We start from the raw sequence: 125,764 nt of genomic DNA on the forward strand, positions 1-125,764 counted from the left end.
TATCCCGTGTATAAATTCTCAATAGAAATACTGTATAAATGGAATTATCTATTATGAGACCGTGTATCAATTCTCAATAGAACTACATAGTAAATGAAATTGTTGGTTATGAGATTTCAACGGATTCAAGAGATAAATGTGCCATATTTTTTTCCCAGTTTAAATTTTGAATTGACGATTTCATATTTGTTTTGATTTGATTTATCCACTTTTAAAAAATATTCAAAATTAATCTATCTTTAATTTGTTTATCACCATTTTGATTTTAATTTATAATATATCTTTAGATTTTAAATTATTTTATTGGTTTATTTTAATTTCAAAATAAATTTTTTAATCTTGGTTAGAATTTTACTTGATATTTTATACCTATTATCTTCTAACAAACTATATATTTCATTTAAATTTTGTCATTGACAAACAAATAAGTATTCACTTTTGCTGCTGTTTTTGCTATGTCTCCACGTTAGTCTTCTTTCGTAGGTTTTGTGGTTGGTGGGGTTATAAATACAGAGTAATTGTTGAAGTTTAAATGAAAATGATATTATAAACACGGTGTAATTATAAAAAAACGAACACACTTCCTCATTTTTCTCCTCAAATTATATTTGAATTTATATTTTATTTAACTACTTACTGAATTAATCACAATAAACAAAAACTTTCTGATTTTCTCCCTAATTTATATATGAATTTATCTTTTATTATTAAATTTGATTTTATTTAACCAACCTTCTATTTGTTTAAATATTGTTACAAATTCAATTGTATCTAAATATTTTTCATTATTTTATGCATATTGTTATTAAATTAATTTGATTTTTGTTCATATTTTCTATGTTTTTATTTTTTCATATAGAAACACGTAAAAATAAATTATTATACTTAAAAATAAACATATAAATGTGAATTAAACTTTAAATGTTTGAAATACGTGTGTGTATATATATTGTTCAGTTTATTATTGATACTTCCCTCGCATACATGCATTTTATAGACCGCTGGAAGTGTTAAAGATCATACTCGGTGATTTTTAATTATTGCTTATGGAATATTTAGATATGGTATATTTATGGTTTTAGAATGTTTAGGTATAACATATTCGTGGTTGTTGAATGAGAAATTTCGGCGAATCGCAAGTTGCCACATCATCAATGAAATCTCGAGCCTTTCAGAAAAATTATAAGTTGGATCGGGCCAAATAATTAAAGTCGCTTGGGCCCGACCCAATTCAAACCCATGATGAAATTTTGGGTTAAAATTAAAGATTAAGTTCAAGCCCAGAATTTCGACCCAACAACAAATGGGCCCAAGCCCATGTAAGACCCATAAGAAACCTCTATGAATAGGGATCTTATCTCTTCATTTAAGGAGGAGGAATTGAAAGCAAAATCTCTCTGAAGATTTGAAATTTGAAGCTTCGATAATCTGAAGAACATAACTCCTCCAAAGCTTTGACGATCACAAGATACTCAAGCTCTGAAGATCAGAAGACATATCAAAACTCTGAAGATCAGAAGACACTGAAGCTCTGAAGATCAAAAGACATATCGAAGTTTTGAAGACCGAAGTCCTCGAAAGATACAAGCAATCTGATCACTTGAAGACTGAAGTCCTTTGGAGATAAAAACATTATGAAGACCGAAGCCATTTGGAGATACAGGCATTCTTCCAAGATTTCAACTCCAAGATCATCATGCGCTTCGCTTCCTCAAATCAAGAGTACGCATTCGACTGAGAGAGAATCAGAGAATCAAGTACTAGAGATCGAACCACATCGCATCAAATCAAAATCAACATCAACACAACTCAAGTTCAATTCTACGAAACAAGTTTATCTGGAAGCCTTATGTGAACACTAATCCTCGAAGAAGATCATCAAGTACAAAGTTCGATCATCCAAGAAGATCGTCAAGCCCAAAGGCCGATTGTCCAAAAAGATCATCAAGCCCAAAGATCGATCATCAAGCCCAAAGACCGGTCATCCAAGAAGATCAATAAGCACAAAGGCCGATCATCCAAGAAGATCAACAAGTCCAAAGGCCAATCATCCAAGAAGATCATCAAGCCCAAAGGCTAATCATTCAATAAGATCAACAAGCCCAAAGATCGATGTCCAAGAAGGTCATCAAGCCCAAAGGCCGATCATCCAAGAAGATCATCAAGCCCAAAGGCCGATCATCATCAAGCCCAAAGGTCGATCGTCCAAAAAGATCAACAAGCCCAAAGGCCGATCGTCCAAGAAGATTATCAAGCCCAAAGTCCGATCATCCACGAAGATTAATAAGCCCAAAGACCAATCATCCAAGAAGATCAACAAGCCCGAAGGCCGATCATTTAAAAAAATCAACCAACTTAAAGACTATAGTTTATTTTGAAAGCATCAAAATATTATGTACTAGAGATTGTACTCACTCTCCACAAAATTAATACAAATATAAAGTTTAAGTTCCACGAAATAAATTTGTCTTGAAATCTTGGCCATCCAACAACACACGACGACAACAATGTATCAAACACCAAAGCCAACGACGGTGACATCCTACCACCTATGGCCAAGGAAACTTGAAAAAAAAAAGTTTGGAAAAGATGCAGAAAATAATCTTGAAAAGAAGGAAGAATAAACGAAAAAAAAATGAAGAAAAAGAAGTAGGCTTGATTTTGATCAAAAAATATAAGAATGAAGCAGTAGAATGGAAGGTTATGAAATTATCACACACTTCTTCTCTATTTATATAAGAAAAGGGAATCAAATCACAACCACCAAATATCTCAAATTCAAATAGAAAAAACTCATTTTTCTCAACCACTTGAAAATTTTGAGAAATTGTTGGAAGTTGTGAATAAATGAACTCTTATACAATAGTGCCTATGAGTGGAAGCGGATCTTTCCAATTTTATTGTGACAAAATTTCCACACGTACATTCTAACATATAAATATGCATTGAAAACACTAATTACTGGCATGCTTTAAAAGATAAAATACAAGAGATCGAGAACTTACCAGTTGAAGACTTTCTTCACAAATCTCGGTCTTAACGTGAACAAACTCCTCTCGCTCCTTCTCGTCTAGCAAGCAATTGCCTAGTACCACCACGGTCGTTATAGCAGCACACGAACAAAAGGCAACGGGGATGACACCACCACTCGAAGCCCTTAGTATTCTCGGAGTGAGAATCCAAATGGTGGACTTTGATGGGATTGATAGAGGGGAGGAAGAAAAACAATCGTGTACTACGAAAAAGCAAGTGAGAGAAAGGGAAGACTAACATATAGTCAGGTGCTTGGTCGTTTAGGTCGGGGTACACGATCGTGTAGTAAATGCTAAGCAATCGTCTATCAAAAGGTAAGCAATCGTTTAGTTATGCTCGGCACGCTAAGCGATCGTCTAGTAAAGGTAAGCGATCGTTTGAGAAACGCGGGCGATCATTTAGGAAACGCGGGTATGCGATCGTTTAGTAGGAGAACACTATCATATAGGCTCTCAACACTAAGCGATACAATACTTTCACACAGTGAGCAATCTCGTATGTCTTTTGCAAAATGAAAACTATTTTCATTTTATTCTTCAGTTACAAGAACTGAATTCAACTTCTCACTTTTGTACAAAATTCGGAAAAAACTTCGGCCAATTATCACATAACCGCCCAATTAATAAAATAATGAATATAATCATATTAAATTTTTAACCTATAGTTTGATATCATATATCAACTATAGTGTTTTCTCCTCTACTTGATATAAATCATATTTATATCCAATTTTCTCCAAAATAATGTATCTTATACATTTAGTCAATCATATCATATACAATTAACTAGTTCAATTATATCATATATAATCGAACTCCCTCTTGTCAATTTGAACATTTCAAATTGACATAAAAATCGATTCTCAACCTGTATCCAAGCTATCAAGGGGACCTTATGGACCTATGACTCGAAGCTCCAACAGTACGTGAATAGTTTACTTAACTATTTAGCCACGAGATCCACTATTCGTTAATTGCCAGGCATTCCACTAAAGATCGACAGTTGAACTCTTCTTACCACATATATATTTATGTGTCCATCGGATATAACCAATCATGAGTACGATAACCCTACACAAATGCTCGTAAGTACAACTGAGCCAATTTACCATTTTGCCCCTATAGTTAAATCTCACTCCTTAAGTACCACTGATCCCTTTAATGAACAATATAACATAGTCCAACTATGTGTGAACACCTCTCGGGTCATGAGAAGGTGTATAGTGTCACATCGTTCAAGCCCTAAAATCAGCCCTTAAGGGAGCTATCTATCTATTTACCCCTGCATCGAAAAAGGAGCGAATTCCATCTTGTGTAGCTGAGTTCCCAATTCTTAAATCAGACGAATCCCCAAAGTAGTAGGTTTGAGTCGGCGGCTTGGCCACTCGTACCCATGCAAATCAAAGGACCGCTTTCAATGGTAGGAGTTCCCAACTCACTCAGGATTGAGGTCATGTTACCTATGGTCATCCTAGTGAAGTAAATTCTTTGTCATGAACGGTGTTATATCACGAGACGTTAACACTTCGTGGTCAGGTCTTATACAAACTCTTTGTATAGGACGCCCCCGCTCGCATGTCCCTTACACGAATGATTAGGATCAGACCATTTATGACAAGTCATAGCACTTGTAACTATTCCACAAAGCGGGCTGCATCCGTAGCGTTACTAGAATAAGGTTTCTCTCCTTTATCCATATACTACAGACCATTTTGGTTATCTCTTAAGACATGATCCATTTGTATGTCACCACATACATGCTTAAGTTACATAAAGACAATCAGAGATTTTAGTTAATTGATTTGTGGTAAAGAAAATAAAACATTTAGATGAGCAAAATCAAGAAGTAAAGTAAACATAATACATTATACATCATAAACGTTCGTACAAATTGTTTACAAACTACAAGACACAAGACTTTAGGGCATCAATCCCAACAATGATTCCATCACAAGTTAAGTGCAACCTAAAATTCAAAGATTTACTTGGTTAGATTTCTTTTTTAAGACTTCATTTTAGCTCGCTTCAAATTTTGGTAGGTCAGAAATTCCCTACAAATTATCAAAGTTTGAGTAAAAGTCAAATTAAATTAAAGGCCAAAATTGGGGATAGAATTCTTCTCTCAAACTTTGGTATATTCTAATTTTTGTATAGGTGGACAATTAGATTCCAATGTAAACCATATTTTTGGAGTGAATTCAAATTATATTCAAAATCACTCCAAATCAAAATTGTAATAAAATTAAAATCATATTCCAAATTCAAGTAAAGATTTGACGTACTAACTAAATTTTACTCCAATGTCAAAATTTTGGCATAACTTTAAGTGTTGCCTCAAATCAAAATATGTTGCACTTCAAACTTCACCAAATCAAAGTTGAAGGAAAGAGAAAGACGAAGTCAAAATTCTACTTCAAATTTGCATCAAGAATTGAGTATATTTTGAAATCTAAAAAACAAATGGTAGTATTTGGGATATTACTCAAAATTCAATTACAATTAAGGTGGAACATAAATTTTATACTCAAGTTCAAATAAAAGCTTACTCTTAAACAAGAAAGTCATGAACTAAAGTTCATCTTTTTATTTACATGGTCTAAAATGTGTCAAACAAATGTCAAATCAAAATTTTGATCTAAATTCTCATATTTTGATCAAGATGATGCATCAAATTAAAGTCAAAATCGTACTTTAATTTCAAATTAACTTTTTCGAGATTCATCCACCGTATAGATGTGTATAAATCTCGAAAATGGGCATTTATTGAATGAGAAATTTCGGCGAATCACAGATTGCCACATCATCAATGAAAGCCCGAGCCTATTGAAAAAATTATAAGTTGGATTGGGCCAAATAATTAAATTCGCTCGGACTTAACCTAATCCAAATCCATAGTGAAATTTTGAGTTAAAATTAAAGATTAAACTCAAGCTCATATTTCAACCCAACAACAAATGGGCCCAGGCCCAACTTTAGCCCAAACCCAATTTGGGCCCCATAAAGTAATTAGACCCAAGCCCATGTAAGGCCCATGAGAGCCTCTATAAATAGAGAGGTCATATCTATTCATTTAGGGATGAGGAATTGAAAGCAAAATCTCTCTGAAGATCTGAAGTCCGAAACTTCAAGGATCTAAAGAACATAACTCCTCCAAAGCTTTGAAGATCAGAAGATACTAAAGCTCTAAAGATCAGAAGACATATCAAAGCTCTGAAGATCATAAAATACTGAAGCTCTGAAGATCAGAAGACATATCAAAGTTCTGAAGACCAAAGTCCTCTGAAGATACAAACAATCTGATCACTTGAAGACTGAAGTCCTTTGGAGATACGAGCATTCCTCCAAGATTTCAACTCCAAGATCATCATACGCTTCGCTTCCTCAAATCAAGAGTACGCATTCGACTGAGAGAGAATTAGAGGATCAAGTACTAGAGATCGAATCACATCACATCAAAATCAACATCAACACCAACTCAAGTTAAACTCCACGAAACAAGTTTCTCCGGAAGCCTCGTGTGAACACTAATCCTCAAAGAAGATCAACAAACCCAAAGGCCGATCATCCAAGAAGATCATCAAGCCCAGAGGCCGATCATCCAAAAAGATCATCAAGCCCAAAGGACGATCATCCAAGAAGATCAACAAACACAAAAGCCAAGCATCAAAGAAGATCAACAAACCCAAAAGCCGGTCGTCCAAGAAGATCAACAAGTCCAAAGGTCGGTCCAAAGGTCGATAATCCAAGAAAATCAACAAGCCCAAAGGCCAATCTTCCAAGAATATCAATAAGCCCAAAAGCCGATCATCTAAGAAAATCAACAAGCCCGAAGGCCGATCATTCAAAAAGATCAACCAGCTTAAAGACTCTAGTTTATTTTGAAAGCATCAAAATATTATGTATTAGAGATTGTACTCATTTTCCACAAAATTAATACAAATATAAAGTTCAAGTTCCACGAAATAAATTTCTTGAAGAGTGGTATTCGAATTGTTTTTGAAGTAATGTATCAATGCATTCTCACTTGTACTTAATCTTGTTGTTTTAGGGTAATTTTGTCATTTAATAATTAGTATTTTCTATTATATAATTTTTTTTTTGCTATTTTTACAATTTTGAAAGCTTTTTTTTTTTTTTTTTTTTTTCCATTTTTCCAAATGAAATTTTAAAATTTGTTATTTCTCTTGTCAGCCCTAGTTTTTTCTACAAAAAAGAAAAAATAATTAAAATTTTTTTTACTAGATTTTGGGTTTAGTTTTTATTAGTTCTTAATTTTTGAGTAAATAAATTCTTCAACCTAACCCAACCCAACTCTTAAAATTCGGGTTTGGGTTGAGTTGGGTTGTCGGTATAACTTACTTTTTTTTCTTTTAAATTAAAAATATGTAAATTTATCTACAACTACGTGACTATTAACTAAAATCTCATAAAATTAAAGTGTTGAATATCAAATATCTATGATATTTATTACAAACTTTAAACAAAAACAAATACCATAACAATTTTAAAAGAAAAATATTAAAAATTCACAATTTAATCAAATTTAAACAAAGAGAAATATATATACTTGTGTGTGTATATATATATTATTAATACTTATAAAATTTGGGTTGGGTTGGGCCAACCCAATTTTTTTTAATGCAACCTGCGATGGGATTTTTTGGGTTGTTGGGTCATTGTACACCTCTAGTGTTGAGTTTAGTTTCCATTATGTTCATGTTACAACATGTTATACTCTTGTTTCAATTTGATTCATAGGGTTCAAAATTTATACTTTTAATGTCGGTTTTTCATTAAATATATGATATAAATTCAAACTAGATTAAATTAGTTATAAATTAATTAATAGTTGTAACGACATTCTAAGAATATTATGTAAATTTAAGCACTCCCAAATATAAATCTTATAAAACAAATGCATTTATCTTAGAGTTAGAAGAGATATTTATATGCTTGATTTGCAAGAACAAAAAACAAAAAATCAAATCGTTATCAAACGGGTTTTGGTTATTTGTCTTCATTATGAATAAGAAGTTGTCTTCTTTTATCCAGACCTTTGCAAGAAAGTTAGCCTATATTGTCGAATGTCGAAAACCTTGTGTTATAATGCAAATCGAACTTAATCAAACCAAAACTTGTAATTACACATGGTTTAGTTCAATTTTCGCAAGTACGTACACACGCACATGCACACGTTGCATGCCCACGCCCACACCCACCCTCACCCCACCCACACTCACACCCATCCATATCCATCCGTGTCCTTCCTTTATCCTTGACATAGATATTTCAATACCAAATATATTCTTCTAAAGTTTCAATACCAAATGTTATAATTGATTTTTCAAAATCGACCCATTAAATTTTAGGAATATAATTGATTCCTTTATTTACATCTTGCTAATCAAATTAAAGTGTTAGGTCCAAGGAGTTAGAGTTAAGAGTGGAGTTGTGAACTCTACCCGTTGTCTGGTCCAAGGAATTCGTGAGCCACGACCAACTCTCAAGATTTCTCAAACTCATTGTTCCAAATATCTCTTAAGATACCATAGAAGTAGATGTATACGTAAATTTATACATGAAATTTGCTTATTTCAAGCCTAATTACATAAAGAGGGAACAAAAATATGCATTTATCATACTCAATGATTCAAATACAAAAACAACACCCCTCCCACAAAAAAAAAAAAAAAAAAAAGGGTATAGTCGCTAATTGAAGTTGCGACTTTAAAACAAAAAAACAAAATGATAAGAGAATCAATCGATTCTTCGAGATCTGAACTTTGCAAAAACCTAACCTTCTCCACGTTCACTCGAGACTGTATCTCTATCTTCGATCTTTCTCTTCGAATAGCTCATCTTTCTTTCCTTCTTCTTGTCTGCGAACTTAAAGAATTTTCGCAGCCGCGTAGGGCAGGAACCGCCAACGCCATCGCCATCGCCATGGCCATCGCCACCGGTGGTCGAAGCTTCTGGATCTTTCTTCAAATGGCGATTGAATTGGCACATTGTGTAGAAGAAATGGAGCAAAAGAGAGAATAAACACACACCGGCACAAATGGAGAACAATCCGATGAAGCTCTGCAAGTGAAGTTGCTCGGAATCGAGTTCGGAATCTCCAGAACTGCAAGATTTTCTTGAGAACCACTTGTCGTGAATCTTTTGAAGATGGCCATTTTCTGATAGAGTGAGTATGGCGGTCGATAAATCTACCACTAATGGAGAGTCTCGTGGAAATGCCTACCAAAATTGCAATTTATAAGTCTTCAAGTTTTAGGTTTTTGTTTCAAAATAATATGGCTCATACTGTTAAATTCATTGAAGAAAAAGTTTGTATTTGCTCGTCAAAATGTATGAAAATTATTATTATCTTTTATATAAAATGTCATAATATTTATGATATTTTCGAATAAAGAAAAATGAGGCAAACTTATTTACAAATACATCAAAGTGGTAGACCATTATGACATCTATCACAGTTTATCGGTATATTTATAAATATTTTCAGCAATTTTACCATTTAAAACAATTACCCTAATATTTAAAATAATAAAATACAATAATTTCAAGAACGTTTTAAAGTGACAAACTCAATCACTAAATTAGACATTTTGAAAACTTGACTAAATAGGTATATTTTTAAAGGCATGAACCGAATGCACATATTTTTAAAAATTTGGGAACTAAATGCACATTTCTTCGAAATTCTGAGACTAAAAGGTTGGCAACAAAGTCATATATGTTTTTTTAGATGCTTATTTTTTTCTTTATATAATTTAATATTTTCAAATTTTTATCAATGTCTAATAAAGTTTTTAATTTCGTATTTAATAAAGCACCCAACAATCTATTGAACACGAAATTATAAAACACGAGGACTTACCAGACACAAAATCAAGAGTTAACGAGCTTGTTTGAAACGTTTTAAAGTTCATATAGCGTTATCATATGCAAAATGTAAAGTGCAGGGCCTATTTGATGCAAAATCTAAAGTTTAAGGATTGAACTTGTAATTTACTTATATGTTTTATTCTCCATTTTTTTTTTAAATTTAGTTTTCATTGTTTACAATTTTTCAAATTTTCAATTATTGGTGATTGTTAAAAATTGACTATCGATAAACTTATGGCTCGTTTGAATTGCCTTGAATTTTTTTTTTATTTCTTCAAAAAAATTCATTTTTATTTAAACAGTTTTGACAAAATTAGTTGAAAATTCACTTAATGAGTAGTTGTCAAACACTTTATTTTCTTTCAAAATGACTTAATTTTAAATCAGACATTTAAAAATGCATTCCAAACACATCCTTAAACAATATATACTTGGTGCATTGGTAGAAATTTAGAAAGGAAAAAAAAGGTCATCGAATGTTTTTAATCTCTCCAAAAGTTTCTAAATTTTTTGCAGAAATTTCTGAGTTTTCCTTTTATTGCATGGTTTCTTTGAATATATGTCAATTCACTGAGTAATATAAGTACTATATTATACCATATGAGTTTATCATTAGTCAAATCTAATATTTACCAATAACGAGATATAAAAGTCAACACGAACATAACTCAATTAACATAAAGTTTGCAATATCAACTCTAATGTTAGAAGCTCGAATCTTTCACCCCATATATTATTAGAAATACAGAAAAACAATTGACGATTAGATTGAAAGATGATAAAATATAAAGGACTAAAATGAAAAACTACATAAACATTAAGGGTCGTTTGGTTTAAGGATTGAAAATAGAATGTCTGGGAATAAAAAATGACCGTGTTTGGTTGTGTATGAGAATGCTATCAGAATTTTGTAAACAAAAATTGTGTTTGTGTTTAATTTATGAAATTAAGTATGAAAATCTTAGTATAATGGTATTCAATATATCAATAAAAAAATAATTAATTATGAATCAATAATAATTTTAATTATAAATATTTGAAGATTATAATTATAATTATAATTATTCAATATTTTAATTATAACTTTAAATATTTCAATAATTTTATAATTAAAATTAACTTGTTAATGAATTTAATGAAAGTCATGCTAATTATATTCTAACACTTAATCATTTTTATTATTAATTAAGCTCAATATTAGTAATTTTATTTTTAATTAAATAATATAAGAAAATATATTTAAATAGACAATATATTGTATAAAAGGTGAAGAAAATGAGATAAAAATATGATATATCAATAAAGAATAAAAGTATTTTGTAAATATGATATGTTAATAATGAATGGAGTAATAACAAATAATCACAATAAATAATTAACTTCTTATAAAGAATCAATGATGATTATATATTTATAATGAATGATCAAATTAAAATTAATCTTCATAAATTATTTGATTATTAAAAAACAATAAAGTAATAAATTATTATTATTGAAAATGAAGTTTAATACTAACTAAATTTAACTAATCCTAGTTTACTAATTAAATATATTTAAGTCAAGTAAATATTTTAATATATCATTATTGATTTATTAAAATAAATATTTATATCATTTTTGTTAAATTAATATTAATTAATTAATTAACTATATTCAAAGTGAAATTATATGTACAATGAAAAACAGATAGAGGGGAGAAAACTCATAGTTTTAGAAGAGAATAGAAAACCCCTTTTTTGTGAGAAATGAGAATGTTTGGGAATAACTTATTCCCAACAAATAGGTGAAAAATGTGAAATAAACATGAGAATTGAATACCCATGCCAATTCTCATACAGAAAACCTGTCAACCAAATGACCATTGGAGGGTTTTTTGCATGGGAATTGACATAAGTATCAAATTCTTATGTTTGTTTCACACTTTTCAAGCAAGTTATTCCCTGACATCCTCATTTCTCACGGATAAGGGATTTTCTATTCCCAGTTTTCTCTTTTTCTCTCTTTTCTTTTTACATATAATTTCACTTTGAATATAAGTAATTAATTAATATTAATTTAACATAAATAATATAAATATTTACTTTAATAAATCAATAATAATCTATTAAAATATTTACCTAACTTATTTTTACAATAAAAATTTACTAAATGAATGGAATTGTTTTTATATAAATTAATAATTTATTAGCCAACATTATCTTAAATATGTTTAATTAGTAAACTAGGATTAGTTAAATTTAGTTAGTATTAAACTTCATTTTTTCAATAATAATAATTTATTAATTTATTATTTTTTTTAAATAATTAAGTAATTATTTATTGAGATTAATTTTAATTTAATCATTCATTATGAACATATAATCATCACTGATTATTTACTGTGATTAATTTTTATTGCTCCATTCATTATTAACATATCACACTTACAAAATACTTTTTAGTATTCTTTATTAATATATCATATTTTTATTTCATTTTTTTTCCTTTTTTATATAATATATTATCCATTAAAATATATTTTCTTATATTATTTAATTAGAATTAAAATTACTAATGTTGAACTTAATTAATAATAAAAATGATTAAGTATTAGATTATAATTAGTATGACGTTCATTAAATACATTAATTGGTTAATTTTAATTATAAATTACTCGGTCTTCAAATATTTATAACTATTTGTAATTAACTTTTTATTGATATATTGAATATTATTTATTCTTTAAATTATTGATATATTATAATTATAATAAGATTTTCATGTTTAATTACATAATTAAACACAAACACAGCTTTTGTTCATGTAATTATGATAGCATTCCCATGCACAACCAAACACTCATATTTGATTGCCAGACATCTTATTCCCAAACATCATTTATTCCCAGACATCAATAAAACCTTAAACAAAATGGTCCCTAAAGACTAAAGCATATATTCGTAAAAAATAGTAGCTATTTATTTTTTGAAAAAGAAAAACACCTATTTTCTTTATCTCGTCCTCTCTAAATTTCTTTTCTTTTGTTTACCAAATTTTTTTTAGGTGGTTGTCAAATAAGAAACACCTATTAACCTATCGGATGGTAAATAATTTTCATCTATTAATCTCATAATAACAACAAGCTCAAAATTAATCGAAAGGAATAGCAAGAATGCAAAATATAGCAACAAAAAATGTAACCACATTTTGATGTGACATTCAAATGCAATACACATTTTATTATGAAAAACAATCACTATTATTAGTTTATATATCTTTCGACATCCTAGCCGATTTGTCTATTCCTTAGTCACCATAACTTAAACTCATTCTCTTTAGACCTTTTGCTCGTGTTGTTCACTTCAAACCAACATACATATTTTTTACTCTTCTCCTAGCTAAAAAATAACCAATTCAATGCCTAGATATTGTTTTGTTCAAGTATCTTCTTTCCTTGTAAATATACTAGTTACAAAATTCACCTATTTTGACCTAAATAACATGTTCAAAATATGTTTGGTTCATGGATTAGACTTCTTTGATAATTTAGGGAGCTGAGTTATGCATTCACCATGAAAGTTTGCTTATCCTATACTATAGGTTTGGTTTTTCTTACAAAAGAATATAAAACTAAAGAAATCTAATCTAAATATAGATTGCACTAACCTATGAAAACATGAACCAAACATATCATAAGGATTTATATCATATCTAAGCAAGAAAATTTTAGGCCTATTTGGTAAACATTTTGTTTTTTGTTTTTGATTTTTGAAAATTAAGTCCATTTCCTCTCAATTTTTTACAACGTTTTGCATATTCTTTTTATATAAAAGAGTTGACTTCTTAGTAAAATTTCAAAAACAAAAACAACTTTTTTTTTTAGTTTTAAAAATTAGACTTGGTTTTTTAAAACATTGATAAAAAGTAAAGAGTGTTTTATAGGTCTAATCTTCAAAAACAAAAAACGAAAAACCCAAATAATTACCAAACGAAACATTTGTAAAAGTCAAGGAGATGATAACTTGAAAGTTTTGTCTGAGATATACTTACAAATCCCCATCCACTTTTGGTGAACTGTTGACCTTGTATCGAATAATCGCAATACTCGGTGAGAAAGAGATCGATGTATGGCTGCTCGTCGACAATAGCGCTGACGGTCCCATTCTTGAGGGCAGCAGCATACTCTTCTGGGGATCCAAGAGCAATGAGCCTAGATTTTTGGACATTAAGTTGCTCACTTAAATAACTTTCAGCAAATGAACCAACTTGAAATCCTATACGCACATTGCTAGATATCAATGAATCAATTCCTGTGATAGGTGACTCGGCTAGTTGTACTGTAAATATCGATGTCAAGTTAGCGGTGTAGCTCGAGGTGATAATTAGAACCACAAAAAACCACACGACAATCACGAAGCGACCGAGTGTGCTCACAACGTTTTCTCCTGAAAATGAGAATATTTTGAACTTGTAGCGCTTGTAGAGAATATGATGAAGTACTTGACAGTAAGGAAACAAGCATGGAATCTCCAAATAAAAGACTTACTTTGTGCAAAAAACATAGTTGAGAAGCCAAACCTGCATGACAGTATAAGAAATACTAAGATGAGGATGAATATCAAGATTGAAGAACAAGAACAAGAACAAGCTATATATTGCATTGACTATATCAATCTGGAGAGACAAAATTCAACGTGCTCGAGCGATTTTGAACTAAAATAGAACTATGATTGAGTTCCATGTGAAATGTAAATCTATGATTAGTTAGAATGCTAGTGTTATGACACGAAAAAAATGTAAACAATAAAGATCAACATAGAGATTTACATGGTACACTAACAACGTGTTGGTTATGTCTATGGGTAGAGAGTAGTTTATTACTAAAAAAAAAAAAGATAATACAGATGGTAGAGAGAGACATTCAATAGGGTCAAAGGGTTTATATATGACACATCTCTTAACCTAGGCCCAAAAACTAAAATAATGCATAAATGAATACAAATTAGGTTTCGTCATTTGAAGCGGCAAATAACATATTCCAAGTATACCAATAGCTTGTTTGAGACAATTTATCATTCTCTAAAAAACCAAGGTTGCATTTTTCTTATATTGATCTCTTTGAATGTATCGAATCGGTTTATTTTCGTATCTATTCGATTAAAGATATGGACAAAAAGGAAATTTTCATAAGAATTTCCCTTGATTGAAAGGATGGCAGCAAAAACCTGCTGAAGTAAAGTGTTTATATGACACGAAAATGGTGTGAATGCATAAAACCATAGTTTGTAGGTTCTCAAAAAAGGTCGGATTTTTCGAACATTTCAGTTAATCATAGAGTTAACGACTATCCTTTCGACATGATCATCTCATGTGTTTAGTACTCACCAGAGGATTGTGACGAATTGTGTCCTAGGATGTCCTCGAAATTCTTCATTTGTCCGATGTTCCAGTATCCACACAACTAATCCAATGAGGAAGAAAAATGCTGCTGTGACAGCCCACATCATTGGTGAGAATGGGCGAAGGAATGCCAAAGGACTTGAATTCACCTTCTTCATAGGGGCCAAAACTACTAGCCCCGAGTCGATATACGGCTGCGTAAAATCAACCATCTTCGTCCGGCTAGTCACGATTGCAATGTCACCAACAGCAGCATCAAATTCCTACAGAAACCAATATCCCACATTCAGTAGAATCTACAAAAGAACAAACCAAAATGCTTCTGAAAATTTTACTTACTTTCAATGCAACTTTATTTACAAGTTCAAGGTAGCTAGGATTCTCCTCACCATCTCCAAACAAAATGAACTCATAATTAACTGCATATGGAAGCAAATTGATAGCAGCAATGAACACATCAATACAGTATCCTTTGATTGTTCCGTTTCCATTTCCCGGTGTCACGAATTCCTGATAACTAACTCTTCGTGGAACGGCGATTTTTAACCGCCTTCCATCGAGCGGAAGAACCCAACCACGTGGCTTTGTTGCCAATCCCCCAGGCCACATTGTGCTGCTTAACTGATCGGTTGACATAGAACGATTAATTGATTTTCCATACAACGTTTCGGGCGCCACGACAGATAAACCGGAATAGTTAGACCAATATCCAATTCTCTTCAAACCAGATCTCACAACATTTAAGATATCATATGAAGGATGTAAAGGGGATTTATCTAGAAACTGAATAGGCCCTGTTAAACCAGTCATTCTAATATTCAATAAATTGTTAAGTAAATCATTTCCTTCATTAAAGATTCTTAGTGAACTAAAATCCAAGGTCTCTCCACTAAGACTACCAGCATTTTTTGTATCTTTGGAGAATGAGATAGTGCCATTTTGATCCAATAACTTTTTCACTCCTCTTGCTATCATCCAAACAGTATCATAAGCATATAGGCCATATGTATTCAACCCAATTGATGAGCCATTACTCAGCTCGTTCCATCTCGACATAAACGATCGCTTACTTTTCGAATTGGGCGTGTGTAGACGAAGTGTAAGAACTCCTTGGATAGAGTTGGCAATTTTCAAAGGAAGTGATGAAGTAGAATCTAGTTCTGTTGATAGCCAACTAGAAGTTATCCAAACATAACCAGCTTCCATCATTTTAAGGCTTTGAGCCACTTCGAAAACCAAGAAACCAGTTTTCGAAAACGTGTACAATACGATTACTCGAGATTCCATCATTTTGATCTTTGTCAGTGCATCTTGAACTTCAGTTCTTGTTGCTGTTGGGTAAGGGGGAAGTGGGACTTTAGAGGAAATTTGCAAGCTTCTCTCTTCAAGTTTATCACCTAATGCAATCATACTGTTTCGACATTGATCGTCGTCGGTGAAAACTACGACGACGTCGTGCCAACTGTAATAATGAATCATATCAGCAATTGCATTCATTTGGAACAGATCATTTGGAGCTGTTTGAATGAAGTATGGATATTGCAAAGATGAAAGTGTTGGGTCTAATGCTGTAAATGACAATAATGGGATATGGAGTTCATTAGAAAGATGGGAAAGTATATGGGCCATTGTAGAGTCTTCTGGACCAAGGATAGCAACTGTGTCAGATACCATGTATTTCATTGCTGTGATCACAAACAAACAGAAGAAAAATTACTTTCAAGTTTAAAATAAATATACTTTAGTCTCGGTTCTTTCAACTTTGGTCCATTTCTAGTCTCTTTGGTTTGAGCTTTTATTCATTCATGTCTATGCATACTTCTAAAACGTTTGTTTTGATCTTGTACCTTTAAAAATGAATCATTTTGATTTCTATACTTTCAACTTTTATTTATTCAAGTTTATGGAAAACTTCCAAAACGTTAATTATGGTCTTTGTATTTTTAAAAAATGTATCATTTTAGTCTTGGTTTGCAAAAAATTAATATAAATTCTACAAACAACTGGAATCGTCGATATAAAATTATACTTATGGCTATATTTCAATTAGTGAAAGTAGTGCTATGGTGAAATTATGATTGAAAGAGATAAAAGAGAAAATGAAATGACTAGAATGATAATTTTCTAAAAATACACGAGACAAAAATGAACATTTCAAAACTATGAGGACTACCGTCTAAACAAATGAAAGCAAAAAGTATCGAACCAAAATAGTATTTAAAACTTCTTTCTACTATCAGAATGTTATGATTGAAAAAAAAAGAGATAAAATAGAGAAAGAAGAGACTAGAATGATCTTTTTTAAAAGTATAGGACCAAAATAGACGTTTCAAAACTTCGGGAACTAACGCCAAAATAGACTAAAACTGAAAGTACAAGACCAAAATAGTATTCAAACATCACTTCGATTATCAAAATGACAAGAATCAAGTCCATCAACAAAAGAGAAGAATGCATAAACCTTATGTGGGACAAAAGTGTACCTCCTGTTATACCAAGAAATCCACTATAATTTGCATCATGTATGGAAATAGATAGCTTTCTTCCACCAAGAACACTTGGATCAGAATTCACATCTTTCTCAGCAGCTTCAATGGCAATCTTGGAAACTTTCCCATTGACAGAACTAAGTGAAAATATAGCTCCAACTTTCACCACTTCATTTCTTGAGGCCCCTTCTGAAATTCCTTGAACACAAAGAAGTACTAAAAGAAGCCAAACCATACTCATAAAGATCAAGCTGAAAATTAAGCCTTCTGTGATCGAATATCACAACCGAATCTCGACTCGTTCGACGGAAACGAATCAACAAAGTTCGGCATTGTTACTACTTATCAGAAGAAACAGATGGAAAACCATATTTATCTAAAATATCATTATAAGTTCTAAATAAAATATATCTTTCTATATATAGAGAGAGTAATTATGAAATGGTACTAGAATTTCAGGATAAACCAAAGAACAAGTTTTCTTGCAACAAGAGGAAAAAAGATTATCTGATAACTAAAAACAGGAAGTTAGAACAGAATACTTTGTTTTCAAATTGAGAAAACACAAATAAAAAAGAAGTTCAAACTTAGCTGTTAAGTTAAAGGAGATTAAACTTGGAGGAGTAATGAAGATCCCACAATAAAGCAAATACAAGAAGTAGTAGCCAAGATTGCATCAATAATCTCAAACCCTAAGGAATAAGATCAAAGGTGAAAAAAAAAAGTGTTAGATAATGAAGCTATTAGGAAGAAGAAAGGATGATAAGAAAGACCCAAAAAACAGAGAAAATGAGTCTTAAGTATAATAACAAGAAGCACATACTTTTGCTTTTAATAACAAGAAGCATATATTGAGCAAAAAAAAAAAAAAATGCTTTCATAAGGACTTGATATGTCTGGAAAAAAGGCTTCAAACTCTACGACTATTAAAATTGTTAAATGATATAATATTAAATTTATCTTCATTCATCAACTTGAGTTTTTGGGTTAATCGATATTTGACATTTTATCAGAGTAGGTGGTTTCGAAGGCCTCGTGTTCAAATTAATGCAATTTTGTTTTCTCTTATTTACCTTTACCTATTAACTTAAATTTTAGATCATTAAGTGATTTAACCAAAGATTATTGTTATATCTAAAAGTTAATCTTGGAATTAGTGGGTGATAAATGAATATAATACAAGGCTTAAAAGTTCAATGGTGGATTTAAGACAAATTGTTGGGTCCTCAATAGCCTAAGTTTTTTTTTCCCCTATTTATTTATTATTAAAAAAAAAAGGTTAAAGAAAACAAGAAGCATATGAAAAGATGCTAAAAAGTAGTTGAAAGCAAGGGCTTAAAGGTGAAGGGAAGTGGGCACTGAGCTTTGTGGTGGTGCTTTCCAATATATTATATGATATTGTGCCACAACCAATGAGAATATTTCATAAGGTTGAATTATAACTTTGTCATTTTTTTAAATGTTTTCAAAATTTCATTTGACATTTGACCTTCTAAGTATAAATCCTTCACAATTTCAAATAAAATCTTTGACCTAAAGCATGGTAATTTTCATTATAGGTCATTATTATACCCTTCCATATCTTAATTTTTGTTTGAAATTCTAATGAATTTCTATTTTAAGATAGTTTTGAAATATTATAAAAGATAGGCTTAAACACCACTTTGATCCATGTATTTTTGGTTTTTGTTCGTTTGGTTCCTATACTTTCAAAAGGTTCATTTTGGTCATAATACTTTTTATTTTTGTTCATTTTGGTCTCTATATTTTAAAACGGTTCATTTTGGTCCGTATACTTTTAACTTTATTCATTTTGATCACCGTGCTTTTAATTTTGGTTCATTTTAGTTTTTATACTTTTAAAAAGTAACCAATTTGGTCCCTGGATCAAAATGGTAATTTTTTTAAAGTTTAAAAAGTAAAACAAATAAAATTTGAAAGTACAATGACCAAAACAAACTTTTTAAAAGTAGAGAGATCAAATTGAACCAAAGATGAAATTATAAATACCAAAATGAACATGTTAAAAATAGAAGAATAAAAATGAACAAAATCCAAAAATATAAGAACAGTATTTAAAGCTAAAAGATAATGTTGCAACTTTTTGAAGGGTAATATTTACAAATTTAAAATTTGTCATTTATTTTAATAAGATATAACTTTGAACTTGGTGAGTTGAGAATCCACCAAGTGGTTGTGGATAGCTAACCTAAGTGGGAAATTTTCTTCATATTGCCATATCCAATTTCCAATCCCAAAGGTCACCCCTCTTTGGGGCAGAGACATGATTTGCTAGCTCCACTTAAGCAATGGTGACCTACAAAACCTAGGATTTAAAGACTTGAGAGTGGTTTTCTATTTGTTTCTAACATGATGGAAGATAAAGGGGAGAAAAAAAACATGGCTGTCATTTTCAAATCGGTGGTGGGAATACTTTGAGAGAAACAATGTTGATTGTGAGATCTCTTTCATTTTTTTAAATTGAAATTCTAAACATGTTCAATGTGCGTCTTTGGGTTTGACTTTTTTGTTTCTTTAACTTTATGTGTTTTTATACTGTGTTAGATAAAGATGAGATGTCATCTCAAAATCAATTGACAATGAAATGAGTAACTCATGTATTTTATAAAAATTGAGAAGTCTCTCGATCTTTTCAAAGTGGAATTCTAAACGTGTCCTATCGAATGTGCTTCTTTGGGTTTCTAGTTATTTTTCTAAATTTTCTGTGTTCTGATATCATGTTAAATAAAAATGAGATTTCTTTACAAAACCAATTGACAATTAAAAGAGTAACTCATGTATTTTGTGAAGATCGAGGAATCTCTTCACCTTTCGTATATGTAAGATCTTGAAAGGAATGGAAAGGTAAAAAAAAAAAAAAAAAAAACCCTCTTTTGTCATTTGTCTTTGAAGTTGGGCAAAAATGGAGAAGTGATATATGTATAATAGAAATGAGGATATAAATGGGTGGGAATGTGGAAAAGAATAGCTCTTTTCTCTTCCATTTGGCAATATTGGAATCCAATTCAAAGTGTATATATTCTCAATGTCCACCATCAAAATGGGAAACACATTGTCAAGTGCCTATCTTATTTGGGCTTTTTTTTTTTTCTTTTTTTTTCTCCCCTAAATTACCTTTTATATATATATATATATATAATATATATATATATATATAATATATATATATATATATATTATAAAATTTAAAGTATAGTGAATGTTTGAGAGTGATGTTACAATTAATTTTGAAAATTGGTTTTTATACAATCATATTAGTGTTTGATTCCAAACTTTTAAAAGTGAATTTAAATTATTATGTTTGGTTTTATAAGTGATTTTAGAATTATTAAATTACTTACAAAAATATATTTGATTTAAAAAAAATACATAAGTAGACCAATTTTACCTTAAAAAATTAGACAAAGTTTGTGTGGTGATCATGATTCTCCGTCTATTACTACACTAAAAACATGTTCTAAATTGTTGAAAAAACAATTCTAAAATGATTTTAGATGTTTAGAATTATCTCTCTATAAATGAAATAAATCAATATTTGATATAAGTTTATATGTGACTTTAAATTCTCAAACTAATCCTTATGTTATTTTACAATTTCTTTTAAATACTTCAATTCATGTTCTTTTTAATATGTGGGATAGGGTACTTGAATCTATGACGTCGGGTTAATAGTAAAAACACTATGTCAGTTTTTTTAGTATAACGTCTACAAGGATGGAGAATCAAACTTTCAACCTCTAGAAAGAAAATGCATGTCAATTACTATTGAACTAAACTTAATTGGATCTATCTACTATAATAGAATACGTTAATTCAGTCAAATTTTATTTAACAAGTATATACAATTTCATTGTTTCATTAATGATATTGACAATGAAATTGGATGGAAATGTAATCTTAAATAAAACTTAAAAAGCAAACAAAATTACAACCACACTTTTTTAAAGAGAAGGTTCAATAGATAGCATACTTGACAAGTACTCAATTCAAAACTAAATATTTTTTCTTTATTTGGGGAAAACAAAAAACAAAAAAAACAAAAAAAATTGGTGGAGCCCTTTCAAAAGGAAATTTGTGGCAGTTTGCTTGGAGTCTATGTATGTTATATGTAAATAAATCCAAAATTTTGTTGCCAAAAATGGACCACTAGACTAAATAGGGAACACATTTGGAATTTCAATTGTCATGGCTTTCAAAATACTAGTCTCTTTTAACATGTGGCATATTTGTAGTATTTTTATAGATCAAAATAGGTTCAAATACTACTTTGGTCTATATATTTTAGATTTTAGTTTATTTTAGTTCTTATAATTTGAAAATATTCATTTTGGTCTCTATATTTTTAACTTTGGTTCATTTTTGTCATTGTACTTTCAACTTGGTTCATTTTGATCCTTAAATTTTAAAAAAGTGTCTAGTTTAATCCTTAAAAAATGAAAAATAAAGGGAGCAAGATGCCATCATAAAAAATTAATGATCATAGGTGACATGACCTGAATCCTGAGTGAGTTGTGAACTCTTGCTCATGAAGGTAGTCATTTGATTTGTATGGGTGAGAGTGGCCATATTGCTAACTCAATAAGCCTACCATTTTGGGAATTTGTCGGGGAGTTGGGAACACAACTACACAAGACAGAATTCACTCATTCCCTGATATCGAGGTAAGTAGATAAATTGCTTTGTTAAGGGCTGATTTTGGGGCTTGAATAATGTGGCCACACTCTCTCCTGGTCCGAGAGGGACTTAGTCATAGTTGGACTATGACTTATTGTTCATTAGAGGAATCAGTGGTACTTAAAAAGTTAGATGTAACTGTAGGGACAAAATGGTAATTTTGGTCCCACTATACTTACGAGTAATTTGTGAAGAGTTATCTCACTGTTGATTGGTTATATCCAAAGGACACAGAAATAAATTTGTAGTGTGAAGAGTGCAGTTGTTGGTCTTTAATGGAATGACCAGCAATTAATGGAAGTTTGGTAATTTAATTAAAGAGTTTAATTAATTACTCCAAGTACCATTAGAGCTTCAATCTACAAGTCCATAAGGTCTCACTGTAGCTCAATAGGGTTTTAATTGAGAATTAATTTTGGATTAATTTGGAATGTTCAAATTAATTGAGGAAATTAATTTTATGTGATATAATTAATTAAATTAATTATATACGTGATATGATTAATATAATGTATTTGATACATTATAATATAAAGTATTTTGAGAGGAATTAAATATTTGAATATGATTCAAATATTAATTATGTAAATAGGATTCATATATAAATTTAATATAAATATGATTTATATTAAATGCCGTGCATTATGAAAGAAAATAAAATTATAGATTATGTATTATATTTGATATAACACACACATATATATAATTAAATTAATTTTAATTTAATTAAAGGGAGAGAGTTCCAACTCCCTCCCCCTAATTTTTCTCTAATCAGTATGCGCACATGGCGAATGGATGGAGGACTCTCATTCATCTTCTTCCTTGTTTTTCTGTAAGAAAGGTTATCTTTGAAAAATCACACACATAGAAGAAAAAAAATCTTCCCTTCCTCCCTCTTAATCTCTCATCTTCCCTCTTTCAAACCTAGAGCAAAGCCCACAACTCCGATCTATTCTCAACCCTAGAGAATACAGAAGGTTCATTTTGTGGTGGTGTTTCAATTGGAAAATGAAATGGATCGTGTTTGTGATTTGTTCGAGGAAATTTCGTGAAGAAATTGGCTTCAAAGGTAAGATCTCCTTCCCAATTTCTTATGGTTTAGCATGCTGTAAAATTAGTTTTGATTAATGCATAATTCTATTTATTTTGTAATTTTAGAATTCTGTAAAACTAAATTGGGATCGATCCCCCATTCTGCAAGGGAACCTTTGTTGATTTCTCTTTAAGACGGATCTCTTATGCATCGACTATTGACAGCCTGATGTACGCAATGTTATGTACTAGACCTAACATCTACTATGCAATGGAGATAATCAGTAGATATCAGTCTAATCCAAGATTAGATCACTGGATAGTCGCTAAAAATATCCTCAAGTATCTTAAGAGAATGGGAGACTATATGTTTGTGTATGGGTCTAAGGATTTGATCCATACAGGATATTATAACTCTGATTTTCTGACTAATAAGGATTCTAGAAAATCCACTTCAAGATAAGTGTTTACTCTTAATGGATGAGCTATAGTTTGACAAAGCCCCAAGCAGGGGTGCATTGCTGACTCCACTATGGAGGCAGAATATGTAGCGACTTGTGAAGCTGCCAAGGAGACACTACTACAAAACTGGGCTTTAATATCGGTTTAAAACTGACATTATAGGGGTACAATGTCGGTTGAAAATCGACATTGAAGATCGTGTTATAAAAGATCTTTAATGTCTGTTCAAAATCAACATTATAAATGACCAAGATTTTAATGTAAATTATCTTCAATTTCAGTTTTCAACTGACATTGAATACTATCTTCAATGTCATTTTTCAACTGACATTGAAAATCATCTTTAATGTCGGGTTTCACCTACTTTTTATTGATAAATGTCCGTTATTAAATGTCTGTCATGGTTTTGTTATTGAAAAAATAAAAATATATAATTTTTTTTACTTATGCACGTGCAAATCAATAATAATTTTCTTTTATCAATACATGCACGAAATAAAATTGTAATATCTATTATATACACAACTCAACTTTAAACAAACACAAAAATTAACTAATTCACAACAAAGAAAGTGACAAATTGTTTAATTGCCCTATCAACTAATTATATTGACCAATTATTCAAAAAAACTCTAAAGTCTAAAAATCTAGAGAGTTTGTTATCTACTTTGAAGATTATATAGATACATCCAGCAAAAAAAGAACAAAACTAAAATAATCATGCAACTAAACTAAAATAATCATGCAATTGAATCTTGTCATACCAACAAAATCCTGTCAATCTAGTGGTTTTTCCTACAAAAAAAAAATGTATTTTCTTAGCATAATGAAAACTATGACTAAAAAGTAAACATCACTGCAAAAGTTCAATAGATTATTTAAATGTATTCACTAACTAAGATATTGTAAAATTTCTTCTTCATTTCTTTAGGAAAATTTATAAACTTATAAACACAAACAACTAAATGAAAACCATAAACAAATTTTATGAAACCAAAACCATTAAGCTTGTCAAATCTAAGAGAAAAGACACTAGTACAAAATTGGGCTATACCAGCCCTGAATAATTTAACAACCCAAGCATGGAAATAAGAATTTGATATCAAAACCAAAGATAAAATCAAAAGTACAAAGCCATGAACTTACCAACAACAAAACTATTTATAAGCCACATGTTCAAATATCAAGATTAAAGACAACTTATCACCAACATTATTTTCATACATTTATTAAAGTCTTCTGGCACACTAATTATAAATAAAAAACAAAATGACTACCAACCATAACAAAACTCACTAACAAAGACTAGTTAACATAACAACAACTCTCCTCTTCAACAAACCAATAACTACCAAACAACTAATATTATCAATAAAAGCCATGAACAATTTAACAACCCAAGCATAAAAATAGGAACTTAACGTCAAAGCCAAAGACAAAACTAAAAACACGAAGCCATGAACTTATAAACAACAAAACTATTTATAAGCCACATGTTCAATATTAAAATTATAGACAACTTATCATCAACATTATTTTTTAAAAAATCATTAAAGTCTTCTAGCACACTAATTATAAACCCAAAAACAAATCTCTGACCGTCATAGTTATAGGATACTTATAACAATTCATTTATAGAAAAAGTTTGAAGATATACTAGAAGTAAATTTATAGTAGATGTGTGTATATTCAAACCACATGTGTGGGGAAAGGCCATTGGAGACTTGGCCTAAAAATTAAACGCACCTTAAGTACTAACGAGTCACCCACAAATTATAGAAGTTCACCAGTGTGGCACTGCCATATATTGCAACCACATCAATTAGAGGTGTCATCACCTCTCTCACATGTGTATCTTTTATCTCAAGAACATTCTTAATCATATCCTCTATTAAAACCATCATGACAACGGGTCAAGTATAATTAGAGATGTCCAAGTTTTCTACAGGAATAGGGATTCTCCAATTAGACGAAAAATGAGGAAGGGAGTGAGGAAAAAAATTCCCGTGAGCTAAACGGGGACGCACCACCCCCGCCTCCGTCCCCGTCCCGTTCTCCATCCCCGATTAGCTTCTACATATTTATTTAGTATAGTTTCTAATGTTATATTATTATTGTTATTATATAAATATTACATTTTAATTTCAAATTTGATCATTTATTGCGAAAGATATATGTTTAAATTGAATATTTAAATTTAGATTATATATGTAAATAATTTAATTTATATTTATTTATTTCTACTAAAAAAATTTAATTAACTTTTTAGGCCAAATTTTGAATAACTTATCTTTAAATTCAATTTGTCATGTAAAAGTAACCATAATAACTAATTTAGTTATAAAGTTAATTATTTAATTACAATTTGCTCATATTAGTGATTTAAATTAATTGACTTTTTATATATAAAAAAAAAGATAACAGGAAAAAAATCTTCCCGATCTATGGGGAATGAAATGGGAAGCGGAGATAGGAATGGAGATGGGGAATGACATCCCGGTCTCATCCTGCCCCGTGGACATCTCTAAGTACAACTCAGGGCATAACCAGATAATCAATAAGTCACAGAAATCCACATAGTGAGGAAAACTAGCCCAAATACCATGCAATAGGGAACACAACACAATGAATATTCACAATCCACTAAGTCAGAAAGCTGGAGTAGATTCGGCTCCACATACAAATTTATAAATAAATAAATAAAACTCAAGAGGCAACTGCTGTTCATGAAATTTATAGATATTCAAAATACTTAATCAGATTGTCTTTACAATGTCAATACTTAATCGAATGAGATGAAGAGAATGGAATTAAGATGAAAAGAAAAGAACCAAGCCGTAGAGTACAATCTTTAGTCCTCTTTGGCTTAATTTAAATCAGTGTACAACCAACTTGTGGAAGAAATGGAGGAAAGTTCTCTCTCGAGCTAGGTCTCTCTTCACCCCTTTATCAAAGATGGAGATGGGTTTTTTCCCTTTGTGTTATTCTTGCAATAGTAGCAAAGCTCTAAGTCTTTCTGATTTTTTGAATTATACACAATGAGCTGATTACCCTTCTTCTAGTTGGATTTCATCTATTTATAGGCGTTGTTCTTCACAAACTTAATGATGAGATAACATTAAATTCCATACCCTGGTCAGTCGCCTGACATTCAGATACTTTTCAGACACCGCCAGTTAGTTGTCCATGCTTGCAAGTGGTGAGTTGACACAAAACAGCCTACTTCCTGATTGAACCTTTGCTGCTTAAAATCCCTCCGACGCATGTCCATGCGTTAGCTTCGCCTACGACACTTAGAATCTTTGTTGAAATCTTGCGATAATATGCGTTAGTGACACAACTTTTAGTAATAAATATTCTTTTGTAAGTTTAGTAGCGTTTGAGTCATTCCATACGTTTTTCTAAGAATTATGAGATTTTATCATTAAAAATCCTAATTGTTCCAGCTTTCGAGAGACAATAACTTATATTTCTACAAGTTATCACACCCCCCAAATTTTGAACAATGCTCGTCCTCGAGCATTCCAAAAACAATTCTTTGTTATGTCCATTGTCTTAAGTGTGCAGGTTTCACCTTTCATCATATTTAAATTATAAGCTTTATAGATTGGCGTCTTGAAAATGTAACGTAAGTTTGGTTCTTTTCTAAAAGGAAGAATGTTTTATTTCCAGTGCAGCAAGCCTTTTGTCAACAACTCATTTTGTTTCTCAAAACATTCTATTTTTCTAAACCAGTAATGTGTTAGATGCTTTTTTTTAAACAAGATGCAGATAAGAAAATATGAATTATGGACCACCCATGCATTGTTCTAGGTGTCCCACTTTCGTTTTGGCTTGCCCCCAAGGTGTCATGCGAGCATCCAACTATGGGTGAGAGCCCTTCACAACTAAATTCATATCTAAGCATGTATGCGTTTCAAGATACAGTTTCTTTAAGCTAGATAGTGGAGTTGGGATGTGTTGGTCTAGGAGACTTAACTTCGTTTTGGCTTGCCCCCACGGGTGTCATGCGAGCATCCAACTACTGCTAAGTTCCAATCTAACTCTTGCCAACTTGAGGTTTTCTTTTATAAAGTGTTGGCAGAAGAGTTCACATATTACATCCTTCTATTTTGTTTCTTCTTGCCAACTACGGCTAAATGCATACTTGTTAGATTATGTATATCTTGTTTTTGTGTTTTATAATTTTTGTATGTTTTGGAAATGTATATTAGGACAGATTACTTTCGCAATGGGTACTCGAGTATCCTTTCAAATTATAGAATAAGACGATAATTTGATCCAGCTGTAATCATGAACAACTCGTGAAAGATCTACTTGCTAGTAACAGTTATATCCATGGACACAAAAATATTTACAATACGAGGAATGTAGTTGCGTGTTTAGTGGAGTGATCTACAGTTAATGAATGTATATTAATTTAATTAAAGAGTATAATTAAATTAATTTTATATCATTGGAGCTTCTAATCTATAGAACTGTTAGGTCCCCTTGCTAGCCCAATAAGGATAAAACAAGGATTAAGTAGTTTTAGAAGAATTTGAATAGTTTAAATTATTTGGGAATTGATTTAATCGTATATATACAATCAACATAATGTATATAGATACATTATATTATAAAGTTAATTTTCGAATGAGATTAAAATATAAACTATACAATATGAGAAAATTATATGTTTGAATAAGATTCAAATTTTAAATAATATGGATCCAATTCATATTTAAAGCTATAAAATAAAATTAATATGAATGAGATTCATACTGTAGGTTATGAGAGGAAAATTCATTTAATTATAATCCAAATGAAATATTGATCAAATATATGATATTTAATTAATGAAGATTAATTAATTGAATTAATTATTTTTATTTTATTTTGTTCGATTTATTTAATATTAAGTTAATTAAATAAATAAAAGTTTCCATTATTATGGGAGTTATGGAGTTATGAAAATGTGGAGTTAGGCCAACAAGAGGTTTGATTTTGATTTTCCTACCCCACACTTTAATTACAATATATTCATTGAATCTGAAAATATAAAATAAATTTTGGATTACGAACTAAACAAACCCTTATAAATTTAGATAATGTTTGTAGATTTAATTTTAAAATTTTAGTTTATATATATATATATATATATAAAAGAACCACTTGCAGTTTTTTCATTTATGACCTAAGCCCTTCTCCCATGACATCATCTTTTACTTTCTCTTTTGACTTCCACTCCTTTTCTCGTGGGCAAGGGGTCCAGCCATCTGTTTTCAAGTTCACGCCGGCAACCGTACCAGCTCGGGCCAGCGACGACTAACGCCGGCCTATGAAGCACAACACACAGCGGCGCGAGCTTCTTCTCGCAACGGCGACGCTCTATTCACGAACCACGACGCCCAGATCTGGTCAGTCTCAGTTCTGATTTTTATTATATGTATTTATATTTGTTTTTAGTTTAAAGATTAGAATCTTTGAAATTTTGTTTTCAGCTGCTTCAAGATCCTAAGAATTTTGGAGGTCTGTCTGGCATGGATGGCATTGCAGATGCGTTATTGGGGAAGCAGATGGAATCCTTACAACTTAGTTTCTCATCTATTAAAAAAACAATGTAAGTTTGTTTTCTTTCAGTTTCTTTTCTCGTCTTTACATGTGATTTGTAGGATACCCTACTAGAAAAATTCGTAGACAATCATGAACTTAAGCACCATCAACCGGTTAAGTCATATATCCATTACGACTAAGAGGTTAAAAGTTTGAATTTCTAATAGCTCGATCATGAAGTTAGTCTAAATCTACGAACACTTTTGTTTGACTAGTGTGTTTGTATCCGACATGTGTTGAACACTTGGACACTCTCAAACATTTTTACACTTATTTAGGGTTTAGTTGAAAACACTTTCTTTAGAAAGATTGCTTTTGTGGGCTTGTTTTTGTGTATGTCCTTGTATTCTTTCATTTTTTTCTCATTGCAAGTTGTTGATTCTATTGTAAAAGAAAGGAAAAAAAGAGAAAACGTGTCTAACACTTGTTAAAGCAATATATTTGTTATATACTAGTTGTACAAAGTCAAAGTAGGTTCATCATTTGTTAGATATACATCGGACACTTGTTTAGTATACTATACACACATATAATAAGAAACGATGAAATTTGAGAGCCTAATACATCAACCTAATCTTTTAAGCATATAATTAAGTGCATAAGCTCTTTGAATTTGAATTTCTTTCTCGTATAAAGATGATATATATGTTGGAAAATTTAAATTTTAATAAAATTGTCCTTGCCATGCCCATGTCCTAGTTTTTAAAAAAATGACATGATTGTGTTTGTATCGTGTCGTATCCATGTTTGTGCTTCTTAAGTTCAAATAGTCTGTTAAAGTATTCATACTATCTCGTTTTCATGAATGAAGAATCAGAATAAAGATCTCAGGGAAGAACTTAAGAATATTGTCCATTCAATGGAGAAAATTTATCTTGATGGGAAGCAATTAGTCAAAGGTGGTTCCAATCAGCCATCAACAAAACAACTATAATAAAGAGTTGGTTTAAAATCCAGCCTTGAAGATTACTCGAATGGTTCGGTTCTTTATTGAATTCTCAAGTATATATTCTGCTGGAAGCTTTATAGTCCATTTGGATTGACTCGAGAAAAAAGTAATTTTCAAAAAACTCATTTTTACTTAACTTTTTTTTTTTTTTTTTTATGAAAACGGTTTAAAATACACTTTAAAACTATTTTGAGTGGTTGCCAAATACTCTAATTTTTTTTCTTTCAAAATGACTTATTTTTTTTTAAATTAAACACTTAGAAAACATATTCCAAACGCACTCTTAGCTTCTGATATGATACTACTATATTTATGTTTCATTCATCCTCCCCAATAGATTAACTTGATCTCATTTGCTTTGTTTTGGAGTGGCTGTATAGTTTGACTCCTTAATCAACTTGTTTCAATTTCTTTAGGTACAATGTTAAAGCTAGGTAATAGTTTTTTTTCTCAGTTGTGGAATTTAATATCCTAAAATGTTTTGGTGGGATGAAATTTCTGGTTGTAATTAGGTGATTAATGAAGTTGGTATTAATGTAAGGGAAACACTTGGATTTGGAGCTTCCATTTTCCTTTGATGGTTGCATATGAAACATCCTTTTCTAGTAATGGCCTTCAACTATCATCTTCTTTTTCCCTCTTCAAATTTTGTTATTATTATGACCCATTTTTTCTCCTCTGAGAAAAGGTGTATTTTTAATTGTTGGGAATCATAGAGCCCTCATCACCTTGCAGCAACTCTTGGTTGACCAACCTAACATTTGGAAAGAGGAAGGTAAGTAGATATTACTTTCACCATATCGTGTATCGAACTTTATTGATTAGGGGTGTTCAAAGAATTCAATGATTCAAAAAACCCGATCAACCCAATCCTATTCGTATGGTTTGAGTTGGGCTTTATTCAAATAAATGACAATTTTATGGGTTGAGTTGGTTCATAAGTCCACCTAAAATAACCCAACCCAATCCTAACTTATTATTAATTTTAAAAAGTATGTCTTTTACTTATGATACAATTATATATACATATATTTATTTTAAATTTTATCTAATTTCATAATTTTTTAGATAATTTATTATCTAACAACTCTCAAAAATAATTTTTACCACTTTGGAAAAAATTTTCTTAATATAAATTGAGATTGGGTTCTTAAATCTTATTTTTTAATAAAGTTTTACATATTAATATTTTACTTATTTTTAAAATAAAATTTTGAATAAATGACCCAAACAATCTGTTGGGTTGGGTTGGGTTCATTATTTAATAAGAGCTATTTGGGTTGAATAAATTTACGATCCGAACAATTGAATTTGGTCTAAAAAGTGCTTTAACCCAATTCAACCCAACCCAACCCAGAAACATCTCTATTATTGATGAACAAGTCACCCATAAGTTAGAAAGAATCAAATTAGCGAATTAAAAGAACCTTGTAACATGTATATTTGGAAGTTAGATGGGTTTTGGTAAATGTTGTTATCTCCTAGAAAATGTTTAATGTTCAACCTTGAAGATTCCATAATTTTTTGCCAAAGTTATTTATAAGCCCTCAAGAAAGAGGGAAGAGAATTTTTAGTATGGAAAATCTCTGGATTTGAAATCACTTCACATATATACTTAATATGGGCCATTATAAAGAAAAACAGCTGCAAGTTTTGCCTTTCCATTATGTTTTTGATGGCCTTTACCCAAATTTGACATCTCTTCTTGACAGTTTATACTGAATAACATTTCATTTTCGTACTTCAATTTGATCGTTATGATCTTTCCCCTCAATTCATGACAAATATATTAAGCATTTATTTCTTAAATGTTTGGTTGGTTTGGCTATCTAGTTAAACTTCGTTAGGATTTGCAACCATTTGGCGTTTGGATCAAGACATGTTTGAGAGTGATTTTGATATTATTTGAATTCCTTTTGTCATGTTTTTTTTTTCCCTATTACAATAAAAAGGGTAGGGGATTCAAACCACGAGTCTCTTGGTTACTAACACTTCTAGTTGAGTTAAACTCATTTGGACCTTTTTATCATATTCAAGCTCATATGCAAATATGTCTTTAATGAGAAACTTTAATGTTCCGTTTTCCATTTTTAAACACGACTTTCTTATCATCAATATTGATTTTGAATAATTAAAAATATGTACCAAGTGTTTTTATATACATGATAAAAGTTTTTTGATAAAATGTAGTGTAGATGAGTCGTCGTATTTTAGATTGAAAAGTGAATTTGATTCTTGCCCTCTTTTGAATTCATCTTTTATAATTGATACTATACTAGTCCCAAAGGCCTAGCTAATATGAGATAATCAAACAATTCAAGAACATTTGATTTCATCCACATTTTTTTTTCTTTTTTCAGACAACGAGCAGTAAAATGGAAGAGGAGATCAAATGAAGAAACTATCAAAAAGCTTCACGGAGGTTGTTAATAGAATACGAGCATAGCTTAGTAGATAAGACACGTTAATGACTCAAATGTAGATGATTTGATCTTTCATCTCACAACCGTTGAACTAAAAAAGATTTTCCTCGTGAATTTGTATATACCATGACAATCTTAATTTAAAAGCAAAAAGTAGTATCAATATTTATAACTATTCATATGAAAAATGTGAAACATTCTAAGATGCATTTTTCAAAAGGATGGATTGGATAGCCCTAAGCTGAACTAGGAATTTGGAGAAAAAAGGGAAAAGGGAATTGGAGTGCATGATGGAATTTGAGGTTTCATACAAAATCGCCCAAAAATAAGAATTATATAAAACCTGGTAATTCCAAAATAGAAACCCTATATATTTAGGGTTAGGATAATTGTTGATATTTGTCAAAAACAACTACCCTCCTAGTCAACATAATCTCTATATTTTATTATTATTTTAGATTCTGTTTAACCACTTTTCGAATTTATCTCACCTTAATAAAATATCTAGATTTTTCTATCAAATTTATATTTTAAATATTCATATATTATTAAAACTTCTTTTATCCATATATTTTATTCAAATCTCTATATTGTTTATCATAATTTAAATTGCAACCAATCTCTTCCTTATTTTTTTTCCTCTTTCGGAATTTAAATTTATTTATAATATTAAAATTAGATTTTGATAACTACGAATCAATTTGAAATAAATCAATCTCTTTCTTATTTTTCTCCCCTAATTGATTCAAATTAACTATTTGTTTTGATTTGATTTAATAACTTTTTAAAAATGTTCAGAATTAATCAATTTTAATTTGTTTATCACCATTTGGATTTTAATTTATAATACATCTTTAATTTTTATTATTCTAAATTCGGATTAAATTTTTTAATTTTAATTAGGATTTTACGAAATATTTTTCTAATAAACTATATATTCATTTAAATTTGATCATTTTTGTATTTTTAATTATCTTTTATTCCTTATCATCTTATTATATTATTATATCATTAATTTGCGATTTTGACAAACAAATAAATATTCATTTTTGCAATCTTGCTATTTTTGCTATGGAGAGTTCTTTCATAGGTTTTATTTGAAAGTGGAATTATGAATACGTGGTATTTGTAAATAAATAAACTCATTTTTCTTCTCAAATTATATTTGAAATTATATTTTATTATCAAATTAGATTTTTTCTAACTACTCAACGGTTTTTTTTAATCAGAATAAACAACTTACTATTTTTCTCTCCAATTTATATTTAAATTTATTTTTTATTATCAAAATTGATTTTATCCAACTAACTTTTGATTTGTTTATATGTTTGTTACAAATTCAATTGTATCTAAATATTTTTTTTATTAATTTATACATACTGTTATCAAATTAATTTGATTTTTTTCCTTTATATTTTCGATGTTTTCAATTTTTCATATACAAACATGTAAATGTAAAAATGTTTGAAACAAGTGGGTATATATATATATATATATTTCAGTTGATTATTATTATTAGTATTCTTATTCTTATTCTTATTATTATCATAATTATTATCATTTATTAAAAGAAGATAACAAAAAACTCTAAATCTTATCATCTTCATCTTCTTCACTTAGAAGCCCCAAAATCTCATTTTCTCTTTTACAGTCTCATATCTTCGATCGTTAGTTCAACAACTCTTTCTTGAATTCCATGATCTTGAACGACCATTCTCACCAGGTTGTCGACCTTTTTTTTGGTTGCACACATGTTTTCTGTTTTTGTTTTACTTTGAACATCATTTTCAACAATGACATTCTGAGATTGATAATGTTTAAAGTTGGTCCAATAAGCAAAATGATCACATGGAATGAAGATGATGAGACTCGTACAACTGGTTCAAACACAATCATACTTCCAATGGTCACATCGTCATGAAGTTGCAATTCCTTCACATATTCACTTGCCAACAACAACTTTACTGGTAAAATCAACTTTGTTCTTTCTCACCTTGGAGGAAGTCTATTGTTGTATACATCCATCGACTGCTCATCATCTTCCCTTGCATAAAGGACCATATTGGGTGATTTTTAACTTTGCTTCTAGAATGTTTAAGACTATGTATTCTTTGCATTTTCTTTTAAACTTAATTTTGTTGTTTTAGAGTACTTTTGTCCTTTACTAATTAATATTTTTTATTATATAAATTCATTTTGCTATTTTTATAATTTTGAAACTTTTTTGTCATTTTTTCAAATGAAACTTTAAAATTTGTTGTTTCTCTTGTCCGCCCTTAAAAAGGGGTCAACTCGAGGAATAATAAAATTTAAAGTGTCCTTTGTAAAAATAGCAAAAAAGTTTGTAAATTAGAAAAATAGAAAAAAATCATTTTTTAAAATTATTAATTAGTAATTATGGAAAGATAGAAATACACAAATTCTAAAAAACATATTTTCTCTACAAACCTAAAAATTCAAAAAAAAAAAAAAAAAAAACTACGTCGTATTTAAAAATCGTTACCCCAAAATCTAAAGTTGCAAACTTAGATACAATGTATTTGGATTAGACTTTCTACAATCAAAAGAAGAAAAAAAACGATTAGACTTTCTACAATCAAAAGAAGAAAAAAAAACTGAGACTTTCTTTCTTTCGTTCCTAATCCAAAACACATTAGCCTTTTTCGACGTAATACAACCCCAAATTGATAATCACTAGTTTAGCCTTCTTACTCCTACAAACATCAAAATTCAACTTTGATATGAACCCTTTATAAAAACAAGCCAAAATAATCAAAAGAAACACGAAAATACCAATAAGAAATATGTCACATTTACTCTTTCCATCCAAGTTACTAGTATGATCAATGAAATTGAGATCAAGAGACAAATAAGAAAAAGTATTCAAGATCTAGCAAAAAAATCCAAAACCCCAATCAACAAAATTTCGCTAATTCATATGAAAAATCCGAAATAAAAAGAGACTGAAGCAAGCAGTAATAATAATAATCCCACCATCTTATGTAACAAGAGAATAATTCGAAGCACTAAGGTTAATATAAATTAGTACCAATCACCACCTTCATGAAACAAAATTGCCGCTGCATGCAATGTAGTGGCCAATTGCCACCATAATTGGACCTTGATGAGTAACAAGATCAGCGTTAGTGATGACCTTCAAAAGCTTTGATTGGAGTGTCCGTTCCACGTAAACCAACCAATTATTGGATTAATTTTAAAAAGTGTACAATATATCACCTCTATTATCTGTGAAGCAACACAAAACAATATTAATATAATATTTTAATAACCATATAACTATGATTTATATCAAAATGATATATCATTAGATTATTAAATAAAATTTTTAAAAGTATAAATGGTGTAAACAATAATATTATAAACAAACAGTTGCATGAAAAGTAAAAAAAAAATAATAATAATGGGATGAAATGTGATATTTAAATTAAAAAAATTTTGAAAAATAATAGGATGTAACAGAACACAGATGAAAAAAAGAATTGGATAGAAAAAACTGAATCGGATAACAAAAGATTGATCAAAAGAGACATTTGGAGAAAAAAAGTAGGGAGAATCTTTTGTTTAAATGCGGAAAAATCTTTTATTTCAATGAGGTATCATTTTTTTATAAATCAGGTTTGTTCAAATTTGATAAGCTAGTATCACAATTACACTGTATATGTAAACATTTCTCCTAAAACTCATTGAGAACAAACTTGAAATATGAAAAAGGTTGTGCACGTGCATGCCAACCGTTTTGCTAAATCATAATGTCAACATTACAATTACACCGTATGTGTCAACGTAGATTAGTTAAATCTCATAAGTTCATATTACTGTTATATCGTATGTATAAATGTATATTAGTTAATTACCATAACTCATCGAGAGTAAATTGGGAATATAGATAAAATGGGACATGTGCAGGGCACACGTTTTACCAAAATATGATTGTATTTAGATTTTGTAAAATCTTCCAAACAAATCTCAAATCTTGCTATATAGTCCAATTTTCCTTTAAGAAAAATGTCTCTGATATTTAAGGATTTCATAGTTAACTTAAAGTTGGTTGTAGTTAATAAGTTATGATCGAAGTTTGACAATGAGGAGTTTTAGAACTTTTGAGTAGATATTTGGTAAGACATAGAAGTTATACTTGGACTGAATTTAATTTTTAAAACCCAATTGATTAAAAAATTGAAAGAAAAAAAAAAGTATAGTTCAACCTTTGTAAAAGATTGAATTTGGTAAAAAAAAAAAAACATATCAAATCATTATATAAAGATTAAAATGGACTCTCGAACTTATAATAATAGTAAAAATTGGATCCACAAATGATAGCATTTGAACTCTCAAACTTATACAAATATTATAATTTATATAATTACGTAAGTTTGAAGATCCTATTTAATTTTTAAAATTAAAAGTTTAAAGCAACCATTATCGTATTTTATTTTATGGGTATTTTTTTATCATTTAAAAAAATATATATTAAGCTTATTTTTGCAAATAGTTTTTTTTTTTAAACTTGCCTTATTTTTACAAATATTGTTCAAAAGGACTCTAAATTAACACTAAATTCCTCGCCTCTTAGTTTCACGCAAACTGAACCCACGCCGCCACTGTCGCTCAACTGTCCACCGCCTCCGTAGCGCGTCCGCCGGGAACTGCTGCTCAGTTTCCCTCACGCGCGCCGCTCGCGCACAGTCGCGCGCCGTTCTCTCCTTCGGTTCTCTCTCTCTTCAGTTTCTGCTAAGCACCGCCACGCGCTGCCTGCAACCAGTCGCCGCCGACGTGCACCGCCTTCAGTCTTCATCACAGCCACGTTGTCCCCGCTGCCGGAAGCCACTTTCCTCTACCGGATTCCGCCGTTGCTGTTGTTGGATTCGTGCAGTGGACAAAATCCAGAAGGCTGAGTTCTGGGGTAAGTTTTTGGGCGATTTTAGTCGATTTTAAGGATACCCATTGAAGTTTTGGCATAATTGTTGAGTTACCCATGCTTTTAGAAGTTGGATTCGAAGCTTTGAAGGAGTTAGAGCCCTTATCCAGCAAGGGTATCGAGCATTTGGACGTTTGGTGAGTATCAAGATCTTGAAAGTTCATCTGGTAAAATTAATAGTTGCTGGAATTTTGGGTTTCTAACCCTCGGTATCAAATGTTGCATAGGTTGGGTTTATTGTTTGAAGTTTGGAAGTAATTTGTGGTCAAACTACAAGTTGGGTAAGTGATTTGAAGATTTCAAAAATGATTTTATGTTGGGAATTAGGCCTAAAAGTTTAAAAAGGGGAGATTAAATTATCTGGGCTGGATTTTGAGGTAACTAGCTTTACTATTGAAACCGTCTTTGTGCCAGACAAAATAGTTTTAAAAAACTATTTTTGCATTTTGCCAAACAGTTCTAAAAAAAGCTTACATGATATATTTATATGCATGCTATGAGTTTATGAGATGTTTTGTTATAAATTCATGAATTTATAAGATTCCACGCTATGGTTTAATGTTATGAGATCTTTAATTGCATGTTTCATAATAGACCAGTTTAGTGACAATTGCCCTCTTACCCATCGCTATGTACACCTCATATTTAGTTTATGTGCGCCTTTGGGTCCACCAAATTATGTGCACCAGCGGGTCCACCAGTTATGTGTTCCTTCGGATTCACCAGTTAGTATGAGTACATCTTACCTACGGTAGGACGGGTTCAATTGTTCACTCGGATGATAGTTTATGTTTAGTTTTAGTATTTCAGATTAGGTCCCACCAATTTAGAATTTCAGTTCGTGTTTGCATGTGATTGCATAATCTGACCCCAATAGTGGGGTTACTTATCGAGTATTTTATATACTCATCTTTTCGTATAATATTTTTTTAGGTAAAGGAAAGAATGTATCTGCCGTATGATGAGGAGGTTTGTTGACGGTGCCATGAGACTATAGGCAATGCTTCCGCTTAGAGTCAAGTTCTTAAGAAGATTTGAGTTTTTATTAGAGAGCAAATAATGTTTTTTGGATTCAAACTAGACTTTGTTTTAGAAATTTTTAAGATTTTTTAGTGAACTTCTATTTATTTTTTAGAACTCAAAGACACAGTTATACAACCTATAAAACAGATCCTATTCAAGTAAGGTCCTTGAACTTTTATTTATTTAGAAAATTCTTTACCTTGAGTTTAAATGGTCAACTAGTTTTGGTTTTAAAATTGCATGTATGGTAGTAATGACCCGGTTAGAGATCTATAAAGTTGGGTCGTTACACATAATCTTTTCTTTCCTTTTGACTTCCACTTATTTTCTTGTGTGCAACCTTTAAGCGGTCCAGCCACCAGTTTTCATGTTCACGTCAGCGACTGTAGGAGCTACAGCCAGCGGCACAAGCTCCTTCCTGCAACGACAATGCTCTATCCACGAACCGTGATGCCCAAATCTAACTTTGGCGGTGCAATTCCTCTGTTTTCTTCTCAGTAACGGCAGTGTTGTGACAATCTATAATCCACGAAGCGTGTCAGCTTGACGGCTAGTGGTCTGAAGTTCCAATCTATGGAGGCCATGGTCAAAAAGTATCAGCAAAGATTCAGAAAGTTCAAGGATGAAATAGATCGCTGGGATGAACTTCAAGTTCGCTTGATTTCACAGTTCCAAAATGTTTCCTCTATCATCGGTAGGGTGCAGGTCAGTCTCAGTTCTGATTTTAATTACATGTATTTGTATTTGTTTTTAATTTAAAGATTAGAATCTTCGAAAATTTGTTTTCAGCTGCTTCAAGATCCTAAGAATTTTGGAAGTCTGGCTGGCATGGATGGCATCGTTGATGCATTATTGGGGAAGCAGATGGAATCCTTGCAACTTAGTTTCTCGTCTATTAAAAAAACAATGTAAGTTTCTTTTTCTTTCAGTTTCTTTTCTTGCCTTTACGTGTGATTTGTGGGATATGCTGGGAGAAAAATCCATAAACATTAATGATAGATGATCATGAACTTGCCAATCTAAGCACCATCACCTGGTTAAGTTATATATCCTTCGCGACCAAGAGGTAAAAAATTTGAATTAACACCCCATATGCTAAGAAACACAGATACGGATATGAGACACAAATACGATAAAGACAAGCAATAGGTAAGCTTTTAAAAATCTAGGACATGACACGACAAGAAAACATTTATTAAAATATACATTTTTATACTAAAAAAAATTTCACAAGTAAATTGGTTGAAGCATTCATATGTTTAAGAAACTTAGTTTTATGTACTTCACCCTCAAATTTTATTACTATTGTCACATACGTGTCCAATAATTGTTAGAGTGTCCAAGTGTTTGACATATGTCGGACACGGACACACTGGCCAAACTTAAGTGTTTGTGCTTCCTTAGCCCGTATGTAACACAGATCATGAAGTAACTCTAATTGTAAGAAGCACGAAGTCTTTAGTTTGGATAGTGTGTTCGTGTCTGACACATGTCAAACAGTCTCATACGCTTAGACACTTGTTATCAATACTTATTAATACAATAGATTTGTTAGATACTGGTTGTACAAAGTCAAAGTAGGCTCTCAACATTTCTTAGACATGCATCAAACACTTGTTTAGTATGCTAAATAGACACATATGATCAAAAATAATAAAATTTGAGAGCAAAATACACCAACTTAATCTTTTAAACATATTTATGCATTAACTCATTGACTTTGAATTTTTTTCTTGTATAAAAATGTGCGTATATATATAAATGTAAATTTTAATAAACTTGGTCTTGTTGGGCTCATGTCCTGGATTTTTTAAAAACATGTGACCTTGTTTGTGTCATGCTGTATCCATGTCCGTGCTTAACGGGCCATTAAATTATTCATGCTATCTTGTTTTCATGAATGAAGAACCTAAATAACGATCTCAGGGAAGAACTTGGGAATATTGTCCGTTCAATGGAGAAGATAAATCGTGATGGGAAGCAATTAGTCAAAGGTGGTTCCAATCAGCCATCAATGAAACAACTACAACAAAGAGTTGGTTTAAAACCCAGCCTTGAAGACTGCTTGAATGGGTTAATGCTTCTCTGCAACATGCACCGTTCTGAGTAAGAGTTTTTCTTATCTCTTTTTATGTCAAGAAAGCAAATGTTAGGTTTGGATTGGAGTTCATTTCTTAGTTTTCGAACTCCTTTTTGTGGGTCTAGTTTTTTTTTTTTTTTTTTTTATGCCCTTGTATGTTATTTCATTTGCCAATTCGGTTCTTGATCATGTGGGTCTAGTTTGCCTTCTTAATAAACTAGTTTCAATTTCTTTAGGTACAATCTTAAAGAATCTATCGTCTCGGCACTTTCAGAACTTTTCTGGAAAGCTAGGTAATTTTTTTCAGTTGAGGAATTTGACGGGATGTTCAGGTTGTAATTAGAGGATTAACGAAGTTGGTAGTGTAAGGGAAAAAAAGCACTTGGTTTTGGAGCTTCAAGTTTTTTCTGATAGTTGCATATGAAACATCCTTTTCTAGTATTGGCCTTCAACTATCATCTTCTTTTCCCTCCAAACTATGTTATGAAAAATTTTCACAGATAGAAAAAATGTCAAAACTATTTACAGAAATAGAAAAAAAAACGCTGATAAACACTGATAGACTTCTATCAGCCTTTATCAGCTTCTCTGAAAACAGTTTAAAATATTGCTATTATGTGTAAATAGTTTCCCTTATTTCTATTTTTGAGAATTCCCCTTATGTCATTACTATGGCCTATTTCTTACCCTCTGCCCTCTGAAAATATGTAGAGCGCAAGATCTCAGCTCCTTACAGCAACTCTTGGTTGACCAACCTAACATTCGGAAAGAGGAAGGTTAGTATATTACTTTCACCATATTGTATATTGAACTTTATTGATGAATGTGTCACTTGTAAGTTAAAAAGATTCAAATTAGCGAATGAAATGAACCTTGTAATATTTTCATCCCCAAAAGAGGGGAAAAAAAGAACCTTGTAGTATACTAGAGAATGTTGAATGTTCAACCTTGAATGTTAGTGATTCCATTCTTCTAGGTGCAACTTTTGCTTCTATTTTCACGCTTTCATTTTGGTGTTACTTTCTCGGCCTTTTGGCTAAGATCATGATGTGTTGTATATTTTCTTATCCGAATGACTTTCATTGTCATGGACATTTTTTTTGGCTTTTATCCAATTTTTAATGAAGCACTATCTTGAAGTAGCTGGTCCTCCTGACTTTGAGATGTTCATTTATTACAGAGGCAAATCTTCATATATATTTTGTTCGTCTTCCACTTTACAACTACGGTTGAGTGGTTTATATATGACTGCCTCTCGGTGGACTTTCTTCTTTCTTTTGTAAAAGATGAACTTTATTATCTCTCTCGTTAGAGAAATTCTTTTTGCCAAAGATATTTATAAGCCCACAAGTAGGTAACTCCGGAAGAGGGAAGAGAATTTCGAGTATTGGAAATTTTTTTATTTGAAATCACTCCACATATATACTTAAGATTGGCCATTATAAAAAAATATCTGTAAGTCTTGCCTTTCAATTATCATGATGCCTTGACCAGATTTGACATCCCTTGTCAAAATTTTCCGTCTTAATGTTTGTTTGGTACTTGAATTTAGCTGTTTCTGAACTTTTCCCTCGATAAGTATATTAAGAATTATCTAAAATATTCCGTAAATTAAGGCACCCTTTTACTCACATTAGTTTATCATTTTTAGTCAGTAATTGGCAATCTCTATAGTAATATCTTTGCTCGGGATTCTCCTCTTATAGATATCAATGAATTGTTTCTTTTACAAAATAAAAAAATAAAAAAAAGAGTTGTCTAAAATATTCTGTTAGTTTGGTTTGGCCATCAGTGATCATCTGTTGTTAGAGGGGTGAACTTTGTTCGATTTGCAGCCATTTGGTATTTTTTGGATTTAGGGCATGTTTGAGAGCAATTTTGATATCATCAAAATTACTTTTGTCATGTTTTACCTAATTCAAAGCATGTATAGGAGTGATTTTGTACATGAAAAAAATAACTAAACGTGCCTTACTACATACTAGTATTCATATGTTATGGTGTCGAAAAATGAGTTTGATTCTTGATCCTCTTTTGCAGTTGAATTCATCTTTGAGACTATACTGGTCGGCGAAGCCTAGCTAATATGAGGTAATCAAGCAAACAATTCAAGAACGTTTGATTTCATCCACATGCTTTTTTTAAGGACGATTGGCAGGAAAATGGAAGGGTCGATCAAACCAATAAACCATCTAGAAGATAAAAGCTCCAAGGATATTGTTAATAGAATAGAGGTTAGTTTAGTAGATAAGGCACGTTAACGATTCAAATGTGGATGATTCCATCTTCTATTTTGTAATTGTTGAACTCAAAAAAGATTTAATTAGTGAATGTGTATTTTTCATAATAATCTTCACTTAAAAGAGAAATAGTATCCGTATTTATTGCCTATCCTCTCCCTCTTGACAACAATATCAGTTTATTATTGTTGTTAATATATATGTGTATGTGTATGTGTGTATATATATATATGGGCCTCATTGGCATTTGGAGTGTATAGAATTACAAATGGGAAGCTTTCTGATACACATTTTTGAAATGGATGGATTGGATTGCCCAAGCAGAACCAAAAAGGGGAGAAAAATTAAATACTGCGAACTTAGCTTTGACAAATAGATTGTGTTAGCAACTAAAAAAATGTGGTTCAAACCTTTTCACTCTCTATTGAAAAATACTCTGTTTCAAGGGCATTCTAAGCGTCCAAATTTGTCAAAAGTGAATGTAATTGGATGATAATTGACAAATACTTCCTCTCTTAGAAATTTGATATCAATTGATTAGAAGCATGACCCAAATTTAGACATTTCTAAGTAATATTTTAATTTTAAATAAATAATGTAAACTATTTAGTTATGCCAAATTCATAAAAGTGCATGAAAATAATAGGAAAAATGCATCAATAATCTATTTGTGGAGGTTCAGGTGAGATCTAACTCAACTTTTAAAAATTTATTTTTTGGCATTTTACTTACGTCCGTATATAATGACCAAAAATGACGCATAATGGGCTTTGCGTCTACTACTCGATTCTCGCTCCTCGTTTTACCTTCTTCCTTCTCAATCTTCATTCTGCAAGCTTCCTTATTTCATTTTTTTCTTTGTTATTCCTTTTATTCAAATCTACCATCTTTTCATGGGTTCCTACATAGAAGGCCTAAAGCAATGTCCTATATTTCAATTATGTCTAGTTTGCAAGTTTTTCAAAAATGTCCAAATAAACTTTATTACACAAAAATTAGAGTCTAATTACTTTTTAGTCTCCTCTAAAATAATTACGAATTAAAAAAAAAAGAAATTAAAAGGTTTTTTTTAATAGAAACTCAAAAGCTTTCTTGATGATTCATGTGCAAAATTAATTAATTTTTTTCCCAAAACAATTACTTCCTCCTCTAGCATTTTTACACCCCCTACACCTCACTCTTTGTCTGCCTTCTCCCTCTTTCTCTATCCCCTTCACACAATTTCACACCCTTCCCCCACCGTTTGTCCGTCGGAATCGGGCGCTCGTCCACCACCATCCACAGTAGTGTGCATTTCATCCTCGTTCATTAGTCGTTCGTCCATCAAAATCAACTGTGTATCGTTTGTCCTCGCTCATTAACCGTTTTTCATCATCATCAACTTTCGCATGCCACCGACTATTGATCGCCGATGTAAGTCGTCAGTTGTATTCTCATCGTTTCTCTCTCCTATTTGCAATCTGTCTCCCTCTGTTCGTGCTGTTGCACCAAGATCCAGCCACCTATTCAAATCCATGGAGAACCGACACTGCCCAATCAGATCCGTGAAGATCCGACGCCCACCAATCCAGATTCATGGAGATCCGGGGCCCCTAGTCCAGATCCATGGAGATCCGACGCCCACTAATCTAGATCCATAGATATTTGGCACCCTAGTCTCAATTTGGCACCCCCTTTGATATGTACTTAAATATTTTTTTTAAAGTATTATTATTTATGATAGAATTTTGGTTTATAATTGTGAAGGTGTGATTTCGACATATATGCTTTTTAATGGATGATTTATTTTGAAAATGATGTATTCGTATATGATATATACTACGATATATCGTACATATTTTCAATAATGTGAGATTTATGTAAACTTATTAACATTTAATATATGATATATTAAGTGGGTTATCTAAAATAATATTCATATATTATACTGTCATATGGATAATATTATATGATATATTTATTGGGATAAGAATTTATGATATATACTGTCATATAAATAGAATTTATGATATATTATGTGATTTATGTTGAATGTCTGTAGTCAATCTTACCAATATATTTGCAACATCTAAGACAATATTCCAAAGTATATTGACATACATATCATAATATCAAGGAAATATATTACAACCACAAGTAATACCTAATTAGAAGTGTATACATATCAAAATATCTGAAATATATATACCAAATTAACAATGAAATATAGGATATACATACCAAATAAACAAAGAAATATATTACATGAAAACAAAGATGTAAAACAAGCTAGCGTGAAATAGAAAATTAAATCATATTAAATATATTCTCTCCAATTGAAAAATAAAAAAAAATTATAATAAATACATTATCTCTTCAATTGAAAATGAAGAAAAAATTGTATTAAATGCATTTTCCCTCTCCACCATTAAATTAACTTCATAAATAGGAAAAAAATATATAAAAAACGAATATAAATAAATAATAATAATAAAAAAAAAAGATATAATTGTCCAAAATTAACCTTAAAAGCCATCATTGAAAAAAAAATCAAAATTTAAGATATTTATAAAATATAGAGCCTTTCTTTAGGGCTTCTATGTAAAAACCCCTTATCTTAAAAGCATCCTTCAATTTTTTTCCCTTCAACAAGCCAACTCCTTCCGTTTTCTTTTTCTTTGTTTTACAACCTCCCTCCCTCACGCACATTTTTTGTTTTGCAAACAATCTGAAAAAATGGAAGATGGAGAGCACGAGATCAAAAAGCAAGAGCAAGAATGTAACATAGAGAAAAGAAACTGAGAAGAAAGACGATTTAACATGAATTGAGGAGTCAACCCTCCCCACATATATTAGATTGTTTTGATAATTTCACCTAACAATGGCGAAAGTAAAAGGCTAAAAGACTTGAGTTTTCAAAAGTTGAGTCAAAATTCATTTGGGCCTCCTCAAGAGAAAGTCATCCCAAAATAATAAGAGGTTCAACTCGTTTCATTGCGAGTCGTATTTTGCATCACTTCAAAAACCAGTTAACCCAACTCGCAGGCTATTAATCAAGATTTCCAACCCTTCACTGAAGTTAAATTCATTAAATTTCTATAAAATACAAATTCAAAGTCATATATTAGAAACTACAAAAAAAAAAATGTGTACAACTGGCTGCTACACCTCAATTCACAAAAATCAAAACAAAATTTACTTCAAAAGTTATTAATGTAACCTGAATAAATAAAGAAAAAACTAATACAAGTAAATAGTAACCTGAATAAATAAAGAAAAAACTAATACAAGTAAATATCACCTCTTTGTTACGCTTGGAAGTCCAATTAGGAATGGCACATGGTAAGGCTGCAAAATTTCACCCCCCACTCTTGAGTGATAAACTGCTTAAAGGATTCGCAATCTTCCAACAGTTAACCTGCTACGGTCGGGCGATTCTTATAGAGCCTAAGCGAGAGATAATATAAGCAATTCATCTTTCTACCATATTTCAATGCTTCCTGGAATGTAGTTCTCACTGGAGGAATGAACATGCCCCAATGCAAATTTGGAGGTGAAGAAACCTAAGTTATGAGCTCCCTATGCGCTGTCTTTTTGCCGAAAGATGATCGCTACCATCAATATTCTTCTCACTGTGTTCGTGATTGAAACTCCAGCCAGCGAAATCAGACTCCGAGAACAAGGTGGTGGGGGGTGTTTGGTAGAATGCCAGAGGGACTCGCTTCAGTTTCTTTTTCAACTGCAACCAAAGACACCATTCAGGACAAAAAGACCATTTGAATTTTATTTTATCCAATTTTTATTCTTTGTTAGGGAAGTGATGCAAAGATGGATTTCAGAGACGATATCAAAGGTCGTAAATAGCTAGGAGATTCATCCCGAACAAAGGAGAAAACATCCACTCTTTCTATGGAATAATAGTCAATAATCTTAACCATTGCAATTTAAAAAAGGACAATATATAATCTTACAAGAATATATAAAATAACTTACTAATTATAGCAAAATTACCGAACCAGTGAAACTTACCTCTTGCCCGAGTATTGTAGAGTATGAACCGGCAACAAAATCTTTAACATCAATTTCAGTTGTTTTTGATCTCACAGTCAGATCATTCTCAAGGGACAAAACTAACCTACAAGAACATAAGGACTAGTTTTCAGTATGAAATCCGAACCAACGGAAGTTTCTGGATCAATATTAAACTGCATACCTTGAAACAGGAGGACAATAATGGTGTCGAAGACTATCAATTTCCCAAAGTGAACTTCCTGTACCAATAATTCTTGTTAACAAGGATCTCACCAAATATTAAATCACCACACAAAATAAAAAGAAAGCGGCCACCAATATAATTAACTCAAAAAGGCACGATTCAAATTGAGCACACATGGACTATTGTGGAACAAACAACCACATGACACATAGCTAACTGTATTTTCAGCCATGAAACCTGACAAGACTTATGAATTAAAAGATCTTGTGTAAACCATAGGAAAGTAAGTCAAGAAAGCAATTTTGACAAGTGATGGTGATATTAACAGTTCACCACAGGAACACTAATTAATCCACATGTCCTTGTCCCCTTCCCTCCAATAGAGAGAGAATCCAATTGGAAGGCACGAAATAAATTATCAAACGCGTGATGATAAGAATATAATCCAAGAAATTAAAGGGAAAAAACCACCCATTTATAAAGTAAAAAGGAAAAAAGAAAAAGAAAAAAACAACACTTACTCAAGGCACTAGATTTAATAGGATCAGTTTCCTCATAGTTAAAATGGTCGATGCCTGGCTTCATGTTGGGTGTATCAGCATCAACCTCTGAAGCATCTGCGCCTTTAACAACCTCTTCACTTTTTGAATCATCGTTCTTACTCTCACTAACATTCTCCTACTCACATCATACATACATTACATTCCAAAGAAAGCAAAAGAAGTTGATGCACAGGTTATAGAATCTATCTATAACAATAAGATTAAAAACAGTGCTACCTTCAATCATAACCAATATCCTAAGGTGGACAGTTTTCAAATAGAAAATCCACCGAACGACAATGTTTTCTAGTTAAGCCACTTATTTATGGCAATAGATATTTTTTGAGAATCCCCGCAGACCACCTATTTCTGGGAGAATTAGAAAAATCTAGAATGTTTGATATATAGCTCAGTGTTGGGGCTCAAGAATGCGAAGCTTAGGAACAGGATTGCTTGAAATTGGAAAACAAATGCCTACTTCAGAGCATAACCAATGGTTCTTAGATAACTAGGAACAAAGTTTGAGTCGTATAACTGTTTGCATTGGTGAAGGATTTATAAAATGTAATTGAATTATAATTAATTGTAATTATGCTTCATAGGTTAACTGATCTACTTGTCAACTTTAAATTTTATAATGCAATAGTTTCGTGAACGCGAGTAAGACTGGTCTGAAGCGTGCTGAATTAGGATGCCGATGGTACATAATTTCAAGATCTGATAGGTTTATGATGCCACTGCCGACCGAAACGCTGGGCTAAACAAAATGCTGAAATGGATTTAGAAAACCATGTTTGATGTACAAAATGTTCTCCAAGAGGAATACTAAGATGTTGGAATTGCATAGATTCCCACCAAACGGGGTAATTTGGATCCCCATTCCCAAATTCCACCACCAAGAGGTGACTACTTAATGTCTCTTAAATCCCAAAATATAGTTATCCCACTATGGGCTAGGCCATACTATAGCTTTCAAAGGTCAACAGGCGAGGTTAAGAAAGTAATCTTATTGCAGTAAAGCTAGCTACTCATATAAAATGGCTTTCCACATTAAAAAAAAATAATAATAAATAAGAGCTACCCGGTGAACCAAACAGTTGATTGAGGGATGTCTCCGCAAGAGATTGTGAATAAGTGCTATAATGACAAGTGCTCCTGATGGAGGAACAACAAGTGATAGCCTACTCAATTTCTTAGCAAAAGCAGCAGCCAAGTATGCTGGAAGAAGTGGCGACTTCAAGCAGGAATCAAGAAGCTGCCAAGAACGGTATAAAAAATGTTAGGAAATCACCGAAAATGAACCATTACATTTAGAAAAGTCATTAGTGATATTACAACTTGGTTTTCATCGTTGATGACATACGAACCCCTAGGATATGGAAATGTGTTCTATGTACAAAATAAATAAACGGGAGTAGCTTTAATATTTGATCATCTTCTCAATTTGCAACAAAAGGAATCAGAACTCTAGCCAAGTACTAACAAACTCCAATATTTATAATAATAAATAAATAAATAAATAACCTAACTGATAAATAACCTAGAAATTGACATCCACAAAGAGGGTATACTAAATTTAACAATGTCCCAAACCTCTTTTGAGATTTCTATCTATCCAAATGCACCAAGAAAAGCATGCCAAAAACCCTTCCCTTTACATTGTATTATCTACTGGAATTAACTCAAACTAGGTGAAATAGGCAACCAAATAGTCTTTAAATTAGGAGATAATTATACTCTCAAGATTGAAGAGCATTTAAAATTCCAAGAAGATACTTGCAATCGCCATCCATACTCCTAAAAATTCATTTCCGAAAAAGATAATGTAAACAAAAAAAAAAAAAAAAAAGACAAACCACTCAACTTTACCTGAAAAAACTTGGCCCGATGTTTTGCCATGAATATTGAAGGGACCAGTAGAGCGTAAAGTTTTTCATAGAAGTTTGGATATTCTAAACCATATTTTGTCATTAGGAGGAAGAGGCTGCTAAGAGCCATAACACTGATGACGCCACCAATATCGTAGGATTTTATTAAGAAGTCGCTGCATTTTATTTTGTAACAAATGTGTTTAATGAGAAATACAAGCTTTATTTATAAGAGAGAATATACAAGCCATATTATCACTAACCATAATATGATTGGTTTAGAAAGATAAGGAATGACTTCCTGATCAAGAATTACAAGAACCTGAGTAGCAAAAGGATGAGCAAAATGATATTAGATGACAACAACGCTAAAAAAGGGGGATAAAAAGAATTACAATGTGAAGACAATGGGGAAGGGTAGGTTGTTACACAGACAATCATAGAAGATTTTCTGAATAACCAACCCATGTATTTATCAAGAATAAGTAATTGAAGAAAAAGACAACAATATGGTACAATGATACGAGAGGTATCGTCAAGAAACACAGAGAGAATCTATGATAATACAACTTCTTACCTAAATTAGATGGGGATCGATCACAAGAAGTTTACAAAAGACCAGAGGATTTGCTTTATAGGTCTAGTCCTAAGTCCCCAGATAAAATAAAGCTAAAAAACAGTTACTGCTCGGGTGGTTTTCAGAAAATTAGTCTTTTAGAATTTTTTTAATGAAAATGTTACCCAAAAAAAAAAAAAAAAGAATTCTTACACTATTTCATGGCCTACCATGAGAGCCTCCTGTACATCACTTGTGTTTCTGGTATAATTAACACTAGAAAATTTCTTCTCAATGTTGAAATACGTTGAATTAGCCCTAAAGGGCATTTTTTTAATTTATACTATCTTTTGCTTAAATTAAGGTTTCATCTCATTCTATTTATATCTAAGGTTGGGGTCTATTGTAGTATGTCATTTAAAAATAATAAGTCATTTTCTATCGTGGTTTTTCTTCCCTGAATTAGGGTTTTCCACGTAAACTCCTTGTGTCGTTTTCTTTCTCTTCTATCTCAATATGGTATCAGAGTAAGGTGATGAAACCCTAGCCCCAATAGAAGAAACTCAGTCATCAAACTTGATAGGTGAAGGTACACTGACCAATGAGGCTTTGATTCAAGCAGCAGTCGACCGCTATCTCCGAACCATCATCCCAGGTGGCGTAGCCGAACAGATCCAGCCGGCGAGCCGAACAGTTGATGGTGGGCTTGCTCCAGCCGACGCGCCGATTAGCTTCCAGACTCAGTCATTCCAACCGATCGATGAAGGCCCCTCGACTTTGCACGCAAGCGTTCCTTTTCTGGCGCACGCAGTCTGTCCCTTGCAGCCGATCGGTCCCTTGACTTCGCTCAAGACCGGATCTGCTCCAGACGGTCGTGGGTTTGCCGGGTCGAGTCAGATCGGCGCAATTGCTTCAACCTCGCAGCCGATCGCCGAGCCTTCTGTCCGTTACCCTCCGTCGCAACCGTCTAGGAGCAACGCCGGTCACGGGTAGCCGCATTCTACCGCCGGTGGACTTTCGACAGTAGCTCCTTCACAGTACCATGGTGGACAGCTTCTTCCTCATGTGTACCCGGTTCAACCTCAGTTTCAAATGGGTGATTCCGTTGAAGAAAATCCCATGACTTTTGGACAGAAAAATTCCAAATCTGAATCTCATGGGGAACTCCAACAACAATTGGTTAGTCTCCAGCAACAGATGGCCGCCCTTGGAGCCAGATTGAATGACCATGATTCTTCCCCGGTGTATTCAGAAAATCCGGTATCAATGTTTCCTACTCTTACTACTACTAATTTTTTATCTGGAACTATAGGAAATTCGGCAGGAATGATCACGGGAGAGAAGTTGAATGGGCAAAATTACTTCTCTTAGTCCCAAACAATTAAAATGGTCCTTGAGGGACGCCATAAGTTTGGATATTTGACTGGAGAGATACCACGACCGAATCCTAGAGATCTTCAAGAGCGTGTCTGGAAGGCAAACGATTCTTTACTCCACTCAATGTTAATCAGAAGCATGGAACCACAAATTGGGAAACCTTTACTCTATTCAGCCACTACCCGAGATATTTGGGATGCAATCCAAAGGTTATATTCCAGGTGTCAGAACGCATCCCGCCTGTATACTCTACGTAAACAGGTTCACGAATGCAAACAAGGGAGTATGGATGTAACGTCATACTTCAGCAAGATGTCGTTGTTAGAAATGGATCTATGTCGGGAGATCATCTAGAACTGCTCGCAAGATGGAATTCAATACTCCAAGATAGAAGAGGTTGAGCGTGTGTATGATTTTCTTGCAGGGTTGCACCCCAAATTTGATACAGTTCGAAGTCGAATACTAGGGCAGAAACCAATACCGTCTCTCATGGAGGTCTGTTCAGAGGTTAGATTGGAAGAAGATAGATCAAGTGCAATGAATGGGTCGGGTGTTACCACTGTAGAGTCAGCTACCTTCGGGGTGAAGTCTGTTGGAGCTGATGGTGACAAGCAGAATAGTAAAACACCCCCAGTATGTGAGCATTGCAAAAACAGTGGCACACGAAAGATCAGTGCTGGAAATTCCATGGTCGCCCTCCGAATAGTAAACGTCGCCCTCCGAAGGACAAGTCGAAATTTGGACGTGCTCTAGTGGGTGAATCAGTTGAGGGGGCCGCACAACCTCAAACTCAGCCTCCACTGACCAACCCTGGTGATTCAGGTACCATAGGGATCGGCAGTTGCTTAATCAGGTAACCCTCAATCTTTTAGTTTCCTTGTTGAAGGGAATGAGTTATGGATTCTAGATTCAGGAGCGACCGATCACTTGATTGGCTCATCCGACCAATTTCTCTCATACTATCCAAGTGCTGGAAATGAGAGGATTCGAATTGTGGATGGGTCCTTCGCTCCTATTGCTGGAAAAGGCAAACTGTCACCATTTCATGGATTAACTCTGCAAAATGTCTTACATGTGCCCAAAATTTCTTACAACTTATTATCAATAAGCAAAATAACAAAAGATTTGAACTGTAGAGTTGTCTTCTCACCAGATACTGCTTTGTTTCAGGACTTGAGCTCGAGGAAGACGATTGGCACTGCCCGATATGACAGAGGCCTATATTTCCTTTCTGAAGATGCTTCCTCCAAAAGCTTGTTTAGGACTAGTCTTTTATCTTCGTTTACTATGTCTGAAACAAATTATTTATTGTGGCATTTCCGTCTTGAACATCCTAGTTTTCAATATATGCGATATTTATTTCCTCATTTATTCTATAATGTGAATGTTTCTTCATTATCTTGTGATGTCTGTATACGTGCTAAACAACCTCGTGTGTTGTTTGTTTCTCAACCCTATAAACCTACCCAGCCTTTTAACCTGGTCCATAGTGATGTTTGGGGTCCCTCAAGCATCTCTACCCTGTCTGGTAAACGATGGTTTGTAACTTTCATCGATGACCATACCCGACTTACATGGGTATATCTCTTTGCTGATAAGTCCGAAGTCCTATCTACCTTCAAACAGTTCTATACCACCATATTAACACAGTTCAACACAAAGATTGTCATTCTTCGGAATGACAATGGCCGTGAGTTTGTCAATCACACCTTCCAGGAATTCCTAGCGTCAAAAGGGATCATCCATCAAAACTCGTGTGCATATACTCCTCAACAAAATGGGGTGGCTGAATGGAAAAATTGTCACCTCATTGAAGTGGCTCGTTCCTTGATGATTCCAATGTCTCTCCCTTCGTACCTGTGGGGAGATGGAGTTCTTACCGCAGCTCATCTCATTAATAGAATGCTTTCACGAGTTCTAAAGTTTCAAACTCCTCTTGAGTGCTTTAAAGAGTCCTATCAGTCTACCCGTCTTATTCCTGAGGTTTCTCTTCGTGTGTTTGGGCGTACAGCCTTTGTTCATACTCATGGTCCACACTGAACTAAGTTGGCTCCACGAGCTCAAAAATGTGTGTTTGTCGAGTATCCTCTTCACCAGCGAGGCTATAAATGCTTTCACCCATCTTCCAAAAAATATTTTTTCACTATGGATGTCATGTTCCTTGAAGATAAACCGTTCTTTCCCGTTAGTCATCTTCAGGGGGAGACCACGAATGAAGAGACTAACAGTTCCACGTACTCCGTACCTATTAGCTTCAATCTTGAGCCTAATCCTAATATTTCTGGACCCAGTCTACCTAGTCTTGAACTTAACTCTGCTCCTGCTATTCCCGTGTCGGTCCTTCCTACTAGACAAGTGTCCTAGATAACATACTACAGGAAGAATCTCAAAAAGGAAATTCAAGAAACCCCTGGTGCTCCATTGGAAAATGTCCAAGCGTCGGAACCAGCTCAGGTTCAAGATCCCGTTGTTTCAGAGGAGATTCTTGAAGAGAAGTCTGGGAACATAGAAAATGATGAGACAAGCTCAAAGTAGGTTGAAACTTCAGGAGATAATGAGGTGCTGAAAGATCCTCAAGAAGATGTAGAATTGTCTCAGAAGTCTGATACTGAAGAGAGACAGACGAAAACTGACAACTATGATACCACTCTGGATATGTCAATTGCTCTAATTGCTCTGAGAAAGGGAACCAGGTCATGTACAAAGTACCTTTTGCATAGTTTTTTGACCTATAGTAACTTATCTCCTGGTTTTAAGGCTTTCACTACTCAGCTGGATGCTCTAGCAATACCTACCAGTGTACATTTGGCCATAGAAGTTCCCGAGTGAAAAGCAGCAGTAATGGAGGAAATGAGAGCTCTCGAGGCAAATAAGACTTGGGAGTTAGTAGCTCTCCCTAGAGGTCAGAAAACAGTTGGTTGCAAATGGGTGTTCACAGTGAAGTATAAGTCTGACGGAACACTCGAGAGATATAAGGCCAGGTTAGTTGCGAAAGGGTTCACTCAAACGTATGGGATTGATTATTCAGAAACTTTTTCCCCAGTGGCTAAGTTAAACACGATTCGTGTTCTTCTATCTGTCGCCGTAAATAAAGATTGGCCCCTACATCATCTAGATGTAAAAAATGCCTTCCTAAATGGTGAGTTAAAAGAGAAAGTTTACATGAGTCCACCTCCAGGTTTCGAAGCTAAATTTGGGAATCATGTTTGCAAACTCAGGAAGTCTTTATATGGGTTGAAGAAGTCCCCTAGGGCATGGTTTGATAGGTTCACCGTGTTTGTTAAGTCCCAAGGGTTTGTTCAGGGGCATTCTGATCATACTTTGTTTATCAAAAAAATCACTCTTAGGAAAGATTGTTGTATTGGTAGTGTATGTTGATGACATTATCCTATCAGGAGATGACACGACAGAAATTGCTAAGCTAAAACAAAGGATGACAAGTGAATTTGAAATCAAGGATCTTGGTAGTTTGAGGCATTTTCTCGGGTTGGAAGTGGCAAGATCAAAAGCAGGAATATCTGTATCTCAGCGGAAGTATACTCTGGACTTGTTGAAGGAAACAGGAATGACTGGATGCAAACCCATTGACACTCCTATTGAGGTCAATAGCAAACTGAAAAACATTTCGGAAGAAATTCCTGTGAATAAGGAGCGGTATCAACGCTTGGTAGGAAAACTGATTTAGTTATCTCATACTAGGCCCGACATCTCTTATGCTGTGAGTGTGGTAAGTCAGTTCATGCAGAGTCCATATGAGGAGCACATGGAAGCTGTGACTCGAATTTTGAGACACCTGAAGTCCACCCCTGGGAAAGGCTTGGAGTTTAGAAAACATGACACACGGAGCATCGAGGCATATACTGACTCAGATTGGGCCGAATTTGTGACTGATAGAAAGTCAACCTCAGGGTACTGTACCTTCGTATGGGAAAATTTGGTAACTTGGCGAAGTTAAAAACAGGGTGTAGTGGCCAGAAGTAGTGCTGAGGCAGAGTATAGAGCTATGAGTCTAGGAGTGTGTGAAGAAATCTGGTTGCAGAAAGTTTTATCTAATCTTCACGAGAATAGTTCGGGGCCCATGAAGCTGTATTGTGATAAAAGGCTGCCATCAGTATTGCGAATAATCCCGTGCAACATAATAGAACCAAACATGTGGAAATTGACAGGTACTTTATTAAAGAAAAGTTAGACAGCAGAGCTATCTGTATTCCCTATGTACCTTCAGTCCAACAGGTTGCAGATGTTCTTACGAAAGGATTATCGAGACAAACGTTTGAAGCTTGTATTAGCAAGTTGGGTCTTGCCGATATCTACGCCCCAACTTGAGGGGGAGTGTTGAAATACGTTGAATTAGCCCTAAGGGCATTTTTGTAATTTATACTATATTTGCTAAATTAGGGTTTCATCTCATTCTATTTATATCTGAGGTTAAGGTTTATTGTAGTATGACGTTTAAAAATAATAAGTCCTTTTCTATCGTGGTTTTTCTTCCCTGAATTAGGGTTTTCCACGTAAACTCCTTGTGTCGTTTTCTTTCTCTTCTATTTCAATACTCAAGCTAAAGGCAACTATTAAAAATAACTCAACCAAAACCAACGTAAAAGAATTACTGTCCGAACATTAATATTAGAATACAAATTGAAAAAAGTGGGGAACAATTTTTTTAATACTGTTCCCAAACAGCAGCAAATCGTATGGATATAAATTGTCCATCTAGATCATTAGAAAGCATAACTGCATTGTGCGCCCCCCACAAAATAAAATAACTACATCAAAGGTAAAATGAGATGTAAATTGTTTCCAGAAACATAAAACCTAAGAATAATGTTCTTCAGCTCCCTCCTTCCTTCCCCCGACCAAAATATCTGCGGCTCCTCTCCTTCCCTCTCCTCACTTTTTCGATAGCCTTCTACACCTCTAATCGCTTTCCTCAACATACTCTTCTTATCCAATCATCTCCACTCTTGGTCATAGAGCGACTACGGGGACAAGGATCTCCAGCGACCTCTCTGACTACTACACGAAACATCATGAAAGTGGTTAGTTGCAAAGTGAACGGTGATTTTTTCTGCACTTGGCTCGAATCCGAATTTTTTTGTGTAGAAGATGTGAAAGCTAATAAAGTCCTCCATTTATCAAAGTCCCATCTTCTTTGGTTTATGGATCAAATTTCAGAACTTCTTAGTGGATGAAGTAATTGTTTCTTCCTAAGGAATGGACGTGATGATTTTGGGGCAACAAGACTCTCGAAGTTCACTTCCAACACAAACGGGTTCTAAGATGTGTGGTGTGGCCGGCACATGGCAGTCAATCCTTCATCCATATACCAGTGGAGAAAGTGCAGTAGGGATGGAAAGCCTTTTTGGGAATGCTTAAGCGTCACTTAGATTGAATTTGATGGTTGAAACATTTGATGAACCTACTTCAGAACTCCCCATCCCACTGAACTAACATGAGAGCAACGCAACGTTGGTATTAAAGCCCAGAAGCCCTCCGCTTCCTCAACGCTAAAACAGAGCAAACGACAAAACAAAAAAAAGTTTGAATCTCCATTCCCTGCTTTAGAGATTGGAAAACAGAGCCTGCTACAAGAAGATTTTAATAATTTATGGGTGCTATCAAGACTATTTGTGTTTGATGAATGAAATATATCATCAATTTCCAGGAAGGTCTCTTTCGAGCTAAAGTTATTATTAATCCTTTGTTTGCAGAGCTTTGATCAAAGTTAACCAAGGAAAGCTTGAAGAAATGAATGAAGCTCTAGGGAAATGGTTTGACTATGGGAAATATCATCTATTATTTGAAAAGTGGAGCACATTTCAGCACAGTAGGCCATCGTTTTTAAAAGGATTTGGAGGTTGGCTATCTATAAAAAAATCTTCCCCTGGAATTTTGGTGTAGAGACATGTTCGAGGCTATTGGTGTGCACTTTGGAGGGCTGGAGAGCACAGCAATTGAAACACTTAACCTCATGAATTGAGCTGAAGCAAAAATCCAGGTCAAAAAGAATTTGTGTGGTTTTATGCTTGCGACAATCGAGTTAAAGGATGAAATCAGGGGCAACTTCTTTGTTAATTTTGGTGAGGTTGAATCAATTGAAGCTACCAACATTGTTAACAAGATCTATTCATTAGTGATTTCTCTAATCCTATTGATTTAGTTTGTTTGCAACAGGTTGCTACAGATGAAGATGTGAATATCAACTTATCAATCAGTGAATGGGATTTTCTCAAGTTGATTTTCTCTAGAAATCCCTTCGAAGCCATTAAAAAGCACTTCATCCTTCTCTCAAGGCCTTCATGGAAGCCGACCATTGTTCATCAAAAAAACCAAAGACCGTTGCAGACGACTCAAAACGCTATAAGTGGATTTGATTCAAAATCCAGGTACGAACACGTCTAAGCTAAACGCACTTGAAGAGGAAGAGTCAAAGTCGAGCACGCGAAACGAATCTGATGGGTCAAATTCAATGAGAGAGAAATTCGGCGGTCGAATACTTAATGAGAAAAGAAACGCTTCCCATTCCAGCAGTTTTATGATTAATAGACATTCAAACGCCCCTGCTTTTCCTGGGAAGAATCTTAAACATATGGTAGGCCCCACAACCCCAAACGATTCAGCTACTCCAAGTTTCTGGTACGCCAATGGTGAAACTCTGACTTAGTTCCCGATTTTCCTATCCAAGCCTCACAGTACAATCGGTCAGACTCCTCTCCTATTGAATCTTCATAGCATAATTCAAACCAGTGTTCTTTAAGTAATAAACCAGACAAAATCTCCACGATTAGGATCTCCTCTTCGGCTCTAAAAAAGCGTGCTCATTTGTTCAAGCCTTTCCCAAAACATTACGTCAATGGACGAACCTCCTTCCTCAACTCTTGGTCCGCATTAGTGAACTCTGATCTACTGGAAGAATGTTGTGTCCGAGTTCAACTTCCAAGTTATTCAATCAACAGGTCAGTAAAGTCTCCTTTTTCGTCCTTTAACTTCCAACAATCTATCATTAAAATCTTAGGCGTAAACATTCAATTTGTGTGAGGTACCTCGTGTCCTTCTCCAATCAATTCAAGCACAATTCAACAAGATTCGGATGGAAAATCAATTGTTAGTGCTAAGAGCTAGATGCTTATGAAACATAGGTGCACCAAGCAGAAACATAAGGAATTGATTCTTTTGGTATTGATCTCAGTAATTTGTTTCAACCTGTTGACAGCAAGGAAATTGGAAGGATTGAAGCATCTCGTTTCCCTCCTAATCAAAGAAAGAAAATTCCCCAAAAGTTGAGATCGATAGTAGAAGCTTGTGAGCTTACCTTGACTTGAGGATAGAAAGAGTGAGAAATTCAAGGAATTTGTCCACGATGAAGATTATAACTTGGAACACTGGAGGACTTGGAGACCAATCTAAACATTTGGCCCTTAAACGTCTGATTAAAAATACAAATCCGGACTTGGTGCTAATTCAAGAGACTAAGAGAGAATCATTTGAAATTGACCTTATCAAAGCTTTATGGAGCTCAAAAGATGTAGGATGGATTTGTGTTCAAGCCTATGGTAAATCAGGAGGAATGCTAACTATGTGGGATGAAAGCAAAATCTCAATTATTGAAGTCCTAAAAGGAGGCTACTCTTTATCCGTTTAGAAAAGTTTGTTGGATGACTAATGTATACGGCCCATCGGATTACAAAGAAAGAAGATTTATTTGGCCTATATTATCATCCCTTTCAGCCTATTGCACAGAAGCTTGGTGCTTGGGTGAAGACTTCAATGTTACTAGAACAATTCTTGAACACTTTCCAATGGGAAGATTAACAAGAGGCATGAGGAAGTTCAACAAGTTCATTGCAGAAGCCAATTTGCTGGAAATACCACTATCTAATGGAAGATTTACTTGGTCAAGGGAAGGAAGGGTGGTTTCACGTTCTTTGCTTGATAGATTCCTTGTTTCAAATGATTGGGATGAGGCATTTGCAGACACAAGAGTGGTAAAGAAAGTCCGGATCTCCTCCTATCATTTTCCCCTTTTGCTAGAAGTTGCATCCTTTGAGTGGGGCCCTCTCCTTTTCGCTTTTGCAATAGCTGGCTGCTAAACAAGCATTTTTATCAAATTATAGAAAGATCCTTAAACTCGGGAAATTATCAAGGTTGGGCAGGTTTTGTAATATCCTCAAAATTGTGAAACTTAAAGAACACCTTAAAAGTTTGGCATGCTGATTGTGAAGGAAAACAAAGAAGACAGGAAGAAAAGTTGTTAGAAGAAATCGGCAAAGAAGAGAACAAGGCAGAATCTCATGAATCTTCCACACTAGATCTGGATTTGAGAGTGTCCTTGAAGGCTGATTTATTGCCCCTTTACAGATTGGAGGAAAGAAATTTAATTCAAAAGAGTAAGCTAGCTCAAATTGGGAGATGAGAATTCGAGATTTTCCCGCCGCTCCCTTGCTGATTTCAGAATTAACAAATAATCAAGGTTTCCCAACAAATTCTTTCTGTGAAATTGAAAATCTAATCATTGACTTCTATAAGTCCCTTTACGAAGACTCCCTAGTGTTGGAACCATCCCAACAAATTTAGAATGGAATGTAATCTCTGAAGATCAGAACAAGTGGCTGGTTTCGAGGTTCATTCCGGGAGAAATCAGAAAAGCATTAAGGTAGGCAGACCCTTTTTGTTGTCAGGTCATACGAAGCATACATGGGAGTAGCCCTTTCAAATGGCACACTAATGGAAAGGAGCACTCCAACCTTAGAAGCCCGTGGATCAATATTTCAAGACAGTGGTGGAAAATTGAGGACTTGGCAGGTTTTAAGGTTGGGAATGGGAGCAGAACAGCCTTTTGGTCTGATCCTTGGCTGGACAAACTTAACATCAAATCTCCTTGGCTTTTTAAGGTTGCACTTAAGCCTAAAGGTTCTGACTCCGACCACTGGGATTCCTCCACATCCTCATGGTCTATTTTCTTTCGAAGTTTGTTGAAAAAGGATTAATGATTTCCAGATTCTTTTGTGCATTCTTGTGGACAGAAAAACCTCTAGTATTCCAGATAAAAGAATTTGGTCATTGGAAGCAAGTGGAGTCTTCTCTGTTAAATCTCTTGCCTTGGCCTCTCCCATTGACCTTCACTTTAGGAGGGTCCTTGGAAAACAAAAAGTCAACGAAGAGTGAACATCACTACATGGATCATGTTGCTTGGGAACTTAAATTGTGCCACAGTCATGCAAAGGAAGCTCCCCTCTCACTGCCTTTCACCTCACATTTGTCCACTGTGTTTGGACAACCAGGAAGACTTACAACACCTACTTTTTTATTGTGTTTATGCTAAAAAGTGTCGGTCCCATATGTTCCTCCTTTTTAATCTTTGTTGGGTTTTTGGTTGTGATTTTAGGAGCAGTGTCTTGCAGATATTGGTTGGGCCAGCCCTTAAGAAGAGACCTAAATTGCTTTGGAGCAATGCGGTTAAAGCCTTGCTAGCTAAATTATGGTTTGAAAGAAACCAAAATTTTTCAAGATAAAGCTTCTCCACGGTTAGATTGTTTTGAGTTTGCTCAACTGAACGCTTTTTCTTGGTGCACACTATCAAGAGCCTTTGAAGATTTCTCAATCCAGGAGCTGAATCTGAATTGGCGGGCTTTTATCTATCCTCCATATTAGAAGCAGTTCCTCCTTTTGTATTTCTGGTTTGTTTTATTCTTTCTAGTTTTGGTATAACTTTTGTAATAGTCGTCGAACTTCGGATATTGGCTATTTTGGTTGTTTTGTTTCCTTGTGGATATGATGAGGGTGCTATGGAAGTGTCAACCTAGCTGAGATGCCCAGGCGCACCTCTTGTTCCACTATATTTGTCTTTTGTACTTGAGACTTTGTCTATTTTCATTAATCCAATGAAAAGTTCGTTTCTTTAAAAAAAAAAAATCCAGAAACAATATTGACTTCTTGAGTAATCGATCAAGTTAATTATAATAGGTGGAAAAACCATGATATACAGACCAATTTCGGGATGACAAATGCTTTTATACAGAGCCAAAAACAAAGAGCAGAGTAGTTACCTCCTTGTACACATCAATTGGAAGCGGTAACTTCAGAAATGAAATCCATGCTTTTGAAAATTTTAATTTCATTCTTCTAACAATCTTTGATGCAGATAAGACCTGAAGGGTGTTAATAATGTTCTTTAAAAGAAGAAACAAAACCGAAAATAGAGAAAAAAAAAAAATAGATAAAGATCGAACTAGTTGTAAGGACCTCTTCATCATTTTTCTTCATCTTAAGCTGCTTTGCTTCTTGATTGTCAGAAAGCGCATTGTTATCATCACCTTCAATTGGAAAAATAATAACTTAAGCAAAAACTCTGGTTCTTAAAACCAAAGGAGTGCTGGCGATAAACACAGAAGATAATCGCAATGCTCAATGTCATGACTCGTTATTCGTACAAATGTAAATTTAGAATCTTGATCAGCAGTTCTTCAATGGTCTTTTTATTAGATTTTTTTTCTAGGCAGGTAACGATTTCATTAATCAAATGAAATATGAAAAGGGTATGCCATCCTTAGAGATTACAAAAAACTTCTCTAGCTGGAGAAAAAGTGCTTAGACTAAAAATACTAAAACTTCTCCTGCTGGATAAAAGAATATTTAGACTATAAATGCTAAAACTTCTCCAGTTGTATTAAGTGTCTTTTTATTAGTCATTTGATTGGGGGAACCCTTAACAACAATCTTGAGCACTGCTCTCTGGAACACACCATGAGGGTTTAAACATAAAAATGAAAGATTCCAGGTGTAAATATGTTTATAAAAAGAACCTACAAATCCAATTACTCAAATTGGCCCAAGTATAAAATTCAAAGTTTGGCCAGTCTTGGCCATATTAGAAATTACTCATCTTAAATTGGAGCTCATGATGCCATTTTAATGACCAAACTAAATTAAATGTCAATATGAAAGTTGAAACTAAGAAGTTTATTTACGTCTCCAAAACAGTCCATCAGAACACCGTTTGAGAAGGTTAGAGACGTTAAATTCAACATGTTAAGAATTCAAGATCTATGTATAAAAACAAACAGACATCTATAAGCTCAAAAACGAAATCTGTGTAGAAATTACCTGATTCAACCCACATAGTGTAGTCAGATTCATTTGAGTTTTCCAAAGGGGGAATGGAGGATAAAATAGAGTGCACAATGTGAATGAACTCCACTCTGCATGGAAGAAGGTAAATTCCATGCATTCAATACAAACGTCACCAGTGATGAACCAAATTTTGAAAAGGCTTCATAATTCCAGTGCCTTTAAATTATTATTCCATGGGGATCATGCAAAGCACAAACTTGTGGATTAAGGTGGTTAAAAATATATTCCTTGTGATCTAAATATCATATGGCCTGACAAAGAATTGAAGAAATTACACTTCTTAATTAAATTAACAAACTAATGTGCCAATGCATCCCTAAATCTCAGGCGATTGAGTCCCCACTCCTAAATTGTTGAGCTAAAAAAAACATACGACGTGTTTCCCTCCCTGTAGACAAGGTAAAGATTCCCACATAGACAAAGTAGGCTGACTCCTCCCTCATCATATATACATAGGGTAACTAAAATATTAATATACTTCGTTTCCAAAAAAGGAGAAAATCCCAAGCATATATAGAAGTATAATGACTTTAAAAAATGTTGATGAGAAGCAGTGTTTTAGGACAATGATTCAAATCAAATAACATTTACCCTTCTCTTGAATGACCACCATCATCGCCATTAATCCTAACATTTCTATCACCTACAAGTAGAAGATAGTTTCACTGAAGGGAAAATTCAGAAAATAAAAATAACAAAATGTCAAGAATAGGTGGGAGAAAATACCAGACATGTACTCAGCCTTAAAAGTCTTGGCAAGTTCTTTAATGCTAATATATGTGAAATAACTGCACAGGAGAGAAGCGAGTTAAAATGGATCTCATAGGCATTCTAAAGCATGCCTCTCAAGAATTCGAGAAAAATGTTATAAATATGGTAAAAACTAAGCCATACATCTTTTTTAGCATAGGAATCAACAATGTAAGGAAAAGGATGCAATGTACAGAGCTAAAGAGGGCGGGAACAAACGTTAAAATGAAATCCCAGTCATGTCAGTGCACAAGAAGCAAAAGCAAAATATTTTGAACGTTGGGCACGGGATGTTAAAAGGGGAAAAAATGAAGAAGAAAAAAAACATACCGGACATCGAGGTGATTGAAGTACTTTTTCACAAGCAATGCTATCAGAGTATCAACTGGAGTCAAAGAATGAGCCTACATGTAAGAGAAAAAGTAAAATGCACAGCTCCAGCACAATCAGAAACGCAGCAAAAATCTAGTAATTAACGATGGCAAAGCAACTTACGATACTCTGTAGAAACCTGTGGTATACAGCGGAGTGAAATTTCCCCTTATTACCAACTTTAACAAACTCCATAATCGCATCCAGTACAATCTCCTAAACCACGCACAACAACAGAATAAAGAAAAATACATAATTAAACTAAATCACCAAACACAAAACAAATCACAAACAACACAACGAATTCGAAATTCACAAAATGCCAGCACCTTGAGAGTGTCGTCGCATTCGGAAGAAACCGCCACATCGATAAGCGACTTAACGAGTTCATCGAACTTGGAACGGAGCCAGGTCCGGTAAATGAACTCGGCGTCGACCTGAACGTCGTCTCCGGCGGCGGCAGGCTTGAAGGAGGATGAAGGGAGGGAGGGGAGGTTGGTGATGAAGAAGGATTGAAGGGAGAGGAGGGCTTCAAGGACATAAGGAGGAGGAGAAGAAGGAGAAACGTAGGTGAGAAGCAGAGGGAGGTTGTTGATGTGAGCTCGAGATGAGAGAAGTTGGAGGCCTAGGGTTTTGAGGTCTGAAAGCTTGTGACTCTTCTTCTTCTTCTTGTCGTTGTGATTGTTTGAGGGAATGGACGCCATTGAAGCTGCTACGACAGAGCTCACGGCGGGAACAGAAAACTGTCAAAGCTTACGGTAGAACACAGCGCTAGTTAGGTTTTTGAACTTGAAGAGTGGACCTGTTTGTGTGTTGGGGCGTACTATTCCGTTCATGGATAAACGTTTATACCTGACCCGGAATACGATATCCTTCGCATTTCTTTTTTCTTTTAAATACTCGTTAACTAATCTCACATGAAATCTCGTAAATATATTAAATATAATTAATGTTGCCAAAAACAATTAAATACAATTAATCATAACATCAATCTATTCTTATATTAAATACAATTTTTACTCCGAGATTTTAATCTATACTTATAATTAAAATTTTACACTAATAATTATATTAATTTAAAATATGGACATTCGTCAGTGAGTATGTCGATTTATATCCTCATTCATATGTCGTTTGAAAAATATTAATTTATATCCTCATTCATATGTCGTTTGAAAAATATTATGTGACTTTTAGCTTCAGAAAAGTATCTTGTTAGTCTCTATGTTTTGGGTCTAGCCTTTATTTAGTCCACAGGTTTTCAAAATATTACACATTTAATCACTAAATTTTGATTTTGATTTTGATTTAGTTTATAAGTTTCAAAACTTTACAATTTTACACCTGTGATTTGAGTATTGTTTCAATTTGGTTCCCAACTTCTAATATTTTACATATTTAACCTCTATTAATAAATTTAAAAAATTGAACATGAAAATTTAAATTTAATTTTAAAAACGATAGTAAAACTTAATTAATTATAATTATTTTAAATTTATTAAGATATATTAACTCTAGAGACTAGAGATGTCCATTTATCCCGTAAGGACTAGCCCCGAATGGAACAAAGAATGGGGGAGGGAGTAGGGACAAATTTTTTCCTTGTTGACTAAACAGGGACAGGGATAGGGATTATATGCCCCATCCCTAGGGTTGGCAAAAATCCCCATGGGATCGGGTCATCGCAGGTCCCCGCCCCGACTAAGGCGGGGAATCCTCGGTTTGACCAGGGATGGGGGTCAAACCGAGGATTATCATCAGATCCCCAGTCGGAGACGAAGCGGGGATGGGGAGGGTACCTCTACCTCGTCCTCGTCCCCGTCCCCGATTAACTTTATATATATATATAGGGATGGGTCCTTGCGGACCCGTTTCCCTAGTGAGGACAAGGACGGGGAGTCCCCCCCCCCCCCCCCCCCGGTCCCAGCTCAGTTGCCAACCCATCCCCATCCCAGTTTCCCTCCCAACCCGCCCCGATGAATATATAATAATAATATCAATAAGTATATTATTATTATCACAAACTGATAACTTATTTATATAAATAGAACATGAGTTTATAATAATTATTATTATTATGTTTTTATTTATATATACCTTATAAAAACCGAGTACAAAAAATTAGTAATTTTATAATTTTCATATACTTTAATACATTTCTAAGTTGTCTTAACATTTAAGGTTTTCTTCCTTTTGATCATAAATGTTAGTATTTAAATGGAATACTAGACTATGATATTGTAATATAAATTTTAACTTTTAGAAATTATGAAATTGAATTATATTTTTGCACCTACAATAATATTATTTTTATCATGAAATTTTATATTATTTTCTTTTAATAAAAAATCATTGAAAATAACTCATTTAATATATAATTTTATTTGATTTAGAATAAACATAAACATTATTAAAAATGAATATATTAAAAAAAAAACAAACGAGAAAATTCCTCCACAGAGAACCGGACGGGAATGACATGGAGTGCGAGATGGGGACGAGGAAGACTTTTCCGCCCACGTCCCACCCCATGGACATCTCTACTAAAGACAAAAAATATGTATTTAGTGAAAATCGATATTAAAAGTGTAAATCTTGAAATTTATATATCAAATTGAAACAAAACTCAAATGTCAAGGATAAAATTGTAACATTTTAGAACTTAAGGACTAAATTGAAATCAAATTTAAAACTTAAAAGAATAAATGTGTAATATTTTGAAATCTATGGACCAAATATAAACTAAACCCAAAACATATAGACCAAAAAGTATTTGTTTCTTGTAATTTTCCAATTAAACTCTTAAATTGTTGATCAATTTATACCATTTATTAACATTACATTTAAAAATCGTAAATGCATGGATGGTAAATTTTGTAGACTTCTTTAAATGCCAAATTAATAAATGAACAATTAGGATCCATCATAGACATTAATATAATTAGGTTTAGCATCCATGAACAAATTTCGAGATTAAAGATGGATTCTAAATTAACAAAAGTTGTACTAACTTGATTAGAAAGCCAACATGATCGATTCTTGAATTCACCCAACCTAATTATATGGCTAAGCCAAAGTTACTACAAAGAAATATGAGATAATTGTTTGGACACAATTTATATATCAATGTTAGAAAACGAAATTGAAATCAATTGATTAATCATCTGAGTTTTTTTTTTCAATAAAAAAATTGAGTATTTGACCATAAAGTGAATAGTACAAAATTTAAAGTATAGAGATCCACCATACAAGTTTTAAAGCATTTGAACTAAGTTGATTTCGACATAAAATTATATTTTGAGTTACCTTATGAAGTTGAAATATATTACGTATTTTGAAGAAATAAAATATGGCAATAAAATATGACAATAAAAACCAAACATTCCTCCTAGTTGGAAGTGGCAGAAATCATATCTCGATTATTTTCTGTTCCATAGAATTAATTTTGAACTTTGTTATTAAATTTACCTATTACATTTAAAATAAATTTTAGATATGGAATCCAAATTCAATAGATAGAGTAAAACACAAATTTACTTCCAATATTGAATTTTTCAAGGTTAAACTCTGTCATTTATTAAAAAGAAAATGATACCTTTATTATTTCAAATGTTACAATATCACCTCTTCCCTTTCATAAAAGGTTTCAAAACTGCTCTTAGAGTAGAAATCATACTAAATGTTGAACAAAAATTAAGACTTGAAATGTTGTGATAGTAACTTAAAAGCATCATTTCCGTTTGTTTTTTTTTTTTTTTTTTTTTTTTTTTTTTACATCATTCTAACTCTAGGTTTCCATCTAAAATTCAGACGACTTTCTAATACAAAGATAATTTTGAAATATTTATGAAAGGTCAAGGGTAATATTGCAACTTGAGATAGAACAAGATCTTAAAATTTGTTGTAAGAGTGAATGTTAGACAAAGCAAAGGAAAAAAGAAAGATATGATGTTCAAGTTACAATCCCTTTCAAATTCAAGCTAAAACAGTATGCTAGCAAACAAGTCTCAGATTTAAGTAAGAACCTACAACATAAGAATGCATCTATGTTCTATTCCATCTCTCTTTATTTGTAGTGAGAACTTGTCAAAACCCCACTACACACATTGAATGAAACATTTGAAATGACATTCAGATCTGAAGCTAGAAATAACACATTTAACATGCTAATTTTCAACAACAATTTCACCTTATCAAACTAAAATGTTTATCAAGTTTAGCCAAAAAGACAGTTTTTTCTTGCCTGTGACCATCAGCATGTTTTCAATCGATCCCGAGAAAGAACCAATGAGTGGAACGCCAAATGTTTTCCTATGCAGTACCTTGAGAATGGGCTGTTAGATAAGTTCATATGATGTTCAAATAATTAGTAGCTCGATCGCCTCTTGTGCCTGTATGGAATGGAGAATTAACATAGCTTCGGTGCTCGGGCAAGACACTGAAACAAAAAACTTTCCGAGTTAACCTTAAATCTACCCTGTTGGCTAACTCGATTCAAACTTGGTCCATTATCAGAACGTTAAATTTAGGAAACTACTGAAACATTGCATTGGAATGAAGCTGAATGGAATTGCATTGTTGGGGGTTTCTTCGATCAAGTTACACGGTGGAGAGCCGAGCTCATAATATGTATGCGATTACTGACCTTGTATATCAATGCGTGCTTTATATTCCCAAACGCTCGAGAGAATCTGGGGCAATCAGGAATATACGCCTTTGGGTTTGGTGTCTAAAAACAACCACTCCTTTATAAGCTGTCCTTGGTATACCATCCTGAGAAACGAAAGAATATGGTATAGCTTTTAATCTAACAAATGCATTCACAAGCATATTTGTACAATTGTAAAGCTGCATTATTAAAGGAACCAGAAATTGCAATGAAAATGAGAAAACAATTGAAATAATTACAAGTTTAGTCTCTTGAATTCAAGGTTCTATCTAACGGGTTCATGAACTTCAAAGAATGTATAATACGTCTCTTAACTTAGATTTTCAGATTTTTTTTGTTTTTATCTAAAAGGTCCCTAAATTTTAGAAGTGTCAAAAAAGCCTCTAAAATTTCAATTTTGTGTGTAAATTGTTGTACCTATGTGATATTTTTAAAGTTGGTAAATCTATTAGGCACAAAAATGAATATTATTAAATAGAATCCTAATATTTCAATTTCGTATTTATAGTTCCATGATTTTTTTTAAATGTCAATTTCTCATAGACCTATTAGGCACAAAAGAGAAGGTTAAGAGGTCTATGCAATACAAATTTGAAAGTTGAAAAACCTATCAAATACTACCAAAAGGAAAATTACAATACCCAATTCCAAGCACTTTGCCAGGCTTGGACTTCTCCAACAAAACTCCCAAAAAATTCTGCATATTTCCAAACCTTAATTCATCCTATTTATATCGCTTTTCACTAGCCAACTTCGAAAATGCCCTTCTAATATCCTAGAAACGTCCCTGGTATTTCCCTGCTGCTATTCCTACCCGTCATCGGTAAGCATTTAATCTTGCCACAAGGAAATTGCAGATGTGAAAAGGAGAATGGACAACTACCTTCCACTCTTCAAAAATACCAAACTGCCGAGCAATGCGTTCAAAGTCTGACTGGTCTCGGTACTCGATTCTAACATCACCCACAACATTATAAGCCTTCATAACTGCATCATTTCCATAAACAGGTTTTGCTTTTCTAATAAGATCTGCAAAGTACTTCACATATTTGTCCTACGAAAAGGAATCACAATTAGTGATAGGTATTTTTTAATTCGCTTCGATTACATAAGAATGCATATTACCTCCATCAGGTAGCTCAAATCCATAGACATCCAGTCGATCTTTAGCAAGCAAAAGATAGAGAGAACTTCAAATTCAGTTTCAGTTCAACTAAAAGACAACGAAAAGACCATAAAGTGCTTACTTGAACGTCATTCAACTTGATTGGCTCAAGGTATTGCTTGAAAAATTGACCCATACTGGAACCCTGCAAAGGATCCAGGCATTCAGAAAGACCAACGTGAAAAATGCAGAACATATAGATGAAAGTTGTCATGGCTTGTAAATGTTAAATTAAAATACTTTCTATCCTCATCCTCGTGGCTCAAAGGAAGTGAATAAGTGAAAGGTTACTTACATGCTCACCAAAGTTATATGTTCTGCAAACTTCTGGACGAACAAATTGGCGACCTTTGTGATTATCCTTCAATCTCAACCAGTCATCCCAATAAGTTCATTTTTGTCAAAGAAACAGTTCTAGGGAAAATTTACTATGTATATATATAGATAGATAGATAGATAGATATTTTATAAAAACAACTTTCGTTGAGAAAAAAATGAAAGAATACACAGGCATATAAAAAACCAAGCCGAGACATCCCTCTACAGAAAGGAGCTCCAACTATGCAAAATAATGTCTATAGAATTGTTACAAAAGGTTTTCCGAAGCCCACAAAGAAACATAACATAACTATCTAGATCATTTGGAACCAGATTCAAGAATAAACTAAATGTAAAGGATATGCCTTGGGCCACTTTGGTGATAGTTCATCCCAAATAGACTTGGTTAACATCCAACCAAGTCCTGGAAAGAAATCTGAGCGATACAGTAAATCTGCAGGGTATAAATATATAAAGGTGAATAACATTAAGGCAAATCACTAAAGATTGAAATGTAATAGAATAGACAAAATTTCAGGCAACCAAGTTATCATAGCAAAACTTTGATGAGAGTGAATTTTAGCAGCTTGCATTATTTAACTAACTAGTAATCTATCTTTAATATAGCCAGCAATAGTTATATAACTATAGGATTTCAAGGTTTGGTACAAGGGAAACAAAAACAGCAGCACACCGAGAAAGAGGGAGAGTGAGGTGGAAGGTCAATGCCATCAACAATATGAAAAATGGATATTGTGCACTAAAAGGGAGAGAAGATAATTCCATCATTAAACTCTAGCAATGCTCCCAAGAAGAATATATTACATTTATAAATTTTCATATCATGCCCACTAGTGTATGGAGAAAGTATCTAGAACTAACTTACAAGAATCATGCACAAACTGCTTTTGTCCATTGTCATTCCATGAAGAGACGGCCATTATGGTCCTGTCATTGTTGAAAAGAGTTTCAAGATTTGGATTGTTATACATATACTTATAGTCAGCAGAAAGAACTGAAAATTAGGTTGAATGCATTGGACACACTTATCCTTATCAAGTAGCATTGCTGCAGCCTCAAAGTAACTGAAAAAATCAGGAGCAATTTCCATATCATCTGTACAAAAATAAAAATATTTATCCACAAGAGCAACGAAATAGAGATAAAAGGAAAGAGTAGTAAAGTCGACCTCACCTTCAAGTATAATCACTCGGCTGAAATTATGCTTATAGAATAATTGATCCAACGCCCATTTGTAATGACCTGGGACAACCAATTGTTCGCATGTGAGTCCTATTAACATGTTCAACAACTCAAGAGAATATGAGTTGGAATTTCTTTAAGGTATCACGAAGCATGGGAATGGGGCTAATGAGTAAGTAAATCTAATTAACCTTCCAAAGCATAGGTATAAATTTCCCTCCCCTTACAAGGTCATAAAAACCTCTCCAATTTGTTGGCTTTTTGTAATATTACCATAGGCATAAGGAAATGGAGAACTTCCATTTTCCTCAGAAAAGTACTATTATTTGAGAATATTGCTAGAGATTCCTTACATTCTATATGATAAAAAAAATGAAAATGAAGCTAGTCATAGAGGCCAAAATTTAGTTCGGTGGTGTTTATGTAGGGGCATGTCCATTCAATGTTTGTGCCTCTACGGACGTCGCCCATAGATATTCTAGTAACAGTTTGTTCCCATTATATTGTAGTAAGATTTTTTTGTCTGTTAGCTACTAAAGTGAGTATGTAATTAAATTATAAGTTTGGATCTAAAGCATGAGAATTGTGTCTATTTAAATTTTGAACTTTAAAATGTTTCTAATAGAACCTCAACTTTCAAGATTGTATCTATTCACTCCCTTTAGTCTAAAAAGAACCTAATGAGTTTCTAAAATCCAAATTGTAGGCCTAATAAGTCTTTGCCCTTTGACACCATGAGTCTAAAGCTTATACCACCAACTACCTAAACCTGCCACAAATTGGCCCAACATATAATCTTCAAATAATATCATCGGTACCACATAAGCACTACACATATGAAGTTAACCACCTTGACCTATTAGACGGAAAATTGATTTTAAAAAATTAAAATACAAGGACCAAAAAGCAACCTTAAATGTTCACAAACTTAAGACCTTTTAGGGTACAAAGACTAAATTGATACAACTTCTAGAGTTTAGGGACTAGATGTACAACAAAGAAAAATATAACCTTACGTGCAATTTTGTAATATGCAATCAACTCCCCTGGCCTTTCAGTTTCCACTTCTCCATAATCTAAATGCTGCAAAAAACAGAAAGAGTTGATGAGAGTGAAATGGCCCTTAAAGCAAGATCATCTTGAGCTTGTTTGGCAAGCATATCCATAAAAAATCATGCATCTGACGCAAAAAAGGTTCCCAAGAAGTGTACACATTAACTCATTTGATTGCCTCCGTATCCATCCTTTTCTTCAAAGAGAATCCCCATGCTCGTGTCTAGGGAACATTTGACACAAACAAAAACCACATGGGGTAAGGAAAGATGAGATATTCTCCCCCATTGCATGCAAATGTAGATTACAAAGAGATCTCCAGTTGGTTCAAGAAAAGGAGAACAATTACCAACAAATTTTAAAAGGGGCTTGAGGCCACCTATTTGCATCGCCAATGTCAGGAGGAAGAAAGGGGAGGCTAGTAGGTGAGCATGTCTATCTAATTAGCATAGGGTTGAACTGTGTCAATCTATTTGGTGTGTGGCTGAGGACGTCTTAGTTTTTTGCTTACAAGTATCACTAGGCAGGAAGTGAGCATGGAAAAGTTGGTTAGGTATCAGTATTTAGTTCTTAGTAATGCAGTTGAGGTAGCAAATCTTTTGTCATCCTGTTCGAACTGTAGAAGGGAGAGTTCAAACCTTTTGAAAGCTTAGATGTAACTACTTCCAGAACAGTTAATTTTGTTAGAATAAAAGTAACATAAAAAGGTAGAACAACTATTTTTAAAGGATTATTTTCATCACTGTGAGTGTCTGGGCCAGCTTGATTAAAGATAGAGTTAATAATTTGTCTACCATGAATAGACCAATGGATGAAGCACATTTATTGGATGAAGAATCTTTTCAAACAAGCTGCTAGAATTTTAATGAAGATCTTACAAAGTGATGTAATGAGTTAATTCATCTGAAGTCCCCCCATTTCAGATAGGCATGGGGATTTAGAGGGGGTCAGTTTTCTTTTTTCTTTTTTTTCCCCTCCTTAACATAATAATCATAATAAGTTTAAATTATTTTTAAAAAACCTACGGAACTTGAGGGTGAGAGAGATTGGCTTAAGGGAACTAGGAAAGGGTTCTTTTTCCTTCTTGAAGGTGTCCCGGGATGATGTCGTTCATTAGGATTCAGAGGTTTTGAGGACACGGTTCTTCAGAGGAGGCGGCTTTGTACTACTTTCTTCATTGTTTCAATTGCGCATTTATTTATCTTAGTTATCAAAAAATAATTACATAAGGAATACAGGTTTAACAGAAAAAGTTTTCCCAAAAAAATAATAAATAAGGAGAATGGCCAATACGAGTATTCACTAATCCTCAATACTAAGTAATTCAAATAGTTCCCAATTAGCTATAATAATAATAATAATGGACCTCCAGAGTGTAGGAAGACCAAGCAGCTGCATCAAAGATTCAAAATGCCCCAATTCCGAGACCTCTTCTATCCTCAAAATTAACCACTACTTTTTGAGCTTGAATAAGTTAGAAACATTTCATTGATAAATAAAATAAGGGGAAACCCCAAGCACCTATAGGTGATTAAAAGAAAGATTGTCAATTGGTAACTAAGAAAGATAAACTATAATATTTAAAAGGGTGCTTAATATTGCACCAAGAAAGCAGTAAAAAGAACAGATTCCACTACTAATCAAACATTAAAAAAAAAAGCCTACTAAAATGACATCTCGACCAACTAATTTGTAGAAATTAGGTAATGAAGATGGAATGTCCTAGGGATTTCCCATCTAAGGGGTCGAGTTCCTTATCGGGGGAATCACTAATCCCTACCATGCTCCAAATTTTCCATGTAAAGAGAATGAAAATACAAAACCTTTGACGAACCTATCCCATAACATCGTCATCCTACACCCAACAAATTCCCTGACATAATGACAGCATTATCACCTCAAAATATATATATACACACACAGACAAACATGCACACGATATCAATATAGAAACTATATAATGAATAACCGTGGTAAAATCGTGGCACTGTATACAGGAGTATTTGTTCACTAACCTGCATATAGGCCAACTGATCATAGCTAAGAGCCTTTTTTTTTACAACTGGGTTGGTACCATCCTATGAATAAATACAATTAAAATATATATATATTACAAAGAACATAGATTGAAAACATAACAATGCAATAGATTTTTACAGCCACGAAAGAATTTAAGATACATACCTGGGAAACAAAAACAGGATATTTTGAAGCAACAGTTGTCTGGTATCTAGATAATATTGCACAGCTGTTAGTAAAGCCAAATATTTGTAACGCATTGACTACAATGAGCGAACGGTTAAAAGGTCTTATAAGACATACTTTAGAACAGACTTAATAGTCCTTTCCAGATAATCTGCACGATTGCATGCCATAATTACAACAGCTGCCACAGGCACCTAAAAGTTTCAAGCAAAATAATTTGTAAATTTAAGGTGGACAGATTTTAAAAGGCTTACAATGCGGAAGGAAGAAAAGGGTTAGAATCACTTCATTTTAAGTATACCTGTGTTTTGTCTGTGAGTTGTTGCAGACCTTTCCCTACAGATTTTAGAAAGAGAAAAACAATCAAAGAGCCTTCAAGATAACACTTACAAGTGAATGTCAATTTGATCCTACTAAAGGAAAGTGTAAAAAAATCAACTACATAGAGTTGTCAGATGGCAAAAAAATTTATGGAACAAAATGGTGAAATAGAATGCTTATATAATGCAGCAGCCGAAACATCATTCTGCCTTTCTCAATCAAATAGAACTACGAGCATTCAAATCAAGCCGCTTTTAGTGTTCTATGGAGGGCTCACTTTTCTATATATTTCCACTTCAATAACTAGAGACGTAAAATTCGGACATATGACAAGAGCCACATCCATAAAAAACATAAATATTACAGAATGGGTTTTCTGACCTTCTTAACAAAAGATTATGGGTAAAGTCAGGAAGTAAGCTGTTAAGCAGAAAATGAAGTCTATTGAAGCGCATACTTTCAAGATCTTGAAGGAGAGTCTTCAGCTGGAGGACTTCTTCAAAGTGGTGTTTTCTTTCATCTGAAGATTTAGCAATTTTATTAGAAATAAGTGTAATAATTCTGATGGTTTTGCCTCCAGTCACAGAGAGAGTAGCAAGATATTGATTCTTATTAACTAAATAAAAGGAAAATTAGAGGTTAGAGGATGAAAATAAGTGAAATAAAGCTAGATGTTGGATTTTCATCTCAAGAGGCATATCATATCATAGTGAGGAAGATATTCTAGCAAGACGATAAGAAACTACAAAAAATGCTGCAAATGAAAATGATAAATAAAATAAGAAGAATAAAAAATCTGAATATATCAAGGAAATCAAGAGTCACCAGCTAAGCATAAGAAGGAACAATGATATTGAATGAAGTAGCCACATTAGACTCTTTCTATACAATATAAATTTGTAAGCTAGAATGGAATCTAGCCTCGAAGCGCATTCTGACCTTCATTAAAGAGCTGAGAAATATGCTATGCTCTCAATTTTATCATTAGCATAAACTTTGAACTGCTAAACCTACTAGATGTAGAATCAAACTAAATTTTTGGTTCACGTTATGGTGGATTCAACCAATTGAGCCAGGGATAAACATTCAATCCAATTAAAATGGACAAGTTTAAAAGTCGTCTAAAACATCCACCACATTCGCTTGACATTTTCATCAATTTAAATTGAAAATTTGCCAATTTGCATGGCACGTTCAAATTAAGATAGTGCCCTAACGCACTATGATAGACACCACACCTTCAAGGGTCACAATTTGTCCTTGTTGCATGCTTATCTGATCAATTAGTAATCGCATTTGACTGGTACAATGATTCTCTGATTCAACCTGAAATAAGAAATCACCCCTATAAATGATATTGCAGTCACATTAGCAATCAACAAAATTGATCAAGCTTTGTAAAGAGCAATTAAGGCTTATAACTTCAACTAAAATATCATATGCTCAAATTTCTAGCTCCACATAACATTTTGATACAAACAAACTCCTGTACTGTTTCTTTGATTCTTTAGAATCGTGTATTATAATCATGTACAATTATCTTGTAGTTTATTGTCGTTGACAGCATCCATCAATGGCCTATTTGGAACCTCATGATTTTGAGGGATTTCAATTCATAATGGATTTCAAATGAATTCCATTGTTTGATAAGGCAGAAAATAGAATGATTTTTCTTTAAAAAAAAAAAACTTTCCTGACTAAAATGCTCAGATTTTGCATGATTTCATAGGATTTAAAGGTAAATTACTTAAATGACATTGTCAAATTCTAATTTCAATTAACACATGATAGTTAAAAGCCTATATTAGTAAATTCTTAACTCGGTTTTCTTTTCAGGTTATCATCCGAACACAAAATTTTAAATATATTCATTTCAAATCTTTATCGTTCCAAACAAAGTAATTAATCTAAAATTATTTCTTGGATTTTATATCACTTTATTTAAAATCATTTCTTAAACTTTCTTGAATCCAAACGAGGGTAACTATAATTGCATTTTCGGTTACATGGAAAAATATCGAGTCCTCAAAAACTAATTCATAGGGTGTCGATTCAGAAATTAAGAATACTATCATTGATGACATTGTAGAATAACACAAACTCTTATCGTGTATTGAGTATAACTATAATCCCATGCAATATTAGAGAAGAATGGACGACGTACTGCCTCAGCTAGCCGATCTGCATATTGAGATTGTGTCGCGAATAGCCGTATCTAGACAAAAATAATAAGAATTCGTCAAATATAAGAATGGCAGTGAATTCATAAATTAACAAGTATGAAGCTAAGACCAACTTTATTGATTCAAAATAACATTGGTTCAGCTGAAAACCAGATGAAGCTCGCAAGGGAAAAAGAAGCAGTGATGAACACAATTTCGTGAAGGATCAGACTGGTATTAAAGCAAAATTATTAGAGACTCCGTGAGAGTTTGGAGGGTACCTGGATGTAGATGAACGCCATAGCTGCAATCAGAAGTAGGAAGCGGAAATCGAAGAAGAAATTCGCCATTTCTGAAGAGAATATCAATAAAACGGCAAAGCAGATGATAATTAAAATCTGAATTGTTGAATTTCTCTCATGAATTGATCGGATTTGCAGTTGCGACGACTGGGAGTCGAGTCAGTTCATGAGGCTGGACTGAAATTTTGAGAAACTTCAGAAATAAATGTATGCTTTTTTTTCTTTCCCCACTTCGCTTTCCTTTTTGATCCGTGGTTAAAAAACTTAAATTATGGTGCTTTGTAATTTGATATTGCATTGCATTCCTCTCTTGTCCAAAATAAAATAATAATGATGATAATAACAATAATATTGGTTAAAATGAGATTTTTATATTGATGACCCAAAACTCATGTGGTTAATTTTGAATGATCCAATTATAAAAATAATGAAAATTAATTTTTTATTTTCGTCGTAGAGCATTCCACCATTCATTATCGTATTAGGAACATCTCACTCATTATTGTAAAATGGTCGAAACCCTAACGCGATTTTCATTTTTAATCATCGGATTGTCAACTGTTGATTTTTAAAAAATATTTATATGATGGTTGATTTTTAGAAAAACGTGGTTGAAATTATATTGCGTTAAGACTCCAATTGTTTCGTGATGGGAGGGGCACCCCAACGGAATAGTGCTCTATTATTACATCAATTGAAGATTAGTATTCATTCGTTTGTACCGTTGACTCATTTGGGAGGCTCAAAATGATAAATGCCCCTTTTTTACAAAACTATTGCTAATTGGCCCTTTTGCTGACATCATGCGTGTGTGAAATTATCAATTTGCCCTTTCTTCAAGGTCCTTTCTTTTCTTACTCTCCCATTTCTTCTCTGGCAAGTGATTTTTCTTCTTCTTTTCTTTTGTTCTTCTTCTACTTCTTCTCCGACAAACAACTTCTTTCTTTTTATCTTCTCTCTTCTTCTTTTCTTCTTCTTCTATAGCGAGCAACTTTGGCGAAAATTTCTTTTCTTCTTTTTTTCCATCTTCTTCATCTCCGACGTAACCAACTTCGACAAAAAACCACATACCAGCTCCAATTGTGAGAGAGGAGAGTGATTTGTGAGTGAAGAAATGAGGAAATAGAACGAGAGTGAGAGAGAAAGTTGATTTGTGAGTGAAGAAAGGAAGAGAGAGGAGATGAGAGTGATTTGTGAGTGAGGAAACGAAGAGAGAGCGAGATCGAGAGAGAGACAAGAGATGAGAGTGATTTCTAAGCGAGGAAACAAAGAGAGAGGAGGAGTGAGAAAGCAAGATAGCGAGAGAGAGAGCAAGAGCAAGTAGGCTTTTTCGCATGCACGAGTTTATTTTGGTAATTTTGCCCAAATGTGACATCAGCATAAGGTCATTTGTCAACGAGCTCAAATTTTGGGTTATCCATATGAATTCCCCCACTTTGCTTTCCTTTTCGAATTCATGGTTAAAAAACTTAAATTATGGTGTGTTATTGCATTGCATTACTCTCTCTGTCTAAACTAAAATAATAATAATAACGACAACAATAATAAAGGTTAAAATGAGATTTTTATATTAATGACTCGATTTCAAGTCGTTGATGTTGAATGATCCAATTCTAAAAATAATGAAAATTAACCTTCTATTTTCATTATAGGGCACTCCACTACTCATTATCGCATTAGGAACATCTCACTCATTATCATAAAATGGTCGAAATCCTTATGCAATTTTCATTTTTAATCATCGGGTTGTCAAATGTTGGTTTAAAAAAATAAGATGGTTTGAAATTAATATTGCGTTAAGGCTCCAATTATTTCGCGATGGGAGGGACACCCCAACGGGATAGTGCTTTATTACATTAGTAGAAGATTAATTTTCATTAGTTTTTTAGAATTGGGTCATTCGGCTTTAGCGCATCTATGATTGGTTCATCCATATAAAAACCTCATAACACTTTTAATCCATATACTTTTAAGGGCAAATTACAAAAACCAATCGTAAGTTATGGTGGTAGTCGTAATTATACATTATAGCTTTCAATTGTAAAAGCTGAGTCCTTAAATTTTCACAAATGTAAAAATTGGATCTTCAAGCATACGTAATTATAGAAATTGTAGCAATTATATAAGTTTGAATTTTCAATTTTTATCATTTGGGGGTTTAATTTCTACAATTATTGTAAGTTGAGTGTTAATTGTAATACTTATATAAACTTGACTAAGGGCTCAATTTTTATCACTAAAAGTTTGAGAATGTAATTGTAATTACAACAATGTTGCAAAGGTGGTTTTTACGGTTCTCCTACTTTTAAATCGTTGTATTAGTCCTCGTACTTTCAATAAATTCTTAATTTAATTTGATCAAAATTGATTTAATAATATAATAATAATAATTTTCATGCATATAATATAATATGTGAATATATTTTAAAAATAATATTGAAAAGACTAGTAAATAAAAAAAAAATGGTTGAAAAACACAACAACAAACTAAAATATAGACTAAATTCAAAATTTATTTAAAATATGTAAACTAAAGTTGGACATTTTGAGAGTACAATAACTATAATCGAACAAATCTCAAAGTATAGGAATCAAAATAATATTTTTTTTAAAATAGATAATGATATTATTGTTAAATTACAATTCTAGTTTATGAGCTTTCAAAGTTTTCACAATTCGTGAATCTACTAAACTTTGGGGCTTCAATTTGGAATGGGTTGAGTGGGTTATAATGGTCAACTCGATGTTTAAAGCATGTGTTAAGAAAATGAGGGATAAAGGTTATCTTAACACCATTTTCGTTAAGTATTATTTACAACTCAGTTGTTAAAATAAGTAACTCCCACTCCCACCATATTTCGCATGACTTCACCCATCGTCATCACATATGGCGGCCAACTCCTTCAAACCACCCGGAGACCCAATTTTAGCGACGATCACCTCCAATGAATAGCTTTGATGAATACTTCCAATGGTCAACTCCGACTATCACCTCCAGTGATCATGCATTAAGTATTATTTACAACTCAGTTGTTAAAATAAACAACTCTCACTCCCTCCCATATTTCTCTTGACTTCACCCGTCGTCATCACATATGGCGGCCAACTCTTTCAAACCACCTGGAGACCCAATTTTAGTGACGATCACCTCCAATGAATAGCTTTGATGAATACTTCCGATGGTCAACTCTGACTATCACCTCCAATGATCATTCTGGTAAACCAAGTTATCGTGTTTAATAGTCTTCTTATGTAGTAATTTGATATTAATAGAAATACTTTGAATGTATAACAAATCAAACAAACTTGGGTAAGAAAATACTTTTGAGAAAATGTAACCAAAGATACAAGTCATTTTATTTCAAACAACTTTTATAAAAAAAATTGAAATGAAAATGACATTTTGAAAAATATTTTTTTCCTAGTCAATCCAAACACGTATTAATGTTCTTTTTTTTTCATGAACAATAATATATAACTTATTTCACGAACCTCACTAAAGTTTAATGCAAGAAAAAATGTGCATATACGAAAACATACATATTTCGATATTGTGATCTATTCTAAAAAACACATTTGATCAACTTTTCTTTTGGAACTATTTTTGAATGATAACCTGTCATTGGACATAAGATTTAAATTTATAACACATCTATATATATTTTTTTTAAGAATTAACTATGAAGGATACAATTTAGTTTAATTTTAAATATATGAAAAAGGTAAAATTGCAAGTGTGTAATACTCTTTTTATCGCTAAAGCAACCATAAATCAATTGTCATATATAATAAGTGTTAGCAACGGGGTATTTTTAAATATAAAAAAAAATGTTCAAAAATATTTATACTTGTAGTAAAAAGTTTCAAGAGTACAAAATACTTTTGAAATTTTTACTATAAAGTATAAATATTTTTTAGATTTTTTTTTATTTATAAAAATTCTATGCTAATTATCATATTATTTTATAATAAGTTTTTAAAGTTATTGCATGCAATATTCGCTTGGAATAACAAATAAAGGGAAATGAACCAACTTATTTACTAATATAGTAAAATGTCACTATCGAATATCGATGTCGCCTACTTATAGATGTCTATCACGATGAACGGTGACATTTTGTTATATTCGAAAATATTTTTAGTAATTTTATTATTTAAAATAATTACCCTAATTTTTATTGTAAGATTAAAATTTGAAAGAAAAAATATTACTTTTTTAAACATAAATTAAAACTCATGTTTGTTGCTGGTTTCATTAGATTGGGCATCATAATCATGTTGGAATTATCTTTGAACTAAAAAATCGTGTAAGGATAAAAAAAATCAAACCGCAAATCTCATCATGGCTAACATATTCTAGATGAATTGAGCTATTTAAAAATAAATAAATAAATCTTTTGAAAATACTTTTAGGTGCCATGTCAAATATCATATGTTCATCAAATGATTCCTCCAAAATAAATAAATAAATATTTGATCACTACTGTTTTTTGCAATGGTTATATCCTATTCAAATGGTCACTAATTTGTTTGCAACATTATGTGGGTTTTTTCTTTTCTTTTAATCATGTAAAATTGCTTTTAAATAATAACCATTAGACTAATTTATAAGTTAAATCTTTTAACTTTTAAGCTTGTATTGGATTTAATTATTAAATTTTTAAAGATATCTAATAAGCACTTACATTTTAAAGTTTATGTCTAACAAGTCATTCGACGATGAAAAACGTCTATTATGTATTTAAACTTCCAATTTTATGTCTACTAGGTCCTTAAAAGTTTAAATTTTTATTAAACATCAGATTCATTTTTAAAGCTATTGAATGATTTTTGAAAGTTTTGAATATATAGAAGAAAATATATAAAATTGAAACATTAGATACCTATTAGATAATGTTACCGACTAAGAACATATTAGAAAGTTTTAAAATAAATTTTATAAACTTTTTAACCTACATACAAATTCACATACTAGTCATGTAATTTAACCTACTTATTATGTATAAATAGTTAATAAAGAAAGATAAATTTTAAAAATAGAAAATTGTGTTATAACTTTTAAGCTTAATTTACAAAACATAAAATAAAAAATATATATGTATATCAAATGGGTTGTATAAAGGTAGGATTGTTCTCAAATATAGTAAAAGAAGTCAACTTATTTATAAATATAGCAAAATATCACTATAGACATCGACGATGCCTGTCATTAATATTGATAGATGTTTATTAGTGTTTATCACTACCTATCGCTCATATAGACAACAACATTTTTCTATATTTAAAAACATTTTCAATAATTTATCATTTAAAATATTTTTCTATAAAAATTTAGATACCAAGATGATACTATATAGATCATGTTAATATGTTTTTTTTTTAATCAAACAACTTTATATATATATATATATATAATTATAACTTTTGAATGAATTATTTCGAAATTTGTTATTGGGACTCGTCTAACTTGTAGTCCTTATAATTTTCAAATTTCAATTGATTCTCGTTATTTTATGAATTAATTTTTTAAAGTTTTAATTTAATTTAGGAAAACTTTACAACTAATTCTTAATATATTTATTTTTACATATAAACTAATTCTTAATATATTTATTTTTATATAAAAGATTCCTTAGTTTATATCTTCGACTATTTCCTTTGGATGCATTCACCGATCAATACATTACCATATAAATTGTGGAATTTTGACTATATCATAAGAATCAAAATGAAAATTTTGAACTATAAAAACAATATTGAAATAAAACCCAAATCATATGATGAAAATCTAAAGTCTATGATACTTTGAAAATTTTAAAGAAAATTATAGAAGATGAAAGGAGTGGGGTTGGCCATGGATGCAACAGAACAACATTGGATTCAAGAAGCTGCCACACAAGCAATAAGACAAGGGTAGGTGGTCACATAGTCATGTCAATTATACAATATTGCCCCATGGAAATTATAGAATGTGATTTTTACATTGTACCAATCCACTAACATAAAATTGTTGGTGCTTGGATCTCACACGAATTCATCGTCGTTGCAGATTCTTCATGGACTTGACTTTTGGTCAGTTTCTCCTGATCTGATCTGATCTCACTTCCAAATCGATTTGCATGAAAGATTCGTACATCGAAGTGTGGTATTGAGTCTACCTCACTCTTAACACCACACTTCAACGTCTAAGTACAGAGAACGTACATTACAATTAAACACACAAAAGTAAGGTTAAAGTTATTCTTGTGAGATTACTTATTCTTTCCGTTTGAGATTGTTGAATGGAGTTATTTATTACGTGCTTCCTTTAACAATCGCATGTTGTTACGTGTAACTCTTGTGGTGTCAGGATAATTTACAGTGCTCGAGACTAGATGGCTCAAGACCGAGCTCGCTTAAGATATTTCTCGATTGATATATATTTATTGGCTCGGAATCCAAGGCTCTGATTTTTCTCTTTTGGGATGCTTGATTTCCCATGTTGCCTCCCAATTTCTCTTAAGCTTGAGTCTATAGATTTTAGGCCTTGCATGAGGCAACCCTTAACAAATACAATTCAATGATAAGTGATGTATATTAATTTTCTTATGATAGAGATTCAAGTCAATATCATTGGTAATTTAAAGGGAAAAAGAAAACAATATACCAATTCAATACAACCTAATTATTAGGTATCCATCCTTGGTTCTCTTTCCCCAAGTCATCATTGATTTTAAAGATAGAATATAAGTTTAGTTCCTGGACTTTGCAGTTTGTATCTATTTGGTTCTAAATTTTTAAAAGTATCAAATAAATTATTGAACTTTCAATTTTGTGTGTAATAAGTACATGACCATAAAATATCTAAAGTTTGTAAGAATTGATTCATTTGTTCAATATAAATTTAAAATCTTATATCTAATAAAACTTTAAGCTTTCTATTTTGCATTAAGTAGACCGATGAATTATTTTAAAAAATACAAAAAATCAAAGATCTGTTAGAAACACTACAACAAAGAAAAAAATGTTGAGTGAAAAACAGTAAATATCATAGTAAATCGAAACAAAATTTAAACTTCAATGATACGATGGTATCATTTTGAAACTTATAAAGAAAATTGAAATCAAACTTAAAACTTAAGGACTAAAAGTGTATATTTTTGTAACAATGGACTAAATAGAAACTAAACTTGTCAAAACTTTATGATAAAAAAAATATATTATTTTCTATTTTTAATTTAGTAGAAATAAAATATATGAATTAATATGAGCAAAAAATATAAAATATATATTATCAATAATAAATTAGAGTTTCGAATTTTCACCGTTGAATTTAAAAGATAAAAAAGAAAACAAACAAAATGTATAAAATAATATCACGAGCATTTTTCAACGGTTCAATTACAATGACGTGTATATGTTTTTATTTAATTACCTTTATACATTACGTGCTTTATTTTTAGAGGACTATACATTGCGTCCTTTAATAATTAATTTAATAAAGCCAAAATAAAATGATTGTTTTATGCTTTGTTTTTATCTTGATTGAAGAATAATAAAATGATTTTAAAAAGAAAACCAAAATAGACCAATTGCATGTGTTAATCCAAAGGTTGAGAATTCTCATTTTTGATCCCTTTGGTTTAAAATTTTTCAACTTAATCTTTTATCTATTAATATTTCTGGAGAAAATTGTAAAAATTATTCTTAAAGTGTGATAGTAATTATAATTATATCCTTAAATTTTCAATAGTAACGATTGGGTCCCTAAACTCTTAAAGTGTTAAAATTGAACCTCAAGTTTACAATATAATTATATAAGTGAACCATCAAACTTATACAACTATTATAATTTATACAATTATGTAAGTTTGAGGGTCTAATTTTAATATTTGGATAAAATTGAGGGCTCAATTTTTAAATTTGAAAGTTTAAGGCTATAACTACAACTACTATCATATTAGGGGTGGTTTTTACAATTTACCCTTCTTTTTTTTTCTAAGTAAACTTTTTATTGTAGGTGATACTAGTTGATGTTAAATTAACACTATATGAAAAAAGAAAATAATATTATAGAGAACAAAACTCACAATTTTCTACTAATATTTTAAAGACCTGAAAAGAACTTTAATGTAAAATACCTTTTGTCGTCTTCTAAATTTATTCTCATTGAGTATATTGTGTCATGTAAATTTGGCATTAGATAAATTTAACATTCAATAGAAACCAAGTGCGTCGGTTGGAAGTGATTTTGAAATTACTAAGATTACATTTTTTTAAGTTCAAAATCACTTCAAAACCCGTCTTTAATACTCGAAATATTTAATTTTATGCTTAAATTCTATTTTTTTTTAATTAAAATTGATTTTGATTAATTAAAAACATGTTTTACGATGATTTACAGTGACAATAATTATTTTTTAAAAAATCACTCTCAAACATGTCAATATGCCTGAATTTGTTGATAGTCTACTATTGCATAAAAGTGGTTAAATTTAAATGTAGTTCGACTTTAAGTCTCCATTATAATTGTTGAATTAAAAAATTATAATTATCTTCTCTAAAAATTTTGAAAAATATTGCCATTTCAAGTACAATTAAATTTGTTAAGTCATTGTCTTCTCCATTGAAATGCCAATCTATATGCACAATTTTAAAACAATAGAAAACAAGAATCAGTCGATTTTCTAAGTGCTTAAAAAATATATATAAATTTTCACTTAAAAATATTTGTATTTAAAAAAATAAATTTAAATCAACCATATATTGAAAATGGTCGTTATCAAATATAGGAAAAAGAAATAACTTATTTACAAATATAATAAAATGTCGCTGTATATCATAGTAGTTTTATCGTTTCAAACAATACTCTATTAAAAAAAATACCAAATATCATGATTTAAAATACGATATTGGTTCTTATACTAATTTTAATGTCAATATTTTCTAACGTCAGCATTCAAACAAATTTCTAACTAAATATTAATTTATATTAACCTTCTCTACCAACTTTAAAATTGAGAAGCATTCAAGTATCATCCTATAAAATTGTTAATAAATAATTGAAAAAAAAATCAATAATAATATAGAAAGGAAAATTATTTTAAATGACAAAATTGTTTAAAATATTTATAAATAATAGGTATTAGTGCTATATTTTTAAATATTTTAGTTTTATTTTCTTTATCGCAGTAGTATTGATTTTAAAAAATTATTATTATTTTATTGATTTTCCTTTAAAAAAAAATTGTTATTTTATTAATTATGATGATATTTTAATCTCCTAAAAAAATAATCAAACATATGTTTGGCCAAATAAATAATATAAAAATTCCATTTAACTCCCTCAAATTATCCATAAATCATCATCCTCAGACTCCACCAATAATTTTCTCCCCCATTCATCTCTGTTCTACCAATCACAAATCGCCGATAAACCTCTTTCGCCGGTATTAATGGGGAACGAACGGAACGCCGCCGTGTACTCCTCCGCTCACAGCCGGAAGCCTCCTCCACCAGGAGAAAACACGCCGCTCCTCGGTGGCGGACGGCCTCGGTCCTCTCAAGCGAAGACGTTCGCCAACGTCTTCATCTCAATCGTCGGCGCCGGTGTTCTCGGCCTTCCTTACGCCTTCAAGCGCACCGGATGGGTCATGAGTCTCATGATGCTCTTCTCCGTCGCTGCCGTCACCTATTACTGCATGATGCTTCTCGTCTACACTCGTCGGAAGCTCGTCGCCGACGGTTCCTCCGAGATCAATTCATTTGGTGATTTAGGGTATTCAATCTGTGGTTCATCTGGCCGAGTGATCGTCGATATTCTAATTATTTTAGCCCAAACCGGCTTCTGCGTGGGATACTTAGTCTTCATCGGCAATACGTTGAGCACTTTGTTCAATTCATCCCCCATGGCTTTAGGCTCTGATTTTCTAGGAGCTTCCCCTAAAATATTATACATAATTGGCTGTTTACCCTTCCAATTGGGCTTGAATTCGATCAAAACCCTGACTCATTTGGCTCCATTGAGTATTTTTGCAGATGTGGTTGACCTAGGAGCTATGGGAGTAGTGATTGTTGAAGACATTTCTGTTTTCTTGAAGAATCGACCTCCAGTGGAGGCTTTTGGAGGTTTATCAGTGTTCTTCTACGGCATGGGAGTAGCTGCTTACGCTTTTGAAGGAATCGCAATGATTCTCCCTCTAGAATCAGAGATGAAAGACAGAGATCAATTTGGTAAGATCTTAGGATCTTCAATGGCGTTTATTGCTATTCTGTATGGTGGATTTGGGGTTCTGGGTTACTTTGCTTTTGGACAAGAAACAAGTGATGTGATTACTTCAAACATGGGTCCTGGTTTATTAAGCGCCATTGTTAAACTGGGTCTCTGTATAAACTTATTCTTCACTATGCCATTGATGATGAATCCAGCTTATGAGATTATTGAGAGACGATTCTCAAGAGGAAGATACTGTGTTTGGCTAAGATGGTTATTGGTTGTATTAGCAACTTTAATGGCGATGTGGGTTCCTAATTTTACAGATTTCTTGTCTTTGGTTGGGAGTGGATTGTGCTGTTCATTAGGGTTTGTACTGCCTGCATTTTTTCATCTGCTTGTTTTCAAGGAAGAGATGGGATGGAAAGGTTGGTGTTTAGATTTAATGATTGTTGTTTCTGGGATTGTTCTTGGAGTTGCTGGGACTGTTAGTGCTGTTGAACAGATGTATTTTGCTAAAGAAACTTCTTCCATTTCAGCTTAGAAATGGAAGTTTGATTCTCTGGGCTTTCATTCAAAGTTGAAAATGATGAAGTCTCTGTTGTTGTAAAGGGAAGACATCATCATCCATCTTCATCGTGCTTCAAGGAGATTCAGTAATGGAGGATCGATGTTTATTTGTGTTTATGGTTAAGATTTTGTTCTATTTAATGCTTTCAAGAAGGTTTAATTATGGCAAATCTGATGTTATTGAGCATCTGGTTAAGATTTTGTGTATAGTTTTAGGTATTATTAGTAGTAGTATTACCACAAATTTCTTGTTTGTGGGATTTCTCTTCTTGTAACATGATGTATTATAGTTTACACTAGAAATAATGTATTTGTACCGTGCAATGGATTTTAAATTATAAATGGTTGATCATTATTATTTTCAACAATTTCATCTTTATTATAAATATTGTAAAAATAAATCATTGCTTAATGTCAGGTGTCAATCTTCATATAAGATCACACCTTACTTGCCATTTTGCCATCTTTGTGAGAAATTTATCTCAAATTTTCACTAAATTTTCATAATTTTAATTATTTTATTTTTTTATTATATTATATTATATTATATTTTTTTCATATCGCTGAAGGTAGGTCCTAAAGGTAGGTTAAGTTTTTTTCCTCACTTTATTATAATTAATAAATTAAATATTATTTTGCATATTTAGTACATATTAAATTTCTAATATAAATAGAATATTTTGTGATAGTGTTGTCATGACAAATCTTATAAAATTAGAATTCACAACCCTTAACATTAATTGCAATAATTATTTGTCATGGGTGCATGATCATCGTATCTTGTGGAAAAATTTGAAAGAAAAGTATGATAATAAAAAACAGTTATTCTTCTAAAGTCCATTATGAGTGGATACATTTAACACTACAAGATTTTAAATTAGTAAGTGATTACAATTTCACATTATTTGAAATTAGTTACAAAATGTTGTTATGTGGAGAGAAAATTACTGATACTGATATGTTAGAGATAACATTTTCTATCTTTCTTGTCTCGAATATACTTCCGCAGCAATAATAGAAAGGTTTTAAATAATATTCTAAACTAATTTAATGTCGTTCTCGTGGCCAAATAAAATAACGAGTTGTTGATAAAGAACCACGAATCTCGGCCAACTGGAATAACATCATTCCCTGAAGTTAATGTTGTGAATGTTAATAATCATAGTCGAGGTTGTGATTGTGGTAGAGGAAGAAATAATTATTATTTTCGTGGTGGTCGTTCTAATCATTTAAATTTAAAAAAAACTACACAAAATGATTATCACAAAGAAAAAGCTCTAGTTCAAATAGTGTTAAAAATAAATGTTTCCAATGCGGAATGACTCGGCATTGGTCACATACCTATCATACGTCAAAACACTTAGTTAATCTCTATCAAATCTCTCTGAAGAAAAAAGAGAAAAATGTGGAAACAAATTTTGGTAATGACATATTTGACCCATCTCATATGACATATTTGGATGTGACGGACTTCTTTGAATCTCCCAAAGAGAAGATTGGCACAGTTGATGGAACTTCAAGTGTTTCTTTTGACTTTGAGAATATATAGATTTAATGTTATTGTTTTCTTTTATCCATCTTCATGTTTTTTTAGTAACTTTTGTATATTTCAAGTGTTGTTTTTTAATTATTTTTTTAATGAAGAAACATGAATCATTTTCATGTGTTGGGTGATTAAAAAAATGAGCAAAGAAGATCTATGTCTAGCGGACAATACAACTACACACAATACTTATAAATAAAAAAATATTTTTTTCCAAATTGACAATACTGAAAGCAAATAAAATATCAAGTTTTGCAAATTTGATTGAAAATTTTGAAAAAGCAAATATTATTTTACCTAGAAGAATAAAATTTACAATTGACCATGCATTACTCTCCACTCAATCAAAGAGACATTTTATAAGTTTTAAAGATATATGTTGCAATGGTTATCATATTGAGATTGATAGTAAGAATAATATGGAATATCTATATATTATCTCTACTATCTCAAATGAAAATCGTATATTGGAAAAGTTGTTTACTTTATCTTCTGGATTGTATTATAATTATATACGAGTAATTGAAATATAAACAACAATAAAACCTGAAGTTCATAAAATCTAGATATATTTGTTATTTGGCATGATAGATTGGGTCATCCAGGGTCTACAACGATGAGAAGAATTATTGAGAATTCAAGTGAACACCCATCGAAGAGCCAGAAGATTCTTAAATCTAATGAATTACCATGTAATGCTTGCTCTCAAGGCAAATTAATAATTAGATCATCACCACCTAAAGTGGGAACTGAATCACCTACATTTTTAGAACAAATTCATAGTAATATATGTGGACCTATTAACCCACCAAGTGGACCGTTTAGATATTTTATGGTATTAATAGATGCATCCAATAGATTGTCACACTTGTACTTATTATCGAGTCGAAATCTTGCATTTGAAAGATTACTTGCTTAAATAATTAAGTTAATAACACAGTTTTCTGATTAGACAATTAAGACCATTTGACTTGATAATATTGGTGAATTTACTTCCCAAGCTTTTGATTACTATTGTATGTCAATTGGGATAAGTGTTTAACATCTTGTAGCTCATGTTCATACACAAAATGGTTTAGCAGAATCATTTATAAAACGTTTGCAATTAATTGCAAGACCATTACTTATTGAGAGCTAAGCTTCCTTCAGAAGAGGACATGCTTTGCATACAGCATCACTTGTATGCATTAGGTCAATAGCTTATCATAAATACTCATTATCTGAGAAATCTACTCCAAATTTCTACTAAATTTTCATGATTTTAATTATTTTATTTTATTATTATTATATTTATATATCATTATATTATATTTTCTCCCTATCCGTTGTGCTTCGTTGTATTCCTCAATTTCACAACAATCTTTTTATTTTTTTATTTTTTTATTTTTAGGTTCATTTCAACAATTTCATCTGTTTGTGATTTTTTTTCCTTCCCCAATCAATAAGACAATTTTAGGTTTAAAGCCTATGATTTTTTTCTAAATTATTATTGTTATTATTTGAGCTTATGATTATTATAGTTTGGTTCTCACTGAATAAAAATATTCATTTTGGCACCTTAAACTACCGAAGTTACAATAAAATATGGTAACATTGGTAAGCGAACTTTGAGTAAAAAAGTAATAAGGACAAAATATATACAGAGTTATTTCAAAAATTCAAAACTAAACCTCGTTTAGTAATAATTGTATTTTTTATTTTTTTTAAAAAAATTAAACTTGTAAAAACTATTTCCACTCCAAATTTCTTCTTTATTATATTTTCTTTATCAATGGGTTAAAAATGCCAAGCCAATTTTTGAAAATTAAAAAAAAAATTAAAAATAGAAAAAAAAATAGTTAAACAGGACCTAAAATGATTGATTTTATTTTTCTTTTTCTTGTTCTTTTTAATGGAAGAAAGTAATAAATTAGGATCTAGAAAAAGATTCAAACCGTTTTATATTTTAAGTTGTTGTCTACCTAATTCATTTCTCATATTAAAGACTTCCTTTATAAAATGCTGTCTGTTTCTACCTTTTTAAGAATATAGTATTAGGATGGTAGATGCAAAAAGCTTTCTAAATAAACAATTATTAAAATAAAGCATTATTATTTTCCCACACTTATTAGAACACTTTATAATTTATTCTTTATATATCTGACCGTGTAAAACTCCATCTATACTGTGATAACTTCTTTATTAATTAGTGACGGGAGTTAAAATTTTTGTTGAAACACTCTTTTAAAAAGGAGAAATTATTTGATCAGGACACCACAATGTAATTGACAATTTGATTCGTTTAATTTATAAAAGAGAAAATGATATCGTATTTCAAATTTGTATTCAACTGTTATTAGAACATAAAGATTTTTTAATCTATACATATAATGATTACTAAAAGAAGCCATGTAATAAGTTCTATAAATCATTTTGTTTATTAAAATGTGATGCCTGATGAATATTTTTAACTTAAAAATACTCTCCATAATAATTAAAAACTTAAGAACAATTAACAAGTCACAAGTGTACAATTAAAAGACTTTAGAAGTCGCAATCATGGTCGAGTTTCGGGTGCTCCATATATTTATTTTCTATTTGATTTATGAATTTTAAAACTAACATTTTTGATCGTTTATAATTGAATTTAATTTATATTTGGTCCTTTAAGTTTCATAAATGATATGTTTGGTCCACGTTATTTGAATTTGATTTTTAATTGATCTTTGAAGTTTGAAAATAGTCTATAAAGCTCTCCAGCCAGAGTTAATCGAAATTACGACATTTGCTTCTAAAACCTTATCAAAATTTGGAATCCAAATATGAAATCTAGGTCTAACCATTGCAATAGTTATAAATACACATCAAACTCCCATTATTGTTTAGACACCAAAAATTGATTTCAATTTATTGATTCTTTTTAATAACAAACTTAGGAAGAAGATGCTCAATGGCAGGTTAACAATATAGAAATTTGTAGACTCAACCTAATATATTCCATTATTTATTTATTATTATTATTTTAATAAAAAAAAAACAATCTTACCTAATTTATATTATGTTAAAAATATATTTCAATTGACCATTAATAATTGATTTAAATGAGTAATTAATTGTTAATTCAAGCTTAGCTTAATAATAATCCACAAATTATTATCCTAAAAATTAAGGGTTCAATCTTCAACCCCTATTGCTGAATTGGGAAAAAAAAGAACAATAAAAGATAAGCCAAAGCATGGCTCAAATGGCATACAATACGAGAATTCTATTGTTCACATCCCTCATATTTATTGTACTTAAAGTAATTTTAAAAAGAAAATTAAGCATACAAAATAATTTGCATCTTTGCATTGGATATGAACCTCCAATTTATGTATTTTAGATATTTCCTCAAATTAATTTCTTTCTAGCAGTTTAGCTTAAGTAGAAAAAAAGTAGTAATAGCATTAAATAAATAATTAGAATTATATGTTTCCTAGTGTTTGTTTTCATTAACAATGTTGAAATAAGGATATGGTTCTCCTAATATGAAAAATATAAATAGTAAGAAAAGAAAAGAAAAGAAAAGAAAAGTTTGACAAAATACTCGAAAGAAATAAAATATTTATCATTCCAAGTATAAATGTAAAACAAAAAGTACATCAAAAGATTAAAAAAGAAAGTAATCCCCTCCACAAATATATTTCAGTATTGGACAAAAATATCACAAAATCACTCAAAAAATGGGGGGGAGAATAGCAGCAAATCCAGACTCAAGGGTCGATGGCATTATAATTCAACAGGAAATAATATTCTAAGGAAATTAATCAAATTCTCACGCCAATAAGCTATATAAAGGATTCTCTTTTTCAAGAAAAAAAAAAAAGAAAAAGAAAAAAAAAGACGTACAAATGAATTTAAAATTTATATAAAAAATTGAATACGCAAGGTGAACAGAAAAAGGGGGAGAAAATACATGACAAGCATCAACCTGAGGCAAAGATGGCACACTGAGGACAAACCTACATCTCAAATAATATCATATCATCCCACAGCTTAAACCGTTCTAGGAAAGCTTTAGACAAAACATATCATATATGTAAAATGAGCAATGCAAACCTGGCTAAAAGGCACTCCAATTATCCGATCCTTTCTTTGGAGTTTGATTATCCAGGGACGCCCTAAACGGCCCTGTCGATCCAAAAGGGTCTGGATCATCAAATGATGGGAATCCATGACCCTGATCAAAGTCTTTGCTGCTGCGCATCGAATCGAATCTTGAAAATGAAGGGAATCCCTGGTCAAAGTCCCTGCTGCTGCGTGTCGAATCGAATCGTGACAATGAAGGGAATCCCTGATCAAAGTCCTTACTGCTGCGCATTGAATCGAATTGCGTCAGTGATGAAGGTCCACTTTGGTCAAAGTCTCTACTGCTGTGCGTTGTATCAAATTGACCAAATGACGAGAATCCAGGACCCTGGTCGAAATCTCTACTGCTGCGCATTGAGTCGAACCGTGAAAATGCATCACGTGGAGGGAAAAAACCACTGTCGTGCACGCTGGAAGTATCAAACCTTGAGAAGCTGTCAAAGCTTGGTTCTGATCCCTCGTGGTAATTATGCGGCGAATTGCCCGAGTTGAAGATTGGGGTGCTAGGAACAGACTCATCAAAAGCAAATGTGCTTCTCTTAGCCTGGAATGGATCTGTTCTAATAGGATTCAAGCCCAAGTCCCCAGAATCGAAAAAATAGTTGTCCCGGTTTACATCACTGTCGGTCTACAATGAGTAAATGGCAAATAAAAATATATGCATCAGCAGGTCTCATTAACAGCTTAAAGAATAAAGGCTGAAGCAAAATGAACATAGGCAAAAAACACAACATAACAAGTAGATCTCAGGATCACCATACAAAAAGATAACATAACACATAATTGAAATTTCAAAAATCAAATACATGGGTATTGATTATACATATATATTCATATATTTCACACTTTTAAATAGATAAGTCATGTACATTTTACATTAAAAAGGAAACCTAAGAACATAAAAAGTTGCAATCAAAACAATTCATTTTAGGGCAACCAGTCCTCATTTATTACATAATAGAAAAATAACAATTCAATTTTTTTAAAAAAGAAACAATATTGTTTGCCACGTGGCCAAATTTAATTGGGCAACTTGGTGGACTGCTTCATTTTATACAGGTTCAAAATGCATTAACCTTCTACTTTGCTTGTTTAGGGCCGAGTCCTTGCATATGAATAGGCACTTTTTCTTACTTTGTTAATGGGTTGCCATGGCAGTTTATAAAATGTCCTTTTTTTTTCTTCTACCGGACATGTCCATGTGTCAAGATGTGTCCAAAAATTCACACATGTTGTGTTTGCACATGTCTGTACATATGTGACCAACACATACTCCGACCAGAAAAAACAGAGTGCCCAGTGTGTCCTAGTTCTCAAGGATAAGGAACAGAATACGGAGACGGTAGCTTAAGGGGAGAAAAGTTGATAGTATAAATAATAGAGGAGCATTTGTGCTAATTGAGTGTCACTCATAAAGTACAATTTTCTGCTTACCTTGGTGGAACCTCCTGCGTTAAAGCCCCAAACAGAGTCCATATCATCATTCGTATCAAATGTTCCCCATGCTGGTTCGTCATAGCTCTTGTCACCAGAAAACACAGATCCCGCACCTCCGTGATCACTGAAGAAATGGTTCAGGTATAATTATTTGTTCAAGAGCAGAAAGTAAACTTCAAGATGAAAAAACCACAAGAATGATAGTAGTTATGAACTCCTTTTGCAACTCTTGTTTCTTGCTAAAGAACGAATTCCTTTTGAATATCTCCTCTCCCGTAGGTTTCGGAAAAAGAAAAATCAAAAGTTTTCCCCAACACCCAGAGCCTTTTTTCACCCACCTTTGCACACTGACGTTTGTTTCTTATAAACATATAGGTAACAATGGTAATCAATTAAAGATCAAGACCATGACCCATAAACCACAAAGAAAGGGGTACACAGAAACAGGCTATAGAAGTAAAAATTAGAAACAAAAACTCTTGTAGAAATAGAGAATCAAGAAGAAAAGTTTGATTGAGGAATTATGGTATATTAAATAATCACTAGACCTACAACAAATTTAAGTTATTGGGCTAAGGTAAACTATTTTCAACTCATTCTCCTTTGATATTTTATATCCAATCACATAGAACCTATTCTTTTCAACTCACTCCAGACCACTCTCCCTCACATGTGCACTTGGCCCAACAAGGGAGAGATAAAGGGTAAGGCATATCTCAGAAGGACAAAACTTCTTAACTGCTACTTATAAGGAAAAAGACTGTTGACAATACCTTAAAGTGTCCTTATCACGGGGTGAAGCATCAAAGCCAGCAGCCTTTCCAAAATTGGAATCCATATATTCCTTGGGACTTCCAATAACACTACTTGCAAAGGGGCTGCTAGGAGCACTTTTGGGTGCAAAGGGGCTGTTTGGAGCACTTTTGGCTGTAAAGGGGCTGTTAGGAGCACTTTTGGCTGACCCATCTTCACTTTTATTATCATGTGCGGAACCATTTTCAACAGCTGTTTCATCCATGCTAGCATGTTTCTCTCTCTTGGTATCAGCATTTGGTGCAGAATCTCCTTCCTTGGTATCATCATCCGCTGCAGGTGTAACGTTTTGGCTGTCAAGTTTTCCCTTTTGAAATGACTTAGATTTCTGCTTAGGAGGAGCAATTACATTTTGCACATCAAGAGTGAGCTCCTTGACAACAGAGAAACCTGAAAATAAATTATAAACGATTCATCTACGGTAGTCACAACAGATAAGCTAACGCGATGCCTAATACAAACTCCTCAAGCATACCTTCGTCTTCAAATTTATCCCAATCTTCATCCCAATCAGCAGCTCCCACTTGGATGCCAGGCTGCCAACCTTTATTTGAAAACATTGAGGAAAATGATGAAAAAAAATCCGCAAGGAGAGCAAAAGAAACAGAGGAAGAGAGAGAGAGATAATCCCTTCATAATAACCCCCTCCCAAAAAAAAAAGGATAATCTGTGTGCAAAAAATATTATAAGATGACAAAAACCATCAAATTGGGAAAGAGGGGGGTGCATGATACTTTATAATCATATGAGCTATATTTCATATAATCAGAACAACAAGAATAGGACTATCATTTATTTGAAATTAGCCAAATAGATTAAAACTATGGCTACAACCCCATGACCTTTGAGCTCTAAATCCCACATCCCTTCCAATATATAAATTTTAAGATCTCATCCAAAGTTACTTGAAATATTAAATTATGAATTGATGTTCTTTTAAACTTTGACTAATCAGGTAATTAATTGAAAAATATTTCTTGTAGACTATCTTGATGCAAAGAGTCGGCAAATAAAGTGCTCCTAATCTATGTCCCGAAGTCGTAAAATCAATAATGCAAGCTACGATATGCAAATTCGACAGAAACATTTTTTGACTAAAAGTTATAATATTAAGAACGATGATGTGGAAGTAACATACAGTAAGACTAATGAACGCCAATGAAGGGAATGATGAGTAGGGTTTCTTTACATAAACGACGGTAATGTTGGATAAAACTACCATTGGATGAAATTAATTAAATATGCAACTTCAATGACCACTAACACAATTCATTAGTTGAAAAGAAAAGAATGATGACAATTGAGAGGTGCGTGGCTATTTTTCTTCCACGCACATATGCAACTTAATCTTTTATTGTCAGATACCTTATTAGAATTGCTGATAGTGTCAACTGTCGAGTATCTATCTAATAAAGAAAGGAAAGGCAAACCTATGATCTCCGTGACTAAATTCCACTTTTTTTATAATGTACCCATTACCCAAAACTGAATATTCTATAAGAAAATTACATTCACTTATTTCTCATAGTTAAGATACCAAATAAGATTAAAAAGAAATACATGTTCCCAAAATGTTGTGATTGAACTTGCATGTGCAATACGACTGACTAGTTCCCGATAATGAAAGGTAAATGATCATGTTGATTCGAATGTAAATCATTCATAACCAAGTTTTCATGATCTTATTTCATGTCTACACAAATATTGACTGCTGGGAAGGAAACTACAGTAATACCCAGAAAAATGAGATTTGGCAGAGAATTCAATAATGCAGTACAAAAGACTTACCAAACGGAAGTTCATTCAGAGTTATTGGTTTTGCCCATAAACCATAAGTCTTGCAGCGTTCATTGAGAGATTTCACTAACTCTTCAATATCTGACTGAATACGATCAGCACGAGCCTGATGTTTGGAATATAGAAATGAGTCAATGGCCTTATAGGTGAATTCCTGTAGGGTTCCATTGGCCCAAAACTAAATTTACCTGAAGAACACCGTCTGCACCACCATCTTGTTCCATCTTTACAATCGCCTGATACAGTTCCATCTTCTTTTCCTACACCAGAGAAAACCGGCATCGAATAATAGTTAGTTTCTGAATGCATAGCATAGTTGAAATTGATTCCCACAGTCTGATTGAAAAACAGTGATGAACACCTGTATATCACGGAATGTAGCTTCTTCAACGGTTAATCTGGAGGCTACATCACCAGATTGTTTGTATTTCTCTTCATATTTCTTAGCAAGGGACTCTACCTGATATAATCAAAACCTTCATTGAGTTCACTGTAATTATTTAAATTTAACACTATGAACTACACGTTATTCTCCATCAAATATAGATACCTCACGTTTATCTGAAGACACTCTTTCAGATATTTCATTCAGCCGATTGTCACATCTGCTCTTGTACAAAACCTTGTTGAGAGAAGAAAAATAGAATCAGGGAAAAGCAGCTGGGTAACCAAACATTATAACTGTAACACACCTGTCCTATACATCTAACACGTACACAACTGTATAACATATTAAGAATTGAAAGCCGAATTAAAACAGATGGGCCAATCAATCACCAAAATGCAAAACCAGTGACTCGTGACCTTAAAAATGCCTTCAATGGTAATAAAATAAAATATTATACTTAAACTATCTTCTACAGAGAAAAAAAAATGTTGATGTATTATGAACAAAATCAATTTTCAACAGACACATACACTACAAAAGCCTTCTTTAGCAAAAGAAAAACAAAAGCTAGTGCTTATAAAAACAAGAACCTTTCACTCAAGTCAAGCATATGATAGGTGCTCGGTTACACTTCTAGAATTTTATTATTTTTCATAAGAAATAGAAAGTTTTGTTTTTATAAGAAACATCAAAAGAGGATATATTTAAATAAAACATGATAATAAATAAACAAAAAAGAGTCTGACCAGGGGAGAGAGAACCACCTCCCACAAACTACACTCTAGACAAAAAGAGCCCGCCGGTCAAGAAACAAAAACTTTGAAAATAAATACGAGGAAAAAGCTGCTAAGTTCCTTGTGTGTGAATGCGTTTCTCAACAATTGACCCCTCATCTTTACAAAACTTTTTGAACCACACTCCATTGCAGTCCATATACAAGTATAACCACGAATGGCTCATGGCTTAAAGATAAAAAGATGCATAAAAGAATTCTTAGTACTTACAAGTTCCTGCATTTTAGTTCGGTAATACTCTATTTTCTGTCTGGACTCCAAAATTTCTTTCTCCAATTCTTCAACCTTCATTGAATAAAACAAGTGTCAGGAACATGAGTGACAGACAAAACACAAAATAGTAGGAAAATATAAATTATTTAATATTAGAGCAAATGATACGATAGCTTAGTTTGTAACAATGCGAGAATGTTAATCCCCATGAGATGAGGGGACTTCACACTTCCATCTACACGAGAAAAGAATAGAAAATGACAGAGAAAACCACCAGCTGCAACTTTTCCAATCCACAGACCAATTTTCAATAAATAAAAAATAACATCTATGCATAAAAGCAAGCAATATTTTTCTGGAAGACATAAAATCAAGGTGTTCTATTTGTAATTCCATGATATCTCGAAAGAAATATAGCCAAGATCACTACTATGTTATGTCTATATCAGAGGGTAGAACAAAAAGGCATTAGAAGGAAGTAAATAAGGTGCCTTTTTCTCAGCATCTGCTGCCTCTTGAAACTTTGAGTTGAGGGAGTTCTGCTCCTCTGTACTAAGCTGACTGACAAGATTTTTCTCCAGCACGGGCACCTTTGATTTAGGTTGACTGGTCTGTGGCTCACCCTCCACTGAGGAGGCTGTAGCAGGTATAGGCGGACGTACTCCAACTGTACGAGCTCCCTGAAGATTACCAGACCCAGGAACGCCTTGGTGCTGTTGGTAACCTTTTTCAATAAAAGGAAAAAGGTTAGCATTGAGGTAAAGTTCTTCCCACCTAGAGGAGTCCAACAAGTTGCAAAAGGCCATGAAGTGACTCGTCAAAAGAGATTACCAGCTGTGGGTCTCCAAGCTGCATTGCTATAGTTAGATGCAGCTGGAGTCACAGGATGACCATTGCTGGAAAAATCAAACATGATGTTGCTAGGAAGCATAGCAGGAAGAATGTGCCCTTCCCTATGCCGCTCCAATAAATAGAGTGCAATACAGAACTCCCTGACAGAAAGCATGCTATCATTATCTTGATCGGATAAGTCCCACACTTGCTTTAAAACCTCTGACAGATGTCAACAATAATATACTCGTGAGAATATCATTATCAACCAAGAAAATAAATTAGCATACATTTATCAAACAAACAACCATTCAAATGAGAAATATAAAAGATTCTAATCTGACCATCAACGAAACAATTCTGATATTTTCCAACTTACTAGAAATAGAAAGGTTTAGGCATAGTACTGACATCAAGTTTGGAAATTATAATTTTTTTAACATTCCGCTTGATCAATAAAATTATTTCTTGTCCAAAGAAGAAGAAATGACTATCATCCAGGGGAAGTAACAGCGTATTCAACAATAAACTAAAAAGTCAAAAGTGGTTTTTATGTTCAGTGTCATATCTGATTATATAGGTGTGTATGCTAGTGAAGTTTAGTGGCAAGCATCGTTGGTATTCAATGTGGCCACCATATCGTGGCTGTCACCCTCTAAACTCCTTGGATGCATGGTTAAACCATAAATATTGGTTCCTTTCTCCTACATCAAATAGTACAAATTTGTATTTTGCTTTTTTTTTTCTTTTTGATATCCGTGAGTGTTCGAGTCAACTTGTGTGCACCTCGACTAATCTCACAGGACAACTTGTCTAATCCTAAAGCATTTGGGTGCCAAGGAAACTCATAAGATATTAAATCCTAGGTAAGTGGCCACCATGCATTGACCCCATTCCTTTTTTTTTTTTTTCTCGATTGACCGCATTCCTTCTAAGTCCTCTATTAAACCCATAACCCTTGTTGACCACTAGGCCAATGCCAACCCACGATGATTTGGTACAAAATTGTCAGCTAGATTGTTCCAACTTTCTTGAATAATTTCTCCACCACCAGACAACTCAAAGATAATTATTGAATATCACACGAAGTAATCCACAACTAATACCTACATTCAACTTCATGAAGGAACGTGCTTAGAAGTCACTAAACAGTCTAACCTTGTTGCATAACAGACTCAAAATCAAAATAAAAATCGGGAATGATGATAAATAGGAAGTGAAAAGGAACGCAGCAATCCTGCAAAATATAAAAGGAAAAGTAAAAACTCGTTTGAAGGGGATTTATACCTCTTGGCAATCTCCAACTCAAGAACAAGTTGCGTGCTTCTAGACCGGTAATTTTTCCATCTCTATCTTTATCTACCTCAACAAAAACTTTAGTATACTTTTGCACATCATTCTGTGTCATTCTAGGCCAAGGGCGCTGAGACTGTCCAGAAACAGAGTTCTGAGATCCTGTTGGTAATCCAGAGGAAGCAGATTGCAATATGCCCTGTTGATTGGGCTTCCCAAGTGCCTGGTTCCGTTGGGCCTGATTCGCAAGAGGTGGTTTCATAAATGAACTTTGCAAAGAATCAAGGGAACTTGCTCTAACTATTGGTTGTGTAACAGTAGATACAGGAACAGCGGCTAATGGGGAAGTCTTATTGTCAGCAGTGACATCTTGTTTTGAGGGAATGGGGGTTGCAGCAAAGGCGTCTCTTCCAAAATAAGATCCAGGAGCAGTCCCATTTCCAGAAATACCTTGCACTTTACTCTCCACAGGTGATGGTGCAGCCAACGTTACTCCAGGAGCAGATTGAGGCCTTGGGGGTAGAGAAGCTGTTAGTCCTGCACTTGATTGCCCAAATCCAACCTGTGTTCCAGCAGGACTGACTCCTCTATTAGGAGGTTGTGAGGGTGTCCCCTGAACTCCACTGGTACGTTCACTAACCCAATCATTTGAGATGCTTGAATTCGTCGGAGGTGGCCCAGAAACAGTGCCTACTCCTGGAAATCCCTGTGCTGAACGGAGAGCAGAATTTGAAGTTGCTGACGGAGGCCTTACAGATTGACTCTCCCTAGAAGAAACCGGCGGAACATTCGTAGTGACATTTCGAGGAACCTGTGAATCCAATCCAGAACTTTGGGAGGGCGTTTGAGCAACAATGCCACTCTGAGGTGTAGGTGCTGCGGCAGTAGAATTGAACTGAGATGCAGGCTGGGTATTGAAATTTATTTGTGGTGCTGGTATTTTAGCTGCAGCTGGGCTAAACAATGCTGCTTTCACAATATCAGGAGTTAATTCCCTCTTGCTCTGTGCTACAGTGACCAGCCTAAGGGCATTATAAAACTCCGCCCGACCAAGGAAACCAATCTGTCTAGGGTCCGAAAGCGCCCAAATCTGCAGATAAATCAACAAAAAGGGTCACAAATAGAACAAGAGCTGAAGCCAAATAATCAAGATACATGAGTAGAATTTCTCAAAGATTCTCGAACTAATAAAACCAATTGGTACAAAAATTGCAAATTCCATCCTCTAAGAGAAGAAAAACCTACAGACCTGATTCAAATCTCAGTCATACTCAACCAAAGCAACATCGATTATTGTCAACTACAAACAGCAACCAAAAACCCACCACGGAGAGTGCAAAATGACACAAACCCAGAAGAAAAAGAAAGCAAAAGGAGAAGGAGTAATGAAGTTACCTGAGCAAGAACCTGTTTGGGCAATCCGGAGCCTTGAAAGAAGGCAACCGCTTCAGCGCCACTAATTCGACCATCGCGGTCCAAATCGGCACGTCGAAAGTATGCATCGAAGAGATCCACGTTCGGCGCTGGGTTCTGCACCGATGCCATTGCTGAATTCAAAATCTGCAACTCTTGGATCGAAGCAACGAGGCAACGGAATCACGAAACGTGAACATGAGAAATCAAAAACAGATCAAAAACACATGGATTAAACACAAATCGAAAGAGCCCTAAAAGAACGAAATCGAGTGATCGGAACAATGACCCTCTCAACAAATTCAGAGAAAAATCATACAAAATAAAGGGAAAATAATATGGAAATGAAATTGGGATAGACACTGATGAAGGAGCAGGTTGGGAAGATGTGGGAGGTTTTTTTTTTTTGTCGATGAGAAAATAATAATGATAATAATAAAAATAAAATAATAATAATAATAATAATCAAACGCTTTTAATTTCTCCGTTTTCTGAAGGGATCCGAATTTGTTGATCTTATTTACAAAACTACCATTTTTCTTTTTCTTTTTCTTTTTTTTTTTTTAATTTCAACGTTGGGAGATGGTAATAAGTGTTTTATCGTTGGAACTATGTTGAATTTATTGTATGAATTTAAATTTCGGATTAAATGAACAATAATCTATCAAATTGTATTAGATTATTGTTGTGAATATAGCAATTGTATATCAAAGTTGTCGACTTAAACATAACTTATTAGATAAAATATCAATTATCATTTCAAATGTCAATAGTTCGATCTCTCACTTTGTAATCGTTGAACTAAAAAGATGTTAATACAATTGTCACTTGTATGGCTTAATTAGTTAAAGTATTCTTTAGTTATTGGAAGCTTAGATTTGTATCCTTCTTGAACTCGAGACTTTTTTCCGTTGGTTTATTAAGCTCAACAAATATAAGGTGAAAGATTGGATCTTCAACTTGAAGTGATGTATCGGTTCTATATTCATCAAGCTTCTCTTTCATCAGTATTTTTATTATTATCATTAACTCTTGCACTAGTGGCTATTGTCTAGGCGTTGGTGATATATCAAATAATAGATAATCAGTATAGATATTGATTAAAGAATGAGATTTATTCATCGATGTACTAGTTTCTGAGTGAAAATCAAAAAATGGTATCATTTGGTAACCGCTTGATTTTTTGTTTTTGAAAATTATGTTTATTTTATCTAATTTTTTTTTTTTACAGTGATTTGCATATTTCTTAAGTGCAATTGTTGAATTTCTAACCGAATTCAAAAAAAAAACTTTTTGAAAGCTACTTTTTTTAGTTATCAACATTTGACTTGATTTTTTAAACAAATAATAAAAAGTAAATAACATATGAAGAAATTTGAAGATAGAAGTAATATTTAAAAAATAAAATGATTACCAAATAGAACAATAATTAATTGATTATTTGATCTTAATTTAATAACCATTTATTTCTTTTATTTTGAACTTTTGAAAACTACTAAGTTTAGTCTTTTTCTTCTCTTTTGTATGTTGTTTTTTACTTTTATAATCGTAAATAAGTTGTTTTTCTTTAAGTTTAAATCATAAATTATATATATCATCGTGTTATAGAATATGAATTTCATTGCATTAATTTATTATACCCTTGTAATCCATTTTTTTATATTTATCCATCTCCCTTTCCCGATAATTTCTAGAACGAGGCCAGATCAATTATATTTTTCTTTCTTTCTTTCTTTCTTTTTTTTTTTCATAAAGATTCCAAGTTTGGTTAAAGTGACGAAATTTCCAATCCCTTCCAAATTTACACGAATTATTTTTTTTATTATTATCTTATAACATAATAGAGTGAATCAAAAAAGAGAGTCAATATCAAGGTGACTTGCTAAATGAATTTGGCATGCACGGTTTAATCTCCTTTCTCATTCTAGTTGTACTAAAAAACACTATATCCAAAAAAGAGAATCTAACCTTCAACTTCGAAATTGATAGTTACCTTATTCATGAGTTGAGTATTTTGATAAATTAATTACTTTGTAAATTGTTTTTTAGTAGTTTTATTTTTATCATTATACGTATGGGTGATCATCGGTTGGTCGGAGTCGGCTTTCAGATCAAATCGACCCCGAACCGATCATAATCGGTTTGGAATATATCCAAACCAATCCCGCCTGGCAACTGAACGAAAACACAACCAGTCGGTCGGTCAGTCGGTTCTTTCGTTTTATAGTTATATTTTTTTTGCTTTTTTTTCTTCCTTTAAAAGATATTATATTTATTTATTAAAATTCTAAGAAAAATTGCAATTATAAATTATAAATCATTATAATTTTTTTTGGCTATTAGGTAGAAGTTATATTTAATTATAAATCATTATCGTTATAAATAACAATTTTTAATAATAAAAAAACAACTATTTATTAACTTTCTTATCAATCATGTTTAGTTATCTTTTAATTTATGATTGTGAGTCAAAATTCAATATATTATTTCACATTTTATTATTTTAGTACTTATGGAATAGAGCTAGCCTAGATTTGACAACCTTTAATATTTAATAATTAACCTGTCTATTGTTTGGGATTGTGTTACTGCTCGCTTCGCTTAATTACTTAAAGAACCTTTAATACATATTACATATATGATCGAAAACAAAACTAATATGAGAGTCGAGAGTGTACGTTACAAATAGAAATGTCACATGACACATAGTCACACTCATATACAATGCAATCAAACTAGAAATTACAATAAAACATAAAGTCAATTGTCAAATACAACTCATTTACAATAAAACATAAAGTCAATTGCCAAATACAACCAAATTATAATAAAATCAAATCATAAATGCTTAATCGTTAACGGACAATTTTGCAAAATTTGGAAGGTCTTGGATGTCATTTTCATTGTCCATAACCACTCTAAATCCTATATAATTAAGATTAAGAAGAGAAAGACAACCTCATTAAGATTTTCATTCAACAAGTTACAATTACAAAATACAAATGATGAATAAATACCTTCTTCAAATAATGAAGCTTCTTCCATGTCATGTTGAACTTCAATATCTATTGGACCAGAATTTAGCCAATTTTGAATAGAAATGAGAGCCTCCACTATTTTTGGAGCCAATGAACAACGTGATGAATCAACAACACGTCCTCCTGTACTAAAAGCCGACTCAGACGCTACAGTAGATAATTGCCAAAATGTCTCTAGTCATGCGATTAAGAACCTCAAACTGATGACTGTTCCTCTTCTACCATTGAAGTATGTCAAAATCACCTTCATTCTTAACATTCGCTTCCAACAAATAAATATCAATCTCTGACCCCTGTTCGAAGGGCGTAGTCTCATCGCCTTCAAAATAAAGATCAATTGTATCATAGATAAAGTCTTCACCCACCTTTTCAGTTGGATCACAATCAATCATGGTCTCCAAGGCTAGGACAATTGGTGTATTAGTAGTAGTACTACCACTCCCACTTTGAGTATGAGTAATACTATACTCATGAAAGAGACGTCTACAACATTGTTTCACTACATTTCCCATAGATTTGGCAACCTCTAGCCCAAAAAAATTTTTAAGGCAAAAAGATACAAACCTTGGTTTTTTTTCGAGGATCTAGCACAATAGCAACATACAACAATAAATTATTTTTTTCATTGTTCTCCCAATACTTCTCATATCTGGCCTTCATGCTATTGGCCATTCCAACTAGCATTGCATTTGCACTACCAGCATTCAAACGTATACAATTCTGAACCACTGTAATCCGATGAAAAACCATATTCGAAGTGGTATACAAAGACCCTGAAATTTTCAATGTCATATCATAAAAGACCTTTAAAAACCTAGTCAACTTCTTAGCATTTTTCCAATCTTCCTTATTTGGTGACAAATCGTGTCTATAAGAAGCAGTTTCATCTTATAATCTATCAAAAGCCTTTTCAAACTTTACAGCTGCCTCAAGCATCAAATATGTAGAGTTCCATCTAGTGGGAACATCAAGACACACATAACTTTTACAAGAAATTTTTTCAATTTCAATGCACTTTTTAAATTTAAAAAACGTGTAGAAGAAGATCTTATAAACCGTACAGTATATCAAATCCTTTCAATGCAATCATTATGTTCCTTAAAAGCATCACATACTATGAGATTTAATATATGAACACAACAACGAACATGTAGAAATTCTCCACCAAACAATAATCCCTTATCAAAGCTTTTCAAAAGATAAGTAATGGCAGTATCATTCGAGCTTGCATTATTAATAGTTAAAGTCATTACCCTTTCAATGCCTCAATCCTTCAAATTCTTTTCGATGGCTTTACCAATAGTATCCCCTTTATGATTCTCAATTAGATAAAAACTAAGTATTCTTTTATGTAATCTCCAATCATAATCTATGAAATGGGCAATTAGGACCATGTAATTTATATTTTGTCCCGATGTTCAACAATCCATAGTGAGAGAAATTCTATACTTTCTATTCACAAACATGTCTTTCAAACGATTTTTCTCATTAACATACAACTTAAGCACATCTCTAACCACAGTAAACCGAGACGGAACAACAAATCTAGGTTGACTTGCACATGTTAATCTATCGACAAATTTCTTAAATCCTTTACCCTCCACAAACTTGAATGGCAATTCGTCAACAATTACCATTTCAACCAACGCTTTCCGATAACTCTCTAAACTATATGACTCACATACAAGTTGTGACGTATTATCCCCAACATTGTCTTTGACTTTAGTTTTAAAAGAAAATGTCATTTGGGTTGGATCTCTCTTTTTCTGGTAAAGGGTATTTTTTACAATTTTCCAAATGATTCTTCATAGCCCTAGTACCATTACATTTGGAATGACATGCATAGATAACTCCAGTACTTACATTGAGCACGTGTCTTTAGGATCACCTTTTAGCCTCTCAAAATGATCCCAAACCATGGATTTTTTTCACCGCCTTCCTTCTTTTTGGTGGATTTGGAACATATGATGTCTCATTTGCTGAACCAACATCAATGATATTTGTATTGGCATCCGTTTCTTCTGCATCTCGTTCATTTTTTGAAGCATCAATTGCAGTTTCATCAAACTCCATATCCATTGAATCCATGTAGCTGAACCACAACATGACAGACGTCGTCACTCGTCAGTATCACACAATTTACAAAAACTCAAAGGATTTCAACTTTACATAAACTCAGTAAGATTGTTAAGTCAATCACTAACCATACATCCATAAATCAAAGCCAATCCATAATTTCCATTGTTTTCAAACTAATTTCCATTTAGAATACATTACAAAATACAAAGAACAGCTGAAAATCGAAAGGAACGGCTACCGGTGCGACTGAGAATCGAAAGGAAGGAAGGAACGGCACAAAGACGAGCTACGAAAGGAAGGTCTCTGCACGAAGACGGTGTAAAAGGAAGGAAGGAACGACACGACCCGCCGGTGTGACTGAGAATGGCTACGAATAAGACAAGCAGCAGTGTACGGTGCGACTGCGAACTGCGAAATGGGCGACTGCCTCTGAAAATCGGACCATCCATAATTTGCAAGTGAAGGATTATTAGCAAGGAAGAGGAACGGCGGAAGACGGAACGAAGCTGAAAGCTGAAGAACAAAACCCTAACAATTTGCGGCGTGCGGACGGAAGAAGGAAAATCGAAGCTTATTATTCAATTATTTATTTATTTTTTATTTTTTTAAAAATTTCGGTCGGGTCGGGTCGAGACCTGACCTCTTGTGTGCTCGCCTGAAAGCTAATTCGGCGGGTAATTTTGAAACCGACCCCGACCGAATTGTTTAGATTTTCGACCAGTCGACCCTATTTCGGCCGGTTTAGGTCGGTCGTGTCGGTTTATCATACGTGGTGAGAGGATTTGAATAGTTGAGGCCCATTTGAAAAAAAAAAAAATGAAAACGTATTTATATTTCATGTTTTCAAACATGTGTTTAGCAGCATATTTATAAATTGGCTTATAATTTACACAATTGTTTAAAAATGCGATTTTATATATTTATAAATCATAAACCAATTGTAATACGAATAATATTTAGTTGACAATAAACTATTATTAATATAATTATATTAAAAATATTTATATAATTATTATTTTTGCATTATTGTATAATTTATAGTACCTTACATAATACATATTATATCGTTTAAAAAAAATTAATTGAGTTTATAACGTAACATATTATATTTCTAAATGTTTTATTTCTCAATCTAATATAATTATGCATTTTAAAATTTAAAATTCAAAATTCAAAATCTAGATTCAATGAAAACATTAAAATGTTGTTTTCGGAATTTATACTGTTCGGATCACCGAATTCAAAAAAACCGTTTTCATAGATAAAACTTAAATTGTCTGTCAAACACATATACTATTACTATTTCGATTTCCAAGGATTACTTATGACTCTTGGATTGAAACGTGAATCTAAAAACATAAAACAAAATCCAAATTCTCTACCAAACATATCATAACTTTTTTAAAAATAAGTAATACGTTGAAATAGTTGAGCTACAAAGAGTAATTGTACTTGTACGACAATTGTGTTGACATCGACACTTTTGTTATTTTTTGTTTGGATATTTAGTTTGAACAATAACTTATATTCCCTTGACAAAATGAGTTTAGCTCGACTGATATAAATGCGTGCTAACGAACAACATACGTGTGGTTGAAATCCTCCTTCTAATTGTTTAAAAAAACTTATATTTATTTTATTTTACCAAGTTAGTCAAATTCATGTTACTCGAACATTTTGAAAATATAATAATTTTGGTGTTACTTTTGATAATTATGTATTATTATTATTTCCGAAAATGGTCGCACATGATTGGATAGATTCTCAAAGTCTGTTTGTATTAGTGTTCTTAATGTGTTATATATTTAATAAAACATAACAATGGATTGGACTTTTTAAGACACTATAAATATACGAGGAGAATATGGATTAATGTTTGTCATTAATATTAATTTTGTCAAAGGACCAAACAAACTCCAATTTAGCGGATACACACATGTTTTGTACAATAAGAGACAATCACATCGGAATAAACTACGAAGCAAAGACATAGATACGGATATGATCGAATATGACGATTCGTCAATTTCTAAAAAACTAAGATACGGATACATTTAAGGATGAGCCATTTTTTTATATATTTTTTAATATATATATTTCTAAAAAAACGATAATACTGATATGTTGAAGATACATTTTTTTTCTTTAAAAAAAATATAGGATATAGCTAAATTTAACATACAAGTTAATAATAATAACATAAAATAGAATACAAACACTAAAATACAATACAAAAAAAGCAACATCCAAGATGTTGAAGTACAATAGTTAATAAAGTGACTTATATTACAAAGAAGAAAAAGAAAATTAGAGGGAGAAATATGAAGATAAACGAATAACTTATATTGAAGATATCCAAATGATTTATATTTTGGTGGACTTTGTGGGGATTTAAATGTGAAAATGAAGATTAGATGATTATAGTATAGTGTTTGATTCGTTATTATTTTTTTTTTCTTTTAGTTTTGGACTCGAGTAGGGAAATAGGTTGCATAATTTTAGACTGGAAAAGATTAGATGAGTTACTTGTCTTTTTTTAAAAAAAAAATTATGCATAGAAATAGATACGTCAAATCGTGTGTCAGATACGTATATGAGAAGTATAGATACGTCAAATTGCGTGTCAGATACATATCTGAGAAATATTTGGAAGTATCAGAATCCGATACGTGTCTGATACTGATTATTTACCCCACATGAAATATCTGTGCTTCATAGAAAATAAACTTGGCTCGTTGTAATTGACATGCACTTCGATTTTTTAAGTTGGGAGGTTTTAACTTTTATTGCGTTCCTACAAATGTTATGCCCAAAAAAAAAAAAAAAATTTATAAAATACTTAGGATCGTTTGGATCACAGATATTATTTTATGGGAATAGATATTAAATGTCTGAAATTTTAATGTTTGGGATACTTAATTGATGTGTTTGGATATGCAGGATAATTAATATTGAAAGAATATGTTTGATTTACCAATTTTGTATATATAAATCAAAATTAAATAATTATTTGATCAAATGTAAGAGAACAAGTAATGTAGGTATGATTAAGTTTAACTATTTAATATTTTGTTTTATTAATTAATTATTTAATCCATTAAAATATCTTTAAACGAATATTTTAAATTAAAAACGTTAATTAATTAAAATATTAATAATTAATAATAAAATTTTATATTAAATAGTTAAGATCATATAAAATATTAGTGGCAAATGTATTAGTTGACATTTATTAAGTCAAAGTGATGTATTTATATTTCACGATTAATTGATTTTAATAGTAATAATCAATTGATATTAATTTATTAATTAATCATGCTCTATCTATCTCCCAAGTATAAAAATCCCACTAATATACAAAGTATATAAAAAAAAAAGTCATGTGAGGATAATAATATCATGAAGTTTTTTTAAGTGACATTACGTGAAACAAACACAAGTATTAAATGTTCTTCTGAAATTTCATAACAATATCTGTGAAACAAGTAGATCCTAAAAGTCATAATTTTCTCCTAAAAGTGGAAAATAAGAAATAACAAATCTGGCCAACTTTGAATATTCTCCACTTTCCTCTTCTCCTATTTTTCACCAATTTGACACCAATTTCATGCCATCCAAAAAATTATTATCATTATACAATTAATAGTACCTTAAATGTCATATTATGTTAACCATATAAATTAACCGGATTTGTTTCTTAATTTTTGTATAAGTCAAGGGATTAAAACATATATTTGTGATAAAAAAAAAATTAGGACACTCAAACTTATACAATTGTTAAAATTATTTTCAAAATTTGTAAATTTATAACTTTTGTCCTTAAAACTTTCGGTTAGTTACTTAATCGTTAAAATATGCTATTTCTATTATAATTTTTGTTTGTATCGTAATTCATTTTCTTCTACATAAAAATCTTAAAAATAATAATCTCCATGTATGTTTTTTTATCTATTGTTTCCTACAATTCATACACTGGCATGTTTGAGGATTTATTTAATTTTACTTGTTTTGTTTTTTCAGAACTAAACTGCAACAAAATGTTATTATACATAAGTTTGTTTGATTTGCTATATCCAATTTGTTTCTATTATTGTTAAATTAATATAAATAGAGATTATGAAATACTATGAATTGGGTTGTAGAAGTGATCATAAGAGTTGAACATTGAAGGGAGTCTTTGGAGCTGATCATCACATAAATTGAGAGTTAGAGGTGGTAGTTGTTGAAGTTAGCCATCAGAGTTAGTCACATAGGTGATCATGAAGTTGCCAACCGGAGGTAATCTTTAGAGATAGTCGCAGGAGATGTCCAATGTCGAAATTGGATGTCGAAGGTGGTCTTCATAGGGTTAGTTGCTGAAATGATCACTAGATGTGGTTGTTAGAGTTGGTTGTCGATGGGTGAAGTTATTGAGAATATCAAAAAGAGATAGTTGGTTGTTTTAACCATTGAGTTGTAAATAATTTTACTATTACAAAATGAGGTTAAAATAATCGTTCCTCCCTATTATTTTAACACGCGCTCAAACGCCGGGTGAGAACTAGGGGTGGAAACAGTTCGGTTTTGTGGTCAAATTGAACCGAACCAAATTTTATAATATGTGAACCGAGCCGAACTAATTTATTGGTTCAAACCGGACCGCCTATATACGGTTCGATTCAATTTTGGTATTTAAAAAAATCTATGTTATATATTTTTTTTTTATTAAAAAACAGTTCGGTCTGGTTCAGTTTTAGATTTAGTTTTTGAAATTGAAACCGAACTTGACCGAATTAATTCGATTTTAAAATTTTTAAACCAGATCGAACTGTATTTTTCGATTTTACTGAGTTTTCAATTTGGTTTGATTCGATTTTTACGATTTGAATGGTCATTCCTAATGAGCGCGCAGAGTCCAACCATCCCTTAATAGAGGAAAAATGGCATAAAATATAGATGAAAATTTTCTGAAGACAATTCAGGTTAATCGCTTATTTCATCGGTAAATTATCCTATAAAGCTCATGTAGGGGCCCATTTTTAGGCCCATTTATTTCAACAGAGACAAGATTTCAGGCCCGTGTAAAAGCCCAATAACACACTTTCTCTACAAGCACTTTCGGGAAAGAAAAAAAAAAGGATGATTGCAGGAAGAAAAAACAATTTATAAAAATTAGGCCCGTAGCCCAAATATATCAGGTTAGCTAAAATGGCAATAAAGGAAGCCAACCCACATTTAAGTATGTAAGATGTCCGTTATCTCCTCACTACTGATATACATTCGACAAACTATGTATATCTTTGATACTCTATTGATACATCTTCAATATGCTTGAAACACTACTGATATGATACTCTTAATACTCTATTGTTATATTCTTGAAACACTACCGAAACACTACCGATATGATACTCTTGACACTCTATTGATATATCTTCGATATCCTTGAAACACTACCGATACACTACTGGTATACGCTTGACTAATATATTTGATAACGTTGCATTTCATTCATATAGTTGATAAACTTGTCAATCATGCGCTCATATATACACATCAGACTCTTCCACACCTCTCTTTACTGTCCACATAATCTACCATCGGTCATCGCTCCGCCTCATCCATCACATCCCATCGTTGACTATAGCAGCCTCGCCACAATCTGATCACCGAATAGCGCCACAACATCCTTCGCCACACTCTCTCTGTTTATATATCTATCCATAAATGTCGTTTGCCGCTTTCTCTCTCTCTAAAAAGCTCTTACAAACAATATTGGAATTTGGAGATTAATTAATTAACCTTCCTTCTTTACTCTACCAAGATCAAACCTACCGATTAAATTCCATTTTCTTTATTGATCTTTTTTCAATTTGAGTTAATCAACCACCAAGTTATACAGATTTGAAGCATAGGATCCAGGGTTTTGTTTTTCCAGCATGTAAGCTTGGAAATCAAACCATGGTTTGCGGCCCAACTAAAGGTATGAAGAAAATTTAAATGATAAAAAATTTGTTTTTATATATTAATAAATATTTTTTCAAAAATTAAAATGGATAAATTTAAAATTTAGTTCCGAAGTAACAAGATGGATTATAAAAAATGTCCTTAAAACTCAGCAAAAATCTTCCAAATATGTGGTAATGATTAGTATCACTTTTGAATATATAGTACCAAAAAAAGATTTGTTACTTTGAAAGTTTTTTTTAGTACAATAATTGGAGGTGGGGATTTGAACCACCAACGAGGTATGTTTAAACATTTTCATATATTTTTTTAAAATATTTTTAGATTATAATGCATCTTATTCCAATCTTAGAAAACTACTTCAGATTTCAATATAATAATCCACCTCTAACACGACCTTCTGTTAAAGGTTCGATCATCTATTCCTGTAGCTGTTATATTTTTGAATGCTACATGTAGGCTTTGTTTCAGTTCAATGAGTGCATGATGTAAAGATTGGAACGACTCTTCTATTCATTAAGAGGATGTTAATTTTTGTTAGACGAGTTATGTTTATAATGGTTTGTCACTGTTCACATGAGGTTTCCGGAGAAACGTGTTTCGTAGAGTTGAACTTGAGTTGGTGTTGATGTTGGAGTTGATTTGATGCGATGTGGTTCGATCTCTAATATTTGATCCTCTGATTCTCTCTCAGTTGGGTGAATATGCTTGACTTGGAGAAGGAAAACACCGAACGTTCTTGAAGTAGAAGTCTTGGAAGCTTGGAGTAGAAGTCTTGGAAAAGTATTTGTGTCTTCAAAGGTCTTCTGCCTTATAGAAGTGTAACTTCAGGAGTCTTGGAAGCTTGAAGTAGAAGTCTTGGAAAAGTATTTGTGACTTTAAAGGTCTTCTGTCTTATAGGAGTGCAGCTTCAGGAGTCTTGGAAGCTTGAAGTAGAAGTCTTGGAATAGTATTTGGATCTTCAAAGGTCTTCTGCCTTATAGGAATGCAGCTTCAGGATTCTTGGAAGCTTGGAGTAGAAGTCTTGGAAAAGTATTTGTGTCTTCAAAGTTCTTCTGCCTTATAGAAGTGCAGCTTCGGAAGTCTTGGAAGCTTGAAGTAGAAGTCTTGGAAGAGTATTTGTATCTTCAAAGGTTTTCTGCCTTATAGGAGTGCGACTTCGGGATTCTTGGAAGCTTAGAGTAGAATTCTTGGAAAAGTATTTTTGTCTTCAAAGGTCTTCTGCCTTATAGAAGTGCAGCTTCAGGAATCTTGGAAGCTCGAAGTAGAAGTCTTGAAAGAGTATTTATATCTTTAAAGGTCTTCTGCCTTATAGAAGTGCAACTTCAGGAGTTTTGGAAGCTTGAAGTAGAAGTCTTGGAAGAGTATTTGTGTCTTCAAAGATCTTTTTCCTTATAAGAGTGCAGCTTCAGGAGTATTGGGAGTCCTCTGCTTGTTAGTGAATTCTCTCTAGGTCTTCTGAGTGTAGAAAATGTTACTTTTACAAATGAAGAGAACTTCTCTATTTATAGAGTTCTCAAGTGAACCTTGTGGGCTTGGTTGGTCCATGGGTCTGACCCTTGGGCCCAATTAGTTGGTTTTAGGCCTGATATGAAATTTAGGTTCAATTCAACTTTTTTTTTTTTGGTAGTTTGGACTTTAAGCCCGAATAGTAATATCAAATTGGATCGATTTAATCTCATCTGATTCATCCGCGTGACGTCATCGAAACTTGTCTTCAATTCAATTCGGGATATGTGTCAACTTCTAATTGGACCCAAAGTCAATGATTTAGAAATTCATCGTTAATTTAGCAAACAACGTGGTGACTTGTGATTGGTCAAAAATTTCTCATTCAACAAATGCCCCTTTTCGAGATTTATGCACGTATATGGGTGAATGAAACTAAAAAAAAAATGTAATTTGAGATCAAAGTATGATTTTTTTTACTCTTTTAATTCGATGCATCATCATAATCAAAATATGAGAATTTAGCTCAAACATTTGATTAAAAATCTTGTTCGTTTGATACACTTTTGCTAAGTAAACCTTAATTTGAACTAAAGTAGAATTTATGTTCCACTTTAATTGTAAATTTAATTTAATTCGAATTCGGAATAGAATTTGGGGTAAAATTGAATCTTGATCAATTTTGGATTGAAATGAAAATTTGGGATATGCTCAATTTTACTTAGAAATTAGTATAGAAACTAAGTTGATTTAAATTTGAGATAAAATTTGGAATATAGCCAAATTTTGACTTGGCATTTTATCCATAACTCAATATCAAGGTTAACAATTCGAATATTGATAAAATTTGGGATATGACCAAATTTTAATTTGAGGCGGATTTGACATTTATCTCACTCGATTTGGCTGGCTTGAATTTAGAATAAAATTTCAAATACTCTTCCAAGACTTCTACTTCAAGCTTCCAAAACTCCTGAAGTTGCACTCCTATAAGGCAGAAGACCTTTGAAGATACAAAATACTCTTCCAAGACTTCTACTTCAAGCTTCCAAGACTCCTGAAGCTGCACTCCTATAAGGCAGAAGACCTTTGAAGATACAAATACTCTTCCAAGACTTCTTACTTCAAAGCTTCCAAATCTTGAAGCTGCACCTCTCTAAGGACAGAAGACCTTGAAGACTACAAATACTTTCAAGACTTTACTTCCAAGCTTCCAAGACTCCTGAAGCTGCACTCCTATAAGCAGAAGACCTTTGAAGATACAAAACACTCTTCCAAGACTTCTTACTTCAAGCTTCCAAGACTTCCTAAGCTGCACTTCTATATGCAGAAGACTTTTTTGTAAGACCACAAATACTCTTCCAAGACTTCTACTTCAAGCTTCCAAGACTCTTGAAGCTGCACCTCTCTAAGGCAGAAGACCTTTGAAGACACAAATACTTTTTCAAGACTTTTACTCCAAGCTTCCAAGACTTCTGAAGCTGCACTCCTATAAGACAGAAGACCTTTGAAGATACAAATACTCTTCCAAGACTTCTACTTCAAGCTTCCAAGACTCCTGAAGCTGCACTTCTATATGGCAGAAGACCTTTGAAGACACAAATACTCTTCCAAGATTTCTACTTCAAGCTTCAAGACTCCCGAAGCTGCACTTCTATAAGGCAGAAGACCTTTGAAGATGCAAATATTTTTCCAAGACTTCTACTTCAAGAATGTTCGGTGCTTTCCTTCTCCAAGTAAAGCATATTCACCCAACTGAGAGATAAACAGAGGATCAAATATTAGAGATCGAACCACATCGCATCAAATCAACTCCAACATCAACACCAACTAAAGTTCAACTCCACGAAATACAATTCTCCAGAAACCTTGTGAACAAATTGACACGCCAAGTGGGACTTCTCTACCTCTCATCTATTTCTCAGCATTCAAATCAGCCAAAAGGTGCATAAGAAGGTGGCACCTAAATCTCCTAAGAAGATGGCATCCAAAGCTTCCTCAACAAATGGCTCATACAAGGGACTGGTCACCCACGGCCGCTCAAAAGAAATCACGCAGGAGTAAGAGCAGAGCTCCCTCATCGCCCACGACATCTTCAAACAAATAATGGAATCCCCACAAAGTGGGGTTATCATCAAGGAAAACCCCTTGTTCGACAACTCTACTTTTGCGCCCGACAGATCGGAAAGAGATTCACCGTCAGATGTGATTTCTTTCATGATGGCGGAAGCGACCATGGCTGAAATGGAAAGGAAGATTAACTTCCTGATGAAAGCCGTCGAGGAGCGAGACCATGAGATCGCTGCTCTGAAGGAACAAATGCAGTCTCTCGAGGCTGCTGAATCAAGCTTAGCACCCACGATGAAAGCAATCGACAAAGGGAAGACCGTGCTATTAGAAAGCCAATCGCAACAGTCAGCCTCGGTGGCCCCTTTGTCGGTCCAAAACCTACAAGACATGATCATGATCTCCATAAGAGCTCAAAATGGAGGGCCGGCCCAAACCTCCTTCATGTATTCCAAGCCATACACTTAGAGGATCGATAACCTGAGAATGCCTACTGGATATCAGCCCCCAAAGTTCCAACAATTCGACGGAAAGGGCAACCCAAAGCAACACATCGCCCACTTCATAGAAACATGCAAAAATGCGAGAACGAGAGGAGATCTACTGGTCAAACAGTTCGTAAGAAACCTAAAAGGAAACGCTTTTGACTGGTACACAGACTTAGAGCCTGAGGTGAGACAGCTGGGAACAACTTGAAAGAGAATTCTTGAATCGCTTCTACAGCACCAGACGCCCTGTCAGCATGATGGAGCTGACAAACTCCAAACAACGGAAAGGGGAACTAGTCGTCGACTACATCAATCGATGGAGAGCTTTGAGTATGGATTGCATAGATCGACTCATGGAGTTGTATGCTGTGGAAATGTGCACGCAAGGTATGCATTGGGAACTCCTCTATATCCTACAACGGATTAAACCCCGTATCTTTGAAGAATTAGCGACCTGCGCTCACGACATGGAGCTATGTATCGCCAACAGAGGACGAGGGACTTTTTGAACCATGAATCGAGGAAAGATGAGAAGGAGGTCAAGGGCACCGAGAAAATTGTGAAGGGCGCTGAGAAAACTGTGAAAGGTGTCACGAAGGAATCAATGGTCATTAACACAACCCTATTGAAGTTCTCCTCGAAAGGGAAAGAAAAGAAGATAGAGAAGAAAGACAAGAAGGCGAAATACGTCGCCCAACCCTGAAAGAAAGACAGGCGAAGGTTTATCCATTCTCTGACTCTGACGTAGCGGACATGCTTGAACAATTACTGAGAACCACCTTATCCAACTGCCAAAATGTAGGCGACCGGAACAGGCCGGCAAGGTGGATGACCCCAATTATTGCAAGTATCATAGGGTCATCAGTCACCCGGTCGAAAAATGTTTCGTATTGAAAGAATTAATCCTCAAATTGGCCCGTGAAAGGAAAATAGAACTGGATCTAGACGAGGTGGTCCAAACGAATCACACTGCAGTAACAGTAACTCCGAGCGTGGTGCCACACCATATCTTATGAAGAAAGGGAGAGCTTGGTTCAGTTTAGGACCTTCGAACTTATGGTAATGCGGTTTCTGTCTCTTATACACATCTAGATGTGTATAAGAGACAGGCATCAACCATATCTTATGAAGAAAGGGAGAGCTTGGTCCAGTTTGGGACCTTCGAACCTATGGTAATGCGGTTTCAGTAGGAGGTCCAAGCTACAGATCCTTAAAACAGAAGAGAGCGCACTGATGATGACGATAACGAAGGCTGGATTCTTGTGGCACGCCGTAAGAAGGGAAGACTGAACTCTACCCAAAAAGAGATACACTCTCATAGAAGCTACAAGAGAGAGAGCAAGACACAAAAAAGGAAGGGTAGAAAAAAGGCTCATAGGCCCAAGGCTGTCAACGGGAAGACGAGGATGTTTCTCGTCCCAGACGACAGATAACCTTGGCAGATTTCTTCCCGAAGAACTTCTGCAATTGGGGTTCAGAGGATATACCAGAGATTTCCGCATGTTGTGCTATCAATATCAGGGAGGAGGAAGATACTATTCCAGGCCCATTAAGGTTGACGGGAGAACCAAAGGGTTCGTCACTATCCAACAGAGACGACCTGTTTTCACTTCCGCGAGAGGCTAAAACGACTCTGATTGAAGCACTGGTAGAATCCAATGCCTCTGGTGCACCGACCCCATAGCACATGCTTATGCCTCGTGTTGCACATCCATAGGCTTCTCAAACGAAGATCTACTGTTGGGATCCAAATTGCATAATAGACTCTGAACGTCTCTGGATACATTCGAGAACAGAGAATGGGTCGAATCGTCATTGACAACGGATCTGCCGTCAATATAATGCCTAAGACGATTATGAAACAATTGGGCATACTCATGGACAAACTATCAAACAGCCAATTAGTAATTCAGAGTTTCAATCAAGGCATCCAAAGGGCGATAGGCATGATACGCTTGGAGCTCCTCATTGGCGATCTAAAGGCTTACGCACTGTTTCATGTGATAGACTCAAAGACCATCTACAAACTGCTATTGGGACGCCCCTGGATTCATGGGAATGGTGTGATTACATCGACACTGCATCAGTGTTTCATGTTTTACCAAGACAGGATTAAGAAGGTCAAAGCAGATTCTAATCCGTTTTCTAAAGTCGAGTTTCACTTTGCAGATGCAAAGTTTTACTTAAAGAGCGAGAATTCCGGTGAGGCTATGCCAGTTGGGAATTTGCCGACGAATAAAATGGATGGATCCCGATCGAATTCGCAAGTAGACGCGGGCAAGGTGGGAGCCTTCAGCTCAAAAGAGGACAGAATGTCCCTTGGTGTAAGAGAAACCCTTGTAGTGGGGGGCGGGAAAGCCTCAAAACCTCCGATTTTGCGCTATGTCCCTTTATCGAGACGAAACAAGGGTGAGTCGTCTTTTGCAAAATGCTCAAAGGGTTTACAGGTCGGCGACATAGAAATTCTAAAGGAGAGTTTCGTTACACCCTTCACCCCGATAACGAGGTAGGAAGTCTACAAGCCAGAGGCAGAAGAGACGGGATCAAAGCTGCCCGAGAAGCGAACGGAAGACGAATTTGATCCCAAAGCATACAAACTGTTGGCGAAGGCGGGCTACGATTTCACAACTCACACTGACTTACGAGCAACCTCGACTCTCGCCAACCAAAAAGAAGCTCTTGTAAGAGAGACACGCTATACCCATGTTAAGGGCGGGTCTCGGATAAGAGCCGTTAGAGCCAGTCCACATAATCAGAAAAGCGAAGGGGAAAATGGCCAACAGAAATCATATCACTGCGGAAGAAGTTGATGATACAGGAGAAAATGAGGGCAAAGATAAAAGAGCCTCAGCCTTCGACTATATCAGACCACCTGCCGCACGAGCCCTGGTATTCGAAAGATTAAACATAACAGAAGCAGAAAGGGGAAGCCCACATACTATCCCAAGAGATACTCGACGCTCAGTCTTTTGAAGGTTAACTCTGCCAAATGAAGAAAATGAGGAGATCATCAGTCAAACGCCAGNGAAGGTTAACTCTGCCAAATGAAGAAAATGAGGAGATCATCAGTCAAACGCCAGTGGTGGTACGACCGTCAGCTCTTGAAAGACTAGGTGTAGTTCCAAAGCAGAGTGAAAGAAAACCCCACACTCCCATTTTCGATCGCTTGGAGCACGAAAGGACTGAATGTACCCTCGATCAATATGTCCCTAGCAAGACACAGGGAAAAGGAAGAGTCTGCACTAACACCCTCGAAACAACTACAGGAAAGAAGGGGCCAATACCTCGAGCATCAATCCGGCGATGAATCGACCTTAAAAACGCTGAAGCATTATCAGATCAGAAACCATCAGAAGAGGCAAAAAGTGATGGGGAAATCCATAGTACCATCCCCTCATGCATGAAGAGAAAGACCTTCGTTACCTTAAACACAAGCGAGGGCACGCTCAAAGTAAAGAGACGCGACATCGTTTTCACCAACCTTCAGAACGAAAATCTAGAGCGGGAGGAAGTCGACACTTTGTGCCACACATCACCATCACCGAAGGACCCAAAGAAGGTATGACCGAGGAGGAAGTGGAGGACGTTTCGCAAGGACTAGAGGACGGTGGTCAATCCACGGTGGACGAGTTAAAAGAAGTGAATCTGGGCACAGTAGAAGAGTCGCGTTCGACTTTTATCAACGCGTCTTTCTCGGAAGAGGAGGAGAACGAATACATGAGTTTACTCACCGAATACAGGGATGTTTTCGCCTAGTCATACAAAGAGATGTCGGGACTAGATCCAAAAGTAGCAATCCACCATCTCGCGATCAAACAGAAGTGTCGACTCGTTAAGCAGGCTCAACGACGCTTTCGACCAGAACTTATCCCCTAGATTGAGGTTGAGGTCAATAAACTGATTGAGGCCGGGTTCATTCATGAAGTTAAATATCCAACGTGGATAGCCAACATTGTTCCGGTTAGAAAGAAGAATGGACAGCTTCATGTTTGTGTAGACTTTCGCGACCTAAACACCGGCTGTCCTAAAGATGATTTCCCATTGCCCATCATAAAAATCATGGTCGATGCGACAATAGGACATGAGGCCCTATCCTTCATGGATGGATCTTCTGGATATAACCAAACATGGATGGCCCTCGAAGACGAAGAAATGACGACATTTCGAACCCTAAAAAGGATATACTGTTACAAGGTAATGCCCTTCGGATTGAAGAATGCCGATGCCACTTATCAACACGCCACGCAGAAAGTGTTTAACGATATGTTACATAAAAATGTGGGGTGTTATGTGGATGACCTTGTGGTCAAAACCAAGCGGCGTCAGGACCATTTGAAGGATCTAAGGACCGTGTTCGATCGCCTGTGAAAGTACCAGTTAAGGATGAACCCCCTCAAATGCGCTTTTGGCGTAACTTTGGGAAAGTTTCTGCATTTCGTTGTGAGACAGCGAGGGATAGAGATAGACCAATCTAAGATTGATACCATCCAAAAGATGCCAAGACCAAGAAATTTACCTGAGCTGAGAAGTCTGCAAGGATGTCTGGCCTACATCCGGAGATTTGTTTCTAACCTAGCAAGGCGGTGTCAACCCTTTCAAAGACTGATGAGAAAGGGAGAGAAATTTGAATGGGACGAGGCCTATTAGAGTGCTTTCGATACATAAAGAGATATCTGATCAGCCCTCCTATCTAGAGAGCCCCAGTAGCAGGCAAGCCATTAATACTATACATTACAGCACAAAAGAGGTCACTGGGGGCACTGTTGGCACAAGAAAGACAAAAGAGAAAAGAACACGCTCTCTATTATTTGAGTAGAACCCTGAATGGAGCCGAGATCAATTATTCCCCCATAGAGAAGACATGCCTTGCACTATTCTTCGCCATAGATAAGTTGAGGCACTACATGCAGGCCTTCACAGTCCACTTAATCGCGAAGGCCGACCCCATCAAGTACGTCCTGTCTAGGCCGGTCCTATCGGGACGTTTAGCCAAATGGGCAATCATGCTTCAACAGTACGACATTGTTTATATACCATAAAGGGCGGTTAAAGGGCAGGCATTGGCCGATTTCCTGGCAGATCACCCAGTTCCATCGGATTGGGAGTTAAGTGAAGACTTGCCTGATGACAAAGTTCTCTTCACAGAGACCTCAGGACCGTGGTCATGTTCTTTGATGGTGTGACACGAAAAAATGGCGCGGGGGCAGGTATCGTCCTCATTTCGCCAGAAAAGCACATATTGCCTTATAGCTTCGCACTTGCCAAGTCATGTTCAAACAACGTCGCCGAATACCAAGCTTTGATTATTGGCCTCCAAATGGCCTTAGAAATTGGAGTAGCTTGTATAGAAATCTTCGGTGACTCAAAATTGATAATCAATTAACTCTTATGCCAGTACGAGGTGAAGCATGACGACTTGAAACCCTACTTCACCTATGCTCGCCAGTTGATGGAGAAGTTCGAAAGCGTGGCATTGGAACATGTCCCGAGGACGGAGAACAAGAAAGTAGATGCCTTGGGAAACCTAGCCACAGCTTTAACGGACCTGGATAATGTTCCCCTTAATATATCGCTTTGGCGGAGATGGGTTGTACCTCCAATTGGGATTGTATATGGGGAAACGAATGCGCTATCAGTCTACCTAACTGACGAGGAAGACTAGCGGCAACCGATCATAGATTACCTTGAGCACGGAAGGCTCCCGGATGACTCCTACCGTAAAATCGATGTTCGTAAGAGGGTTGCGCATTTCATTTACTACAAAGGGTTCTTATACCATCGATCCCTTGAGGGACTTTTCCTTCGGTGCCTCAGTAAAGAAGAGTCAGCGAAGGCTCTGGAGGAGGTACACTCGGGCGTATGCGGCGTGCATAAAGCAGGACCAAAGCTACAATTACAGTTGAAAAGAATGGGTTATTATTGGTCGGGAATGATCCAGGACTCAATGGATTATGCGAAGAAATGTGAAGCCTGTCAATATGATGCGAATTTCATTCACCAACCACCCGAGCCTCTACATCCGACTATAGCCTTGTGGCCTTTTGAAGCATGGAGGCTCGATCTGGTCGACCCTATAACACCTAAGTCGACTGTAGGGCACTCCTACATCCTCGCAGTCACTAACTACTTCTCAAAATTGGCTGAGGCTGTCGCGCTAAAGGAAGTTAAGAAAGAAAACGTGGTGAATTTTATCCGCACTCATATCATTTATCGGTAAGGTATTCCCCATTGGATCGTAGGAAGACAATTCTCCAATAGTTTGATGGACAGGTTGTGTGAAAAATTCAAATTCAAGCAGTACAAGTCATCCATATATAACGCCATCGCAAATGGGTTGGCTAAGGAATTTAACAAGACATTGTGTAATCTGCTGAAGAAAATAGTCTCCAAGTCGAAGAGAGATTGACAGGAGAAGATCGGTGAAGCGTTGTGGGCTTATCGCACCACTCATTGTACCCCTACAGGAGTCACCCCATACTCTCTCGTTTATGGGGTAGAAGTTGTCCTTCATTTGGAAAGTGAAATTCCATCGCTGAGAATGGTAGTGCAAAAAGGGCTAACTACGGAAGGCAACGCCAAATTGCGGCTTCAAGAGTTGGAAGCATTGGATGAAAAATGGTTAGAAGCTCAGCAAGCGCTGGAATGTTACCAGACACGAATGTCTAAGGCTTTCGATAAATATGTAAAGCCTCGGTCCTTTCAAATAGGTGATCAAGAGCTCGCCGTAAGGAGACCCATTATCACAACGAGACATATGGGGAATAAGTTCACACCTAAATGGGTTGGACCCTACATCGTCAAGGAGGTCTACACGAACGGCGTGTACAAGTTAATCGATAAGGACGGGCTAAGGATTGGCCCAATCAATGGCAAGTTTCTCAAAAAGTTTTACGCATAAAAAAAAAAAAAAACCTTTGTATGAACTACGTTACGACTTGATCCCTTTCATTATAAAGGGTACGTAGGCAACTTAAAGTAATTTAAGTTCAGTTGCGCAAAAAAAGAAAAAAAAAATTCTCTTCGAACTACATTATGATTTGATCTCTATCATTAAGAAGGGTATGTAGGCAGCTTGAAAGAAACTTCAAGTTTAGTTTAGTTAAAATAAAAAATAAAAAAAAAACAACAACAAAAAAAAACTTGAACTATGTCATGATTCGATCTCTTTCTTTAAAGGTACGAAGGAAACTTAAAGAAATTTAAGTTTAGTCCATCAGAAGAGGTACCACAACCACCTAAGTTTAATACTACAAGATTGATGTTAATCATCCCCGTCAAAGAATGACACTTCAGATTGAAGATGTTCATCCCTATTGAGGGCAACACAATGGGTTGGAGATGTTCATCTCTGTAAGGAGCCAACACAGTAAATAAAAGGCACACACGTGGAATGCGCTTCGCTTCCTCTTTAAAAGTAAACTTATATGCTCCTCCATCTTCAAGTTTAGAGGCTCCATTGATGCTTCATCTTCATGCTCAAAATCACAAAGTCAAGCCTACTACCAAAGCTTCATGCTTCATCAAACTCAAATGCGAAAAATTTGACGATGCTTTGTCAAACTCAAGTGCGAAGGTCTCATCGATGCTTCTCCATATTTAAGTTCAAAGGATTCATCGATGCTCCTCCATCTTTAAGTTCAAAGGCTTCGTTAATGCCTCTCCATCTTTAAGTTCAAGATTGGCATGCATGGTCCCACTTCCATCTTCAAGTTAAAGGTCGATGTGCACAACTCCGTTCCATCTTCAAGTTCAAGGTCAGTGTGCATAGCTCGGCTCCATCTTCAATGACTCGGTCTACAAAATCATGACGTGACTTCACTTCATCTAAAATATATATATATATATATATATATAATAAAAAAAATAATATAATAAAAAAAAAAAGTAAG

The 125,764-nt window shown here is 33.4% G+C and overlaps 6 protein-coding genes and 1 long non-coding RNA gene across 23 annotated transcripts; 3 read left to right on the plus strand and 4 right to left on the minus strand.

Annotated features, from left to right (window-relative positions):
- Positions 1 to 8,619: 8,619 nt before the first annotated feature.
- LOC120078519 (glutamate receptor 3.2) lies at positions 8,620 to 18,675 on the minus strand. 2 transcript variants are annotated; one of them, XM_039032791.1, is made up of 7 exons: positions 18,615 to 18,675; positions 17,786 to 18,483; positions 15,642 to 16,987; positions 15,288 to 15,565; positions 14,449 to 14,480; positions 13,953 to 14,347; positions 8,622 to 9,272 (listed from the first exon to the last, which is right to left on the minus strand). In XM_039032791.1, exons 2-7 carry the CDS (start codon positions 18,030 to 18,032, stop codon positions 8,826 to 8,828), a joined length of 2,745 nt encoding a protein of 914 aa, XP_038888719.1. In that variant the 5' UTR covers positions 18,033 to 18,483; positions 18,615 to 18,675; the 3' UTR covers positions 8,622 to 8,825. The 2 variants fall into 2 exon arrangements, with proteins under 2 accessions (XP_038888720.1, XP_038888719.1); XM_039032792.1 differs by lacking the exon at positions 18,615 to 18,675 and having other exon boundaries at positions 8,620 to 9,272; positions 17,764 to 17,882.
- Positions 18,676 to 29,187: 10,512 nt separating this feature from the next.
- Positions 29,188 to 33,120, plus strand: LOC120078408. Of its 2 annotated transcripts, none has more exons than XR_005482007.1 (4): positions 29,188 to 29,379; positions 29,464 to 29,582; positions 30,387 to 31,299; positions 32,885 to 33,120. It is a non-coding gene; the product is annotated as an uncharacterized LOC120078408 (long non-coding RNA). The 2 variants fall into 2 exon arrangements; XR_005482008.1 differs by having other exon boundaries at positions 29,203 to 29,379; positions 30,387 to 30,552.
- A 4,374-nt stretch (positions 33,121 to 37,494) lies between these two features.
- LOC120078339 (uncharacterized protein At5g43822) lies at positions 37,495 to 43,380 on the plus strand. 13 transcript variants are annotated; one of them, XM_039032583.1, is made up of 10 exons: positions 37,496 to 37,871; positions 37,954 to 38,023; positions 38,114 to 38,167; positions 38,820 to 38,855; positions 39,257 to 39,614; positions 39,699 to 39,817; positions 40,836 to 41,015; positions 41,226 to 41,282; positions 41,701 to 41,765; positions 43,030 to 43,380. In XM_039032583.1, the coding sequence occupies exons 5-10, from the start codon at positions 39,483 to 39,485 to the stop codon at positions 43,068 to 43,070; spliced, it is 594 nt and encodes a 197-aa protein (XP_038888511.1). In that variant the 5' UTR covers positions 37,496 to 37,871; positions 37,954 to 38,023; positions 38,114 to 38,167; positions 38,820 to 38,855; positions 39,257 to 39,482; the 3' UTR covers positions 43,071 to 43,380. The 13 variants fall into 13 exon arrangements, with proteins under 13 accessions (XP_038888522.1, XP_038888511.1, XP_038888517.1 ...); XM_039032589.1 differs by having other exon boundaries at positions 37,957 to 38,023; XM_039032582.1 differs by lacking the exon at positions 38,820 to 38,855.
- Positions 43,381 to 46,277: 2,897 nt separating this feature from the next.
- LOC120077784 (protein NUCLEOLAR COMPLEX ASSOCIATED 4) lies at positions 46,278 to 64,840 on the minus strand. 2 transcript variants are annotated; one of them, XM_039031805.1, is made up of 15 exons: positions 64,349 to 64,840; positions 64,143 to 64,235; positions 63,978 to 64,051; positions 63,624 to 63,685; positions 63,489 to 63,540; positions 62,871 to 62,965; positions 62,010 to 62,080; positions 61,814 to 61,897; positions 50,098 to 50,156; positions 49,836 to 50,010; positions 49,048 to 49,221; positions 47,946 to 48,102; positions 47,422 to 47,479; positions 47,238 to 47,343; positions 46,278 to 46,947 (listed from the first exon to the last, which is right to left on the minus strand). In XM_039031805.1, exons 1-15 carry the CDS (start codon positions 64,721 to 64,723, stop codon positions 46,777 to 46,779), a joined length of 1,806 nt encoding a protein of 601 aa, XP_038887733.1. In that variant the 5' UTR covers positions 64,724 to 64,840; the 3' UTR covers positions 46,278 to 46,776. The 2 variants fall into 2 exon arrangements, with proteins under 2 accessions (XP_038887733.1, XP_038887732.1); XM_039031804.1 differs by having other exon boundaries at positions 61,814 to 61,915; positions 64,349 to 64,839.
- A 3,125-nt stretch (positions 64,841 to 67,965) lies between these two features.
- Positions 67,966 to 77,666, minus strand: LOC120078073 (alpha-1,3-mannosyl-glycoprotein 2-beta-N-acetylglucosaminyltransferase). The gene is made up of 19 exons (XM_039032275.1): positions 77,397 to 77,666; positions 77,118 to 77,168; positions 76,192 to 76,279; positions 75,411 to 75,473; positions 74,934 to 74,968; positions 74,750 to 74,826; positions 74,612 to 74,657; positions 74,443 to 74,505; positions 72,391 to 72,457; positions 71,366 to 71,434; positions 71,218 to 71,287; positions 71,058 to 71,119; positions 70,535 to 70,625; positions 70,149 to 70,242; positions 69,936 to 69,998; positions 69,814 to 69,852; positions 69,572 to 69,742; positions 68,665 to 68,792; positions 67,966 to 68,457 (listed from the first exon to the last, which is right to left on the minus strand). Exons 1-18 carry the CDS (start codon positions 77,463 to 77,465, stop codon positions 68,685 to 68,687), a joined length of 1,326 nt encoding a protein of 441 aa, XP_038888203.1. The 5' UTR covers positions 77,466 to 77,666; the 3' UTR covers positions 67,966 to 68,457; positions 68,665 to 68,684.
- Positions 77,667 to 86,741: 9,075 nt separating this feature from the next.
- LOC120078318 (amino acid transporter AVT3B-like) lies at positions 86,742 to 88,537 on the plus strand. Its single transcript, XM_039032553.1, has one exon. It carries the CDS (start codon positions 86,852 to 86,854, stop codon positions 88,151 to 88,153), a length of 1,302 nt encoding a protein of 433 aa, XP_038888481.1. The 5' UTR covers positions 86,742 to 86,851; the 3' UTR covers positions 88,154 to 88,537.
- Positions 88,538 to 93,436: 4,899 nt separating this feature from the next.
- LOC120077644 (epidermal growth factor receptor substrate 15-like 1) lies at positions 93,437 to 103,237 on the minus strand. 2 transcript variants are annotated; one of them, XM_039031595.1, is made up of 14 exons: positions 102,791 to 103,237; positions 101,390 to 102,485; positions 100,103 to 100,324; positions 99,763 to 99,995; positions 99,269 to 99,343; positions 98,427 to 98,498; positions 98,238 to 98,336; positions 98,065 to 98,136; positions 97,868 to 97,982; positions 96,555 to 96,623; positions 96,040 to 96,469; positions 95,264 to 95,390; positions 93,800 to 94,457; positions 93,437 to 93,702 (listed from the first exon to the last, which is right to left on the minus strand). In XM_039031595.1, the coding sequence occupies exons 1-13, from the start codon at positions 102,938 to 102,940 to the stop codon at positions 93,804 to 93,806; spliced, it is 3,414 nt and encodes a 1,137-aa protein (XP_038887523.1). In that variant the 5' UTR covers positions 102,941 to 103,237; the 3' UTR covers positions 93,437 to 93,702; positions 93,800 to 93,803. The 2 variants fall into 2 exon arrangements, with proteins under 2 accessions (XP_038887523.1, XP_038887522.1); XM_039031594.1 differs by having other exon boundaries at positions 93,583 to 94,457.
- Positions 103,238 to 125,764: the final 22,527 nt, after the last annotated feature.

Source organism: Benincasa hispida, chromosome 5 (assembly GCF_009727055.1).
Source record: "Benincasa hispida cultivar B227 chromosome 5, ASM972705v1, whole genome shotgun sequence".
Lineage (NCBI taxonomy): Eukaryota > Viridiplantae > Streptophyta > Magnoliopsida > Cucurbitales > Cucurbitaceae > Benincasa > Benincasa hispida.

Bases quoted from the DNA above. Each gene is read 5' to 3' on its own strand.
- LOC120078519 (XM_039032791.1), bottom strand. From the start codon at position 18,032: ATGAGTATGGTTTGGCTTCTTTTAGTACTTCTTTGTGTTCAAGGAATT. The intron at 14,481-15,287 runs GTGAGTACTAAA...ACTGTCATGCAG, and splicing joins CAATTCGTCACAATCCTCTG to GTTTGGCTTCTCAACTATGT. The intron at 14,348-14,448 runs GTAAGTCTTTTA...TCTCATTTTCAG, and splicing joins AACTATGTTTTTTGCACAAA to GAGAAAACGTTGTGAGCACA.
- LOC120078339 (XM_039032583.1), top strand. From the start codon at position 39,483: ATGGAGGCCATGGTCAAAAAGTATCAGCAAAGATTCAGAAAGTTCAAG. The intron at 39,615-39,698 runs GTCAGTCTCAGT...ATTTGTTTTCAG, and splicing joins CTATCATCGGTAGGGTGCAG to CTGCTTCAAGATCCTAAGAA. The intron at 39,818-40,835 runs GTAAGTTTCTTT...TAACGATCTCAG, and splicing joins TCGTCTATTAAAAAAACAAT to GGAAGAACTTGGGAATATTG.
- LOC120077784 (XM_039031804.1), bottom strand. From the start codon at position 64,723: ATGGCGTCCATTCCCTCAAACAATCACAACGACAAGAAGAAGAAGAAG. The intron at 63,686-63,977 runs GTATGTTTTTTT...TCTCCTGTGCAG, and splicing joins TTCAATCACCTCGATGTCCG to TTATTTCACATATATTAGCA. The intron at 50,157-61,813 runs GTAACTACTCTG...TTTGCTACTCAG, and splicing joins CAATTGATGTGTACAAGGAG to GTTCTTGTAATTCTTGATCA.
- LOC120078073 (XM_039032275.1), bottom strand. From the start codon at position 77,465: ATGGCGAATTTCTTCTTCGATTTCCGCTTCCTACTTCTGATTGCAGCT. The intron at 74,827-74,933 runs GTATACTTAAAA...TGAAACTTTTAG, and splicing joins AACTCACAGACAAAACACAG to GTGCCTGTGGCAGCTGTTGT. The intron at 71,288-71,365 runs GTGAGGTCGACT...ATTTTTGTACAG, and splicing joins CCGAGTGATTATACTTGAAG to ATGATATGGAAATTGCTCCT.
- LOC120078318 (XM_039032553.1), top strand. From the start codon at position 86,852: ATGGGGAACGAACGGAACGCCGCCGTGTACTCCTCCGCTCACAGCCGG.
- LOC120077644 (XM_039031595.1), bottom strand. From the start codon at position 102,940: ATGGCATCGGTGCAGAACCCAGCGCCGAACGTGGATCTCTTCGATGCA. The intron at 99,996-100,102 runs GTAATCTCTTTT...TTATTGAAAAAG, and splicing joins AGCTTGGAGACCCACAGCTG to GTTACCAACAGCACCAAGGC. The intron at 99,344-99,762 runs GCACCTTATTTA...TATTCAATGAAG, and splicing joins CAGCAGATGCTGAGAAAAAG to GTTGAAGAATTGGAGAAAGA.